This window comes from Mycena indigotica, assembly GCF_014461135.1.
Source record: "Mycena indigotica strain 171206Taipei chromosome Unknown Mind.scaff0016, whole genome shotgun sequence".
NCBI lineage: Eukaryota > Fungi > Basidiomycota > Agaricomycetes > Agaricales > Mycenaceae > Mycena > Mycena indigotica.
In genome coordinates, this window is record NW_023503015.1 from 24,456 (window position 1) to 136,326 (window position 111,871).

The 111,871-nt window shown below is 50.0% G+C and overlaps 12 protein-coding genes across 12 annotated transcripts; 4 read left to right on the forward strand and 8 right to left on the reverse strand.

The window, feature by feature from the left end:
- Nucleotides 1-10,836: 10,836 nt before the first annotated feature.
- Nucleotides 10,837-12,409, reverse strand: MIND_01342900 (uncharacterized protein; the record flags this gene model as incomplete). Its single annotated transcript, XM_037369871.1, has 2 exons — nucleotides 10,837-12,027; nucleotides 12,080-12,409. The coding sequence occupies 2 exons, from the start codon at nucleotides 12,407-12,409 to the stop codon at nucleotides 10,837-10,839; spliced, it is 1,521 nt and encodes a 506-aa protein (XP_037213427.1).
- Nucleotides 12,410-12,809: 400 nt separating this feature from the next.
- On the forward strand, nucleotides 12,810-14,373 carry MIND_01343000 (uncharacterized protein; the record flags this gene model as incomplete). Its single annotated transcript, XM_037369872.1, has 4 exons — nucleotides 12,810-13,052; nucleotides 13,144-13,902; nucleotides 13,959-14,244; nucleotides 14,294-14,373. 4 exons carry the CDS (start codon nucleotides 12,810-12,812, stop codon nucleotides 14,371-14,373), a joined length of 1,368 nt encoding a protein of 455 aa, XP_037213428.1.
- A 25,972-nt stretch (nucleotides 14,374-40,345) lies between these two features.
- Nucleotides 40,346-41,407, reverse strand: MIND_01343100 (uncharacterized protein; the record flags this gene model as incomplete). The annotated part of the gene is made up of 3 exons (XM_037369873.1): nucleotides 40,346-40,596; nucleotides 40,631-41,272; nucleotides 41,326-41,407. The coding sequence occupies 3 exons, from the start codon at nucleotides 41,405-41,407 to the stop codon at nucleotides 40,346-40,348; spliced, it is 975 nt and encodes a 324-aa protein (XP_037213429.1).
- A 15,818-nt stretch (nucleotides 41,408-57,225) lies between these two features.
- MIND_01343200 (BTB domain-containing protein) lies at nucleotides 57,226-58,244 on the reverse strand (the record flags this gene model as incomplete). The annotated part of the gene is made up of 2 exons (XM_037369874.1): nucleotides 57,226-57,946; nucleotides 57,994-58,244. 2 exons carry the CDS (start codon nucleotides 58,242-58,244, stop codon nucleotides 57,226-57,228), a joined length of 972 nt encoding a protein of 323 aa, XP_037213430.1.
- Nucleotides 58,245-60,721: 2,477 nt separating this feature from the next.
- MIND_01343300 (BTB domain-containing protein) lies at nucleotides 60,722-62,181 on the reverse strand (the record flags this gene model as incomplete). The annotated part of the gene is made up of 4 exons (XM_037369875.1): nucleotides 60,722-60,758; nucleotides 60,813-61,559; nucleotides 61,608-61,774; nucleotides 61,825-62,181. The coding sequence occupies 4 exons, from the start codon at nucleotides 62,179-62,181 to the stop codon at nucleotides 60,722-60,724; spliced, it is 1,308 nt and encodes a 435-aa protein (XP_037213431.1).
- A 285-nt stretch (nucleotides 62,182-62,466) lies between these two features.
- On the forward strand, nucleotides 62,467-63,865 carry MIND_01343400 (BTB domain-containing protein; the record flags this gene model as incomplete). Its single annotated transcript, XM_037369876.1, has 4 exons — nucleotides 62,467-62,735; nucleotides 62,784-63,442; nucleotides 63,521-63,754; nucleotides 63,810-63,865. 4 exons carry the CDS (start codon nucleotides 62,467-62,469, stop codon nucleotides 63,863-63,865), a joined length of 1,218 nt encoding a protein of 405 aa, XP_037213432.1.
- Nucleotides 63,866-67,104: 3,239 nt separating this feature from the next.
- On the reverse strand, nucleotides 67,105-68,593 carry MIND_01343500 (uncharacterized protein; the record flags this gene model as incomplete). Its single annotated transcript, XM_037369877.1, has 8 exons — nucleotides 67,105-67,355; nucleotides 67,413-67,807; nucleotides 67,854-67,988; nucleotides 68,043-68,107; nucleotides 68,162-68,227; nucleotides 68,277-68,374; nucleotides 68,428-68,513; nucleotides 68,568-68,593. 8 exons carry the CDS (start codon nucleotides 68,591-68,593, stop codon nucleotides 67,105-67,107), a joined length of 1,122 nt encoding a protein of 373 aa, XP_037213433.1.
- Nucleotides 68,594-79,354: 10,761 nt separating this feature from the next.
- On the reverse strand, nucleotides 79,355-80,923 carry MIND_01343600 (uncharacterized protein; the record flags this gene model as incomplete). Its single annotated transcript, XM_037369878.1, has 2 exons — nucleotides 79,355-80,527; nucleotides 80,576-80,923. 2 exons carry the CDS (start codon nucleotides 80,921-80,923, stop codon nucleotides 79,355-79,357), a joined length of 1,521 nt encoding a protein of 506 aa, XP_037213434.1.
- A 15,433-nt stretch (nucleotides 80,924-96,356) lies between these two features.
- Nucleotides 96,357-97,283, forward strand: MIND_01343700 (BTB domain-containing protein; the record flags this gene model as incomplete). Its single annotated transcript, XM_037369879.1, has 2 exons — nucleotides 96,357-96,502; nucleotides 96,551-97,283. 2 exons carry the CDS (start codon nucleotides 96,357-96,359, stop codon nucleotides 97,281-97,283), a joined length of 879 nt encoding a protein of 292 aa, XP_037213435.1.
- Nucleotides 97,284-99,577: 2,294 nt separating this feature from the next.
- Nucleotides 99,578-100,651, reverse strand: MIND_01343800 (F-box domain-containing protein; the record flags this gene model as incomplete). Its single annotated transcript, XM_037369880.1, has 1 exon — nucleotides 99,578-100,651. The coding sequence occupies one exon, from the start codon at nucleotides 100,649-100,651 to the stop codon at nucleotides 99,578-99,580; it is 1,074 nt and encodes a 357-aa protein (XP_037213436.1).
- Nucleotides 100,652-101,199: 548 nt separating this feature from the next.
- MIND_01343900 (uncharacterized protein) lies at nucleotides 101,200-101,971 on the reverse strand (the record flags this gene model as incomplete). Its single annotated transcript, XM_037369881.1, has 5 exons — nucleotides 101,200-101,277; nucleotides 101,333-101,433; nucleotides 101,482-101,665; nucleotides 101,710-101,874; nucleotides 101,927-101,971. 5 exons carry the CDS (start codon nucleotides 101,969-101,971, stop codon nucleotides 101,200-101,202), a joined length of 573 nt encoding a protein of 190 aa, XP_037213437.1.
- A 3,996-nt stretch (nucleotides 101,972-105,967) lies between these two features.
- On the forward strand, nucleotides 105,968-107,028 carry MIND_01344000 (BTB domain-containing protein; the record flags this gene model as incomplete). Its single annotated transcript, XM_037369882.1, has 2 exons — nucleotides 105,968-106,272; nucleotides 106,323-107,028. The coding sequence occupies exons 1-2, from the start codon at nucleotides 106,004-106,006 to the stop codon at nucleotides 107,026-107,028; spliced, it is 975 nt and encodes a 324-aa protein (XP_037213438.1). The 5' UTR covers nucleotides 105,968-106,003.
- Between the last annotated feature and the right edge of the window lie 4,843 nt (nucleotides 107,029-111,871).

Genomic DNA, 111,871 nt, shown 5'->3' on the forward strand with positions numbered 1-111,871 from the left:
ATATATTCCAGGCCGGAATATTGAATGAAAACATGTGGCAGATTAAGAATATTCCACGGATCTGCCCAACATTTTCCGGGCTGTCATATATATGACAGATGGTGAGAAAATTGAGAATATTCCACGGATATTCCTGTCATATTCCAGCCTAGAAGATGGAATGAATACACCCTGTAATATTCATAATATTCTCAACATATTCCAGGGCGGAATATGCTCCATTGCCCGCAGTGTCTTGTCTTCTGGGGATGTCGATGTCGACGAAGATGAAGATGAAGCAGAGTCCATAACGGAGTCTCCGTCCTCATCGCGTTCTCGTCGGAGTTGTTGGGCATAAGATGGCGCTCTAGCCATAAGGTCGTGGATAACAGCCCCGAAGTCGATGTTGTTGTCGACTCCGAAGTTAACGCTGCGCGGCTGGCGCATCGCTGACATGTCCGCCTCATCGACAAAGCGGTCGTCGATCCAGCCTTCTTCCTCAGACTCGTCTTCGTCTTCAGCAATACCAGATTCGCCAGCTTCGACATCGAGGAATTTATCAACAGGCCCCCGCGGTTTAGGAGACGGTGGTGGACTTAGCATCTCATCGTCAGAATCAGGCAGGAAAAGTGGCTCCATTGCAAATCAGCGTAAGGCAGTAGCTATGTGTGATACGGTCCACAACACGCTCCAGCAGCAGTCCAAATAGCCCAGTTTTGTGGACTGAAACGAAGTTAGTGCAAGAATGATGAAGATGACGTCGCGCACCTAGCGGCCGACGCGAAGGGGCGCGTCGGTATTGACGCGCTGCCGAGAAAGAAAAAGTTCCCACGCTGGGCCAGCGGGGTCAGTCGGAGCGCTCGGAGATAAGTCCAAATTGGGACGACCCGAATGGACCCGAATAGAACCCGGCTGGACCCCGTCCCGGCCTGGAACCCGCATGGGCCCGCATGGACCCGCATAGACCCGCGTCCAAATTTGGACTTATCTCCGAACGCTCCGACTGACCCCGCTGGCCGAGCGTGGGAACTTTTCCCTCCTCCTTCTTTCGCTTCCCCACCTTCGCCGCCGTCGTCCCCTCCCGCCCACCGCCTCCGCCCATATCGCAAGGCGCGACTGCATCCCGGAGCATGGGATGCGGTCGCGCCCGTGGCCACGCTGGAGCGACTTGGATGGAATGACGCGAGAGAAACGCGTCGCGCGTTGCGTGAAGGGAGGGAGCGCACGGTCAGTGCTTTGACTTATTCCTTTTCTTGTTCAAAGTCACTAACGCTAGCTACAGATCTACCTCTCGCACGGATGACCACCAGATCCTGGAGTCGATAGCGAAGCTTCTGGAATGTAGAAATCTTATTCGACACGCTTTGTATTGTGGAAGTTATGTGCATTGACTGCGCATTGTCGACACGCAAATTGAGTATAAGTTCGCTGCGCTGGCACTGTGGTGGCATTTTCCTCCTTCACCATGGCTCGTACCCGCCTCAGAGGCCCGCCGTCGCCAACGCCTCCGCCCCCACCACCTAAGAAAAAGGCCCCTCGCCCAGGCAAAAAGGTGTGTTGGGCCCAAGCATTGGCGATCACCTGCTGACAGATCTATAGCACGTTGTCGAGGATGTTGCCACCGCCTCGGACGTCGAGATAGCCCTTCCGCCCAAGAAAAAACGGGGGAAGAAGGTCCGTCGACTGCAGCTCCCGACCGCCAACACCACTGACGATCTTCATAGAATCGTGCAAAGCGCCCTCAGCGCCACTTAGCCGTCATTGACCCCGACGATTCTGACGATCCGCGCTTCGCAGACGGCAACCCCGCCGTAGAACCCGCGGCAGATCCCGCAGACCCCTCGATTGCCCAGACTGGCAACGTTGAGGATGCAGACGCGATAGACCCAGAGTTTGATCTCGAGCCGCTTGGAGAGACAATCCGCGATGAAGACGCGTTGATCCTCGAGGAAGAGCAGGATGCTGAGGACGTGCCGCCAGTTACGACCATCGAAGATGAAATGGACGCCATGAACGCAAAGTCTCCAACCCCTCGCCCAGGAGTGAGGTACTTTCGCGGCGATGACCGCACTCCCCCACCACCAGCCGTTGTCAGCAAACCCGCCGTTACCACCAAACGTTCAGAGTCTCTAACAATCCCCACTGACTGGGCGGTTCCACCTCCACCTCCGCCTCAGCTTTTCCGAGATGTGCTCTTACCGCATCGATCTACCAAGCCACCACCTCCCCCTCAGCTTATCCCAGAAGTGGTCATACCGCGTCGACCCACCAAGCCGTTTTGGTCAACGGATTCAGGCTTTCGGTTCGTTCCGACATCTCCTCGTTTGCGTCCAACTGCTGCCCCCACTGCTGGCCCGAGTTCTCCCCCTACTGCTGGCCCGAGTGGCACCCAAAATCGCGAAGAAGCTTCGGTGTCTCCAAAGCCACGTTCCCTCTTACATCGCGCCAGCACGACTTCTCCTCGGTCTGCCGAGTCCCCTATTCCCCTCGTACATCGCGCCGGCACGACTTCTCCTCAGTCTCCCGAGTCCCCTGTTGCTCGGCCTCGCTTGCATGACAATCATGACGACGGCGACGATTCGGACCGCGATCCCGACTTCATTACAGTGCGGGCGCAGGAGCATCTCAAGCTGGTGGAAGCAAATCGTCTGGCGAAAGCACTTGGGAAGCCTCGCATCGCGCAGACCGACGAAGAAATCGAGAAGGACGATCTACGCGAGTATTACCAAGACACCCGTGCGAGTCCTCCACCGCGCGACTCCCCTTCAAAAGCCAAGGGCAAGGCCAAGGCCAAGGGCAAGGCTAAGGCAAGGCCGTCCACGCGCCCTCGACGATATCATCGACTCTGGAGACGAGTCTCCCTCTGAAGAGGAAGGAGATGGCGAAACGTGGACCATTGTTCCAGGCCCTCTCTCTGCCGCTGCGACTAAGATCGCTCAGACGGCGGTGGCCCAGATGTACGCGGACTTGGAAGATATCGCGCGCGAAAACAACAAGAGCGTGGCGACTGTAGCAAGGGCGGGCGGCGTGGACAACCACTGGGCTCGTGGGATTAACCCCTGGGCTGCATTCCAGGCGTGGGCAAGGGTTAACATGCCTAAAGAGAAAGAAGGTTTGTCGCTATGGCTAGTATATCTTGCTCTGTCTCATTCTCCTTCTAGAATCAAATGCTCAATATCGCTCGCGTCACGCGCTGCCTACTATGCGATCTTCGACAAGATTCCCGAGGACCAACGAAACGACAAACAAGCCCCGCAGAGAGGCAATGAAAGAATATGTGGAGTTCTTTTTGGACTCGAATCTCAGCAGCGCCACCGAGATCAAGAAAACACCGGCGCCATGACTATGATGAAACACGACCTCAAACCTCTAATTAGCCAGGTAATGCTTCCGTCTCCGCCGTCCCGCCATTTATTGACGCTGGTACAGAGTCAACAACTCAGCTTGCGACGCGGCTGGGAGGTCCTCGGCCTATGCGTCGACCTGGCTTCAGTCAACAATCGCGGGCTGATGTTCGGCGGCAGTCCCCTCTACGATGAAATGAAGGAGCGACACCCGCAAGAATTGGAAAAACATACGGTCGCGCTGATGGATCTATTCGCGTTTGTCAATTTCCACTGCTCTGGATTTTATTGATTCCTTACCAGTGCCACTCGTCGCGAAGTCAACCTCGGTTAGCGGAGAAAAGACGCGCACTAACCCAGTGATCCTCCCAACCATGAAGCCCGGGCAGAAGGCTCGCGATTTTTCGTCGAAAGCTGTTTGTCGCGCTGGCTCTAAATTGCGCTCGTGCGTGTCTCGCTTAATCCCCACCTCTTCTCTAACGCTTTAATAGGTCTCGTTCTAATGGAACTTCTTGATATCACCAGCACCTGGGCCGCGGAACTCCTAAGTCAAATGGGATGGCAAAGTTGGGCTGAAATAGCGACCCTCCTCCATTTGCGATGGGTTTTCTGGCCTAAAGCGCTTAAACGGGCTGGGTGTTTCCCTGGTCCCAACTTCCGGTTGGAGAACATCAAGAATCAGGCCCCTGCCGAAGGAGAGGACACGACTGAAACAAAGGCGTTCGCGCAAATGGTTGACGCTATGCTGGCTGCCTACAATGTGGGTGGAGTTTTGGACGACGAGTTTGCAAATGTTCCTCGCATCGAGGCGTGGACGCAAGGTAAGCGCTTATTGTTGTCGATTTCAGGAAACTAATCTACTTATCAGATGAAATTGCCATGACCGACCCCAGCAACGTCCCCGTTGTCGTTGCCGACGATAACTCCGTCCTTTTGCAAGCAAGCGCCTCCAAGACCATGCTCGTAACTCTGCGTGCGAAAGTGAAGGAGCAGGAGAAAGCGGCTATTGTCAGCAAGAAGCGCGCTCGTCCAACCGATGTCAGCAACATGGACGAGGACAAGGATGACGATGAACCACCTCAGGCCAAGCGTCCCCGAACCGCTATTGTGGCCAAGTCCCCGGCGAAGCCCAGCCCCCCTGTTGTCGTCGCCGAAGCCCGGCCCTGCTGTTGTCGTCGCGAAGCCCAGCCCTGCTGTTGTTGTCAACGCCATCGAATCCTCCTCCATGCAGCCTGAATTGGCCCAAGTCGAAGCCACCCCTTGGCCGGGCCGCCGGAGCGTTCAGTGCCGCTTCTTCCGGGACATAGGCAGCAAGCACATTGTGTCTGGCGAGTTCAAGTCCTTTGGCTTCTTCGAGGTCCCCGGAGAGGAACTGACCGAGGCGGATCCTCACACTGAGGTTTGCTGGGGCATAGACGATTGGAGAACTTTCCCTGACTGTCGGGTTGCGTTGTCGTCTTTGCAGAAGGAGATTCGATTGGGTGTGCTTCGTGATATTCCGGGTTTTGAATAATGCTCATGTATTCTTTGCTGTATATTTGCTGCTGTGTATTCGCCCCCTGCTTTGTATTCGATATCAGTACCAACTTGAAATGATCACTTGCCTTTGATAATCTAGTCTTAGAGAACCCGAGTACTCGTGACCGCGACGCGACGCGATGCGAAAGGTCCCGTGACCGCTACGCAACGCGACATGGATGGAGTCATCGTTGCGTCTGATACTTAGTTTGTCTACATATAATAACACAGCATCAAGACTCATCGAACAAAGACTCTTGAAATGAATGAGGGAGAAGACACATTCAGAGTGGATAAGGTGAAGATATTCCTGAATCCCCATGACCGCGACGCGACAGGTCCCGTGACCGCGACGCGACGTGGGTGGCTCCTTGCATCTGCTCTTATTATAGTCTTTCTCTGCCAGATAAAACAACACAATATCTAACAGACACTCTTCAGATAAATGAAATGAGATGACAAGAAGATATGTTGGGAGTTAGTGAACATATTCTTGAGCTCCCATGACCGCGACGTGACAGGTCTCGTGACCGCGACGCGACGTGGAGGGAGCCACAATCCCAGCTGGGAGGGAGAGGGATTGTTCCACCAGCTTGAAGAAGGCTGAGTGGATAGAGCTCCCAGGTGTATCTGCCCAGAGTGGAGAATGCCATAGGGTAGAGAGGGAGTCAATGGATTGAACCATACCAATGGCAATATCCATAGCCTGGGTTTTCTTGATATGGTACTATCCATTGCCCTCTGGATGATTCCATTCCCTTTCTTTTAGCTGAATGGTTCTATCCATCATGCCACTGGAGATGATTCCATCAGCCCTGCTGGCTCCACCATGGAAACCCCCACCAGCCCTCCACCCCTGGTGGTGGAACTGTCCACCAGCCCTCCTGCCAGCACAATGGAACCCTCCACTGATCAACAATGATCATGTGAGGTGTTCAATTTCCTGTTATGGCAGGAGGGCAAATGATGATAGAGACCCGGTCAAGACTTTGGTTAAAGTATCTTGCTCTGTCTGGTTGTGGCTTATGGAAGCTTTAGGCATCATTTTGATATCTTTGGGTTCAATTCTTACTTGGTGCACTTTTTTTCCTTTTGCTACTGGTTTCTTTTCTGTTCATTCTAAACAACACAGTCTGATGGTCAGCAATCAATAATCTAAATAAATGAAAGCCACAAGACAGAGTTCATGAGCAAGACCATCCAATATTAATGCTATGAAAATATAAGTTATTAATCACATGTGTATAATGGTATAGGATTATGTAATGAGACTATTACTAGTCTTTTTATAAAGAATTTAATTTTCTTTAAAATAACCAATGTATTTAATGAGCTGATACTAGGACTATCATTAGGCTCTGTTGCTGGCTAGGGTAGTGAATAGAGTCAGGTCCACATGTAATGAGACTGCTTACTTATAAGTAAGGCTTCAGTTAAGTTTATTAATAGTAGCATTTAATTTTCTGAAGAAGCTATTCATTCAATCAGCTCATACCAGCTGATACTAGGGCTATCATCAGGCTCTCTTACTGGCAGTGCACAGGGTCAGGTTCATTGCCCTAGGTAGCTACTAGATCATACAAGGTCTATCACTTAGCTAGACTGGCTCATTACCACTATAGAAGCTATAAAACAGGCAAAACCAAAGGCCTGAAAGGGGCAGCTAGGGTGGTAACCTCCACAGTATTGTGACGTGACAGGTGGGGAACCCTCCACCCCCAGTGGCAAAATCCCAACCAGTGGAAGGGCTCCACTCTCTGGGGCCTCTTAGGTGGAGGGTTTGAGGGGGGTTGATAACCCTAAGAGGTTTGGGTTCAGGGTAGACTGAGGTGCTTCTTCTCAGTTTCCAGATGAGCCTCAAGGCGGGGATGGAATGTCTGACAATGAAGACAATGACGACGATCCAAGCGACAGCGAAGACAACGAGACTGGACATGATGGACAGTCCACTTCCCCAACACCACATCCTATCCGTCCTCTTCCATCCCGCAAAGTAAAATCTTGTGCTATTCTTTCGCCTTCACAATCCCCATCGCCTGCATCAATGCACTCGCAGTCGTCGGACGATCTCAATTCACTTCCTTCCCGACCACAAACACCACCGGCCCAAACAGGGAAGCGGTCTCATTCCGAGAGAACCACTGGGACTCCGAGCAAGAGTCCCCTGAAGAAGCGGCTACGAGAAAAGGGCCAGACAGCCACACAGGCGGCACTGGCAGCACTGGCAAAAGGCAAGGAGGTGGCAGAAAAGGGCTCAAAAGCAGCGAAGACCACGATTCCCATCCTATTCCAGATGAAGGGGTGGACCGATGTAAAAGTTTTGACCAGAGAGGAAAAGAGCATGGTTTCCGCTAAACAGGCAGAAAAACGGAAGGATATGGCCAAAGAACGTGCAAGAGCCGAACACTGGAAGAAGGCGGAAGCAGATGCCTGCAGGAAGGAAAACCAAAATGAGCGCAAGCGCAAGTCGAGAGTGCGTAAGCGTGAGGAGGAGGAACGGTTGAACCCTGACAAAAAGCGACAAAAGGTGAGCCTGAATAGCCAGAAGAAATGAAGCAGAACTGACCTAGTGCAGGTTGCAGCACATCTGGAAGATCGTGAAGGTCCTTCTCGAAATGATGTTGCAGAAGCATCACATCTCGGGCAAAAGATTATGAAGCGACTGAAGGAGAAGACCAGGAAACCTTCTGGTGCAAAGAAGAGGAAGGCAGAGCGGCGACCACGCAACATCTTCTGGCAGACACTGTTTGCTTGGTCTGTGATAATGGCTGCTCAGAGGAAAGTCGGATGGAGTGTTACACGAATTTGCAATTACCTCCAAGGCCAAAATTACGACTTTTTCCAATATTTGAAGCCGAGCACCGTGTTTGGATGGATCAAGGATGGCGTTTGGGGCAAACGATGGACCCAGGCTGTTCTTGACAGAGCGGCGGCAGCGGAGCCTGGTCACGAGAAAGGTGGATGGAGAGGTATCTTGGTATGCTATCCGTTGTTAAAACGGGCTTCATCTGATTAATTGCAGTCCCCATACCCGGAAATCGTCAATGAGATCAACGAGCAGCTCATCGCACTTCGCACCGCCGGAGCTCCCCTCAGTCTCGCCTCCGTCCAATGTATTATCATTGCGATCATTCGGCTTCGGAAACCCGAGCTGTTTGAGCAACGCTTCAAAGATGGATCATGCTTCCGGGCTTCGGACGAGTTCTGTCGGCAATATCTCCATCGGAATTTGGCATGGTCAAGCAGGAAAGGAACAAAGGCAGCACAGAAACTACCCGATAACTGGGAAGAGCAGTGCTATACCGCTTTCCTTTGACGGGCATTCACAATCAAAGAATACGAAATCCCTGCTGAGCTCATCATTAACTCCGACCAGACGGGCGTTATATTCTTACCGGGCTCACGAATGACATGGGCACCTCAAGGGTCCAAGCAGGTACCAGTGGTTGGGAATGAAGAGAAAAGCGCGCATTCATGGCTCTACTCTCGGTCACCGCAGCTGGTGTGACCCTCGGCATTCAATGTGTTTACGGTGGTACCACGGACTGTGTTACCCCAGCAAACAATGCACCTCATCGCGCTGACTGCGACAAGGCTGGGTTTCGATTCGTGCCATCTGGGAAGAAGGGAAATCACTGGTCAAGTCAGCAGTCAATGCGCGAGCACGTGGAAAACATACTGGTTCCATACATTGCGCAGAAGAGGGCTGAATTGAAGCTCGGCAATCGACAAAAGGCACTCTGGCTCATTGACGTGTGGTCTGTTCATCGGTCAGCAGAGTTTTTGGGTTATATGCGGACGTACCATCCAAATATTCTTATCGACTTTATACCTGGAGGCTGTACAGGCGTCGGACAACCACTGGATGTAGGGATTAATTGACCGTTCAAACATGCAGTAAAGGTGGCCTACCATGAGTGGCTTATCAACTCGCTACTGGAGAAGCGGGGAGCAGGGCAGGCAATGACTCTAGATAAATCGATCGGGACTCTCTGCGACGCAAGCGTAGCTTGGCTCTGGACAGGCTTTCAGGCAATTCAGTGTGAGGACATGATCAAGAAGGTGCATACTGTCAAACTCGTTCGCACATAATCTCATATCTCCTAGGCTTGGGCCATGTGTACGGGTCGCGGGCACAACCTCTCATATGAGTGCCTCACCTCGTTTGAGACACATGAGCTTCTCTGAAACTTGCGAACAACCAATCCTCAACTTTTGCACAACTTCCAAACTAAATCCACCCACGACTTCCGACCCAGTGATAATGACAAAGTGGAAGAGCACAAGGCAGTGTATGATGACCCAGAGCTGGGTGATAACGATTCGGAGATTCCAACGCGGGAGGTGGTGGGGCACGTTGTCAGTCGCAAGACCCAAGGGCTACAGCAAGTCAGGGCAAAGGCAGAGGGAGGTGGCCTTGCATCGCTGGGGGAAGCGGAAGATCCAGACAACGAGTCGATCGGTGCCATCGATGGAGAAGGAGATGGCAACAGTGAGCAGGAGATGGGTCGTGGCAAACGTGTACGCCACTCCACAGCCAGTCGATACAGGTTTTTCTGGCGGCACGCGAATGACCGCAACGAAGACCTACCAGAGGACCAGTAAGTAGAGTAGTTGATATGCCCGCTCATTGATATGCCCGCTCAGGCAATACACCACGTACCTGTCACCCCAGCACCATCGCTTTCTGTCCTTACAGTTACTGCCAGCATGGCGGTCGTGTCGAAGCTCAAAATGAACTGACATGACATCGTGTGAGTAGATCGGCAGAGCTAAGACCGGACCGCGGAAGCAGTGCACAATTCCGGCAAATTATGTGACCTTTTTGGAGAGCTTTGGGGTGCTCGAAAATTTGGCCGGTGACCTGTGACCCATTCGAAGTTGCTCGAATTTTGAGGGTCTTGTGACCCGTGACATTCGAACTGAATATAATGCTACAGTAATGTTTTACAATGAGTTTTTGGGCCAAGAAAAATTTTTATATATTCCCACTAACGTTTCCCACCTAAACATTTTTAAATCACGGCTGTGTGTGCTCATTCCAAATGATTGACACAGATCATCCTCGTGTCAAATAGATATCAAGAGGTATGCATACCTGAAACCCCCCGACATCAGGTCGGAAAAGTGAATTAGCGACCACTGGACACCCCCCTCCCTGTGTGACGTCACACCATGTGATTGCACGTGATGTCCCAAAAAGGCAATTCCTTGATGGGTGCCAGAAACTGGTGAAAATGCCCTGCAGTACTACTAATTTCCTCTATATATAGTGTCCCTTCTTGTGCCCTCTACCCACATTCACCCTGCAGATATCATTATAAAACCAATTTTGGCTGCAGGCATAGCTGGCATGTGTGACGTGGGTGTGACATGGCCATGTCATCACCACCTAAATAGGAAATTCCTATCAAAATGCTTATACATGCCTTAGACCATTAATAGCATTCCCAGCCACTCTGTACCCTACAAAAGAAAAGTGAATTAAGGCCACCAGACCACCCCCCTCCCCCCTGACGTCTCGGCTTGCGCCGGCGCGTACCCCTTGATAGATATTAATGATCATGGTGTCCACCGAGTATGAAAAGTGGTGGGATGGCAATACCCAGGCTATAAGAAAAATTGTTAATGGATTCACAATTTCTATATCCGTTTATTTAGAGGGCGACCACATCATGTGTATATGGAAGACTGTGTTCAAATCATGATTTCAAGCTGTATATGGTAGTATCCAGTGTGTAGATGAAAAAGAAATTAGGAACATGATGGGCACAATAAAGATATCACTAGTAGAGCCCACTAACCCGCTTGCTTTTGCGCTTGGGAAGAGTACTGCGAATGAGAATATCGAACCTCGACATTCTTCAGGGGATAGTAATATCGAACAGCAATCGGAGAACATCATCGCACTATTAATACTCACAGCGATACAATACCATACGTCTAGAGCATATGAGACATAAGAACATAGTGACAGTCCATCGCCGCCCGCTCGTCACGCCGCGCGCACCGCGCTCGCCGTCGTCGGCGTCCGCTCCCCCGGCTCGAGCAGGACGCGCGACCTGAGCAGGACCGTGCGCGTCCACGTGCCCGTCCCCGGGACCTTATCCAGGCGCACGAGGCCGAGCGCACACGTGCACAGCACCAGCGCCGCGTCCCCGTCTCCGTCTCCGTCCCCTCCCTCTCCCCCCGCCTCTTCCTCGCTCTCGGCAACCATCGTCGCGCCGTCGAACGGCCCGCCCGGCAGCGCCGCGAGCGTGCGCAGCTCGCACGCCGCGACCTCCGCGCCGACCGCGCGGTTCAGCCCGCGGGCCAGGCTTACCAGCCGCGCGATCCGCGCGCCGAACTCGGGCCGGTCGCCGACGAGCGCGTGCAGCGCCGCGGGCGAGCTGCGGAAGCCCGCCGCGAGGAGCACGTTCACGAGCGCGTCGACGAAGTACGCGCCGAGCGCGGGCGCGGGCTCCGCGGCGGGCCCCGGCCCTGGCCCCGGGCCGAGGACGAGCGCCTGCACGTGCGCGTGGGTGAGCGCGCGCCAGCGGCCGGCGGCGGCCTGGGAGAGCGCGGGCGTCGCGCGGATGCGCTGGTAGATGTCCGCGAGGAGCTGCTCGTCGTCGGGGTCCGCGAAGAACCACGCGGCGCTCATCCAGCGCGCGTACTCGGCGAGCCCGCCCTGCACCGCGTGCCGGACGCGGCGCGCGTCGGCGTGGTGCGACGCGGACCGGAGCGCGGCGACCATCTCGGCCCCGAGGATCTCCGTGGCGCGCTCGAGCACGTCGGCGAGCTCGGGCGTGGTGTAGTCGACGGGCGGGGCGTGCGCCTTGTCCTCGAACTCGAACGCGTCGGCGAAGAACGCGGCGGCCTCGGCGAGCTCGGTGTTGAGCGCCTGCACGAGCACGAGGACGGCGTGGTCGGTGAGCCTGTCGTCGGGCGGGAGGCGGGCACGTGCGGCGTCCAACAGCTGCAGGGCGTCGTTGTGGTCCTGAGAAATCTGCGCGTTGGTGGCCAGCAGATCCTGCAATTGTTCGTTAAGTGCGGCCTGCTCGGCCTTCAGACTCTCCATCGCCCGCTGTTGCTCCACCTCCCGCCGCTGTGCGGCATCCACTGCACTCTCTAGCCGCGCCTCCGCCGCCTCCAGCCGCTGGGCCGCATCTTCCTCCCGTGCGTCTCTTTCCTGGACAACGAGCGTCTGTCGTCCCGAGTTCAGCCCCACACCCTTGCCTGCGTAGCGGGCGACATACCAATCGCTCCCGCTCCCGCTCACCCTCCTCTGCCCTTTCCCGCCAGGCCTGACACTGGCTCTCGAGCGCGGCCACTCTGGCCTGCGCCGCTCTCAGCTCCTCCCTGTCCTCTTCGGCCGTCCCAGTCGCCTTCCCGTGTCCGTTCGCCCGCTCCTTCCCCTTCTTCTCTTTCGCCGCCTGGGAGGCAGAGCCCTTCGAGGACCGCCGGAAGAACCCCAGCGCCGCCGTCGTCATCGCCAGCAGCACCACCACAATGGTCGCCTTCGTCGTGCCCGTCCCAGTCGCAGGCGTTGCAGGCGTGAATGCGCTGGCAGCGGGGGCCAGGGACATGAGCGTGCGGATGAAGAATAAGCGCGGGGGGCGTGCCCGCCGCGAGCCTGAGCCCCAGCCCCAGCCCCACTATGACCCGCGCCGGAAACATGAGGCCGCAACGGTGGAAAGGCCGTGATTCGCCTGGCGCAGGCGAGGCGAGGCGAGTGCGCAGGGTGCAAGACGCATGTCGCACCGTCCCTGCGCACGCGCCGCGTGTCTCTGTCCATCGCCAGGGCCACGGCCGCGCAGGGTAGGACACGACAGGGACCGATGCGGTCCGGCTGCCTCGTGGCGCGGAGGAAAGATCAAAGTCACCACGTGCTATGATATGTCAACGGCCTCATTTGGTAATTACCGGCCCGGAAGCTGATCGAAGCCGCCAGCCATTCCCGCGGTCGATCCTTGCCTCTTTCCCAGCATGAGCGCGCTCCCCGACGAGCTCTGGCTGGCCATCCTCGAGCATCTGTCGCGCGACAGCACAGCCCTCGCCGCGCTGGCCCTGGCTAGCATGGACCTGGCGCGCCTGACACGCCATCGGCGACTGGCGGAGTTCGATCTCTACCTGTGCCCCAAGGCACATTCGCAGCTGCGGCCGCCGCGGCGCCACGAGGCGCGGAAGGGGCGGCTCGGGTTCGCCCTGCGCGCCGACGTAGCGCCGTGGGTGCGCCGCGTGCGCGTCAGCGGGGCGCCCTGTCCGCTGTTGCTGCTTTTCTTAGCCTCTGTGCACCACTTCCCCGCGCTGCAGACGATAGTCTTCTGCAACATCCACCTCGACGTGGATGCGCTCCGCCTGCTCTACTCCCGCCCCGGCGCACTGCACCCTCTCCGAGCTCTATTTCACCGAGGACTGCACGACTGCGTCGCTCGACGACGTCAGGGATGCGGGCGTCCCACGCTATGCGCTGACGAAACTCGGCGTGGCGGAGTCCTCCGCGCTGCACCCGCCCGCGTCCGAGGCGCTCTGGGCGCCGTTCCTCGCCGGGCAATCCACGCGGCTCGTGGAAGTCTATCTCGGCGTGCTGCCGCACGAATGGTCCGCCCATCTGGACGCCATGCCCGCCAACCCGCACCTCGCGACGCTGCACTGCGTCTGGTCGGCCAGCGCGATGCGCGCCAACCTCGCCCTGCTCCGCAAGTTCCCGAACCTCCGCGCGCTCTCCGTCAGGCTGTTCAACACCGGCGCGGCGTACCGGCACGCCGCCGACAGCAACAAGACCCCCGATCTCCCGCGCCTGGCGCACGTCGTGCTCGACCACCCGCCGTTCCTCGCGCTCTTCGCACATCTTGGCGCGCTCGCCGCCGTCACGCTGCCGCCGTGCAATCCCGCGCAGCTCCGCGATCTCGTGACCAATGATCCCGGCATACGGGCGCTCGCGCCGCGCCTGCGATATCTCCATCTGAAGATCCTCCCCGTGCCGAGCTGGCGGCACGCGCTCCTGCCGCTCGGCGCCTTCTCCGGCCTGCGGCATCTGTGCCTGGAGCTGCCCGTCCCCCTCGCGCCCGTCGATGCGGTGCGTCGCGCTTTTTCTGTTCCCCCATGCCCGTTCCTCACCGCTCCGCGCTCTAGCCCCTGCTCCGCACCGTGGCGCCCACGCTGCAGACGCTCGCGGTCAGACACAGGGCGCCGGGGCGCTCGGTGGATCGCGCTGCAGAGTCTTCCGCTGCCCGCGGTGCCGATACCAGCAGTGTGCCCGCGGAGACAGCGCAGCTGCGCGCGGCCATCGTCGCGCAGTGCCCTCTGCTCGCGGCGCTCTGGCTGGACGTCTCCGTCGGCCGCACCGCCGGCGCCGACGGCGGGACGTATGTCTGGGAGCGGGCGGGACCGAGCGGCACGGAGCGGCAGATTTACAAGGGTGCGCGCTGTTCTGTCTATGCCCACTGGCACGACACTGATGTGACTAGGTACCAGGGCTAAGCGCCGCGAGTTTACCGAGTGGTGGGAGAGCTACACGCCGAGCATTCGGAGGATCTGGAAGCCGTAATAAGTACAGTTCATTGATTTATAGGCTTCGGAATGCTCATTTCCATTCCAAATATTTAAAAATGGTAATATATGACTCTTAGGGCTCCAACCAGATTGTAAAATAAATGCAAACGGTCCAAAAATGTTTGAAAACTGTTGATAAACATTTATAAAGGGTTACATCTTACTAAGGCTGTCCATGTCAATGCTGGGGGAATGACCAGCCTTGAAGCACATGTTGGTAAGCAAAGCTTGCATCAACGCTTGAGTATCTATGCAAGGATGCCAAGATTCACATTATTAGTGACATATATGGCTAGCCTATTATAATATTATCATGCAAAATGCAGAATAATAATATAACAATATTGTAATATAGTCCTCTGCACCATAATATATCCATAATATCAATTATATAACATAAAAATATTAACGTGAAATATTGTAGTAATAATGATAATCATATGGTATAATAATAAATTACAATATAGCAATGGCCAGCATTAACACTGATACATACAGCTGGTTTTTCCACTTGCTTATCAACAGGGTTTATGCATCTTGCTTTTTAACAGTCTTTCTGCACTGGTATTGGCAGGCCTGAGATGGGACTGCCTAATTAGGATCAAATCACAGCAAATTTCAGAAAAAAAAAATTGAAAACCATTTAAACTGTTTGTTTTTTTATTGTTTTTTTTCCGTTTGCAAACATTTGCAAATGGAAATGGTTGGAGCCCTAATGACTCTCATTACATCTTCCAATATCCGGCTGTTCGTGTGAAGTGTTCCACCCTTGACAAAGCGACACTGTCCAATTGGAAACCAACATATCGTAGTCACAGTTATCATTTTCATCTAGTTTATATCAATACGTGGATGGTGCACATGTTTTCTCATATAGGAACTGTATACAAATGGTTTCAGGGTGGGTGACAAAAAAGAAATTGTCGCTGTATGCTATGATATTGGCTTAATTTTCTTCAATACATGCACAACCAGCCGGATGGTCATGGAAGCAAGAGCGATCAATCGATCAACAGATCACAGCACTCTACTCTTCCCTCTCAACACTGACATCATTTTTCTCTTTCCCTTATACACAGAACAGGCGGGTGAGGCTCAATGATGGAGGCGCTGGGCCGCGGGCAGGGTCGAGCTGGCATCTTGCTCAGGCTGCTGGCCTGCATTCAAAAAGGCAAGTGCGCCTAGGACTCAGGGCAATGCAGAGAACAAGGGTCTCCCCATCGAAGGTTTCTGTGTCACTGCCGGGGTCCCGAGCACTGTGAGGGGAAGAGAGTGCAAGTGCCAAGTTGATAACAAAGCCGGGGGAACAGTCCCAGGGCCAACTACTTAAGTACAGGGCTATCTACAAACCAGTCAGATGATCAGTCACAGCTGTCACATCACATGATCCCTTACACCAACCCCTCATCAGGATCAGTCACCTTGACAGACAGGTGGAGTGTAGGGTTTCGCAAACTTGTATTCCCGGTTGCCCAAGGGGGGTTCAAGTCTCGAATCATACATATACATAGGGTTGGAAAGTTTTTTTCTGACCCCTGGGGAACCCCCCTCCTGCCATATCAGGTAATATGTTCCCACGATTCGCATCATGTGACCACTGATGCGATCAAAAAGTGGGATAAAAAATTCAATCTTTGTGCAACTTTTTTTTGCAAAATTTTTTATATGTGTGTATGTGTATATGTGTGTATGTGTATATGTGTATGTATGTATGTACCTGGAACCTTCAAACACACATGGCAGGCCATATCAACTCTTCAACATGTTCACCTCTCATCAATTACCTGTCCATGGACCTATAACAGAGTGGGCTATCCAAGCTTATGGGCCTGAAAGTATATAGATATAAGTATGAGAGTTGTGAACTATAGAAATTGGAGTGTATACACTATATCTTCACTGTCTTTACACCCATGAAAGGCCTAAATCTTTCATATACAAAAAGCTTTTTTTTACCCCCCCCAGGGCCCCCTACCCCATGTGCCTGATAAGGATCTTGAACCCCTTGAGGTCGCCAGGAAAAAATGGAGGTTGTCGCCTATAACACACAGAGGCATGTGCGGATCGAAGGTACGAGACCAAAAACCAAATTCGTTTGTGATCTATGTCGAGCGCATCAGAGTATGCCACAATATACACACGGCAAATTGAAAAATTTCTTTCCCAGTAAAAACATGAATTAATTTTACACATTTTTATATACATTTCTCAGTGAAAGAAATACTGAATTTTAATTGCATGGAAACAGATATCAAAACAATGCCTTTTTGCTTGTGTTTCAGACAGACAGAAAGCTGACCTTTCCCTGATCATGAAAGACGATTTGAAAGATGGGCTTTTGATGCTTCTTTCTGTTTATACAAAAAGGTCACCTTTGTGTAAAAACAAAAAGATCACTTGAAATTGCCTCTTTTTGTGTTCCTTTTTAAGCCGCACAAAGAACTGATTTCAATGATGCAGAAAGACACTCAGAAAGATGTTCTTTCCCTTTCTCTTTTGTTGCCATACAAAGATGTTCTTTGTTCCTAAAAGAAAGAGAAAGAGAAAGAACATCTTTCCCTGCACCTTTCTAATGCAGCAAAAGATAGCCTTTTTGGAGATACAGAAAGTCTGAGAGAAATAAGATATTTATTTTATACCCTAGGTCTACCCCACAGCTCAGCTTGGGTTATCTTCTATGTAAAGTGCAAATTATGATACTAGTATACTAGTTGATGCTAGCAATCTCAGTCAGTCCCACTGACCAAAATCCAACCCATCGGCATCGCATCTTGCCCAATCGCCGGCCGGTTGACAAACTTCCACCGTCTTCATTGACGCGGCCGTCATACGCCACTGAACTCTCCACCCTCCTCTTGTACTTAGTTCCTATGGCTTGGATGGCAAGTAGGCATGCATGGAATCAAATAGGCCGCCATAACGACCACCTCATCCCTCCGTCTTTACCGGACAGGCCTTCGACGGGCGGCGGATCAAAGGATCAAGGGTGGATTACGCAACTTTGGGGCATTGTAGTGAATGACATAAGCAAGCCGAGGTACACAGAATGAATCAAGGCAAGAGGGGTGCCAAAGGATGTTCTAAACATTCTGAGGCAAGGTTAACGAGGATTATCCTGAGGCGGATCGGAATACCACCACCGCCGAACTCCCTGGGGGAACGAGAGAAGTTAAATGTTCCAGTCTCTTGGCCGTAGCGGCGCCCTCATAAATGCTCCATGTTTGTGATTGTCAGGAAGCGTTCTGCTCGTTCGGTTGCTTGGCGAGTATGGAACTTGGATGACTTCCGCCTTCAATATGTTGCGTAGTTGGTTGACGCAGAGCGCGGTCAGACAAAAACGCCAGACTTGAACATTTTTCAGGTTTCTCCCATTGCTCGAGAACGAAATGAATAGGGATGAGCACGGGTCCGGCTGACCCGCGCGGGTTGGCGGGTTTGACCCGTACGGGTACGGGTACGGGTCAGCTTACACTTGACCCGTGCCTATTCAGTCTCCGCCGCCCTGCTAGTCTGCACTTCATCAAGCGGTCCCTGGTTCAACTCTGCCTCCTTTCCTTTTTTCCCGACAAATTTGTGTCGCCCTTCACCTTCTAACCCGGCGGGTGACCCGGACCCGCGGGTCACAGGTCAGTGGCTGTGCAGGTCCGGGTCCGAGTCAGCCTCCGGTCACCCCAGGGGTTGACCCGTGCTCATCCCTAGAAATGAAGACCGGCGGAGTGAGTATCAAACACTCATTGGCAACCTTTATCCTGCCGAGACCCTCGTCTTCCTTGATGAATCTCACTGCGATCGTCAAACAACCCAGCGGCAATGGGCTTGGGCACCATCAGGAGACCGTGCTCGTTGTGGTGACTTCTTGGTCACCTGCCGCTGACGTGGTATTGTGCCTCCAAAAGATGGCCTACAGTACCTGTGATGACATCCACAGGTATTGACACTTATGCTAAGCTTTATAAGCAGGCAATTGCAAACATCATTTATGGCACAGATCAAGAGGTACTAGATAAGGGAATATTATCTGCATGAATCTAGCTTCAACAGTAAACAATAACTCTATAAAGGGAAGTCACTAAGCAAGTCAAATATTTGATGAGATCATTAGATCAAATGCTAATATACATCCCCAATAGAATCATATAAGAATAGATATCAATAACATGTCATATAATATTCTTGTCCTATTTTGTGTCCGTTTCTTCTGATACTCGTATAATATTAGAAATGCCAGAATATTCGGTTTTTGGGCCAGCTCAATATGTCCTCTGCCCTATCATACCTCTCAGGGTTGCTCGAGAGTTGAGAGAAGTAAGAAGTGAGTTTGCAAACACTAAATCATCTCAAATAAGCATGATGATCAGTTGCAGATGAGAAATGACCCACAATGTGCTTTGATAATCTGAACTGAAATCCAAATAACTAATGAATTTAAAGTGAACTTTCGTCAATTTTTTTATCCATTGAAATAGAATAAATAGAACTTTACAGTTTGTTGGTTGAATAATGTACTAAAATAGAAGTGAATGATAGTGCAAAGATCAATATATGAACTCACAAACACTAAGGTGAGGGAGCTGAATATGCTAGTGATAAAACCAGTTTCTGAAGAGGTAGTAAGCATGATCCTATCCCAAAACTCTAGAAATTTGTACCAAGTGTCCATTTTAGCAATTGATCCACCAATACAGCAGTCTTCACAAGACCAGTTCTACGTCTTAGAACCAGAATTGTAACCAAGGATCCAGTGATAGTCACATCATTGATGAGGTTGATAATTGTAAAGGGAAGGAGTAGTAGATCATACTGCTGAAAAAATGCTGAAATGCTGGGGCTCTTAAAACAGAATGGTAGATCGACTAGTCCCCCAATAATCAAAGCTGATGCCAGAAATTGAAGCAAAATAGATATCATCTTGAATATTTTCTTTGGTGCCATTACCCATATTCGAAAGGCAAAGAATCCCTGCACTGTGTGACACATATTAGATATCATATAGCTTTTGTGGGAGGAATTTAGGAATACAAACCTATTGCTGTGATAAAAGTTGCCAGAAACATGGAAAGGGCAAGAGGGGATGGTATGGCCTCCATAAGACTTGCAGGATCACCATATCTGGTAACTGTATATAGATATGTTGTTTGCGTAGTAAAAATGAGCTGAGCAAGCTGCAGCACCCTAAAAATTTCAGAATACCAAACCTGAACTGAGCAGATACTAGTATCCTACCATACAATTGCCATCTAGTTTCTCTTAGTTAAATGTGTACCAAGGAGGAAATGTGCAATACATACAAATGCTTTCAACTGCCAGGTGTCCTCAAAATATTGTCTATAGTAGACATATTCCTGCAGTGTAGCAATGCCAAATAGAACACTAGAGACTATAAGTCCAATAAGAAGGGCTCCTAAATCAGATTCAAGTCAAAAAACTCTTATGAATAGATTTCTCACCCATGGTTGGCCCAGCATCAAAAGGGGTTATCATACTACCAATATTCAAGGATCCAGGATCTAGCCTTTGCTAGGTGACAACTTTGTTTATAAAGGCCTTAAGGTATGCCATCTCTAAGATGTGCTTCCCCAAATCTGATATCGATACTGGTCAACTATCTTACACAACAGATTGAATGATGAGAAATGATTAAGACTCAGAGGAATGCAATCTAATTAGAGCGATATAATTATACTGTGGTGCTAGTATTACAGTAAGTTGCAAGAGATACTTATAGATACTTCCTATATGATCATGTCTACTAGTAAGTGCTACCTCATGCTTGATGTCAACTTGACACTGGACACTGTATGTACCTGTGCACTTAGGGTTGATTGAATGGTTCGTTACACTGCTGATCGTTCTGTCACGCCGGGTCACACTGACGTGGCCTTCGCCTGGTGGTCTTCCACCATCTCAGCCTTTTGTCGCAGCTTGTGGGGGTTGACCAACCACCTCACGAGGGATGCATCCCCCTGGAACCGATCTGACGAGCTGTCTTCCGGCGTGATATCGCTTGCACAGCTCCCACGAGCTCAGTGCAGGTGGGGGGTTGGATCATTGGATGGGGCAATCAAGATGGGATTGAACCAGAGAGGCTCTCCAATCTTGTTTGGACTCGGAATCCACGTCGTGCGTGTCCTTCCCCATCCCTACGTATCTCTCCTTGATGCATCTCCAAGGAAAGACCAGCAGATGCGCCGAGCTACCACAGGCGATTTCACAGGCTCACTTCAGCGGACGACCGTCTTTCAATCAAGCGAGTGCTTCGAGCAGTTACACTGCTCTCTATAGCTATCGACATCATCTTCTCGCAGCAGTCCTGCCGCAACATCCAAGACTCCTCCCAGTCATTCCTACCTCCTCGACGATTGCACTTGCACGGTCACCCCCCACCCCACTCTATCCGAGTCTCCAGCAGCCAATAGTAGTACTGGGGTGACCACCGCTTTTCAAAGCGGCGATAGATGCAGACGTCATGATGAAGTTTTAAACTCACGAGGAGTGTGTGTCGATCGCACTGTCGCACATGTTTTTGCACTGTGGCACCTTCAAGTTCACATTCGCAACCTGTCCCAAAGATCGGATGTCCTGGCGAGCATACTTAGATGTTACGCCGCCACATCCCCCCCAAGTTTAACGCAGTCGCCGCCTTCGTTGTTCGATTCTCACTCTCCCTCTGACGCTCGCCCGCGGGTCAGCCAGCTGGCCCAGGCTAATTTCCAATCTTTCAACACACCGGCAGCCGACGCCGACGTTGCACGTCGGACGCAGACCGGCATGACAGTGGTGACGCACACTGTGGTGGTCACCGTGATCAGGTCAGTAGCGCTAACTACCTCGCTCAACACGACGACAAACAACAACGTTGCCTAGGTCGACAACAACCGTGACATTAATCGTTCGCCCAACGTCGCACGCTAGCAGTGCTGGCGGAGCTATCGCATCCTCAGGCTTCAAGTCTGCCAATGCTAACAGTACGACCGACAGCTTCCAATCTTCGGCCTCTTCTCTGGTATCTGCTACCACGACCACCAGATCATCCCAGTCCAGCAGCCGTCCGTCCGGGAACTCCGGGCCGAGTCGGCCGACGGCCATAGGCAGCGCTAGCCACGTGAAGACGCTAGTTGCGGCCCTGGCCCCAGCCGTCATACTTCTCTGGTGTCTCCTATTTCTCCTGCTCTGGCAGCGCCGGCAGCGAAATCGCCGCACCCACCCTTTTCCCACTTCGGACTCGGCTGGCCGGCCGCGCGATACCGGAACGTGGCTCTCCCGGTGCGTGCGTGTACTCCGACCCTCTTACCCGGCGCCGGGAGAACAGCATTCACGCGTCCACACGGGTACGGGTACGGGTCAGCTTACACTTGACCCGTGCCTATTCAGTCTCCGCCGCCCTGCTAGTCTGCACTTCATCAAGCGGTCCCTGGTTCAACTCTGCCTCCTTTCCTTTTTTCCCGACAAATTTGTGTCGCCCTTCACCTTCTAACCCGGCGGGTGACCCGGACCCGCGGGTCACAGGTCAGTGGCTGTGCAGGTCCGGGTCCGAGTCAGCCTCCGGTCACCCGCGGGGTTGACCCGTGCTCATCCCTAGAAATGAAGACCGGCGGAGTGAGTATCAAACACTCATTGGCAACCTTTATCCTGCCGAGACCCTCGTCTTCCTTGATGAATCTCACTGCGATCGTCAAACAACCCAGCGGCAATGGGCTTGGGCACCATCAGGAGACCGTGCTCGTTGTGGTGACTTCTTGGTCACCTGCCGCTGACGTGGTATTGTGCCTCCAAAAGATGGCCTACAGTACCTGTGATGACATCCACAGGTATTGACACTTATGCTAAGCTTTATAAGCAGGCAATTGCAAACATCATTTATGGCACAGATCAAGAGGTACTAGATAAGGGAATATTATCTGCATGAATCTAGCTTCAACAGTAAACAATAACTCTATAAAGGGAAGTCACTAAGCAAGTCAAATATTTGATGAGATCATTAGATCAAATGCTAATATACATCCCCAATAGAATCATATAAGAATAGATATCAATAACATGTCATATAATATTCTTGTCCTATTTTGTGTCCGTTTCTTCTGATACTCGTATAATATTAGAAATGCCAGAATATTCGGTTTTTGGGCCAGCTCAATATGTCCTCTGCCCTATCATACCTCTCAGGGTTGCTCGAGAGTTGAGAGAAGTAAGAAGTGAGTTTGCAAACACTAAATCATCTCAAATAAGCATGATGATCAGTTGCAGATGAGAAATGACCCACAATGTGCTTTGATAATCTGAACTGAAATCCAAATAACTAATGAATTTAAAGTGAACTTTCGTCAATTTTTTTATCCATTGAAATAGAATAAATAGAACTTTACAGTTTGTTGGTTGAATAATGTACTAAAATAGAAGTGAATGATAGTGCAAAGATCAATATATGAACTCACAAACACTAAGGTGAGGGAGCTGAATATGCTAGTGATAAAACCAGTTTCTGAAGAGGTAGTAAGCATGATCCTATCCCAAAACTCTAGAAATTTGTACCAAGTGTCCATTTTAGCAATTGATCCACCAATACAGCAGTCTTCACAAGACCAGTTCTACGTCTTAGAACCAGAATTGTAACCAAGGATCCAGTGATAGTCACATCATTGATGAGGTTGATAATTGTAAAGGGAAGGAGTAGTAGATCATACTGCTGAAAAAATGCTGAAATGCTGGGGCTCTTAAAACAGAATGGTAGATCGACTAGTCCCCCAATAATCAAAGCTGATGCCAGAAATTGAAGCAAAATAGATATCATCTTGAATATTTTCTTTGGTGCCATTACCCATATTCGAAAGGCAAAGAATCCCTGCACTGTGTGACACATATTAGATATCATATAGCTTTTGTGGGAGGAATTTAGGAATACAAACCTATTGCTGTGATAAAAGTTGCCAGAAACATGGAAAGGGCAAGAGGGGATGGTATGGCCTCCATAAGACTTGCAGGATCACCATATCTGGTAACTGTATATAGATATGTTGTTTGCGTAGTAAAAATGAGCTGAGCAAGCTGCAGCACCCTAAAAATTTCAGAATACCAAACCTGAACTGAGCAGATACTAGTATCCTACCATACAATTGCCATCTAGTTTCTCTTAGTTAAATGTGTACCAAGGAGGAAATGTGCAATACATACAAATGCTTTCAACTGCCAGGTGTCCTCAAAATATTGTCTATAGTAGACATATTCCTGCAGTGTAGCAATGCCAAATAGAACACTAGAGACTATAAGTCCAATAAGAAGGGCTCCTAAATCAGATTCAAGTCAAAAAACTCTTATGAATAGATTTCTCACCCATGGTTGGCCCAGCATCAAAAGGGGTTATCATACTACCAATATTCAAGGATCCAGGATCTAGCCTTTGCTAGGTGACAACTTTGTTTATAAAGGCCTTAAGGTATGCCATCTCTAAGATGTGCTTCCCCAAATCTGATATCGATACTGGTCAACTATCTTACACAACAGATTGAATGATGAGAAATGATTAAGACTCAGAGGAATGCAATCTAATTAGAGCGATATAATTATACTGTGGTGCTAGTATTACAGTAAGTTGCAAGAGATACTTATAGATACTTCCTATATGATCATGTCTACTAGTAAGTGCTACCTCATGCTTGATGTCAACTTGACACTGGACACTGTATGTACCTGTGCACTTAGGGTTGATTGAATGGTTCGTTACACTGCTGATCGTTCTGTCACGCCGGGTCACACTGACGTGGCCTTCGCCTGGTGGTCTTCCACCATCTCAGCCTTTTGTCGCAGCTTGTGGGGGTTGACCAACCACCTCACGAGGGATGCATCCCCCTGGAACCGATCTGACGAGCTGTCTTCCGGCGTGATATCGCTTGCACAGCTCCCACGAGCTCAGTGCAGGTGGGGGGTTGGATCATTGGATGGGGCAATCAAGATGGGATTGAACCAGAGAGGCTCTCCAATCTTGTTTGGACTCGGAATCCACGTCGTGCGTGTCCTTCCCCATCCCTACGTATCTCTCCTTGATGCATCTCCAAGGAAAGACCAGCAGATGCGCCGAGCTACCACAGGCGATTTCACAGGCTCACTTCAGCGGACGACCGTCTTTCAATCAAGCGAGTGCTTCGAGCAGTTACACTGCTCTCTATAGCTATCGACATCATCTTCTCGCAGCAGTCCTGCCGCAACATCCAAGACTCCTCCCAGTCATTCCTACCTCCTCGACGATTGCACTTGCACGGTCACCCCCACCCCACTCTATCCGAGTCTCCAGCAGCCAATAGTAGTACTGGGGTGACCACCGCTTTTCAAAGCGGCGATAGATGCAGACGTCATGATGAAGTTTTAAACTCACGAGGAGTGTGTGTCGATCGCACTGTCGCACATGTTTTTGCACTGTGGCACCTTCAAGTTCACATTCGCAACCTGTCCCAAAGATCGGATGTCGCGGCGAGCATACTTAGATGTTACGCCGCCACATCCCCCCCAAGTTTAACGCAGTCGCCGCCTTCGTTGTTCGATTCTCACTCTCCCTCTGACGCTCGCCCGCGGGTCAGCCAGCTGGCCCAGGCTAATTTCCAATCTTTCAACACACCGGCAGCCGACGCCGACGTTGCACGTCGGACGCAGACCGGCATGACAGTGGTGACGCACACTGTGGTGGTCACCGTGATCAGGTCAGTAGCGCTAACTACCTCGCTCAACACGACGACAAACAACAACGTTGCCTAGGTCGACAACAACCGTGACATTAATCGTTCGCCCAACGTCGCACGCTAGCAGTGCTGGCGGAGCTATCGCATCCTCAGGCTTCAAGTCTGCCAATGCTAACAGTACGACCGACAGCTTCCAATCTTCGGCCTCTTCTCTGGTATCTGCTACCACGACCACCAGATCATCCCAGTCCAGCAGCCGTCCGTCCGGGAACTCCGGGCCGAGTCGGCCGACGGCCATAGGCAGCGCTAGCCACGTGAAGACGCTAGTTGCGGCCCTGGCCCCAGCCGTCATACTTCTCTGGTGTCTCCTATTTCTCCTGCTCTGGCAGCGCCGGCAGCGAAATCGCCGCACCCACCCTTTTCCCACTTCGGACTCGGCTGGCCGGCCGCGCGATACCGGAACGTGGCTCTCCCGGTGCGTGCGTGTACTCCGACCCTCTTACCCGCGCCGGGAGAACAGCATTCACGCGTCCACGAGCAGCGACTTCCATATCCCTCTCCAACAGGGTCCGGGGACACCGGAGCTGTCGGCCTCCCGCGCCCCGACATATGTCACGGACCCCCTTGAGCTCGAGCTAAACAGCGTCGCAGACGTGAGGCCCGAAAGCCTAACTACGGCGCACACACAGCCCCCGTCCTACCCCCCGCCGCCCATTGCCCCGTATCCCGTCGTCGATGGGCCCGGGCGGCCCCGGCCCGGGGCCGGTGACGGAGGTCGCAATCACTGCTTATACCAGTGAGATATATATATAAGTATACCTAATTGCAGCTGTGCTTGGTGTACATAGCTCGTCCTTAATCCAACCGCACCCAAAACTCGGACCTGTCTCCACGCGGAGCCTGAGCTCGCTGCTCCGTCAACGCTAGTGTCACATTGGTCACAATGACGTGGCACCTCTTTATCCGTCTTCCATCATCTGTCGCCTCACGAACGGCACATGTACGCAAAACCCGATCTGACGAGCTGGCGCCCGGTCTATCGCATGCAGTTCGTGGACAGCTTTGTGCCGGCGCGGGGTCTCTCACAAGCCTACTGGTGGAGCGGGAGACGAACGGGCAAGGGTCAATCAAGATGGGATTGAAGAAGAGAAGCTCTCTCCATTCCGGTTTTCAGCCCGCACCGTGCGTGTCCCTACCTACGTATCCCTCCTTGATGATCGATCATCTCCCGTACTAGTAGTCGGCTCTCGATGAGTAACGAAGCTTTTCGCGCGCACGCCCGCCGCTTCCACTGGCCAATCCATGGTCCCACTTGAGCGGAGGCACAAAGCCATGCACATCATATCATGACTTGGATGTCCGTCTGGAATCAATCATCTGGAAATAGCCGTTACTCGGAATCTGTTGCTGGTCGTTGAAAGTTCTCAGATCACCACCGAGCGACATGTCGAATGAACTTCTCACACAAACAAGAACGACTCACCGCCGCCACCTTCCGCACCCTTTCCCTTGACCCATCCCATGCGGGACGACCTGTCGTTCTCCGCCCCACCCACTCCTTTGCTTCACTCTTTTCTTCAGTGCGCATACTATGGTCGTTGCGATTGATCCAGACAGGTGCGTCCTATACAAGACGAGGGGTTCTTGTCTGACGAGCAGTCCACACAGGAATCATCATGGCCATTCACCTATTTTCCCCCCTGATCAAGGCTCGAGCAACGCAGTTATTGTGACTTCTAGCACATTCTCCGGGGTTTCGTCGCGGCTGCCCCCGGACATAAGCATTATATCTAGTGCGGTGACCACTGCCAAGAGTCAGCCGTCGACAACTCACGCTCCCGTCGCCGCGTCCCACTCGCCGTCATCTTCGCCCTCACAGTCGTCTTCGCCGTCCTCCTCGCCGTCATTGTCCCGCGGCATATCCACGACTATCCCACTCATTCCTATCTCCTCAACGATTACACTTTCAGCCTCAAATCTATCTGCTACGATTGCAACAGATGCGCCGGCGAATACCGGGGCACCTACAGCTTTTCGCGGGCTCTCGCGGCGCACGCGCCACGATGATTGCGGCCATCATTCCGAGCGCCCTGCTTGTCCTCGTCGTACTGTGGATTTTGCTCCGCAAATGCCGGCGGCCCCGCAAAGACGCGTCGCTTACCCCTCCCGGGCGCAGACGGTGGCTCATGGTTTCAGTGGCATTTGCCAACGGGACAACAATATTTGTCGGGTGGTCATGGGAGGCTTGCCACATACACGGGATGGAGCCCGACACTGCCTTCGGCACCCAGCCTCAAGGACGGCGAGTTAACATCCGCGAGCGCCAACGGGTCGGAGGTCTTTCTCCTTGGCGGTCCAAGCACCACCACATCGGAAAAGCATCTTTCCACGACTACGAGCACCAGCTTACCATTAAGCTTCAGCGAAAACAGCACGCCGCTTGCAAATGCACCGCCCACCAACACCGGTACTGACTGCGAAGAGGCCAGCATCAGGGCGGCGTCCCCCACTAGCTCGCGCGCGCCGACATACGTCACCGTCGAGCGCTCTCCGCAGGGCAACGACTCGGGATTCCAACTTGACGACGATGCTCCGCCTGTTCCACCCACCCCGCCGCCTCAATACCCCGCGCCGCCCGCTGCCCAGGATCCCGCGCGTGAAGCCTCCGCTGCCGAAGATAGACGTGAATCTGCCAGACCCGGATAGGCCGACGAGTCTTTGAGTCGGGTGTGCGGTTCCCAAATAAATCATTTGGGAAATGTAAAGGATTGGCTGTACTTATTACATACATACCCCAAATCTCACTTCGGTTTATTCGGTGACGGAAATATGCGGGTTGGCCAGCCAACTCCGCCAATCAGCGTTGATGACATGACGAGGATGATGATGGCATGGTGATATGATGTCTCCTACTTCTCTGACCGTTGCCACATCATCCCCACCAAATCCTTCAGCCTGACTCCCCCATTGTTTTGGACACACGTAATGCTACAATAACCCATAACCTTGGCTCGAACAGGAGTCCCAGACTGTTCCCGAGACATCTCGACACATCCCCTGAGGCTCCGAAACGCTTGCCTCTCCTCCATGACCGACACCAAACCCCCCGCCCAAGCTGACGCCCAGTCCACTGGCAAGCTCGCTGCTGGACAGCCTCAAAACGACGACCACGCCCCCGGCGTTCTCTATGGCTTCACCATCTTGTATCCAGTCGTGATATTCGCGACTAGTGCCCTCCACGCCTTGTACGCCTTCGGCGGCTACCTTGCGATCTTCTTGGCGGATATCCCTTTTTCGAGCCTCAACGGCGTTGCCTTTGACGCATTCGCGATCCTGATGTTGGTGGCTGCTGCACCACTGTTTGTGTCTTCGGTGCAGGTGCGGGTCGTCCAAGTACCGTTGATGATGGCGTTTGTCAGCATCCTCGCTTGTAGGTCCATCCCTAAATTTCTGGCTCGCCCGCTGCTCACCTGGGCACAGCACAGGCCGTCCGATTTGGCCTCTCGCGCCTTTCCACATGGCTCGGCCCCTCCAGTGGAAGCCTCGTTGCACTTCTCGGAGTGGTCAAAGCCGTGGGCGATTTTGCTTTCTTTATGCTCCTTGTTGACCAAAGCAACTCCTCCGGCCGTCGGTCGTATACGCAACGCGAAGTGGTACGCCGAGCATGCGTCCGATCCATACACTCATTAATATTGGACATCCATGCAGAACACCAGCCGGCTGGTCTCGGGGGCCTCGGCAATCGTCATCCTGTGCTCGCTTCCAAATGTAGTCACCTACATCGTCCAGGCCCCTTTCCAGCCTCTGTCTTACCTCGTTGTCGTCTGCAAGCTCTCGTTTCTCGCGGGTGTTGCCGGCCTTGCATGGCGCATCGGCTTGCTACCGACGGAACGCACTGAAATTCCACTTCCGGCTGCCACAACTGACCCGGAAGAAGACGCCCGCCAGATAGACGAATGGCGCACGAAAATGGACCACGAAACCAAACAGAGCCGTCAAGCGGAGGAAACGAAAGATGTTTACCGAGTTTTGCAGGGATGTCTCATGGCCCTGATCGTTGTTTTCTCCTGCGGTGTGGATCCTGTGCTGTCAGCCGCCGCCTGGCATGCTGACCATCACACAGGACACGTCTTCGCTGACGGGGAGCTTGTGGCCGAACACCCCTTCAACTCCTTGCGCGTGCTGTGCCTTGTCGTCCTGTGCGATGTTAGCGCATTCGCAGTCGCGAAAGGGTTCAGCAAACTTAGTCCTCGTTTCTGATTTTCCGAGTCTCCACTGCGCACATTACAACAGTACAACTTAGTATGTCCAAACTCGAGTTGAAAAACCACTATTTTGCACCTTGATTGAATGATCTCGTTCAAGGGGGGTTCAACTTTCGAATCATGGATATAGGATCATGGGAATATATTACCTGATCTGGTAATGGGGGAGAGGGGGGAGGGGATCCCAGAAGGTCCTTAAAAATCCTTTTGACAGTATATCCAATTTTCGAATAATGACACCCCCTTGGAAATTATATTGAAATTTTTGGGAAGGTTACAAAAAGTTTTGAAGGCCATTCATTTCTGGCCGCTGCTGATAATCTCTAATGCCTCAAGAGAGATTTTGCTCAAACAAAAGATTTTGATTTTGAGTTACCAGTCACAACTTAACAAAATGACATTTGATGCTTACAAAATCATTTATTTTAGTCCAAAGAGGACACCCATACCTATTTGTTGACTAATTCTCATACAAATTATATGAAAGAAATGATATGGGTCCTAAGAATACATATAATGTCAAAGAAAAATTAAAGTGACAATAGTATTGTCATATTCCAGGGCAACCCGGGGAGGATCTAAAGAGTGAATAATGGTAAGCAAATACAAGGTAAGCTGGACCTAGCAGGGGAGGATCCAACGAGAAATGATATGGGTCCTGTCAGCGTCGGGCTCGGGCCGTATCGGGGCGTCGGGGGGTCCGCCTTAGAGCGGGTCTGAGAAGCACGAGAGATGGGTGTCAGCCCGGAGAATAGACGATATTAGCCTAGCGACTACATCTTGTAAGTACAGTTTTTATACGCTACAGTATTTAGGGAGGGATCGGATGGGCATCAGGCCCCAGGGCGGATCGGATGGGCGCTGCGTAGGGACGCAGGGGTGAAGGGAAGGGGTTGGAATACTAGAATGGGGGGAGTGGCGAGGGATATGGAGTTAGTGTGGGCCCGATCGGCCCCGTGCAGCCCTGTGGCCCGACGGCCCGACCCGAACCGTAACATCACCCCCCCTCCGTTGCGGGCGGCGCCTCGACGCCTTATGGGTCCGCGTTCCCTGGTCTTCCTTCCGTATCTTCCATCGCCCGTTTACTTCATAGTGTGGTTCCCCGTCCCGCATCTCGGCCGGGGGAGGCGGGGCGGCCCGTTGGTGATCTGCTACTGGGGCGTTCCAAGGCCGTAACAGGGCGGTGTGGAACACAGGGCACACACGCCAAGTTGGGGGAAGTATCAGTTTGTAGGAAGTTTTGCCGACTTTACGCTTGACTTCGAACGGCCCGAATCTTTTGTCGTCCAGTTTTTTTGAGGGTCGGTCGCTGGTAAGGTTTGTACCTTGCAGGTATACTCTGTCTCCCTCGGTGTAGTTTGGGTCCGGGGTTCGCTTCCGATCATAGTACTTCTTCATAGTTTCCTGGGCCTCCCTCATAGATTCGGCCGCGTCGGCCCGAGCTTCCTTCATCCGGTCGGCGAACACCGTTGCGGCTTTGGTTGGGACCTCTTGCGGCACCTCGGACCCCTTTCTCGGATGAAATCCCAAGGTGAGGAAGAAGGGTGAGAACCCCGTTGAGGAGTTAACTTTATTGTTGAAAGCAAATTCCGCTAAGGAGAGCCAATCGGACCAGTCGCTCTGCTGGAAGTTGCAAAATGTTCGAAGGTACTGCTCGACCTCCATATTCGCGTGTTCCGTTTGCCCGTCCGTCTGCGGGTGGTAAGCCGATGAGGATCGGACCTTGATCCCCAACAATTTGCTCAAGTCGCTCATGAAATGTCCGATGAATTGTTGGCCCCGGTCGCTAGTCACTTCCTCTGGGAATCTATAATCCTTCCAGATGTGATCGCGATATAGCCAGGCGACTCCTTCCCTGGAGATGTTTCCCGTGCACGGGAGTACACGGATCCCTTTACCCAACCGGTCGACGATCACGAGAATTGCGTTGTACCCGGAGGACTCCGGTAATTGGACGATCAGATCAATTGATATGCGCTGCCACACTCGAGTCGGCACGCTATTCGGGACTAGGGTCCCTACGGGCTGTCTCGGGAATATCTTCGTTTGTTGGCACAACGGACAGGCCCGTACGTAGGCCTGGCAATCGGTTTGAATCAACGGCCACCAGTAGTTGCGGGTCGTGAGCTCTAGGGTTCGATGCCAGCCTGGGTGGCCCACGATAGGAATGTTGTGGTGTTGTCGCAGCACCCGATGCCTCAGTCCCATAGCTGGGGGCACATACATGAGTCCGTTTCGAGTCTTGAAGCCACCATGTTGTTCCCAGCTGTCCGGCACTCCTCCTTCCCAGAGTTTGAGGACCTTCTCTTCCGTGGCCGATTCGGCCTGTCGGATCGAATCCATCAGCCCGTCGCCCTCAGTATGCTCCAATGTAAGCATCGCGTGTTCCTTGAACAGCCCTGCCAGTAGTAGTATAATGTCCTGGTTATCCTCTTTCCCGTTGTCATACCTGTTTCTTCGGGATAATGCGTCGGCACGCCCGTTCATTTTCCCCGGTTTATGTAACAAAGAGAAGTGGTATTCGCTTAGTTCGAGCGACCATCGCGCTTGTCGCCGGTTCAGCTTCTTAGCCGTCATCAAGTACTCCAGATTCTTGTGATCGGTCCAGATTTCGAAAGGCTTTTCTCCCCCGTTTTGGAGGTAGTGCCGCCACTCAGTGAGGGCCCGCATGATCGCCAGCATCTCCTTATCGTGGATGTTGTAGTTGCGCTCCGTGTCATTCATGGCCCGAGAGAGAAACGCGATTGGCACCCACTTCCCGTCCTGCTCTTGCAAGAGAACGGCCCCAGTCCCCTTTGAATGCAGCGTCCCGACGCATAGTTCGAAAGGGCAAGGAGTCGAAGGTCGCTGAGGCGATGTGCCGTGGTTTACCCAGGTACCTCCGATAGAAGTCCGCAATCTTGTCTGGTGCAAAGACACGGTCGAACCAAACCCACGAGTCGTGTGAAGCATCGTAGCCTTTCCACCTGACGAAATAGTTAAGACGCTTATACCTTATCCTGTCACAAACAAAGCCGGATCAGATGATGGGCCAACTTAATGGATGATCAAATGATCTAACTTCGTAGTGGTTGATGATGAGATCAAGTTGTATTGATAGGTATGATACAACCGGATGACTATTTCCCAGAAGGTAGGAGGGGAAAAGAGAATAAAAGCGCTGGGGGCAGAAGGCCACCAGCGTCCTACTTATATTCTAATTCCAGGCTGACTAATACTGACTCACTCTGACTCATACCGACTCACCCTGACTCACTTCATGACTCACTCTGACTCCGGATTGATATGACTCAGTCTGAGTCATTGATGGATTGATGGGTGATATCATCTAACCAAATATGGTAAGGCTGTGCTAGCCTTCGTTTGGGGTTGGTTGGTGTGATGTGGTAGAGGTTGATGATATCATCAGAAATTGATGATAGGATCAAATGTGCCACTGTCATCAGTGATCAGCCTAGAAAGTGTAACATATCCTGGTATCCAAGATTTCCTCGACTTCCCATTCGGGGACTCCGTCCTCTAGCTCGGGGATTGAAAGGGTCATCCTGAGCGGGCTCGAGCTTAACAACGGGGAAGACGGGGTGGAGCTTGGAGTAACGCAGGGGGAGGTCGAGCTTGTAGGCACCTTTGCTAACCTCTGCGAGCACCTTGAACAGTCCGAGGTGCTTGTGGGAGAACTTCTCGGAGGGCCGAGTCGTTCTGATGTCAGAAGCGTCCAGCCAAACCTTATCACCAACTTGAATATTCGGAGCGTCCGAACGTTTCCGATCGTAGTACCGTTTATACTCATCTTTGGCTTTAACGAGCGCAGCCTTTGCCTCGGAGACGCCGTTTGCTATCCGATCGCGAAACTCGTTCACCGACTCCAACTCTGAGCGGGCGCCTGGCTCGAAACCCATTCGGGGGAGCCGACCAGTGTCAGTCATAAAGGGTACCTGTTGAGTGGAGGAGTGAACGTGGTTGTTATAGGCGAACTCAGCGGCAGGGATAAGCTCGTCCCAGTCGTCTTGTTGGTAGTTGGTGAAGATCCGGATGTACTGCTCGAGCTCTTGGTTAACGCGCTCGGTTTGTCCGTCGGTTTGCGGGTGGTAAGCCGTGGAGGTAGCCGGTTTGACGCCAATTAAGCGCCAGAGTTCGCGCGTGAAGTCAGCGATGAACTGCGAGCCACGGTCCGAAATGTACTTCTCGGGGGTTCCGTGGTGCCTCCAGACATTCCGATAGTACAAGCGGGCAGCTCCGACCGCGTCTATTGTCGTATGGCACTCAGTGAAGTGGGCGCGCTTTCCGAGGGCGTCGACCACTACCATAACCGCGTCATACCCATGGGCCTCGGGCAGCTCGACAATGAAGTCCACCGTGACAGTGTGCCAGCGTTCGGGGGGGACTTCGGTCGGGTGTAGCTCTCCGTGCAGGAGCCTTCGGAGGGCCTTCGTGCGGCAGCACAAGTTGCAGGTCGCGACGTAGCGTCCGATATGGCGGGACATCTGTGGCCACTAGTAGTTGCGCGAAACCAGCTCTAGGGTTTTGAACCGCCCGGCGTGTCCGGCGACTCGCGTATCGTGGCACAGCTCGATGATGCGCCTCCTTAGGTCCTTGTCTTTGGGGACTACGACCTTGCCGCGGAAGTACAAGAGATCGCCCAAGACGGCCCACTCGTCCGAACGTGATGAGCGGGGGCCCCGAACTTGACCTCGGACCTTCAAGAGTTGCTGGGCCGCAAGCGCGACGGGCTCCTCTAGGTCAGGCTCACCAGATAGCGCTTCCTTGATGTCGCGGACAAGTTCGGACCCAGGCCCAGAGACAGTGATGGCCTCAAGCGTGCGAACGTGGAAAAGCTCAGGGCGCAAGAGGGTGACGTCCGAGTTGTCTTCGGAGATGCCGTGGTCAGGCTGGCGGGAGAGAGCATCGGGGCGGCCCATCTGGCAACCTGGGACGTGGTGCAGCGTGAAGTCAAACATAGAAAGGTACAACTACCATCGGGCTTGCCGATGGTTAAGGTGCTGTGCCTTTCGGAAATACTCCAAATTCTTATGGTCAGTCCAGATCTCGACCGGATGCGCGGCGCCCTCGAGGAAATGCCAATACTCCTCGAGTGCGCGGATGATCGCAAGCATCTCCTTGTCGTGAATCTCGTAGTTGCGCTGGACATCATTTAAGCTTTTGGAATAGAACGCTACAGGGTGCCACTTCCCGTCCGGGGCGGATTGTTGTGAAAGAACCGCCCCCCGTCGCATAATCTGAGCTGTCTGCTTCAAGTTGGAAAGGCCGAGAGTCATCCGGGATCGCTAAGACGGGCTCTGAGACGACCGCGTCTTTGATAGCTTGATAGGCGGCAGCTTCGGCGTCTCCCCAGGCCCATTTCTGGTCTTTCTTGGTGAGCGCAAAGAGAGGCTGCGCGAGGGCCGAGAAATCCCGGATGAACCTGCGGTAGAAATTAGCAAACCCCAGAAACTGCTGGATGTCCTTCTTATTTTCGGGCGGAGGCCATGCGGAGACTCCGGTGACCTTAACGGGATCTATTTCGACGTGGTTGTGAGAGATGATAACCCCCAGGTACTAAGGTCATTAATCAACGGGAGGGGGTACCGGTTCTTAATCGTCGTTGCGTTGAGGGCGCGGTAGTCCTGGACAAACCGAAGTCCTCCGTCCTTTTTCTTAACGAAGAAGACGGGGGGAAGCCATCGGAGATTTCGAAGGGCGGATGCGGCTGGTGGCAAGTCCCTCTTCGATGAACTCGTCAAGTTCGCGCTGTTCGAGGGGGGAGATCGGATACACCTTGCAATTAGCGGGCTTCGCATCGGGAACGAGTTCGATAGCGTGGTCCCAAGCCCTCCGCTCTGGTAACGTGTCGAAGAACTCCTTGTCAAAGACATCTTGGAACTCCTTGGCCCAGTCCGGAATTTCCGAAGGCGGGGGGGCCGAGTTACGGGCGAAGGCCTCTGCAAGGCGTTGGGACACGGTGCTCCCAGCGCGAATCTCCTCGATTGGGCGAAAGGAGGTGTAGAAGATGCGGTCGCCGTCTTCAAGATGCTCGTCGTCGTCGTGATCTGGTGAGGGACTCGGAGGGTCCGAAGTAGCTCCAAGTTCGTCGTCAGCATCGTCTGGGCCAGCGATATCAATAGCACAAACGGTGGGGAAGGCACCCGCAAGCAAGCGCGATTTGAGGAGTCGGAGGCGCCGAACCTCAGTGCGCTCGGTCCGTTCCTCATCGCGGCAAGTGGAGCAGCTTCGGGGGCAGCGACTCATTTTCACCTCTTTCGTTTCCCAGTTGATCTCGGGGTTGTGTTTCTTGAGCCAGGAGTATCCGAGTATCAAATCCTGTTTCCCAAGGTGGGTTACAGCCAGCTGAACGCGTTCAGAGTGTCCGTTGTACCGTAGAACGAGGTCCGCGATTTGACGAATAGACCCAGCATCATTGGGGGTGCCGTCGACATTGTAGACCGGTATGGGTACTGAGAGATTTCGGACTGGCACGTTATTTCGGTTGACGTATTCTGTGTCGATAAAGTCCGAAGTGGCTCCGCAGTCGACCAGGCCTGACAGGGAGAGCTTGAGCGCGTTCGCAGTGGACTCAAGTTCGAGAGGAAGGTGGAGCGAGTTAACCCCAGGAGCGGCAGAGATGGTATAGCTGCCAGGTAGCTTTTTCTCCCAGGCAAGTTGGCGAATCCGAACGGGGGCTTCGGAGGGGGCAGAGGGTGCGTCTTTCGTTTCAGGCTCGTTGTAGGGCAAGGGAGTTGATTCATCATACAAACAAGTGAAACGATTTATGGACGCGAACGGGGGCACACCAGTCACTCGTCGCGGGGGACAAAATCCTCTGCCGGAGCCTCCGAATGCGCCTCCGCTAAGGCCGCGGTATCGGACAACCGCGCAAGCAGCTCTCCTAGCATCTCGTCGCCAAGTTGCTGGATTACCTCGTCAAGGATGTCCGCATGGCAAACATCGGCGGGGAGCGGACAATCCCGAGCCAAGTGGTTGGGGTCGCCACATCTGAAGCAGGCTCGACGAGGGGAACCCCGAGCCCTAGTATGATCCAACTCCATAGGACGGGAGCCGGAGGTACCGAGACGGGGGCGCGGGCCGCGGGTGGCGCTGGTGCAGCCACCGGGCGGATGGGGAACGCGAGGTCTTGCTCATTCTCCTCAACGAACCGAAGGCGAAACTCGGAGAGGAATAGGTTCCACCGAGGGAAGGGGAAAGGGGTTTTGCTTCCATGATGCTCTGCCCACTGCTGGGCAGGTCCCTCCGCCATAGAGGACATGGCGTAGTGGACGGCCTTTTCTTTGCTCAGCTCTCCGTTGACCACGAAGGCCTCCGGGGCAAGCCAGGCGTAAGTCCTGACCGTGTATATAGGAAGGCGCGGCCGCGTTTGCGATCTCTGTTAAACGCAAACGGGGGGTTTGGTCATAAGACCAGTTTTTGAGGCGACAGTAATGTCACCAAATAACGCATCCCCGTCGGGGGCATTCGGAGATGCCGAAGGCGGTTCGGGAGCTGCCGAAGGTGGTGCGGCAGCGGAAGCCTGGGAAGCAAGGTGGGTGAGGATGTTGGTGAGGTTGTCTAGTTTCGCCTCAAGTCCGTCCATGCGCACGTCAGCGTCCGGAGCAGCTCCGGTAGACATAGCGGTGATGAGGGTGGATGACGGGTGGGGAGACCGGAGATGAGACCGACACTACACAACTAAAACCCAACAACAAAACAACAAATAGTCGTTCTGTCTGAGCGATAACCGTATAACACCGTTCCAAACGTCCAACAACCACCAATAACCGTCTCCTAATAAGAGTGCAGAACCCTGGGAACAGAGCCTGTACACGGGTGTGCAAGGTTGTAGGGTAGATCGAATGAAATCTTGTTAAAGATTCGTTTTGTGGTTGTCCTTAAGCATACTATCGACGAAAACCCGCAATAGGAAAGCGCCAATATGATGCCCAGAACCGTTTATACTCGTTTGGATCAGGAACTAACTGCCTTAAACCCAAGGAGTCGTCTCAAGTCAGGAACTAACTGCCTTAAACTCTCGACCGCCAACCGAAACCAAGTGTACGCCAACCGAAACTCTTTTATACGGCAACCGGAACCCTCAACTCTTCGATCACAACGCCTTTTTACTTGAATGAAAGAGCTAGCAGGATGATATTGACAAGCTATATCCCCAGATGCACCTAGTAACGCGGGGCAATCCGTGAATCGCTCAAATACAGGACAGAGATATAAATACTAAAACAGAAAATGATAAGATTAGGTAAATCGCCACAACAGAATGATGGTCCATATGCATAATTTGTAAGGTATCGTTTCGCCATAAGGCCCAGAGTCGAAAATCCAGGTCTAGATGACCGGTAGCGCGTGTTTGGTGTCAATGACCTTTGTAAATCCTCCTTTATTGCGACTGTCTATGCGTTTTTGAACGGTCCACTAACCGTTGTTGTTATCGTCATGTTGCTCCACTTCCTAGCTTTCCATCGATACCCATAACTTGAGGCTAACCGCCAGACACCGTTAGGCAATTCTCTTAACGAGATAATCGCAATCTATTGTCGAGTTGTTTGGTTGGACGGTTGCGGGTTAAGGTCACCGCGATCTGCAGCCAAGCCCTCATTTCCACTGAGTCATGTTTCCCGTTTAACTGCACCTCCACATGTCCTTGTCCTTGCGTAAGTTCCGAAACCGCGTTCCAATACTGTCAGGGACTGATCCGTTCGAAGCCTGGTTGAACCTTCATCGGAGCGTTCTGAGTTCGAGTCCCAGCGCGTGCCAGACCGAATATGCCTTTTAGTTTACACTCCCTTTTGGTATATATAAAGGATTGGACGGATCCTCTACGTTGGTTGGGCTCTGCTGTTGTTTTTGGTTGTTGTAAGAGTCGTTCTGAACGGCCAGTTGCTATCAACAACGGTCAAGTCGAAACGCCTCCTCGCAGATATCTCCCTAACTGGCCATTCGGGACTCATGCCAGTTCCTAGACGTGCGCTGTACCCATGAAACGAACAAAAACAGTGGTTTTCTATGTGTGTTCCAAAATGCAGCTTATCAGCGGACGTAAAGACAACAAGAGCAGAGGAGGAGGGGTCAAGTGGCAGGGGCGGTGACGAGGGGGGTACGGACTTGTACTCCGAGCCTGAATCAGCGCCAAACCTGGCAATCTTGCCCGGTTAATCCCGTAGAGAGTTTCTTCTGCTGTAAGGGCAACCCTGGAGACTCCGACGAAAGCCTAGCAGGGGAGGATCCGAAGAGAAGAAACTCTAAGGGTCCGCCTGCTAGGGCGCCAACTATATACTGGTCGTCCGTAACTGCCGACGTAGAGCGCAGAAGGCCTGAGCGGCGTCGCAGGCTCTGTCCCAAGGTGATCGTTGGGAGGGTCTTGACAGATCAGTGATTGTGCGGGCGAAGGAGGCCGTGGACGATGGTCGGGGTGGGTCGGAGCGTCCGAGAGGGCGCCGGTCGGATGCGCCTCGGATGCGTTCGGAGGGTCCGAAGGAGGCCGAAGCGGGGGTTCCCCTGACACCCTGAAGCAGGCACTTACGGTACAGTACGGTGCCGTCCAGCCGTAATATGGCTACGGGGACGGCTTCCTGAGTCACACTATGTGACTCAGGCCAAAGTCTGCCTGCAAGTGACCGGGCTACGCCGGGTGGGGATGCCAAACACATCCCACAGTATTGGGCAGCTCATGTGGATGCAATGAGTGACTGGCTACCCTGGCAATGGTAGTGGGACTAGGGCCGGGCCCAAGCCCTGAAGCCCGGCCAAGCCAAGCCCTCGGAAGCCCGGCCCAGGCCCTGGGGTGGGGCTTGCCAGGGCCGGGGCCGGGGGCTCAGGCTTGGGGTCGCCGAAGCCCTCCTGTGTTAGGAGGTAGGGCCGGAGGGCTTCAGGCCCCAAGCCCTCGAAGCCCTGCCTTAGCCAAGCGCCGGGGCTTGGCTTCCTCCTAAGCCCGAGCCCTGGGAAGCCCGGCCCTAAAATAGGGCTTGGCAGGGCAGCCCTGCCCTAGACATCACTAGGCAATGGGTTGCCGGAGACTAACCGGGGGCCGATACCTTGCAGATCAGCCCTTTTCGGATCAATTTCATGGTTAGCCGAGCTTACACCATATGTCACCGTATACGGGACGGTCATTACGGTGTCACGGCCATCCCATCACCGTCCCGTATGCCCTACGGTACAGCTATGGCGCCTGTTAGCGTTTGGTGGCTTGGCGTGCGACGAGGCATGTGGCTGATGCTGATGAGACAGATTGTGGCCAGTATGGCCGGCGGTTGTCAGGCTAGAAGATAGGGCAGTAACGGGTAACGGTCTTTACGGTTTGCCTCTGTACTACTAGGAGGTGCAAACTACGACTATCTATGGGTCGGCTCTCACGTAAGCCATCAATCAGTCTCTCACATTTTGCTTCAGCAAGCGTTTGAGCTTATATGCGTCCCATATCGCGTTTCGGGGCCTCTGCCTGGTCACGGCCCGGTCCGAATGTGTTCCAGAGTGATTTTGGGGGTCAAAAGCACCCTTAAGCACCACTTCCAGCTCTTTTCCCCCTACCTACGCGTCCCGCCCTCGACAGCGCCGGCCTACAGCCCTATTTGATTTAGCATAAAACAAGGCCTCATTTTGGTATGATTGTGGCATAACAGACCTCTGACTTACTTACTATCAGGCCTGAAATCTTGAGTCTTGACACCGTCTGGCAGCAAATTTGAGCCAAAAAAAAGGTGCAAATTTTCCTCTCAAAAAGTGATTGTCCATTTTTGTACTTAGTAATTATACATATAATGCAGTATATTTACAAACTGCTGCAGTGCTTTGTATTATGATATAAATGGCTTCCAGAATAAGGGCATTTGCACAGACTCTTATTACCATGTATATTTGTGGGTCTCGTTGACCTGAGATTTTTGACAGAAACTTGAAGAGCTATATGTACAGTGAAACTTTCACTATCTGCTCGAGCTGCCTAGATTCATATCAGCCATAACTACCTCTAATACATGTCTGCAAATTCGTGCAACAAAGTCAATGACTCCCTTGAACTTTGTCAAGTTGGTTACAAATGGGGGATGTACACGCTCCAGTTTACATCTCTGAATGCAGCAGGGGGAAGCGCGCGGAGGGTCGTGAACGCGAGGAGCAGAAGCAGGACGCGGGCGACGCAGTACACGCCAAAGCATGCACTCAGGACCGCGGCCTCGCCGCGCCCCGGGTCGCCCGCGGGGACAAGCAGCGGCGGGTAGTCGCGGTCGTCGCTGTCGAGCACCCAGTCGAGGATGCGCGGGTGGAGGAACACGAGCAGCGGCGCTATGGCAATGACCAGTGCGGACACGCGCCAGACGAGCGTCTCCGGCGCCGCTGGGGAAGGGCACGAACCAGCCCGCGGTGTGGATCACGCCGAACAGCGACCCGCACGTGATCTCAAGCCCGACGGCCCCGCGGACGAGCTCGCGCGGCATGTCTTCGTCCCACGCGCACCACAGCGACGGCACGGAATGCGCGGACAGCGGCATGAACGACTGCTTGTCGTAGCTGCTAGATAAAAGATAAAAGAAGGAACATTCTGTTGAAGCTGGAGCGGGAGGCCCGTGGGGCGAGGCTGCCCGATGGGGGGCTCGTCGAGGGCCGCGCGGAGCCGGATTGGTTCCTGGACGTCTAGCGGCTTGCTCCACCAGAGAAGCCATGTCAGCGCATTGATACTTGCAAACGCGAGGGTGGCGACCTCGAGCTGGGACAGCGGAAGGCCCTGTGCGCGGGCGCACAATGCACTGCGTGATAAACCAGATGCCCTGGACGAGCGCAATGCCCTTCGAGAAGAGGTCCCCTTTGCTCTTGTCTTCTATGGTGTAGCTCGACACCCCGCGTATCTCCGCGAGAGCCGCAGGGTCGGAGAGCTGCTCGCAGGTGACGACTGGATGCTCGTTCGCGTCGGTGAAGCCGCCCATCCCGACGAAGAAGCCGTGCATGAGGGAAATATTGTACTCTGTTACATGGACCAGCATCAGTGAGCGAAGGCCGGCAAGCAAGTGCGCGTACTCGCCCTGAAGAAGCGCGCCACTAGCAGCTGCCGCGCCGCAAAGCCAAAAATGAGCTCCGGCGCGAGGAGGGCGACGAGCATAAGCTTGAGGCGCCGGATCAACGGGCCCTTGGTGTCAAAAAGGTGCCACTTGGCGCGGACGAGCAGTGCAGACCCCTCCGGTGGCGGCGGCGGTCTGGGGGCGGGACACTGTAGTATTTTATTCAATTCGGCACCCAAATTGGGTGTGACATCGGCGCCGAAATGAAATTTTCGGCGTCCGGCGGCTCCGAGTGTGACTGCCGAAAAATTTCGGCATATTACGGCGCGGCCCGCAGGGCCGCGCCACCCAAAAATGGTAAATCAGCCAAGGGAATTCGGCATCTGGGCTGTGGGGTGTGACCGCCGAAAAAATTTCGGCATTTTGAGGCCGGTGTGACGCGTGACCGCCGAACTGAATAAAATGCTACAGCATTCGGGTGCACGGAGACCCAGATGCACGCGAAGATGGTCGCGAGGCAGCCCCAGACGATGTCGAAAAGGCGCTGACAGTCGTTGATGTTGTCGCACACGTCGGGACTGGCGGTCGAGCGGGAGGCCAGCGGGAGGGAGAGGAGGAAGAGCATGTCGGCGTGTCGTGCGACGGACGCGGGAACGACCGTGTCAAGCGTGGATGCGGCGAGCGCTTATCGCAGGGCATGTGAGCAAGATCTGAATAAAGAAGTGAGAACAGATAGTATCACTCCATCTTTTTCGCGTAGAGGCCTACCGGTGGTGGTTCTCTGGAGAGAAGAAGATGACGTGGAATAAGTGTGTCAGAGTGACCAGATGTGACATTTCAATCAAATCAATTCGTCAACAAACCTTATTTCATTATTGCCGGCCGGCCCGGGCAGACAGCAGGCTAGACTCGTCTACGTAATTCTCCTGTCTTGTGAGTCTTGTTGGGATCCCTCACCCCATTCCCTTCAAGCCTTGTCTCCACTCGTAAAGCAGCTGCACAGATACTAGTATTGGGCCGGTCTTGCTCCAAGTTGTTTGCGTTCGTCAGAATTTCTACTGGGGGCAAGACTGGGGGGGGCATCACGCCTGTGAAAAATTACATCTATCACTGTTCACACGTCAAAGCCTTCTTTCCTTTTCCTCTCATCGCAACTCGCACAAGCGGTCGATCTCCCGCCGGAACTCATGGCAGCCATATTCACATACCCAACGCCCGCCCCTGCCAGAGTGTGCGTCCAATTGTGCACCACTGCTGTTGACGCACATCTGCAGCGCGTGACGGGCGGTCGCACACTCCACGGCGCTCCTCTGGTGCCGCCTGCAAATTCGCTGTCGGAGTCTAGACACGGGGCCGGAGCCGCTGTTGCATGCGTGGCTCGCACGGGCCGGAAGCCAGCCGCTCACACTCGTCCTGCGCGGCTTCCCGCCGCTGATGGTGGCCGATCTCGTGCGGCACTTCCCGAATGTGGTCAGTCTGGACTTTGACGGCATGCATGGACTGCCCTTCCCGAGCCTGACATCGCTTCCTGCAGCGTCAACGCCGAGCCGACGCTGCACTGGCTGCACACCCCGCACCTACACAGCCTCGACTCGACAACAGACGTGAGGGACATTCGCGAACTTCGTCGTTCCGCTCGGCGTGTGGGCCGACGCTTACGCACCTGACGCTACACATGGGCCGACACACGCCGGACGCCGACCTCTCGGCGCTTTTTCTGCGCCGTCCCGATGCTGACACATCTCGCCGTGCACGAGAACCGGTCGCGCCACATCAGGGGCCGCGGGCAGCCGGCCCTCCGCACGCTCGTCAGCAGGACCCCTGATAATAGGTGGGGGACCCATATATGGCGTTGGCCGTTTTTCTCCGGGACGCTCCGCGGCCGGTTCTTCTCCAGATACCACATGTGGCTTGGCTTTGGACCCAATTTTTCTCCGGACGCTTAATATGGCATATCCGGGCCGAAATCCATTCATATCCGGATCCCCAATTTGGCTCCGCCTGCGGCGGGCAGTCTTCTCCGGACCGCGTAACATGGGCAGGCCGGCCAGATGAGGTGCTTTTTCTCCGGATGATATAAGGGTTCCCCACCTATTATCAGGGGTCCTTCGTCAGCCCGGGCGTCCTCCCCGCGGCTCGCACGCCTCGCCATCAACACATGGCTTGCCGACCTCCGCTACTCCGTGCTTCTCGCGGTCCTCCAGCAGCGCCGCGGTCCTCACGGCCCGCTCGCCGCCGTCACGATGGAACTGTTCCAGGAGATCGACAGTCCCGACTTCTCGGATGCACGGCCCTTCTTGCCGAACGACGCCGGGATCGCGGAGCTGGAGCCATATGCGGCGGAGGGGCTCAGCATGTCGATATCGACGTATACTTATGGATCCGGCAGTGATGGGTGGCGGCCGAGAAGAGACTTTGGGATGGTGGCTGATCATGAACAGTGCTGCTTAGCATATTGAACGGTTGAACTTGAAGAAGAAGAGATGAATGCAAACTATTGATGAGAAAATGATAACACAGGAGGCGGGTGTGGGCATATGGAGGCACCATGATGGTGGGAGTATGGGAGACATACTGTAAAACAAGATTAGAGACAACTTAGGTAAAATACAGCTCAAAATATGATACAACTCTATATCAACTACAACTACACGTTTGTCAGATACAACTTCACCAATAACATATACAACTTGTCTGAGTACAACTTTCCAACATGAGACAACTTTTTTGAGAGCATGTACAACTTTGGGGGATACAACTTTTTGGAAGCATGTACAACTGCCAGAATCACAACTTTTCCAGAAACAACTTTTCATGTGGCCAAAGACAACTACAACTTCTAATAAGACATCTTTGGCCCTAATTCAGGTACAACTTTTTCCTGGGTGGGGCAACTTGAGTCTGGCTGTGACAAGTCCAACTTGGGCAAAGACAACCTGTCATTACATACAACTTTCACCTATAGTGCCCGCTTATCCCCTCTAGTTAGAGGGGCAAGGGGGGGGGGGGGTTCTCCCTCTAACTAGAGGGGTTTAACGCAATTGCCTATGCTTTCTTAAACTTCCTTGTGAGTGTTAGTGGACATCCTGCTCAGCGGAGGCCCAAGTCCTCAGAGGTTAGTGGACTCATCATGAGTGTTGGTGACACCACACTCGCGACTATCTTCCTCAGCCATCAAACCTCTTTCCAGCTGTGATCCCGACACTACCCGACCCCCGCCCACTGTCCCGATCTGATGGCGCATCAACAAGTCAAAGTTGTGCGCTTCATTTAGATAAGCCTAGATGTATCAATAAAAATTGAATATCTAAAATATTAAGGAAGATATAAGACTTTTGATCTAATGATCTGCGATCATAAAATCAAAATTGTAAAGAAGGTAATTCTAGCCAGTAATGTAAAGAAATCAAGTTGAAATTCATTCTCTCTAATAAAATATAGGCTTATGATGTATGTAATATGTTCACTGAGTTAGTGGACAACATATGTATATAGATAGGTATATAGGAAGTTTCTGGACATATATCCATACTATAGGTTATTATGACTATTCATATACCATATTGAAGCCCTTTCATAATGATTTCATTGAGCAGTTATCTACTAACTTTTCTAGACACAGGCTACAAGTTGGTAGACAGATGTCATATATAGTAGTAGGTAGGGTAGGTTCATATATGCTACTAAATGATCCGGATATTAGATACTAAATTTAACGAGGTATAATGAGATTATAGATTCTATAATGCCTTTCCCTCTCTAAAATACCATAGAAATAGCTACTGCCACTACTATGAGTATGCTTTCTTGAGTCTATAACTAACTCTATCACGCAGGCACTATATGTAGTAGCAGTTCATGAGATGTAGCATATCATAATATCTTCACTGAAGGTGTCCACTAACTTCCTAGATACAGAAGTTAGTGGACACCCCATCTATATTAATCAGTAGGTATAGGTTATGTACTCTACTAGATATCTTGGATATCATGTACAAGATGATATATGATGATGTACTATCCCCACTGTATCATAGTGGCCTAACTTGGCTAGTGTGTCCACTAACTTCCAGGGTACAGAAGTTAGTGGACACTCAACTCAGTATATTAATCAGTATGTACAGAGATACCCCTAGCAGATACCTTGAATATCATGTACATGATGATATATGATGGTGTACTATCCCCACTGTATTATAGTAGCCCAACTTGGCTACTGTGTCCACTAACTTCCAGGGTACAGAAGTTAGTGGACACTCAGTATATTAATTGGTCTATACTGGGGTATGTACCTGGCCAGATACTTGGTGTATAGGATAGTATATGGTTGTGTACTACGCTACTGTATCATAGTATCCCAACTGGAGGTGTCTACTAACTTCCTAGGTATGGTGTCCACTAACTTCTATACCTAGGAAGTTAGTGGACACCTCAGTATATTAATTGGTGTGTGGAGGGTGTGTACTTTACCACATACCTTGGTATACAATTGGTGTACAGGATGGTATATGGCTGTATACTACCCCACTGTATTATAGTATCCCAACTGGAGGTGTCCACTAACTTTAGTACCTAGTGTCCACTAACTTCCATACCCTAGAAGTTAGTGGACACCCAGTCTATATTAATTAGTATGTATAGGGTGTGTACTCTACCAAATATCTGGAATATGATGTACGGGATGATATATGGCGGTATACTCTCCCCACTGTATCATATGGCCCAACTCAGCTAGTGTGTCCACTAACTTCTATACCCCGGAAGTTAGTGGACACCGGCTGTATGCTTCAGGCTATATACATCTATTAAATCCTGTGAGTTTCTCCTGAGGATAAATATAGTATTGCTCACAATAACTTTTGAAAGTCAGTAGAACCAATTAGCAGTGCATAAATAATTCTGTAAAGCTCAAGATGTACTCTCAGGTTGGAAGTCCTAAGTGTATCATATACATCTAAGTCAATTGTGATTTTGTTGAGAAACCGGGCGCATGATTTTATTTGGAATTAGATTTGACCCAGTATTGCTCCTGTTATTGACCCATTGATGTGCAACGACATTTTTGTTAGTGGACGCCAAACTATTATTGGTGCATAAATAATGGTCTTAGAGCTCATCTAAACTCTCAAAACAGATGTACTAGGTATACTACACACATCTATTTTGATTCTGACTTTGTCAAGAAAATAGATACATGATTTTACCTTGGTTCAGAACTTGAATTGCAAAGGCATATTACGTTCACACTAATTTTCACGTATCTCTCGGAATCGCTTACAAATTGATACACATCATCGGGCATGTATTCGAATCAATATGCTGCAAACCCCATATGATTTGACCTAGTATTGCTTCTGTTATTAACCAATTGATGTGCAACGACATTTTTGTTAGTGGACGCCAAACTATTATTGGTGCATAAATAATGGTCTTAGAGCTCATCTAAACTCTCAAAACAGATGTACTAGGTATACTACACACATCTATTTTGATTCTGACTTTGTCAAGAAAATAGATACATGATTTTACCTTGGTTCAGAACTTGAATTGCAAAGGCATATTGCATTCACACTAATTTTCACATATCTCTCGGAATCGCTTACAAATTGATACACATCATCGGGCATGTATTCGAATCAATATGCTGCAAACCCCATACGATTTGACCTAGTATTGCTTCTGTTATTAACCAATTGATGTGCAACGACATTTTTGTTAGTGGACGCCAAACTATTATTGGTGCATAAATAATGGTCTTAGAGCTCATCTAAACTCTCAAAACAGATGTACTAGGTATACTACATACATCTATTTCGATTCTGACTTTGTCAAGAAAATAGATACATGATTTTACCTTGGTTCAGAACTTGAATTGTAAAGGCATATTGCATTCACACTAATTTTCACATATCTCTCGGAATCGCTTACAAATTGATACACATCATCGGGCATGTATTCGAATCAATATGCTGCAAACCCCATATGATTTGACCCAGTATTGCTTTTGTTATTAACCAATTGATGTGCAACGACATTTTTGTTAGTGGACGCCAACCTATTGGCACATGAATAATGTCTCAGAGTCCATCTGAACTTCCAGAATAAGTATCTGGGGTATAGTACACATACACCTATGGATATACCACCAGGCCTATGTATTTTAAGGTATTATTGCTTCTGTTATTACACAATTAATATGCAATAACTTTTAGAGAGTTGGTAGACATTATCCAGGCTTAGAGGGTTTAACCGATTCTCTAGCCATATTGAAATAGGCAAGCACAATAACATAGTATGGTATATATTCCCTGGAAGAAACTCACAGGATTCCATAGATGCTCATAGCCCTGTAGGTCAGAGTCAACTCATAGAATTTCAGGGTAGGTTCTGTCTGGGTCAGGGTCAGAATACATCAATGTCTAAACCTAGCCAAACCTGAACCCTTATATGGTCAACTGACTGGGTGTAATGTCTATTAACTCTGAGGAGAGATCCACTAACTTTGGTACCCAGAAGGTTAGTGGACATATTTCCAGTTGGGCCACCATGATACAGTGGCATAGTGTACCACTATATACTATCCCATACATGGTATCCAAGGTATTTGGTAGGGTACACCCCCTCCTATACACACTGATTGATAGACTGGTGTCCACTAACTTCCGTACCCTGGAAGTTAGTGGACACAAGATACTGAAGTTAGTGGACATACTACTCAAGTTTTATGATACAGTAGGGTAGTGTACTATGATATACTATCCCGTAAATGATATTCAAGATATCTTGTAGGGTATACACCCTGTACATACTAATTAATATACTAGGTGTCCACTAACTTCTGGGGTATGTAAGTTAGTGGACACACTACTCAAGTTAGACCACCATGATACAGTGGGGTAGTGTACTACTATATACTATCCTGTACATAATATCCAAGATATTTAGTAGGGTATACATCCTGTACATACCAATTAATATACTAGGTGTCCACTAACTTCCGGGGTATGGAAGTTAGTGGACACACTACTCAAGTTAGGTCATAGTAAGGTAGGACACCATCATAGGCTATCCTGTACATGATATCTAAGATATCTGGTAGGGTACATACCCTCTGTACACACTAATTAATATAGGCTGGTGTCCACTAACTTTTGTACCCTGGAAGTTAGTGGACACTAGATACCAAGTTAGTGGACACACTAGTCAAGTTAGACCACCATGATACGGTGGGGTAGTGTACCACTATATACTATTCGTACATGATATCCAAGATATCTAGTAGGGTACACACCCTCATACACACTGATTGGTATAGACCGAATACAGAAGTTAGTGGACAGGGGCTTAGTAGACACCTCTGGTTGGGATAACATAATATACCACATATTGTGCACTACTACCACGTATTGTGCATATATGATAGAGTAAGTAGTTATGGACTCAGGAAAGTATACTTGTAGTTGTGGTGGTAGCTAGTTCTATAATGCCCTTTTATCCCCTCTCATTAGAGTGGAAGGGCATTATAGGATCTGTAACATCATTACCTCTTTAAATTTGGCATCTGGATCATGTGGTAGGGTATATAGACCTACCTACTACTATGGTATCTGTACATACTGACAAATATAGGTAAGATGTCCTCTCGCTCTGCGCCTAGGACAGTTAGTAGATAACTGCTCAATGAAATCATTATGAAAGGGCTTCAATATGGTATATGAATAGTCATAATAACCTATAGTATGGATATATGTCCAGAAACTTCCTATATACCTATCTATATACATATGTTGTCCACTAACTTCAGTGAACATATTACATACATCATAAGCCTATATTTTATTAGAGAGAATGAATTTCAACTTGATTTCTTTACATTACTGGCTAGAATTACCTTCTTTACAATTTTGATTTTATGATCGCAGATCATTAGATCAAAAGTCTTATATCTTCCTTAATATTTTAGATATTCAATTTTTATTGATACATCTAGGCTTATCTAAATGAAGCGCACAACTTTGATCTTTTGATGCGCCATCAGATCGGGACAGTGGGCGGGGGTCGGGTAGTGTCGGGATCACAGCTGGAAAGAGGTTTGATGGCTGAGGAAGATAGTCGCGAGTGTGGTGTCACCAACACTCATGATGAGTCCACTAACCTCTGAGGACTTGGGCCTCCGCTGAGCAGGATGTCCACTAACACTCACAAGGAAGTTTAAGAAAGCATAGGCAATCGCGTTAAACCCCTCTAGTTAGAGGGAGAACCCCCCCCCCCCCTTGCCCCTCTAACTAGAGGGGATAAGCGGGCACTATAGGTGACAACTTTCCAAAATGCAACTTTTCCTGAGTACAACTGTTTCCCGATTGGGTTGACAGGCCGGACCGAGCTCCACTCTGAGCTCTGTTCCGCTCTAAAGGGCAAGCAACCAAGAGGAGGCCTTGGGGGCCTTTGGAACGTGTCGAGTACGCATCTGGCAAGTTGGGACGACGCCAGAGGGCGTCCGGAGCCTGAAGTGCCGGCATAGCCACGTCGAAACGCGTCCAGAACACTGCCAACGTTGGTGGGCTGGGCGGCCCAAGCTCGTAAGCGGAATTGTGTAAGCAGGAGGGTGAGATGGGTTAGCCAGCCATGACCACTGGAGGGTAGCAACAGGAGGGTCACTCAGAGACATGCCCGGACGTCTCCAGAGAGGTGGAGGTGTGAGGGCGTGCAGCCTGGGGCGCTCAGGCACGAGTGTCAACACCCGCGGATGTTTGCACAGGTACCTGCAGGAAAACATCCGCAGGTTTGACATCCGCGGATACAGGTATCCGTTTCCCACGGATACCAAGACTACAGGTATGACTCTTGAAGATTGTCAGGGGAACCTCCCTTTCGGCCCGGAGACACGCCCGATTCCAGTCCGACTCCGGTTCCGACTCCGGTCCGGCCCTCCATCTCGCCCGCACAATCACCGATCCGTCAACGCCCTCCCGACGGTCGCCCTGGGACCTCGCCTGCGACGCCGCCCAAGCCTTCTGTGCCCGACAGCGGCAGCTACGGACAAGCAGTATATAGTCAGCTACCTAGCAGGCGGACCCTCAGAGTTTCTTCTCTTTGGATCCTCCCCTGCTAGGTCAGCTTCATTTGTATTCGCTTACCAATGTTCATGCTTTGGATCCTCCCCTGCTAGGACCTTGATCTCAGGCCTCCGGGGTTGCCCTTACAAAGATCTCAATTTTCATTATCTTCCATATATTCCAGTCACTACAGTCTTCTTATGCCCTGTGGTGTCCATATCAGTATATTACTGGATACTATATCCTATATAAGCTCTTAATATTGTCAATATACCTCAGTATCCTAATATTTTATTCAAAATACCCGTGGATAACCCGTACAGGTACCCGTATCCGTGAGTACAGGTACCCGTTTCCCACGGATGCTACAAATGCAGGTATTGGTTTTGAAGCCTAAATTACCTGCAGGTAGAGTACAGGTATTTATCCGTGACACTCGTGAGAAGCCTTACCGCATACTTATGCTGTATCATATAAGGTTACAGGCGTAACATATATTTACTAAAAAGGAATTTTTGCAGTTCAACAGTCAGAGGATGTCACACATCGTCACAAAATCCAAGTTGTGTATCTTGACTATATAAACCACTTTCATTAAGTAACATATAGTGGCAGCTTAATAAATGTGTTAGCACTGACCCATCACTAACTCATATATAACTGATGGACCTCTATCTTCATAGCTGCTTGAGCTAAAAGCATAAATTAAGAACTAGCAGGAAGAGCCTCAAAAGGACCATTGATTGATCAGGTATTTTGATTACTATCATATGATAGGATTACCATATTGACTATTCAGTTATTGAAAAGAGCATATTTAATACTTTAAAAATGTAAGGTGGCCAACTTGTGAGTTTGGTGACTCCAACATGAGGCTTAGGTATGTATCCTCATAAGTACCACTGAATGTGGCACCAAAAATCCAATACATTCACTCATCAGTGGCCTTTCATCTCCATAACCTCTAAAAGATAAGCCCATATCTCCAGCTAGCCTTAGTGGATAAAGCTGGGAGAGGGTTCATTTGAAATGTATATCATTCTACTATCCTTGAGCCCCATCGGCCATGTTTTTTGTCATCATCACCTTCATTTATTCACTGCCCGGAATACCTAAATACTTAGTGGAGCAGTGTTTTGCTGATATCCTGGGACTACATGCATGGAATCTTATGATCCGAGTGGATCTGGAGCTATAGGATGGTCTACCACATCTCTACCTATTTGTGACCACACAGGAACTGTGAGGGTCAGTCAATTCCTTAAGACCTTAGGTGCCATATATTCTAGGATGGAGATCAGCTAACAGGGTCAGGGCACTATTTTCTGGGAGGCGCAGGATACCCCTACCTGTAAATGTACTCAAATCAATGAGATTCACAAAGGCCATACTATGGTGAACTCATCATTTTTGGGATAGATAACACTGATAATGGTGCTGTGAGAGATCTATAATAGCTATAAGGTTGATTCAAGTGCTGGACAGGTTCATTTAGGGGTCCATACAATCCTACATTCATGTCTTAGATCATACTTGAAATTAATTTCTGACCAGTTGTAATAGCAAAGACACTCTCTTTTGCTCTATAGGTACCTACCCTCTCTTCAGCTACCTTCCGTAACACTTGCCAGAACCATAATAGATTATAGTATGTGGTCCTACTAGACATCCAAATATCCCCATACATGCATCTCAATGTCCAGTACTCAGTGTATAGACCCCATGATTCATGTAAACTAGTTCTGCACTCAACTCATCTTGGAATGTTCACCCCCAATGCATCCTCTGAGAGTATATAGAGATCAATCGGAGTATGTGGGTAGATTTATACACCTCATTTGCCAACTTTCACATATTTGACCTATAGTCAACTAGCAGATTACAGCTGTATTGCCAATATGATGTGCAGTACTATTCATCATTAGTGTCAGGGGAACCCCTGCTTCGGCCTCCTTTGCCCGCGCAATCACCGATCCGTCAAGACCCTCGCAACAATCACCTTGGGACAGAGCCTGCGACGCCACTCAGACCTTCTATGCTCTACGTCGGCAGTTATGGACAACCACTATAGTTGGCGCGCTAGCAGGCGGACCCTTGGAGTTTCTTCTCTTTGGATCCTCCCCTGCCCCTCCATGTATTTCCTGTAGCTTTTATTCACGCTTTGGATCCTCCCCTGCTAGGCTTTCGTCACAGTCTCCAGGGTTGCCCTTACAATTAGAATGGGGAATAACAAGATTTTTCATGCATATAATGTGGTGTGAAAAGTGTAATTTTATAGGGGGACCCCTTCTCATGCTTGCTACCCTTATACCATTGGGGATTCCTCACTTCCAAGTGAGTTATTGAGAGATTGGTGTGTTGGGATATATGTCATATATAGAGGTAGATATGAGATCAAAAATTATAGGGAGCTCCCATATCTATGATGGCCATTATTGATGTTATCATCTAGGTACCCTTGGTAGTGCTTCAATTACCTATATAAGTCATCTACTCAGTGAGATATCACTGGGTTAGATGTAGATCAGCTATGAATTGGCCAGTGCTAGCACAATTATTTAGCTGTAAGTATAGGTCACTTAATGAAAAATGTTTGTATAGTTGAAATATCCAACTTTAATTTTGTGACAATCTGTGAAATTCTCTGACAATGGTACAGCTAGACGGTAAAATTTCCTTTTTTGAGAAATGTATCACACTAGGTCACATATATCATAGTGTGAGCCAAATGCTATGTCCTGGAGGTCTGATATTATTGCTATTCATACCAGAATACACTTGTATGATAGCTTCTTTGTAATGTGACATACCAGTGTCACATCTTATTGTCTCAGTAAGCCTGACAGTTCATAGTTCGTACCAGGCTACACAGGTGTTATTATTACTAATATGAGATCACCATGAATAGTATCATGCCAGTCACAAATGTCACAAAATGTCACACTGACCTTGTGCAATAACACAGGAAATGACTTAGAGCCTTGGGTCTCAGAGATATTGCAGTTTTATAGTCCCACTTTATTGCAGCATAGGGCTTTTTATATCATCTCTCTTCTAATTAGAATGATCACCCGTGGGCCATTCTAATTAGAAGAGATAATTGGGATTTACAGGTGATTTTGCTCAGAAAAATATTTATTTAAATTGTTCAAATCTTTTCGCTAATTCTTCACAAGGAAGATTGTGGAAGTGGCCAAGTATATGTAAATCTCAGAAGTATCAGGTCACAAATGTGACAATACTCAACAAATATAGAAGTTCTTCGATGTGATATAGTTACTGCATGTCAGCTTTATATGACACTAAGAAGCTATGGAAACACCTTGTTATACTTATTGTTTAATATCTTAAAAAAACCTACAAAATGAAATTCAAGGACCACTAGTTACTATCAGGACTCTAAACCCTTTGGATTTGTAAATATTTCCAACCCTTTTCAGTTTTTAGTAATGAATACTTATTTAAATGCCTATTTTATTTGTAAACTTGGGCAAACAAGGATTAAATGCCGATAAATAGTTTAAATGGTTTTCACTTTAAATACAGTCAGATCAATATCAATAATGCTATTCAAGTATTTTAGAACCTCAGAAAGGCTTGGACACATTTTATAACTAATACTTCATCACTATGAAGCTCATATTACATCTCCTTAGTACTGAATAGCATTTTATCTTTCTCAATTTGGCAATATCATCAATGGGAAGTTTACTTTTGCTATCTATTTTCTACTGAAAAAGGACTATTGCAGCTTAAATGAATATTTTTCTCATTGGTAGATACATATAAATTGACACAATATATGGCAAAATTTGAGGACAGACTGCACCATTTTGTCTGATGTGAAGAAGATTTATAAATAGTTTTGAACATTTATCACTTGTTTTTCTTTTTATTTTATTTAAGAAATTTGACAAACAAAAAAGAAAATAGTAGAAGCCCTTGTTTATATCTTTCAATTCAAAAGCACAACATATAGGACTATAAGCAATGGAATTTTTTTTACATGGATGATATACTTAAAAAGACGCATAAAATAACGATGAGGATTAAGGGGGATGGCAAAAACTGGCTGTGGGTACTAAAATTAGCACCTGGTATTGTATCAAAGGGACTGGGTGATGGTCCAAATGAGAAGGATGGTCCACTTATAGTATTGGTTGGGGTGCCACCTACTGGCAATGCTGATTGAGACAAAATGGGAGCCCCTGAGCCCACATTGTTTCCAGATATATATATACGACTAGTGTCAACAGTGTCTGCTGTACCCAGGCTATTCCATGGGGCCATTCCATAGATGCCAAGTGAAGCTGCAGGTGAGAAGGATGCATCTGGCATCCTGCTAAGGCCAAGTTCATCAGTTACTGGCACTGCTAGCCAAGTTGTATCAGTGTGGATAGTATCTGTAGAGCCGTCTGAGTAGTTGATCTGAATAACTGCAATGAAACCTGCAGGTGAAGGGGTGCTTATAGTGTTGACCAAGGGGAAATTTGTTACAAAGAACTCAAACGTATTGGTGGTTGCAGTCAGTGGTGTAGTCACATATGAGGCAAATTGCCAGGATGCAAGGATATTTCCTGCACTATCTGGAACTGAGTCTGTTGCAGGGGATGATACATACTATAGTATTTTACTCAGTTCGAATGTCACACGTCACACTGCCGATTTTATACAAATTTTTTTCACATGTCACGCAGATTTAAGCAAAAAGACGTCCCAAAAGGGTAATTTTTGACATTTCCGGGCGCCTCCGGCGCCAACAGTTGCCTAATTAGGCAATAATTCGAATTGAAATTTTCGTATTGAATGTCACGCTAAAAATGGCATTCGAATTGAGTTAAATAGTACAGTAGTGGCCATTGGCATAGAGCAAGAAGAAGTTGTCTGCAGAGGCAACAATAAATGCAGAGGAGGCAGTTTTCCCAGGGGGTGAGGTAACAGTCTTGCGAAACCCAACGCTCCCAACTGCTGCACTAGCATTGGCATTGAGTGTAGACCATATCCAGTTGCTTCCTTTGAGATCAGCTGAGCTCAGGTCAGGCTCTGTTATCTGAATCCCAGTGCCCCACGGCCCTCCACCAAACTTTGCCACAACTTGGGCATTGATGAACTGAGTAGTATTGCTTGGAAGGGGCCAGTCCAGTGGTATATTCCCAGAAACCTTCCAGTTTGTGTCACTAGCAAATGTAGTGTTGGAGCCATCATTATAGAATACACGAACAAAAGCCAGAAAGCCTGCTGGTGTATGGCCTGGTGGTGAATCATTGTAGTTGACAGCAAGTGCTGAGATTGTATTGCTGGTGGAATTGAGGCTTGTGGTGAGGTACTGTCCATCTGCCCAATTTGGCGATGCTGAGGCTCCAATAGGATGGCCATTAACCCATATGGTAAAGTTGTTGTCAGCTGCCACTATGATGGAAGCACTGAAGGCAGTTTTCCGTGCAGGAGAGGAGAATGTGTATATGAATCCCACGGTTCCTGGGGTGGCTGATGTAGCAAGGTTGGACTGAGGGAGCCAAATCCAAGATGCAACTTGAAGATCACTACTGACATTAACAGTTAGCCGATTTGATAGCGATAGGAGATTGGCAGCCACTAGAGTAAGAAATCAGAGACGAAGGGGAAGTGAGCATTTAAGCACACCTGTAGAGAAACTTGAATGGGTGGAGAGGATGATGAGAACCACTAGTAATTGTTGTAGCCATGACAGTGTGCCCCAGTGAGCCATTTTCAAGGTGAGTGAGGGAGTGCAAGACACAGAGAGAATGATATATAGCACGTAAAACTACTAGAACCGCCCTTTTAAGTTCTTATGGAAGAAGATCAGCATTCTCCATGTCACCGGTTCAACGATTTGCATTGATGTGATTCTCTTCCAAAGATACTCTTCTAAATTCTCACAATCAATCCAATAACCGCAGAAGTATTGAAGTCAGCTGGCCCAAAACAACAGTGAGCTGAGCATTGAAAGAGTGTGTTCAGCTTGGAATTATCATTGGTAGATGCCATTATAATTTAGCTGCCACTCCATCAGGGAAAAACAAAATCAAGATAGCAAAGAGGGGTGGAATATAGCACATATAGCACCATATAGTAATCCACACATCTATATTGCAGAGTATAGCACACATAGCTAATAGAGTGTCTATATAGCATTGTATAGCAAATGTAAGTTCAATATAGCATATATAGCATTGCAGCTAGCTATGTAGAACAATAATAGCATAATATAGCTATACATATATCTATGTAGTAGTATATTGTTTAGTGAAGCTTGGCAGTAGGTAATGATTGGTCTAATATTCAATTGCCCTATTACTTGGACTACTATATAGTACATATAGCTCAACATTGCAGCTCCATTTTTTCCTGATGTCTAAGTCTGCGGAAGTTCCAGCTGGAAGCCTCGCACACTTATCTTCACATGAAGTTTAATTATACTGACCACTAGGAACCACCTACGGTGGACCAAATGTGGTTGACCTTCTCCCTCAGCTTCGCAGGTCAACTTCTATGATACCGCAATACGATGACTTGCCATTAAATCTTCGGAGTGAATCTGAGTAATCCACCTGGAGTAAGTGCAGCAATTGTGAGTGACAGCAAGTCCGCATATTTTGCGATATGATATATCGAAGGAATCGGAAGGATCATGATGCAGCAGTTGCCAGTTGGAATCAAGAGGATAGCACATCCGAGTCTTGCTTGCAATTCATCAGCTCAGCAGCACAAGATGTGATAAGCAACAAGGAGAGAGAGGAAGTGGAACACAGGCAAATGTTCGCAATGCGGGTAACGACCGCAACAGCATCTTTCTCCAGGTCGCAATTAGCATGGTATGTGGATTAGTGGGAGGCTATATGCTAATCCCATTGCACATCTGGAGCGAAGGCATCCTGCCGGATCTTCTCCAGCTCCTCCCAGCCCGGCAGGTCGAAGATCTGGGGTAGCCGCGCCCAGAAGTCCGTGCGGGCGGCTGCATACAGCGTCTCCATCTCGGTCAAACAGGCCACACAGACAGATTTGCGCAGCGAGGTCCAGTAGGCGGGCTCCACGATTTCCAGCGGCAGCCGCATCGCCGCCTCGGTGTTGTAGTGCCTGCGGCTTTCGGCGAACTGGCGGAGGCGCACGCGCACACCGTCGCATAGGCCATTATCGCGCGTGCACGACGCGATCGGTATGGGGTCCCATAGAAACTGTAGCATGCGGGTCATCTCGGCGGTCTCCAACCGGCGGCAGCCGACGATCCAGCGCTTCTTGTCCGCCATCGAGAGCGGCGAGTCCAGGATGCACGACTCGTCGCTGAGGCGGCACATCTGGTAGAAGACGAACGGGAGGATCCAATCCATGGAGACCTGGCGCGCAGCAAGGACGACGTCGACACTGAAGTCCTCGTTCCTGTCGTTGATGAACGCGCACTTCTCGCTCTGGCTTAGACTGGCCGCGGCGAGGGTGCTCGGAAAGAGCAGCGACATCTGGCTGAGGATCCGTTTACGTAGAGAGGAGACCTCGTACTTGTGGGACATCTTCAGGACAGAGAGTAGGGTGTCAACAGGATTGTTTTGGACCTCAGGCGCTAGGTAACTGCGGGAGGTCAGGGAAATATGGCAAAGCAAAGAACGAGTACGCACTCGTAGTACAGCAGTGCCTTTAGAAAATGGGTCATATCTTCAGCTGAGTCCGGAAGGCAAACGAGCGGGCATCCGTCATACATGTCCGCATCGGGCGGCGTCGGGAGCGCCAGCATGTCCCGGAATATCGGTGAATGGGTCGCCATGAAGTCGCGAGAGATACGAAACAAAGTGTGCTCAGCCTGTAAAACCAGCCCACAGTCGCTGAACCAAAGACCCGCCGCGCGGATGGGTGGCCGGTTGACATCCATCGCGCAAGGAGGTGATGGTCGGCAATGAAGGGGGGTTTGGGACAAAAGTCAAAATTAAGTTATGTTTCATCATTGCTTTGCTAAATATGGCCAGTTTCATGCCGCATCAGACAATCAATTGATTCGCCTGATATTCCTTCCAATTCTACCACTCACCTAGTGCTGTCGATACGGCTTCTCAGATTGAAGCAAAAAACAGTCGAAGGAGCTTTTTTGTATTATAATATCGATTTTTTTTTCTATCAAGATTGCCTTTTTCTATTCATTGGGTCCTTTTAATCCTCTTCCCTCCAAACTTCTAAATATTAATCCGCGGGGTGACTCATTGAGTCCTACAAACGAAATTATGGCGCCGTTCAATTCGTACTAAACTATATACCGTGATATTGTGATTAAATTTTTTCCGCCTCACCGAGTCGGCCTCAAACCACCCGTGCCTTATGCTCGCCCACACTGCGGTCGTCCGCCAGATACTCGACCCCGCCGCTCCCCAGCTTCGAGTCGCTCCCGCGGATGTCGCGGTCCTGGTCGACCTGCACGATGTGGTGGACGTCTGCAAACCGACACCATCAGCGAAATGAAGACGGAAACGACCGCGGCAAGGGCACGCACGAATACCGCCCAGCGTATCGAGCCGCGTCGCACGCTCGCGCGGCCCCGACACGCCGCCGCCGGCCCGCGAGCCGGAGAAGCGCTCGTCGGACTTGTCGGTCGAGTTCCCCGCCTCGCCCATGCGGCGCGTGGTGAGGTTGAACAGCAGCGTGCAGCCGTAGACGCGGCCGACGACGAAGCCGGGCGCAAGCGCGATGGCAGTGTTCGGCCAGATGGCGAAGGTGATCAGTACGAGGGTAGAGACGATGGCCGTGGCGGAGCCGGTCTGAACTGTGCTGACGATCAGCCGGTGGATGATGCTGCGGGTGCTCTGGAAGGTGGCGCTGTAGCTGCGCAGCTGCACTACCAGCGCCGCGGCGATGCCGATGTCGGTGGCCACAGAGCCGATGAACCAGACCCTGATAAGGTGAGATATGCTGTTATTATAACATTGCTGGCCACGCACATTGTGATTGGGACAATCTCCTGTCTCTGGCTCACTTCCCTGTGAATAACCGACGCTATTCCCGTCCCGAAGGCGCCGCCCATGGCGGTCGTCGCGCCCAGTGCTAGGATAACGCACACGACATAGTTCTTCGACCTAAAGAGTTTAAGTTGTCAGTGCCGAAGGAATGGGGCAAGTTGTGTGCGCACAGAATGCTATACCGCCAAAGGAGATACAGCTGAACGACGAATCCGCTGATCCCGGACGTGAAGCACTTCATTCACCCTGATGAGCGGAGACGTTACTCCAGATAGCTTCTGGACTTACGTCAATTGCCCCAGCAACGGGATTCAGGGCGAGGTACGACAGGTCCCCCCAGTGGGTTACCAGCATCTGCCGCCGTGAGCAACTGAAACCCAGGAAAGAATGCGATAGATGCTCACTAGGTAAGCGTATGCACAGTTCCCCACCGTCCCCGCGGTGTCCACAAAAAGCTGGAATGCGACGAGGCAGCGCACGAATGCTGTATTTGCGCCGGGAGACCGCACTGCGTAGGATGGTTAGGCGCACCAGTCCAACGAGAGAAGATGCCGCGGACGATTCTTTTTGGAGTAGTACTGGTACGCCAGGATGAGCTCCAGCGTGAAGACCATGGCGTTGAACCATGTACCCAGCAACACCGGCCTGAAAGAGGAGTCAATCGTTGGCACCAGCAGCGAGTGGGGGCTACGCACGCGAATATGTTCTGCAGCGAAGCGGCTACCGTGCTCGCCATGGGGGGACCAGAGTGCCCGCTTGCGCAAGGAACAGAATCTATATAAGAGCCCCTCAGGCACCTTCGATTGGGGGTTAGAACTAATGCAGTCGTCCATTGAGTCGTTGCATAATTATAAATGGGGTCCGCCCGCGATGCGCCGCTGGTGGCGACGCAGCCGGCCATAGGCTACGGGGGTTCTTCCATCTGACTACTTAGCGAAAAATCGGCGAGGAAAGAAGGACTAGTGATCCACGACTGAATGGCGTCGATCACTGATGTTCCAGCGCTTCCACTCCTTTCCGTCGCGCGGACACGGCCAGCCCGAAGAACCCGGGTGGTCGACGTCCTATGTAGCTGAGGATGCATTGGTTGGATAGTTCATAGCTCCCGCACACTGCCACTCGTGCAGAGGCTGCGCTGCATCTCGTCGGAGGGCTGACTCGGCCCAGCGGAAAGGCGGAATGGCGATCTCGACATTAGCGGCTCTCGTTGGCGGAAAGGAGGACGGTCTAGCCGATGGATGATGGCGGTCGAGAGGCAATTGGCGATTGGCCACGTGCTTCGGCTGTCTCGGAGAGTTACCCAAGAGTTACCTGTCTCGTACATAACTCGGCCTGCGTTCTCGTTCTCTTGCGACTGCATTTTATAACAACGGAAGGTGCATGCGCTATACTGTAAGTGTATTCAGCTAAGTCGACACGTATGATAGCGGACACTGGCACTACACAAATTTGCGGTTTAAACGTCTTCCTCCAGCGAAAAATGATCCACCAACCGCCTGGTCCATTCCCTTCCGACCTCCCTCAAGACCCCCGCGGTGCGGTTCTTCGTGTCCACACATGCCTGCAACGGCATCTCCTGGAGGGTGCGCAGCATCTGGTCATAGTCCGGCTGGTCCGGCGCGGCGAGCAGCGCCACACGAACGGCGGTCCGCCAGGCGTTGTGGCATACGGCAGAGGTGGGACATTGATTCGAACAGAGCTGGATGTGGAAGAGGAGGTGGTCGGTGATGCGGGCCCACGAAAGCGACAGCGAGCGGTGGGCCTGCAGGAGACGCAGGTGCTGAGTATCGCCGAGCGATGTCGATGAGATATGGATAGGGGTGTAGAGGTCGGAGACACGGGGCTCGGGAAGGGGACGGGCCTGGTTGAGCGACAGCAGTTGCGCGTAATGCATAACGCCGACCATCGTTTTGACATCGCCCGTGCAGCCGTTAAGGGTTAACATTCGGGCCACCACACCAGCCACATCCGCCCCAGCGCCAAGCTTGTGACGGGCCCAGGCAGAGAACACGGATTCGGTGAGGATGGGGGCCGCGCAAGTTTGGCTGAAACGCAAAAGCTCGAGAAACGCCTCGTCGGAGCAGCCACGCAGGGCGTCAGGCTGGGAGAGCTTCCCGGTGACTACCAGCTTGACCCACTCCTCGAACGACTCAATCCTGTACTTGTTGGCGAAGCGTCCGGCGACGGCGAGCTGCGGGAGGTCTGCAACGGTGATATTCTCGTCGCGCAGTTGCAATGGGCTGTAGGCTTTCGTGAGTAAGCCGAAAGGACTTCAGGTTTTGACGCACTTGGAGTAAAGGAATCGCAAATACGCCCGCAGGTCGTCCGGCGTATCCCCCTCAAGGATTATTGGCCGCTCGTCACTGTCCCCCTCCGAGTCCTCGAGCGCCAGCGCCAACAGCGCGCCAAACAGCGCGTGCTCATCGCTCTCCGGCGCCAGCAGGTGTTTGTGGATCTGCGACAAAATGAATGAATGACAGCGGCGAGAAAACGTGAGAGACACACCTTGAAAAGCGTGTCGCCAACTCTGACTATACAGTTCCCATCCATCTTGTAGAAATGCCCATCGCGAAAACCGGGGGTCGATGCTGAGACCGTGGCAAGGCCGACAATGGGGGCGGCAGACGATGACGCCGGTTGAGAGAGTGGGAGTAGGGTGGGAAACGGTGCTGAGAGTGGGCGTGGCTGAGTTAGGGGGCGTGGCTGGGGCCTCAGTGTTGCACTGGATGAAGGTGTCGGTGTTGGAGGCGTGGAGGGACCAGCTACGGAACCCACACGTTGGCGGCGGTTGGGGCGCGTGCTTGCAGAGGCAGACGGGCTCGCGTCATCGCGCTCTGAGACCCGGCGCGTGCGGGTCGACATGGCCGTCGGAAAGAGGGAGCGAAAATTTACGATCAAGCGATCGGGTGATGGGCACGCAAAGTGGGCCATACCGGGTAGGATTGGGATGAAACACAATCTTGATTTTGGCACCAAAGTACTCTTCTCTTTTGACCGTCACCTCATAACTTGCACCAACAGTCAAACACTCAACACTAGACTCTATGATAGTCTATTGAAAGCGGATCCATACAGCTATCCTTACCGCCGATGGGTTTTGACGCACGTGTGAACACTTGCCCTCTGTCCTTCTGACCATCATCTGCTATGAACGTGGATCGCACCGTCAAGGCACCACCACCCGCGCGTGCGGACGGGCTTTGGTTCAGCGACTGCGGGCTTGTGTTGCGTGCAGAGAACACTGTTTTCCGTGTCTCTCGGGACTTCATGGCCACACATTCGCGGATATTCAGGGATATGCTGGCGCTGGGCCCTGCCCCCACCGACGCAGAGACCTTTGACGGCTGTCCGCTTGTGGGCCTCCCCGACTCGGCCGAGGACACCACCAAGGTCCTCAAAGGCCTCCTCTACCACGAGTGCGTGCTCCACCTCGCCCTCGACTTGCGTGCTTACACTGTCCCTAGTTTCCTCAGCTTCAATGCGACGGACAACACGATAGCGGTGCTGCTCTCTATTCTGCGGATGGCCCACAAATACGAGGTGTCTTCTCTCCTGAAACGGAGCCTCCATCATGTGTCGCTCCTCTTCCCGACCACACTCGCTGCGCTGGACACATCCGGCCAGCGGCACCAGAAGGCGGCCGGCCCGGGACCCGGCGTCGACTGGCCGACCGTAATCCTCACTGCGCGGCGGGTGTCAATGGAGTGGATGCTTCCCGTTGCCTTCTACTGGATGTGCTCGCCCACCTACGAAGGGGCGATCCTCCGCTCGCCGCTGAGTGTGGAAGACAAGCAACGCTGGGTCGTCGGTCTGCGACAGCTCGACACACAAGAGCGGTGGGAAGTGCTAGCATTCCTCTCGGCAGCCCCCAACCCGGGGTGCCCGTCCAAAGAGCAGTGCGCACAGAGCCGAGCCAGCGTCCGTCTGGCCGTGGACCAGTTCATGCGCTCCAGGCCCGCGGAGCCCTTGGGCCTGCCACTCCATCTCTGGGGGCCGGTATCGTGGAATTCGCTGGAAGCCCAAGTGTGTCCGCTGTGTGTTGCGGACATGCGGGCCGCCCATCGGGCCGCGCGGGAAAGCCTCTGGGCGAGGCTGCCCCAGATTTTCGATCTGCCCAGCTGGGGTGAGCTGGAGACCTTGAAGCGCGATGCACTAAACTCTGATCTTTAATCTACTTCAACTTGTGCGATACTCTGTTCAGTCACTGCACCAACTTCAGTGCCTATATCATATTTCGGAAATTACCCGAAATTAGGCCCGATCGGGGAACGATTGCCGATGGAAACGCGTGCTGTCACATCAAACGTCTTTTCCTTCTCACAGCCATCCACAATGGGAGCACATCAGAACAGTTTGATGGGTTCCCGCTCTTTCGCCGGAGTATCCGACCCGATTCGTGATATGACCGGCATTCCTCATCCATTACTTGCTACGAGTGTGTTACCCCGTTTCTCTTACGCGTCTCTTTGGTATGCTTACAAGTAGGCTAGGAGCTTTTTGCTGCTGGCAGTCGTTCGTCTTGGGTGTCGTCAAGGGTGTCGTGTAAGTATAAACGTTGTAGCGCAACATCCGGCCAGCCCCGCTGTCATCCACCACCTCCTATTCTCTTCCACTTCGTCATCATTCCCGCCAGCTCCTGCCCGGGCTGTAATCATGCAAGATTATAATCAGAGGAACCCTATCCAGAGGTACGTATGCCGTCTTCCAAGCTCGCACGCCCACTCGAAATGACATTAGGTTAGTAGCTCCACAAGTATCAGACGAGGTACCGCACCGCAACTCGAACGTTCCCTTTGGCTTGAATCGACGAACCTGCACCCTGTCCGGGGAGACTAAGACATGCTTCCGCCCTCAGGCTCTCGGCCAACTCGACCTGAGCCCCTCTCCGTCACCCGTCAGAAGCGCTTGCAATCGAAGACTTTCCTTAATGCAGCGACGCGCGGATCGGCGCGACTATTTCCTCGCCAAGTTGGCGAGAGGAGCCTGTTGGCACGGATGTCGCCATTCAATACCTGATCTGCGCTGCGCGACACCCAGCGGCGCTCATAACGCCCCCCCTCCCATGCCAACGACTCAATGCCGGGAGTGCATTTGACCAATCGAATGTACCTGACTCAGAAAGGCTTCGAATCTTGGATATATAGAACGGGGCCGGGGGCCGCGCGGATGCAGACGCTCCATCCGATTTCCTCGCCCGCGCTACCATGGCGAGCTCAGTCGCCGCCGCGCTGCAGACGGTCTTTGCGTGCGTGGTGTCCTCGCACGATTCGATGAGGAACTGACTGTCTTGTAGGCCGATTTTCATTGGTACATGTCTAAACTTCATGGTCTACACGCTCGAGCTCCTCCTCGCCTACCAGTACTATACCAACAAGAACTGTGCGCCGTGCTCACGCTTCCTGCATCTGAGAGACCAGCTTACTCGCGCTCACAGTACGATCGCCCGGCGCAAACACGACGTTCGTGCGCTGGCTTGTGGCGTTCCAGCTGCTTGTCGACACCGCGGGGACCATGGGCGACTGCGCCGGCGCATATCTGGTACCGTGACCCCATGTTTTCCTCGCTGATTCCGTCGCTCAACGAGTGTAACAGATGCTGGTTACCCATTGGGGCGACTTATCATACCTTGCGCGGAATCCTCCGGCCGGTGCAATCGACGTGCGTCCTCCAGCGCGTCAACAATTGCCACTACTAATGCCCCTGTTCGTAGTGCCTGACGTCCGGGATTAGCGGATTCATCGTCCAGCTGTATCTCATCTGGCGCTACAGTATTCTGTGCGTTCATCGTTACCCGCTTCCGCCGCTGACGACTTAAGCCATCCCCTGTAGGTCGAAGAATTATGTCCTTTGCCTCATCTTCGCCCTCGCGGCGACGACCGCCCTGGCCGGCGCCTTCGGGACAGGAATACTGTCAATAATTGTCAGGGAGGTCAGCGAGCGACAGAAAATCGTCCCAATAATAATGTGCGTAGCCAGCCTCGACGCCGGTGGCTTATCGGAGTCTCACGTTCACAGGGTCTGGTTCATAGCCTCTGTGGTCACCGACATCGCCGTGGCCGTAGCCCTCGTGATACAGCTGCGCAGCTTCCGGACGAGCTTCAAGAGCACGCGGAGCGTCATCCACCGCCTCATCGTCAGCACAATCCAGACCGGCTCGGCCACGGCTGTCGTCTCCGCGCTCGTGCTGATCACGTTCGCGGTCTGGCCGCACACGACAATCTCAGTCGTCCCCGCGTTCATCATCGGCCGCCTCTACGGCTGCACGCTGCTGTTCAACCTGACCACGCGCCGCATGGGCGATGCCGGCAACTCGACCGACTCCGACGACCACTTCTCGGGCTCGCGGGCCGGCGCAGGGACTTCGGGCCCGCGTGCCACGCGGCTCGACACGTATGGCGGCATCCGTGCGTCACGCTTTTTCTTGGTTTACTTTCTCCGCTCATCGAGTTGCTGCAGACGTCCACCACATTGTGCAAGTGGATAGGGACCACGACATCCGTGGAAGCGATAAGAAGCTGGGAGACAGCGTGTCTGTGAATTCAGGGAACCATTAAATATAGGATGCATCTCCACGAAAAACGAGATAGAATACAACCGAGATACCACTGAGCGATGACTCGAACTCTGATTATTTGAAAGCAGGAATGAAGGCCAGCGAAAATCATGTGTGTTTGTCTTCAATTATAACATTCAAGTTCAAGCATACATGTACAGTTACAAGGGTTCAACATTCATTATGCTCCTTTGATGGCCTCTCTGTCGTGAGTCATTCAATGTCGCCTCCCGACCTCCCCTCACCCGTGTCGCTATGTGCCGTCTCCGAATCGCACCCCCGCGCATAGCCCCCGGGTCCTTTCTCGGGATCGTGCACGTCTGCGTATGAAATGGGGACTGGCATCCGCGGGCTGATGATGGCCTGATGGAAATAGCACCGCCACCCAAATCTTGTCCGAAGCAACGCCCAACTGTAATATGAAGACATTTGACCTCTCGAATGAGTATCCTAGTTAGAAGTATATACAGTACATGTGTAGATACAGTAATTATACAAAAAAGTCAGCAATACAAGAAATTATCGTAGTCATTAGTATGAATTATAGCTCAGCATCCTCCATCTCGACATCTTCCTCATCCTCCAACTCCATGGCCTGACCAGAAGTACCCGTTTGAGCGCCGCTGACATGGCTGCCATAAATCAAGCCACGCTCGTCCATCATTGTTGCATATTTTGTCAAGAATTCCTTCAAAACAGCCATTTTCTTCTCCACTGAGAGCTTTGATGTGGCCGGGAGGTCAACCCCACGATAACGAAGGGCGGCTAGTTGTGCCTTGATAAGATCCCCAGTCCATTTCCTCTTTCCTGGTGGAGGCGCGTCCAAATCAACCCGTCGAATCAATCGCAGCGCGTCCATCTTTGCTCGGATCTCTTCAGCCTTTCGCGCCCGCGCTGCCTCCTTCTCTCTGTTGATCTCAATGAGCTTCTGACGAAGGGCACGCTGAGCAAACTTCCTCTGCTTTTCCAGCCCACTCTCATCGATCCGGCGTGCTTCTCGCATGATGAATTTGTGGTCCTCTGGTGTGAACAGCGCATTCATGAAATGAATGGTCTCATTTGTCGAAAACATGACTTGGGCGTTGAATTGGTGAAGCGACATGGTCGGCTTACCTCGCATCATGACCCGGAATCGACCCAGTAACCCTTCGTTAACGTCGTTTGTCGTTGCCATCCATGCCAAGAGGCGCTCAGCAGCAGTGAGCTCATCTACTGTTCCTCCCGGTGCGAACTCAGCTGAGAAACGTGTCCATGTTGCCAGCGCGCCGCGAAAGAAGGCCAAGGTTATTGCACGAAGGTGAGGGAGCCCGACTGCCAGTTTGAATACCGCGTCCATAGCATCCTGATCGTGCCATTCCCCAGAAACTTGCGAAGCGATTATTGCTGGTGTCCGCAAAGCGATATCCAAACTCAGAAACATGAGTGTCTGCCTGCCCAAGTTTCTCGTCTTTATTCTCCAAGACTTTTCCTGCAAGTCCCATGGCTTAATAATGAAATGTGAGTGCCCAACAACAAGTTAGAAACAAAAGCGCAGCCTCACAGACACTCGCCAAGGGGTCGTGCCGACTCGGAGTCTGTGTGCTCCCTGCGGCTACGCGCCACTGGGAGGCCTCCCCCGACACGTTTGTCACCGTCCTGTTGGTCGCCTCGCCCATGCGGCGGCGCGCGGTCAAGTTGAAGAGCAGCGTGCACGTGTACACCCGGCCGACGATGAAGCCGGGGGCGAGCGCGATGGCCGTGTTCGGCCGGACGGCGAACGTGACGAGAACGACGATGGACACGGTGGCCGTGGCGGAGCCGGTCTGGACCGCGTTCACGATCAGCCGGTGCACCATGCTGCGTGTGCTCTGGAATCCGCTGTCGTAACTGCGCAACTGGAAGACAAGCGCGGCGGCGATGCAGACGTCGGTGGCCACCGAGGCAGCGAACCACACCCTGTCAGACGGTCAAAGGGTGGCGGTTGATTGTTTGCAGTACGTACGTGGTGATCGGGACGATCTTTTGGCGCTGGCTCACCTCCCTGTGGAGCAGAGAGGCGATCCCCGTGCCGATCCCACCACCGAGGGAAGTCATCGCTCCGAGCACAAGAATGCCACAAACTACGTAGTTTTTGGACCTAAGAGATCCACTGCGTCAGCGCAAGCGAGATGCGATAAAGGAGCCGACGCACAAAATACTGAATCGCCAAATAAGGTATAGCTGAACGACGAATCCGCTGAAGCTAGACGTTATGCACTGCTCTTGGTAAATGGAAAGTCCTGCGACAAACTTGGGAGGGAAGAGACTTACGTCAACTGCACCGGGCAAGGGGTTTAGAGCGAGGAAGGACAGGTCGCCCCAGCGCTTCACCAGCATCTACACAGCTTCAGGGAGGTCACTGAGAGAGACAGCGCTCGGAACCTACGAGATATGCATACGCCGCATTCCCCATGGACCCTGCCGTGTCGGCCACCAGCAACAACCCGACCATACAACGCATTAACAGCGTGTGTTGGCCGTCTGCTGCGCAGGGCGGGCAGAGTCAGCGAAGAACCGAAAGGCGGAGGACGACGCACACTTCTTCTGGGCATAGAACAGGTATACGAGGAGCAGCTCCAGCGTGTATATCATCGAATTAAACCATGTGCCGAGGAGCACCGGCCTAGCGAGACCGGGGTTTAGTCGAATCAGGACCGGAGGGAGGGTAAGGACGCACGCAAAGATATTCTCGAGCACAGTCATGACCGAAGGTACGAGTAGTGGAGTAATGCATGGCGTCGGATGCCGCCGGACTTATAGCCCTTCGAGACAGGGCATATCCACTTGGTCTGAGACAGCCGTCGCGGAACTCGGAGGAGAGTAGCTTGCCTTGACTCAGAAAGTCGGTGGATGAGCGGAAACATATCACTGGTACTCACCTCGCTATACGTTTGGCTCTGCTCTGGGCAGGGCTGGCCCGGTTGAAACTTGACGCAAGATTGGCTCCGAGCCTCCGACTCTTGGTCGATCATGATGAAGAGACTCCCGTCGAACTCAGGCACAGAGCTAAAACGGACTGGCGGTCGACCAAGTGGGAACAAGACGAAGAGTCGAAGACAGGTTGACGTGTCAGTCATGATCAAGGTGCACCACGTCGTGTCAGGTCACATCACGTCACACCATATGTCACATCACACCACGTCACATCACCTCGCAATTTTGCAAATTTGTGAATCAACACATTTTTCAAGCAATCAGTGGCCCACCAGCAACCTTGGGAATGTGTGCTGAAATATCAAGAAAAATTATTCCCAGTGCTTCCAAAAATCGGGTGTGATGGTGACATACTGAATTGATTGAAATAAACATGAATTAATTTACACATGTTTATATACATTTCTTGGTGAAAGAAATACTATATTTCAATTGCATGGAAACAGAAATCAAAACAATAACTTTTTGCTTGTGTTTCTTAAGCTCTGGCCCTAGGGCCAGGCAGGACCTGTGGGCTTAAGCCCAGGCTTGAAAATCACTATTTCAGACACAAAGAAAGCTGACCTTCCCCTGGTCATAAAAAGACTATTTAAAAGATGGGCTTTCAATGCTTCTTTCTATTTATACCAAAAGGTCACCTTGGTGCAAAAACAAACAAAAGATTGCTTGAAATTGCCCCTTTCCATATTCCTTTTTGGGCAGTGATTTTAATGACACAGAAAGGTACTTAGCAAGATGTTCTTTCTCTTTCTCTCATCAAATTACCTAAATTACCAACTTTACTTTCCAAATTACCTCAGATTCCACCTGATTCTCCCTCAGCTACCATGAGTCTCTTCAAAATATCCACAATTTCTTTGGGAATTTTGGGGCCAAAGGCACCAGATCGGACAAAAATTTACCATATAGCAACTAATTTGGGGCCAATTTCTGCCAGATATGTGTGACTGACAAAGAAAATTCATTGGCTTAAGCCTTGTGTGATGTGTAACTAACAAACTGATTATTAAAATAGTACAGTATAAGACCATATATCTCAAAAATCAACAACAGCACCAAAGTTTACCTATTATATTCAAAATAAGTGACAAATTACTATGATATATGACAATTTTTTTACCTAACAAATTAGGGTAATGATGATGTGGCACTATATTTTAAAGAATATTTGGGCTTGAGTATGGTACAATTATTGTCAGATACAATTTTTACAACTGTTATTGCATATTGTCAGGAGAACCTCCCTTTCAGCCCCCTAGTTCTGATTCTGATTCTGATTCTGATTCTGATTCTGATTCTCCATCTTGCCCACACAATCACCGAACACCCTCCTGACGGTCGCCCTGGGACCTTGCCTGGGACGCCGTCCAGGCCTTCTGTGCCCGACAGTGGCAGCTACGGACAAGCAGTATATAGTTGGCTACCTAGCAGCCGGACCCTTAGAGTTTCTTCTCTTTGGATCCTCCCCTGCCAGGTCAGCTTCATTTGTATTTGCTTACCAATGTTCATGCTTTGGATCCTCCCCTGCTAGGACCTTGATCTCTGCGCCACGAACAACGTGACCGTGACAGCACATGCCCGCCCAGCCCATGCCCGCTGTCACTGCAACCTCACACGCACGTGGCCTTGCACCACCGCGAGCGCCCACACACCGTCGCTGGCGGGCGCTCAGCACACTGCAATGTTACCCGCACGTGCCGCCTTCACCACCGCTGCGCCGACCTACGCCCAGCACAAGCCCGCCCGCGCCGCCCACGCCCACTGTGGCTTCGTTACCGCCCAAGGCAAACTGTCTCGTTCGCGCCGCTGCCGAGTGACTCGATGTTCCGCTGTTCAGTGTCCCGCGCACGTGAATCTGTCACCGTCACCCCCGCTTTATCACTCGACAAAGCTGCATCACATGACTTACTGAACACCGAATATCGAGTCACGCGCGTCTCCCTGCCTTGTGGCCACATTGCGGCGGGAGACCCGCCCCTTCATCACTGTGGCCACATTGCCTTGCACTGGGTGAATTTGACATACTACATCGAAATGCCACTATATGGTGCTACACTATCTGTGTTCTCTCATTGCTGTGGTGGGGTATAATGGTAACCTGGGTTGTTGCCACTCAGCCTCGACCCGCTTGGGGTTCGATTCCCTGTCACAGCATCTCCATAGAGTGCCATTTTTGGCTCCTTTTTTTTTTTTTTGACATCATGTGTCATGGATTCCCTTCCTCTTGAACTCATTGACGCAATTGTCAACCTTGTTGATGCCACTGTCTGCCATTACCTACTATGTTGACAAGCATGGAAATTGACTATGCCTGAAATGTCTCAAATCTATAGATTTTCTTGATTTTCAATACACAACACACAATGACACTCACAACCACTATTATCTAAATAGTTGCACAAAAGGCCAAGTTTGTAGTGTTTTGCAGCGCTTTCTGATCATGTGAGATGCTGTCAAAACATCGGAACTAGTGTGGGAAGGTTACCATAGTACTGGTTTGACACTGGGGCTATGCTTGAGAATGCTTCTCAAGGCTATGTGTACTAGACTAAAATAGGATTTTGCTTCTCAGGACCTTGCTTCTGAAGGCACAGCCTCTCTGACTTCAAATGACTCAATATGACTTAAAGCAGTGCTAATAGCGCTTCTCGGTCACATCATTAGTTTAATTATCCTATCATTAGTTATTTTTCTGAGAAGTATATAAGGAGCTTAAATGTAGTAGCTAATTAACGAATTACACCTCATCTCTTACTTTATTTGGCAAGGAAGCAAGGCAGCTAGACAGCTAGTATCACAACTAGGCAGCTAGGAAGCAAGTCACAGGTTTATTATAGGTACAGGTGCAGGTTTATTGCAGGTTGCAAGGAAGCAAGGAAGCTATTTGAATTGCACTACTAAAACAGGTTTTATAACTTGTTTTGAGTTTGTGTTTTGTGTTAAGTGCAAATATATTCTCTTGTTAATTCAGAACATTTGAGAGGTTGAGCCATATTACTCCTTCTTTTGTGTTCTCGATCACAAACCATCTGATCTGTTGAAAGCACTAAATAAGTTAAATTCTAGTGTAATCCCTGAACATCTCTGAATAAGCTAGCTTGTCGCGGCCAGCCGTCGGGAGTAGTACATATAGGTAGGTAGGAGTGTGAATACATAAATTTTTGAAGAGACTGGGGAAGACAAAAATTTATGCATGAGCGCATAAGCGCATGATGATATATAGGTAGTAATGTGCCAGGCTTGGCCGCAAGGCCACAAATGAGACGCTCCGCCCTGAGAGTGCAACATAGGCAACTCCGGGAAAAGGGAGACGCTCACCCGAGGGGCTCCCAACCACAAGAGGGCAACTTGGGCAGCTCTGGGTGGGAGACAAAACTCGGGGCAGCCTGCGGCCAGCACGACGCCACGACTGGGTGGGAACCGACGCCAGAAGCGAGCAGCCAGACCCCCAAAGGAGCAGCGCTCCAAAGCGAAGAGCACGGCCGGCAAACGCAAAGCAGCGGCGGACACCCTACCCAGAGCGCTAGGACAGAGAGGAGGGGTGGGAAGAATGGATAGAAAGAGCAGGAAGGAAGGAAGATAACAAAGGAGAGAAGGGGGAAGGGAGAAAGAAGTGAAATAGGAAGAGCAGGAGGGAAGGAGAGTAACAGGAACATACCCTGTCCCTCAGGGAAGACCCAGGGACAGCCAAAGATCGTTCTCCACCTAAGGGAAAGCCCTAACCAATGCTTAAGGTCAGAGCACGTCCTAGAGATGAATTTTAGCCACAAAAGCTGGTATGTTTAATGGGAGGACATAAGGAAAGGGAATGGAAGGCAGAAGGAAAGAGGTAGAGTGAGGAGGGAACACGCAAAAAAGTCTTGAAGCCACACAAGATGGTGGTGTCGAGCAAGTGCTAAATGATGATGTCAGTCGCTAAAAATGATGTCAGTCTCGGCTTTGGCTGAGCGCTCCCACGCTAGCTTATCTCACGCTAGCGGCGGCTCGTGCCTCGCCCCGCTAGCTGGCAATTTGGTTAGTTGTTTCCTGCAACTCGAACCCCCGAACACACACACAAAAGTTAGGATTTGATTTGATTAGAGTTTGATTGATCATTGATCTGCTCTACTGCTCATTTTCTAAGTGTATTAATGTCCTACAAGATCTCATCGTCGGCCTCTCCTTTGCTGGGATGGCCTTTGCCAGCTTGATCTCAACCACCATTTCCGACAAGCTCTGGTTAGCGTCTGACTACTAATCATGCCCCACATTTAATGCCAACATGATTGAAGAACTTGCTACTGTCCTTGCCATTCCTACCTGCCCCGCCAGATCCAGGCTTTAAGGCTTGGCAGCAGCAGGACTTGTGTCATCCCATCGTGTTGATCTAGGTTGCGTGACATGCTCACTCATGGCCACCACCACTAGCAAACAGAAACGGAAAGCCTAAAGCCCGATTCATCTCCAAATTTGTTGGCGCATTATAGTCCCCCAGAACCTCAAACTCAAACTCCTCCCACTCCTCGTCATCTAATTCCTTGAATGATGCTGGGACATGACCATTGGTCCAATGACGGCGATGAGGAAGAGCGACACCATGCTGGTAGTAGTGCGCACGAAGTCGAGCAGGGAGTGTGTTATAGAACTCAGGCTTGAAGTAGTCGATCGAAACGTTGCGCGGAAGCCGTTCATGCCTAAGCAGGCCTTTGTAGTTGGGGTCAGCCATTTCTGGAAGCTTTCAGGTATGGAGGCTATAGCCGTTGTTGGTTGCTGACATAAGCTTCATTTGGTCCTGGTTGTGGTAGCGGAAAAAGTCGGTAGCGTTGTCGCTGCATTCTTCACGTGGATTTATGATGTATTTGCCATCAATGAGCTCGTCGTCGCTATGCGCACAGGGCTCAAGAGCCATAGTGGCTACTGTCTCGCCCCACCCATCATCATGTATTGCTTGGGTGCGGCATTGTGCATTCTGAGAAGCAAGGATGAGAAAGGCCAACTAAGGGAAATGAATGTGCTCACATCTTTGCGTCGATTCTTGCATTCCAGATATCTCGATCACGCTCCAGCCCTCCCTTCTCCTTTGTCCCCGCATTGCACTTAATAACATGCCAGAAGTAATGGCGGTATAACCGCCCAAGAAACTCCGAATCCGAAAGAGAGGTTAAGTCAACACCGCCGCGCCAGAATGCAGCACGAACAGCAACCTGCTGGAATATTTCGATTGCAAGATCTTGATGGAAAGTGTTGTATATGCTGTTAGCATCGTCATCGTAGTCGGGAGCAAAACACTTGAGGCCTGAGTTGTAATACATGCCAAGGATGATTTGGAGCCGGGCACAAGGAACCTTCAGGATCGCCTGGCTAATGCCCATCTTTCGATTTTCACCAGTCCTACATGCCTTGAGAAGATCGCGTGAGTTGTCGTCAGTGCGCTCGTTGGTCCCGCTGATCTTCTTCAGTTGATCCTCCCAGTCGTCAGGGGAAGTGAAGCGGACGTCGGAAATCGGCACCCTCTGCAGCAGAAGGTCCATCGGGGACATCCATGGTGGATTTCATACCCAGGAGGATATGCAGAACTGTATTTAAACCTCGCTATGCATAGTTAGATACAATAGAATGCCGTAGGAAACATACCTGGATTGACCGCTGTGAGGGATTCAACTCCTCATCTGCAATGCGCTCAAGCTGGGAACGCCTTTTCCGTCGTTTCCTCGCTGCCCTCTCCTCCTCCTCCTCGATTTCATTTGCTGTCTTCTGCCGTTTGCTTGCTCGTGGCGTTGACCCAGACCTATCCCTTTCCCTTCCAGCACCCAGCTCTTGCTCATCTGTCCTGTGCTCACTGCCCGCCCCACCTTCCCCACCCTCCATGTCTTCATGTGTGCGCTTGTGAGAAGAGCCCGAGCCTGAGCCTGAGCCTGAGCCTGAGCCCGAAGCTGAGGTTTCTGGCCCTTGGTCTTCCTCCATCGCAGTATGCGCTGAGCTTTCGGCAGTCTTGGCAGTGCTCGAAGAAGAATGTTTGTCGGCACTTGAGTGAGGACGTCTTTTTGCTGGCTTTGAAGCAGCCTGAGATGTTCGTGCCATTGTGGCCAAAGCAAGTTGGTAGGATGGCGAAGGGACTGAAAGAGATAGTCTGAAAGAAAGACAGACTATCTCTTTCAGTCCCTTCGTGTCATCGTGTTCAGAGGACAAAGAGCTCGAGGCTCAATTCCATGCACGTGGTAAATGCACGGGCCAGCAACTCACCATGAAAGACTTGTTCCGGGTGTTGCAGGCCATGAGCGTTAGGGTGCCCGTAGCCTCCCGGAATTCCGGGAGGCTATGAAATGCCGGCGGTGTAAACCGGTTTTTAGGTTGTATAAACCAACTGAGCCGATATGACCGGAGAGATCAAAATTGCCTTTTCAGGAAACTTTTTGCAGCAAATTTTGGTGTTTTAACTTCATGACTTTGAGATTCATAGACATTAGGGGTTGAAACAGCAAGGTTATATCAACTATCACTTGTAAGTTTGCATAACAGGAATTAGTTATATATAATATGTATAATTTACTTATCAGCAGATTTTAGAACCCCTGTCATGAATCCTTTAGAACACTTAAAAATCATGATAACCTTGATAATAATTAATCTGTATGGTTAGTATAGTATAGTCACACACCCAAGCTCCCAATAGTTACGAGGATTAATCATGATCAATATGGCAATATTAGCTGAAAGTGGGTTGAGATCCTACTTGATAAGAAATAATATATTATAATAGACCTATAAGATATGATCAAACCTACTAGCAGTATATACAAGCAATATTGGTGTAAAGTAAGTCTGGTTTGCTAGCTTCTTGCCTTTTTGGGTGCTTACTAATATGAAACCATAAAACAGGGGGTTTCCAGCCAGGGTGTTTATAAACATATAAAACAGGGGTGTTTATAAACCGGTTTACAAACACCCCTATATAAACCAAGCCCTACAATAGATAAACATGAATGTTGGTTAGTACTGCTCTAAGAGGGCATTAGTAGTGATAGGCAGCCAGCAGTATATCAACCCTCCTTAGCATATTATCTTACATCTAATCTCAAAGCCACCAGCTGATAACAGAATTCTTTGTTGATCATATTGGCAACCCAAAATCATTATATCCTTTTCTGTAAGGGAGTTTTTATTGGAAGGTAAGATGTTACATAAGATTTTGATGCCATCATAGGGCCTAACTAGGGCCTAAATAAATTCCTGGTTCAATTTAGGGCCTAACCTTAGGGCCCTAATAGGCCTTAAATCCTTAGGCCCTAAAACCCTAAGGCCAACACTGATTACAACACAAACACAATTTTTGCATTAATCCTGATTCCTCCAAAGTCCAGGCATTTTCCTCCTTCCGAATCTGGACTCTTGCTCCAAATCCATGGTTCAAGGTGTTATCTGTCCTTCTCTGGACAACAATTTCAGGTTTTACGATTCGTTCTATAGCAAATGTAGTTCTGGTCATTCAGGCCCCCACTATTCTGGTATATATTGAGCAGCACCCAACACTGCTCCTAGCCACTGCTATCATCAATCTATTTGATAATCTCATAATTACCATTTCACTGGTGGTAATTCTTGTCCTGAACCATAGCACTGGTATTCAATACTAGCTTGTTGGTGGATCACTTGATCAAATGGACACTGGGTATGTTATTCTCAGGGCAACATACTTAACTTATGCATCAATAGAAACTGGGTTGACAACTAGTATCTTTACTTGTCTGCTCCTCAACTTTGTAAGTCAATATTATAATTTCAGTATGTCACCACACAGAAAATTGTGTGTATCTATACTGTCAAGCACGGGACACGTAGGTGGGGGAAAAGAGCAGGAAGCACCGCTTGGGGGTGCTTTTGACCCCCAAACCTACTGTGGAACATGTTCGGACCGGGCTGCGACTGGCCGGAGGCCCCGAAACATGATATGGGACACATATGAGCTCAAACTCTTGCTGACACAAAACGCGAAGGCTTGAGACGTCTCAGGCTGCATTAGGGGGTAGATTGAAGCAGAATGAGACAAAACAAACGGTTGAAACCGTCTCAGAATGAGAGCACGTGACCGGAAGCCGTGGCCAGTGATTGGGTAAGGCTGTGACGGCCTTAGCAATATATTCGCGCTGTATTGTAGCTTTAGCCCCAGAATAGAACGCACCTCTGAGGGCGGTTTTAGGTCTCACCACTACTGACCACGACGACGACGACGACCTTGATTTGAACCAAGCTAAGCTTACGTCATCCATCACACGACCACCCTACACCCCGAGAACACTGAACAACATTGATTTGCTTTGATTTTACAGGAGATTGGATTTATAGCTTGATGTGAAGACATGAAGATGGGGAAACTATGCTTGGTCTTAATGAAACAGACTCCATTGAGTAGTCAGTGCAAACACCTCTTCATGTGTTTGGCCATGTTTCTACAGTGCCTGCATGGTTAATTGTACGCAGTGCTCCTCTTAAGTTCAGGGAGGCCAGGAGTGTGTTGGCAAAAACTATGTAGCCCCTTGTCTGAGATATGGTATTGATATCATACCATGTGATTGAATAATCTGGACAACAACCCAGACAACTGCCAGACCCTTGATCAAAATTTGCCCTTTTTAGGGGAGGCACACACCTACAATTTTCTGGTTGGGTGACATACTGCAATTTATACCATAAGGTGCAAATTTTGGTTGAAGCAATATTGACTTACAAAGCTGAGGAGCAAACAAGTGAAGATACTAGTTGTCAACCCAGTTTCTATTGATGCATAAATTAAGTATGTTTCCCTGAGAATAACATACCCAGTGTCCATTTGATCAGGTGATCCACCAACAAGCTAGTGTTGATAACACCAGTGCTACGGTTCAGGACAAGAATTACCACCAGTGAAATAGTAATCATGAGATCATCAAATAGATTGATGATAGCAGTGGCTAGGAGCAGTGTTGGGTGCTGCTCAATATATACCAGAATGGTGGGAGCTTGAATGACCAGAACTACATTTGCTATAGAGCAAATTATAAAGCCTGAAATTGTTGTCCAGAGAAGGACAGATAACATCTTAAAGAGTGGGTTTGGAGCAAGAGTCCAGATTCAGAAGGAGGAAAATGCCTGGACTTTGGAGGAATCAGGATTACTGCAAAAATTGTGTTGTAACAGGAATGCATAACAAACCTAATCCAGTGATGAATGATCCCAAGAAGCCGGATACTGCAAAGAAAGGAGATATCTTATGGATCAAGCTTTCAGGCTGTCCATAATCTATGACTGTGAACAAGTAGACCACTTGAATGACAGCAATTAATTTGATGAGCTCTAGAAACCTATTACACTCAATGTTGCTTGAGCACAGGCTTTGAGCAGCTCCTACCATATCAGAGCAACCTAATAATCAATATCAACAGATATTAAGATTTTGAATAATCATGACATACAAATACTTTCAGAGTCACTTTATCTGCAGGAAATTGTTTGTAGTACATATATTCCTGCCCAGTGAGGAGCCCAAATAGAAGGCTGGACCCCACAAGTCCAAGTAGCAAGGCTCCTGTAATTTGCCTTGTCAATATGTTAACTACATACAGAGAGTGTGTGAATTATGCATACCAAGCGTTGGCCTCGCATCAAGGGTCATGGGTTGAAGTGGCAGTGCCCCAGTTGCGGTCATTGAAGGGGAGAAGTGCAGGCCAGGGATCCTTCTGTTGTACATTATATATATACCCCATAATATTCATAATGTACCCACATATAATACCGTGAGGTAAAGCATCTTAATCCTGGTCAGGCCTCAGGGCTGATGAGATGCGCAAGCGAGCAGATTTATGGGATATGATCTGGTCCCAAGTGCCCAGGATGCTGTTGTAGAAACAGATCCAGCTGGGAGGTATCATCCCGTCTCCACAGCCCGGGAGTTGATGGCCCAGAAGAAGTTGGTGTCTGCATCTTCATCGTGATATTAGGCGCCGTTGCCGGACTCGTGTTGATTTCGGCACGAAAGTGCATCAATACACGTGTGCCGGACATCCCACGTTCCTTGGATCAAATCGGAGTGTCATTGTAGCCTGCCAGTGACATCAATCATTTGTGCACACGCAAATTGCTTAAAGTGTCGATCCAAAACCCACACCAGAAAGATACTTATCAATCCTCCTCATCCGGCGGCGCCGGCGCGGTCGACGGTCCATCTGACCTTCGGCCCGACACCTATTGCCACCCGCTAACATATCTTGGGGCCGCCGGCGGGTGAAAAAGGCTTCGTGGACGGTGGGAGTGCGAGGCCACCCGGGCCCTTCTGGATGCCATTTACCCCCCATATGCAGAAATTCCAAAAACAGCAAGTACGACGTTGGCCGCGGAAACCACACTGGGGCGCGATAACAGCGCGGCTTACTGCAGGAACTCCCCTCCCTGGGTCATTCTACAGACACTGATTTCCAGTCACAGTCTACATACATTACTTGCTGATCCTAATACTATCCTACGAGCCCCAAAACCCAAGTAGACCAAATTTAAATACATAGACAACCAATCCATCCGCTACGCCTCCTTCTCCTCCTTCCCCTCCACGGGCGCGAGGTGCGCCACGCCGAGGCGGAAGAGCCGGCACCCGCCCGTGTTCGCGTGCGTCCACCCGGCGGCGTTCGGCGCGCGCGGGATCGCGAGGTGCGGGTAGAGGCGCGTCCCTGCGACCAGCGGGGGCGGCGGCTGTGCGAAGCGGAGGGCGTGGCGCGGGGGCCGCAGGGCCACACGGCGCCGCGGCGCGGGCCGCAGCTGGTGAAGCGGAATGACAGCTGGAGCCACGGCGGCGGGTCCAATAGCCTCGGCCGGCGGCGCCGAGAGAACGAGCGGCGGCGGAGGCCGAGCGGTAGTCAACCGGCTCGCCGCGGCGCGGACGGCCTCCGGGACGGACAGCCGGCGGCGCTGCTGCGGGGCCGGGGCCGGTGGCGGGCCGTACGGCGTGGTCACGGGCTGGTTCTGCGCGGGCGGCGCGGCCTGGTGGAGAAGGTGCGGCGACGCGAGGCCGGGGAGCGTCGGGACGGTGTACCGGCGGGGCGGCTCGTACGCGTCCGCTGCGTTGATGTGCGGTGGGGGCGGGAAGCGCGGGCTGCGCGGCCCGCATCCGAACCGGGGACTCATCTGTGGCTGATACTGCGCCGGGGCCTGGGGCTGGGTGTCGAGGGGGCACGGGACGGCGCCGAGGGTGCGCACGGCCTGGCAGTTGAAGTACCCGCACTGCACGCACCGCTGGAGCACCGCCTCGTACGCGCCCGGCTCCGGGTCCATGTAGCTGTCGTCGAAGTTGACGGGCGCTCCGGGGGCGAACGGGGGCGCGCCGGGGAAGGGCGGGAAGGGCGGGGACGCCGGGAGCGACAGGGCCCCTGAGAGTGGCAATGGCATGTCGCGCAGGAAGTTGCGCGGGATGTTGTGCGGGAAGGGCAGCTGCGCCTGGGGTGCCGGGGCGTGGGTCTGGAAATGGGTGTAGTCTGTGTTGTTTTGGTTTTGGTGCAATTGGTTCGCTGCGGGGTTATGCCACCCGCCGCCGCCGATGCCGTTCCTAAATCGCGGGGCTGGCTGCACGGGGTTGGGATCAGCATGCGGAGCGACGTGGACCGTCAGCCACGGACGATTCAGGTTGCTGGGCTGCCCAGTGGAACCGCGCGGGCGATCCCACGGGCCGCCCCAGTCTCGTTCCCCGCTTGAGCGCTGGTTCTGGATATCATTGTCAGCCAGGCCCGGTGTGTAGAACGCGCCACTCACCGTGACCGGCGCTGGGTCCACCCGGCGCACCAGCTCTTTCGCCTGCGGCTCCTTCTCCGTCCCCTCAGGCTTCAAGTTGTCTCTCTTATCCGCATTCCCATTGCTTGTGTCCCTCTCCTCCCCACTCCCCGCTCCCCCTTCCACGTCCCGCGCGTGCACCGCCCGCCGCAGCGGGTGCACGATCCCGGGCGGGGCCTCGGGCGTCCGCCTCTCGCCTGTATGTGTGCCACCCACCGGGCGCACCCGGAGGCGCGCGCGGCCGTGCCCGAACTCCGCGATGACCTCTCTGCGCGCCCTGTGTGCCTGGCGCGGTGGGGAGGGCGTGTTCTCCTTGTCTATGTCGGGCATCCGTCGTCGTTCTTCTTTGTCTTTTCCTCAATTTTTTCTGTGCGTGTTTCTGGGAGTGTGAGATGCGGGTGGGGAAAAGAAGCCCCCGCACCGCCGCACGCGCATCTTATACGCCTCCCATGCCCCCCCTCCCACAATCCAAGCGTCCTTTCCCTTTCCTTCCCTTTCTCGGCGTCGACGCTTTGTCAAAGCGCTTTGTGAGCCTTGACGCGGCGCTTTGACGCGGGCGGACGTGTGGCACGCACATATAAGCTCCCCCCCTCGCGCGCGCGCGTGCGTATGCGCGCGTGGCAGATGTACAGGGCGGGGCGAGAAGAGCCATGGACCGTGGGTGGTGGACGGCGGGACGAAGGACGGATGATCGTTGATCGGCGCCACGCGGTGATTGGCGGAAATATCGTCACGAAATGACGCCGTCCGAGCTCGCACGACCCTCTCGTTCAACTCCCACCGCTCCAACTTTTTTTGATTTTTTTTTTGTGTTTACCCAAATCGTAAAAACAAAAACGGACAAGAAAACGGAAAGAGTGTTTATAAACGTTTATCGAGGGTGATATCTGTTGATTATATGAGCCCAAAGTCTAATTAGTCAGATATTACACATACATTGTAGATACACATACATTGTAGATACTTGTAGAATATTCTAGTTACTTCCATTGCATCAGCAAAAAACGGAGCGAGCGTCAAGGGCTTACCGGACCTTGAAAATGCCAAAATCGGCAAAATTGACCACAATATGTCACCAGGCTGTTGGCGGCTCAAAGGGTCTTAAAAACGACCATTGAATTGTCAGCGGCAGTAAATGGCAAGCTGATGGCCAGTGTGGCGAGGACAGGCCGGCCCGTTTAGGCGTTGCAATCGCTCACACGGCGTTCTCAACCACCATTGAATTGTGAGGCTCAAACAGGCTTGTTGGACATTTTGATAAAATGAATAGATGCACTTCGATCATGTGTACTGTCCAAAAGGGTACGACTGGAACCCGAGCGGGACACCAAACCCTCCATCCTGATCCATAACATCGCCGCCACGGACACCCAACCCTCCGTCATAATGGACGACGTCGCCACCACCATTCCCACCATCAGTTGAAAGGATGCTCTCGGGCCCACGTTCCATCAACTCGATGGCAGCCCGCTTGGCATTGCGCGCAGCAAGGAGAGTAAAATCGGAGGGGCCACTCGTAGTCTTCCATCCGCCGCCACCGCCGTGTTGTGGCCCGTCTTGTTTGCTGGGGTTGGCCTGTGCCACTCTGCACCCGCACTCCTGCCTGCCCTGCCCCCGAAAGCATACCGGTCAGCGCTGGATAGAGAAAACCAAACAGATGACGTACCACTGCTTCAACTGCTGCCGGCGCCGCAATACTTCACCAATGCACAAATGTTGCAGCTGGGACCGGCCATCGAGGCAGTTAGCCTTGATTACAGACTTGCAACTGAGAGAATCCAAGTTGGGACCACATCACTCTTGAGGTGCGAGACATCAAGTTTGAAGTCTTGCTAGGCTTGAGGCATTGATGTGCGAGAGCTTGAGAAGGTGGAGGTGAGGATGGGCAGGAAAGGGCGGGGGGTGCAGGACATGGAAGTGGAGGATGATGGGGGAAAAGGAAGAAAGATGTCGAGCACTGCACTGCATTTGGCGAGTCATGTGTGAAAGCTGATATCAATCATGCATGTCATTTGCCATTTGAAGTCCGGACTGATCTTCAGCGCTTCCACTGCTAGTGCCCTGCACTAAGTATATACTGTCAGTTCAGAACATATATGAAATGGAAGTATGTGGGCCCAGAGATGGCTGTATAAAAAATTTTGATTTTTTTTTGCTTACCCAAATGGGTTGGATATCAGTTTGTCCACCTACTAATTCCACTTATCCTTTCATAGTAGAATGAACGGCCTGCTGGGCTGCACATTCTAATATGAAGGGATGACCCCAAATGCCCTATGCTGCAATAAATACCCCAATAATTCTGCAACATCTCTAAGTTCTCAAGTCCCTCAGCGCTAAGTCCCTTCTACGCTGCTAATGCTGCAATAATCCCTGCTATCTAAGTTAGTTTCCTAAATTAGCAAGTATGACATAAATAGGGATAATTAGTCATATATAAGCCAAAAACTTTAAAGTATACTGTGTAAGGAGGTCAGATCGTTGGATGGTACCTTAGAGGCAATGTCACATAGTATGACAAGTGTGACAAACTCCAAAAAAGGAAACTTTGTCAGTTGATAAGTTTGTGACATTTATTTGTTTTTTACTCTCTATATTATAGCATACATATTGGTGATCAGAGGCTGGTTTCAGCTATATATATACTATTATATAACAGTATACAATGTTACAAGTGTGACATATCTCCTAAAAAAGGATTTTTTGCAGTTGAACAGCAGAATCATCAAAGAATGTCACATATTGTCACAAAATCAAAGTTGTGTATTTTGACTATATAAAAAACTGTCATTAAATAACCTATTGTGGCAGCTTAATAAATGTGCTAGCACTGACACATCACTAGATCAAATATAACTGATGGGCCTCTATCTCTATAACCGCTTGAGCTAAATGCATGAATGAAGTACTAGGAGGAGGGGTCTCAAAAGTACTATGGATTGATAAGGTATTTTGATTGTTGTCATCTGATATGATTACCATATTAACTATTGAGTCATTAAAAGAAGAATATCTAGTACTTAAAAAATATAAGGTAGCTAAGTTGTGAGTTTGGCTGCTTCAATGTGAGCCTCTGGTGTGTATTCACTCAAATCCCAGTAAATATAGCACTGAAAGTGCAATGCATTGACCCATCAGTGGCCTTTAATCTTTATCAGCTTTGAAAGATGAGCATATATCTCCAGCTATGTTTGGTGGATAAAGCTGGGAAAGAGTTTATTTGAAAGGTATATCTTCCTACTATCCTTGAGCCTCACCAGTGACATTTTATGTTGCTATTACCTTGATCTATTCACTGTTAAGCATGCCTGAATACCAAATTGAGCAGTATTTCGCTGATATCCTGGGAATAAATGGATGGAATCTTATGATCTAAGTTCATATAATGCCATGTAATAGTCTTCCACACTTCTACCCATTTCTAAGTCCACAGCAAGTTTGAGGGTCATTCAATTCCCAGGGACCTTAGGTGCTATATAACACAGGATAGAGATATGCCGAAAGGGTGGGGGCACCATTTCCTAAGAGGTGCATGATACCCCTACCAGTATATATACTCAAACTAGTGAGATTCACAAAGGTTATTATATAGCGAACTCATCATTTTTGGGATAGATAACACTGATAATGGTACTGTGAGAGATCCAGAATAGCTATGAGGTTAATTCAAGTGCTGGACAGGTTTATTTGAAGGTCTATATAATCCTACATTCAATTCTTGGATCATACTTGAAATTAATTTCTGACCAGTTGTAATAGTGAAGACACTCTCTTTTGCTCTATGGGTACCTACCCTCTCTTCAGTTACCTTCTGTAACATATGCCAGAACCACAACTGATCACAGTACAGGGTCCTAGTAGACGTCAAAATACCCTCATACATGCATCTCAATGTCCAGTACTCAGTCTATAGACCCTACTATTCATGTAAACCAGTTCTGCACTCAACCTGTCTTGGAATGTTTACCTCAATTCATCTTCTAAGAATATATCAAGACCAGTCAGAGTATGTGGGTATCTATATATACCTTATTAACTGAACTTGATATATTTTGATCCATCATCAACTAGCAGATCATGGCTGGTTTGCCAGTGTGATGTATAGTACTATTCGTCAGTATAATAGGGAATAATAAGATTTTCAATGCATATAATGTAGTGTGAGAAATTTAATCTCATTGGGGGACCCCTCTGTATGCTTCCTACCCTTATTCCATTGGGGACCTCTCACTTCTCAGTGAGTTATTGGGAGATTGGTATAATAGGATATATGTCATATATACCAGTAGAAATAATACTTAAAATTATAGGGACTACTAGATCTGAGATAGACATCGATTAGATCAGAATGCAACTTGGATCCCACTTATCCGTGGATTCCTCAGCAAGATATCAAGGGATCATTGTGCCTAGTTAAATTTAAAATATGAAACCTAGAAAAAAACCGGTATAATATTATGACCTCAACCCATGGAACTATAATCACATCAAGACATCTCAAGCTTTGATAACTGGCTACCTGGTAGGACAATAATCATCTGAATTCATGCAGACTTGGTGGAGATATTGCAGCATCAATGCATGTGATGAATCATTATGAGATGATATAGGTATATTGATAAGATTTCATTATCAAGAATATTAATCTTATCATTCAGGTACCATTGATAGTGCTTCAATGACTTATGTAAGTTGTATTACTAGATCAGGTATAGATCAGCTAATGATTGGCTAGTGCAAGCACAATTATTCAGCTGGGACAATAAGTCATTTAATGAAAGTTGTTTATATAGTCAAAATACACAACTTTGATTTTGTGATGATCTGTGACATTCACTGATAATTATACTGTCAAACAGTAAAAAATTCCTTTTTGGAAGTTTGTCACACTATGTGACAAATGTAGCAGCATGAGCGAGGAACTGTCTTCAACCTAAGTTTGGATAGGGTTATATAATAGCTTCTTTATGGCATCACATACCAGTGTCACATCTGGTTGTTTGCATCCTACAGTGCACAGCTTATTCAAAGTTTCATTTTTAAGAATTTTGTCACACATATCATACTTATACTATGTGACATTGTGACCCGGACAATAGGATCTAACCTTCTCATACAGTATACTTTCAAGTTATTGCTTAAGTAGAGAAAGTGTGACTATTATATTATCACTATTCATATCATATTTGCTAATTTAGGAAACTAACTTAGATAGCAGTGGATTATTGCAGCATTAGTAGCATAGAAAGGACTTAGCGCTGAGGGACTTGAGAACTTAGAGATGTTGCAGAATTATTGGGGTATTTATTGCAGCATAGGGCATTTGGGGTCATCCCTTCATATTAGAATGTGCAGCCCAGCAGGCCGTTCATTCTAATATGAAAGGATAAGTGGAATTGGTAGGTGAGTTTGTCTTGTCTAGCCTCAGGCTAATCCTCAAAATCTGTCCCAAAACTGTTAATGCAACTATACTATTGACAACAGAGTTGTTTGATACTTCCCAAGTTCCTAAAAGGCTGCCCATCTTCTTGCAAACTCTCAACAGGTGTTTAATTAAATTATAATAACTAAGCAGTTGTGGTACATGACAAAAACCAGGTGAGGGCTATTCTAAGGCTGTCAGGGGAACCCCCGCTTCGGCCTCCTTCGGACCCTCCGAACGCATCCGAGGCGCATCCGACCGGCGCCCCCTCGGACGCTCCGACCCACCCCGACCATCGTCCACGGCCTCCTTCGCCCGCACAATCACCGATCCGTCAAGACCCTCCCAACGATCACCTTGGGACAGAGCTTGCGACGCCGCTCAGGCCTTCTGCGCTCTACGTCGGCAGTTACGGACGACCAGTATATAGTTGGCGCCCTAGCAGGCGGATCCTTAGAGTTTCTTCTCTTTGGATCCTCCCCTGCTAGGTCGGTCCCTCCGTGTATTTCCGTAGCTTCTATTCACGCTTTGGATCCTCCCCTGCTAGGCTTTCGTCGGAGTCTCCAGGGTTGCCCTTACAAAGGCCTGTTGAGAGCCTTGCCAGCCCTGGCAAATGATATAATGATTGTGGCTGTCACAGGCTCTTAACAGGAATCCCACTTTTTCCTGATGTGTAGTATATAAGGGGGTTCAAAGGACCAGAACCCCCAGTGTTTATCCAAACCAGCCTAACAGCTAGATTACACCAGGACAACAACCAGTCAATTCTTAACAACATCTTCGACGTCTCCACACCCTAACACTCTCCCTCCACTGCCTTCATCACATCCCACATCTAGTAATCCTCAGTGTTTGACTCCCCTAGCCACCCCTTTCCAGGAGTCTCTCTGGAGTTATTATCAGGGATCAATAATGCCATCAGAGACCTCTCCTGATATGGATGCACCACTTTCCTCTAAGACCTCAAGCCTATAGCCTCTCTAGGCTGTTGCTCATTAAGGTCTCCCTACGATCTTTACCCATTGGACCTCTTAGGTATCCCTAACCTATATCAGTGTTTGGGCTTATATTTCGATGGCTGAGCCTCGCCATAGCTCCACTCTCCACTCTGCCACTATGGCCCCTGTCATCGAGTCTTCTCTTAGGTAAGGCCTACTGCTGTTAATGCTTATGCCTACTGCAGTGCCTTAGGCTGCATGCCCTTACACCTATTAGCATCGGGCTCGGGCCGTATTAGGCTGTCGAGTCGTCCGACTTCAAAAAGGTCTGAGGAACATGAGAAGATGGGTTTTAGCCCAGAGAATAGACGATATTAGCCTAGTGACTACATCCTGTAAAGTACAGTTTTATACGCTACGCTAGGTCCCAGGACAGATCGGATGGGTGCTGCATAGAGCCTACACGGGTGAAGGGAAGGGATTAGAAGAATGGGGAACTTGGGAGTGTAGCGGGGTGTCGGGCCCAAATAGGCCCACATGTCCCTATAGTCGGGCAGCCCAGCCCGAACCGTGACATCACCACCCCCCCCATTGAAGGCAGTGTCTTAACACCTTATGGGTCTTGCGAATTTTCCACCGTCTATTTACTAATTCTTCATGGGGTGTGAAAGGGTTAAGGGTGTAGAAGTCTTCCAGCACTTCTTCTGCTCCCTTAAGTTTTTCTCTCAATTCCCACATCCATTCCTCTTGGGGGTAGCCCTTCCATTAGACCAAGTACTTCAGATGGTATTATCCTTGTTTGTGTACGAGAGATATCCTCCACTTTATAATAGGGTTCTCCATCCCGCATTTCGGCAGGGGGCGGTGGTGCGGCCACCCGTGACAACACCTTCCTCTCTATAGGCTCCTAGATCACTTTCATGATACTGTCCTATTTAGGTCAAGTGTCCACGTTACGCGTTACATTGACTAAAAAAGTCCTTGTCAAAAATCGCAATAAATCAAAAGAAAAATATTTGGTCCCAAATTTCGAAAAAGTGCCGGACACTTGATCAAAATGGGACAGTATACTGTACGTTGCATCCATCTAGATCTGTTTCTCATTCTAACAACAAATTAAATTATTCTCAAGTCCCTCTTAAGTATTTAGATGTGCATCCAAAACTTCCTATTTTATTTGAAGGTTTAATGTTTATGCATCAATTTCCGTTAGGTTTCTATTAAAGCACTCAATAAAGATCAAAAAGTATTAGTTCTTTGCTGCATCCCTCTAAATGTTGGCAGCATAACTACCCAGTTAATCAACTATAATACCACTGTTAATGCCAAGGTGCTTCAATGGATATTTAGCCTGAACACTGTTATAGGAGCACTACGCCTTTTTAGCAAATTTTTGGTGGATGAAATCATTTAGCGTTTTTGTTGAGAAGGTGGCCATTTGCTATAGGTTTGTGACTCCTCATTCATTCCCCTATCCCCCTTATCTTGCTCCCAGTTGAAAGTGAAAGTGTTGGAGGGATTATCTGAGCAACCTATTCAACTCAGCCCTGTGGGGCTTCTTTTCAATGCAGAAGATCGAGCAGTTGTTCTTAACCAGCTTTACCGACCTCTCATCCCATCCTTCTACACTTCAGAGGCCCCTGGTCCATACCTAGCTAGCTTTTGGTTCCAGTATATAAATTTCTGCTGAGCGAGAACTAAAGAGTGTCTCTTAATACTGACTAGAGGATTCTGCCTATAGACCTGCTATCTATTTCTACAGATAAATCTTCAACCTCTTCATATTTAAGCATTTTACAGCCTCCCTCCCTATTATTAGTATTTTACATAGCATTGATATTATTAGAGGAGGGCTAATAACAGCTTTGAAGTGTAAGACTACTTAATAAAAGCAATAAATCTTAATATAAACCTTGTGTACTATCCCCATCCTCTCTTCAACCCTGTAATATTTATGGCCTTTTTCTAGGTGTGCCTCCCTCTTATTCTTTTAGTGCAAATCAAGCGGGAGTTTTCTGGTAGAAATTGAGAAGGCTACACCCTAAAGGTGTTTATACTTTATAGTCTAGCCTTCACCTGTTTATCCCAAAACCCACTGTACATTATCAGTGGCAACCCAGTGGGTTGGCACTGATAACAGACAGTCTTTTCATTTTTGCCTAAGTGGTGAATAATTGGTAAAGATGGGGGCGAATATCTCCAAAGCCTAAGGCTATTTTTTTGCTAAGTCCAACATATAGGGATGAATAAAGGTGAATAATTTTACATAGGCCATCAAGACCAAGTTCGCCAGTCATACTCCGTGACAAGTGTGACATATTGTCCCAAAAAGGAAGTTTTACCAATAAACATGTAAGTAGGTTTTGTTGCCTATGTCCTGTTCTACAATATCATATACCATCCAACTATACTTGAGCATCATCAACTATTTTTTTTTTGCTACTATTAGGTTTATATATTTACTGCCAAGTATGCCTGAATACCAAGTTGAGTAGTATTTTGCCGATATACTGGGACTGCATGCATAGAATTTTATGATCTAACTTGATATGATACCATAGGATGGTCCAGCACACCTCCACCCATTCACAACCACAGAGCAAGTGTTAGGGTCAGTCAATTCCTGGAGACCTTGGGTGCCATATAAGCTAGGATGCAGATAGGCTGTGAGGGTAGGGGTACCATTTCAAAGGAGGTGCATGAGACCACTACTAGTAGATATACTCAGATTTATGATATTCACAGAGACCAGCCTATAGTGAACTCATCATTTTTGGGATAGATAACACTGATAATGGTACTGTGAGAGATCCAGAATAGCTATGAGGTTAATTCAAGTGCTGGACAGGTTTATTTGAAGGTCTATAGTATCCTATGTTCAAGTCTTGTATCATACTTAAAATTAATTTCTGACCAGTTGTAATAGCGAAGACACTTTTTTTCTGCTCTATGGGTACCTACCCTCTCTTCAGCTACCTTCTGTAACACATGCCAGAACCGCAACTAATTATAGTACAGGGTCCTAGTAGATATCCAAATACCACCATACATGCATCTCAATGTCCAGTACTGAGTCTATAGACCTCACTATTCATGTAAACTAGTTTCACACCTAACCTGTAGTTGAATGTCTGCCTCATGTCTCTATCCAAGTGCAGACCCTTATCAATCGGAGTATGTAGGTATGTCTATATACCTCATTGACCGAACTTGATATATTTTGATCTATAATCAACCAGCAGATTATGGCTGTATTATCAATATATTGTGTCATAGCAGTAATAGGTATAATGGAGAATAACAAGAGATTCCACCAACAAAATATTATGGAAGGCATCAAATCTCTCAGGGGAACTCCTCTGTATGCTTACTACCTTTATCCCATTGGGGATACCTGACCTCTGAGTGAGTTATTAGGAGATTGCAATACTGGCATATATGACATATATACAGGCATATAGGATATTTAAAAATATATATGTCTTGACAAGCTATTATAGAGATTCCAACAGACTATAACACAACTTATATCCTAATTATCCATGCATTACTCACCTAGATATCAAGTCATCATTGTTTTTGATTCAACTTAAGGCCAGAAAACCCATGGAAAAGTGGGATAACAGTGTAGTCTAAAGATATTAAACTATATTGATATCAGCCTATATCAGGAGAATATTAACCACCTACCTACTAGTGAAACAATCATCTAAATCCATGATGAACTGGTGGAGATATGGCTAGATTAAAATGTTTGATAGATGATTATGAGTCAGTATAGGTGTCCTGATGATCCTATATTGTGAAGGATATTGATCATCTCATTTAGGTATCATTGGTAGTACTGCTATTGGGTCTCTATCCTATTTACTCATTGAGATATCATATTATAAGTCAGAGATCACTACTCAAGATTGAGGGATACTTCACAGGCAAAACTAGATGGTTGCGAACATGGAAGATTTACACAGGTCATTGACACCAATACACGCGATACCAGTCATCTGGACCTGGATTTTCTACTCTGGGCCGTATAGCGAAACAATACCTATATAATTATGCACATAGACTACTTTTCTTACTCATGATTTTCCCTGATTCTATCAATTTCTGTTTAGTGTTTATATCTCTGTTTTGTATTTGGCAGGTTCACGGATTGCCCCGCTTTACTAGGTGCATCTGGGGATCTAGCTCGTCAATCTATCTTGCTAGCTCTTTCGAAATAGTATCATCGCGTCAGAAGGATTATTGGTTGAGGGTTTCGGTTGCTGAATACAAGAGTTCCAGTTGCTGTTTATTGGGTTTCGGTTGCTGGTCGAGAGTTTAAGGCAGTTAGTTCCTAACTCAAGACAACTCAGAGGGTTTAAGGCAGTTAGTCCTGATCCAACAAGTATAAACTCTCCGGGCATCGTATTGGCGCTTCTCTATTGCGGAGTTTTCGTCGATAGTACACTTTAGGGCACACAAAATCAACGTTTTTTGCAAGAAACTCGTATCTACCCTACAACCTTACACATCTGTGCCAAGGCTCTGTTCACAGGGGCCTGTACTCGCACAAGGAGTTGACGATTTTTGGGTTTTTGTGACTTTTCCTACTCGACATTATACATCTTTCTCTCTATGAAAAGTGGAGTTTTGGTTGTTTTTGTTGGTTTGGTTAGTTAGAGAGCTCATTTGCTGTCCGCACTCCGCACTCATCAGCGTGCCGGGTCTTTCTTGTTATTAGCCTTGCCAATTAACATCAGGGGTTCTTTTTCCAGTCCTAGTCAAGTTAGAGGCAACAAGAACAGAGATGCTGAACTTGTCAGTCTTTTTCCCAGACAACGTGCGGTCTGGTGCGGCAGATGGGTAGAAACTTGTCTCGTCATGATTCCAGCATAAGGTACATGAATATTGACCATCCGCTGGCGCTCTTGCTCAACAGCGGCTAGATCCACACGCTAATGCCGCTTCTCTATGCCGCCAATACTCCTGGAGACCATTTACTTTCTTAAAGGAGTCTAACTATCTAGTGCCCTTGAGTCATCACTTGTCTGGGATATCAAACAATGCCTCAAAATGCTTGCACATCTCAATAAGCATGGTACTAGTGACTGTCTAACGTTAGCACTCTTGGTCCTTGGCTCATAGGCTTAGTGCAGCATCCACGCGTGGCTCAGTGACAACACCCTTGCATTTCTGTACTGCTGCTGCTGGATTTGCGGCCACTGCTGCTCTTATCGAGGCCTTCTCTTTCAGCTTCTTTGACAATGCACCCTGCATGAACAAGAGCTTCCCGCCGAGACTGTTGATGCGGGTTTTGAAGAATTAGACAACCTTATCTTGCGACATCTTGGGGTTCTCATCCATAAACGCAAAGACCTACAGCAAATCGGCATCGGACAATCCTAGGATAGCTGGACAAACCTGAAGCCAGTCACTGTTGGTCAACTGCTGTGTTTTTCCTGTGAATTGTGCTGATGTTTTTACAGTCCTCAGCTTTGGTCCGGGCTTGGTCCATGCAACCCTGGCCGGCTTTGGAGGTGGATTTGGACAAGAGGCACGTCGTTTGGGGGATTGTGATCCAGTTGATGTAAGGCAGGCTGAATATATATATACTATGGTTGTATTCAATCAACAATGCACAGATCCAAGCACAAGCTGACCAGTGGCATCCTATCCCACAGCCCCCACACAATGGAATAATTAGCCAGATATGTCATTCCTTTTGGGAGGCTATACCAGGTTAGGCCCGCACTACTGTTTAGGAAATACCGCACTTGCTGTTAAATACTGCACTTGTCCTGATTAGGAAATGATTCATCATTTTTCTTGTGCATCAATCAAGCAGTATGACTGCATGGTTGTCAGACTGCGGGTCAGGTCAGGCCGTGCAAGGACCTCTCCTAAGAACGTGCACCCGGAACAGAACAGACGGGTAGTCAGGCCCGCAAGTACGGCGGGCAGGGTAGATCGAAACCGAAAGGGCCCGTGAACTCGGTCCCTTGTCGTCGTCGGTGGTCGAACTTCAACTTAGTATCCTGATTTTTTATATGAAATACCCGTGGATAACCCGTGCAGGTACCCGTATCCGTGAGTACAGGTACCCGTTTCCCACGGATGCTGCAAATGCAGGTATTGGTTTTGAAGCCCAAATTACCCGCAGGTAGAGTACAGGTATTTATCCGTGACACTCGTGAGAAGCCTTAGGTCGAAGGTTCGAATCAGGTCGTGTCAGGCCCGATGAGTCAATAATGCCTCCTTGCACAGAGTAAGGTAGTTCTTTAGACGATCTAAGCGATAGAGTACATGGTACACTATTGCGCCTTATATACGCGGGCCCGCAAAGGGGGGTGATCGGACACCCTGGCCTCTCCTGCTCCTCCTCACCCCCGTTCCTGGCCACAGAGGGGACGATCATACATCCCTTGCGAGTCAGGCGCTACTCCTAACCTCCTAGCACTCCTCTCCAGTCCCCTGGTGTTGAGTTGGCTCGGCGACGGCTCGACACGTTGTTCTCGGTCACGTGCTTCCCACGTGTGCGTTCCTCCTACTAGGGCACATGTTCCCCGTCGTCATGTGCTGCATGCTACGGGCCCGCGATGGCCCGACACCAGCGCCCGGAGCGGACGGGCCGGGTCTTATCCATGACAATGGTGGCGGTGCCGGCAGCGGCGGGTGGGGTTTACCACCCCGAACCCCGCCTAGGGCTTTGCCCTGGACCCACCCTGCCGGGGGCTGTCGCTCGCCGCATGGCCTGCTGCGCGGTGCAACAGGGTGCACCTGCTCCCTTTTCTTCCCTCTTTAAACCCCATTGGCACCTTCTACACTTGTGATTGCGGCACTAGCCTTGACGGCCAGGGTTTTCTACCCTGGATGCGCAGAGTCTTCTAAATAATCCCATTTGATTCTTTGATTGATTTCCGTCACACAATGCTGACACAAGTGCAGGATTCTCTAACAATTTCCTAATGGAGGCACAAGTGCAGTATTTCACAAGTGCCTAATCTTGTTGGTCTCAACTGGGTGGTCCGGCCCTGGTAGGTGGCCTGTTTCGAAACTAGCTGTAAGTAATTCCCGAGGAATTACTTACAGCACGCTAGTGTTTGAAGCTTCCAGATACTTACATACCTACACATTCATATACATATACATAATTTTAAATAAATAAAAAATCACAAAGATTGAATTTTTATGCCACTTTTTTGATGGCATGAGTAGTCACATGATGCTAATCGTCGAAACATATTACTCTATATGGCAGGAGGGGGGTCCGGAGGGTCAGAAAAAAACTTTCAGACCCTACATCCATAACCCCTTTTGTCATTTTTCTTTTCCAGAAATCATTTCTTCTTACTACTTGGTAAACAGAAACTTTATTTTGATACTCCTTGCAGTAACTCACTACTCTTTGAACTGACTTTCATCCACACTCTGGGAGTCACGAGTGTCAGATGTAACGCGCACGTGGCCGCCTGTCACGTCACACCTTTTCCTGCTCTTTCCCGCTGTCGCGAGCGGCGGGGCAGGACCGCTCTCGCGCAAGTTGGTCTCTGCTCCTTAAATTGACCGACCGTATGCTTACAACTGCTCCCAGGGCTGCACTCTCTGGCACAGTTACGGCCCTGCGGCATCTCTTGCTATTTGGCGCCTTTGCCGTCCAGCTATACCCGGCTTTGCAGGCGGACTCGGACCCTCTATTGGACACATGTGCCCCTGCTGTCTGCCTGCCAGTGCTCCCGCAAGCACAGCAGGGCCCGCCGACTAGGCGTAGGGCGGAAAAAGGGACCAGTTACCGGGGAGAGCGGAAATGAAATGGGTGGTACGATGCCTGTCGATCTTTTTCTTCTTGCCTCACACTGTCCTCGACAAGCGCACTGAGGCCGACATGCGACTACTTACTTCCTCGACGACGACGGGTGCTCGTGGGTGGTCGCCCATGCGCCGCCCTGCACAAGACTCACGCATGCACAGGAGGGGAGAACTTAAAGGGCACACCGTGACTTGCGAGTGGTATGCGTCCTCGCCATTCCTTTCTGATTCATTACGCTTTTCAGGTTTGGGGCGTCAGTTCAGTCTCAGCGAGAGCTCGCAGTCTGAGAGCGGGCAGTCTGAAGGGGGGAGGCCCGCGAATGAGGACCTCGTGTAGAGTGGTACGATGCCCGTCGAACGTTCTCTTCTTCTCTCATACTGTCCTCAGTAAAACTGTGCTGCCAGTGTCCTGGAACTGTGCCGCCAGATTCCACATTATGTGCTTGTGGGTCGTCTCCAGTGCGCCGCCCTGCACCAGAAGCACGAACTTGCGAGTGTGGTATGCGTCTTTGCCAGCTCGCCGCTCCCAGCTCATCATCACTCTCTTTAGTCACTTTCTGCACTCCAGGCCTGAGAGGCGTCAGCTTCGTCTCATGAGAACATGTAGTCCGAGGGTGGGCAGCCTGAGGGGGAGAAAAAGAAAGGTGCCAGACCGCGCAAGGTCCGCTGTCCCCGGCGCTTGCCTTCTCGAATTTCTCGAAGCCCACCTCGCGCCAGGGAGGGACCCCGCCCAGGCACGCAGCCCGGGGGTGAAAATGCCCCGAGTTGTGCTCTCGCTGCGTCGCATGTCTGGTCCTCGAGCCCACCCGCGGGCCGCATGCTGCCTCGCCTGCTCGGTGGGCCCCCGGGCCTGGAAGCTATGATGTCACTGTTTACGTTCAGCCCGCGGACACGACTAGTAGTAGTGGAGTCGAGACGGCTTCTGTCTCCGCACTGGCCTCGCGGTGAGTCGCCGTCGAGCTAAAGCGATATAGGCTTATCGATATCTCTGTTGCAATTGCCCTCTTCAGATGCGCAAATTCAAGTTCGCGTCAAATCGGCAGCAAGTATCGCAATAGGAAGATACCTGGTCGAAGGCGATAATGGTGGCCGTGTGGACCTTGAATTTGCTGTATTGCCCTCGGGCCTGAAGATCGCGCCATTCCTCGAGGTTCTGCTTCTCCCGCTGCCATGCCATAGTGCAGCTTCTCTCCCCGCACTCGCCTCGCTCCGATGAAGTCGCCGTCGGGCTTCGTTTGCCAAAGCGGCACTTTGGTTGCCCTCTTTTGAGGCAGGAATCCGCATCAAATCGCTGATGGTCGCAACAGGACTGGCAGAGGCCTGGTCGGAGGCACAGCGGCGGTAACCGGGGACTCGGAAGCGAATAAGCTGCTTCTCCGGAGCCCGCTTGACAGGCTGCAAATCATGACTCACTGCGGGGCGTTGCTTTTAAGGTCGCCGTGCTGCCCTCATTCGTTCATTCCCCCCCACTTTCACCCTCAGGCTCTCCCCACAATGACTGCGAACGCCTACGGTATCCTCATCCTCCAACGCGCTGACGGCCTCTGGTTCAGCGACTGCGGCCTTGTGTTTGCGCGCCGAGCACACGGTTTTCCGCGTGTCGCGCGACTTTATGGCGGCCCACTCGCCGATCTTCCGCGACATGCTGGCCCTCCCCGCCCCCGCTGATGCGGAGACCTTCGATGGCTGTCCTCTCGTCTTGCTCCCCGACACGGCGGAAGACATGACCAACTTCCTCAAGGCGCTGGTGTACTACGAGTGCGTCCTTGTTCTGATACCTATTTCCATAACCTGACTCGCTGTTAGTTTTCTCGCCCCCGATGTCAATAGCAACGGTCTTCCCACCCTGCTTTCCGTCCTCCGCATGTCCCACAAGTACGACGTCGCGCCGCTGCGCAAGCGCATCCTCACGCAGCTCTCGATCCTCTTCCCGACCACTCTCGCGGGACTTAAGGCCCCAGAGCTGAGCGCCCGCGCCACCGACTCTGAGGCACCCGCGGAAGCGGACGGTGACTGCATCATCGCACTCATCACGACCGCCCGCCAGGTGTCCGCAGACTGGCTGCTCCCGTTCGCCTTCTACGAGCTGTGCCGCCGCACCGACGAGCAGCGCGTCGTGTGGTCCCCCGCGCTAGCAGTCGCGGACAAGCAGCGCTGGGTCACGGGACTCCGCGCGCTCGAGACGCGCGAGGTCACGCGCCTGCTCCGCTTCCTCTGGCAGGACCCGCCCGGCTCCGGACCGCTTGCGTATTACACGTGCATCGGGCATGACGCGTGCGTCTGGGCCCGGGCACAGCTCCGCCGCGGCCTGTTTGACGGTACGTCCGCCCCGCAGCTGCCGCTCGAGCTCCTCGCGGACGCGGATGTGGACGATGGGATGCTTTGCGGCACGTGCTATGCCGAGTTCCGCGGACAGCGCAAGGCGGCGCGGGCGAAGCTGTGGGCGCGCCTGCCCGACATCTTCGCGCTGCCTGGATGGGAGGAGCTGGAGAAGGCCAAGGCAGATGCGTTCGGCGAGGACACCGAGGCTGACCCGTGACTGCAGTGGCAAGCACTGCGGGCTATTTACTGTATAGCACAAAAGCTGGGGTGTGGTGTCGATTTTCTTATCAACAGATTCTGTATATCATGATTTCTCTTATTTTTTCCTCCAACAGTCCCAGTGTGAACTTATTTATGTCAAAGACTCAAAGTCCTTACTAGTGTCATCTGAATTATTTTGTATCGAACAGTCAATGAGCCAATAATCGAGTTTAACTTTTGCAATGAAAGCTACGTGGAAGCGGGCCCGGGGCCGAGTGCAGGTGCAGTATCAGCAGCTGCAGATGAGTCCCTGGTTCAGCTACTAGGCTTCAACTATTTTATTTCTGTTTGTCAAATTTTCAAATAGAATAAAAACATAAACAGTCAGAAATGTTTGAAACGATTTATAAATGGTTCTAGTGCTGGCCGTCATTACATGATGATTTATTATTCATTATTATATCATTCTATATTATACTATAGGATGTTCATATAAAGTTAAGCAGTTTGTGCTTGAATTGTTCTGCATCTTAATATTTACGACCAATGTGTATCACTTGAGATTCATAATGCTGGCCTGTTATAAGATTTATACTAAATGGGTAATGATAATATCATAATATTCATAATATATTATAATATATGATCCTACTTCAATAAACTTTAACATTTCAACCTTAGTTTTCAGTATATAGTTCAGTAATATAATGTAATGGTGTAGAATAGGCACTTACTGTACTATTTTGTTGGTCACACGTCACACCCCAGCTGATCTGTGCGACAAAAATAATGATTCAAATTTCACAGTACATCAATACTATAAGGACAACAATAGAAGTTGTACTAGTTATTAAACAAGCTAGTTTTGTAAGAAGTGCATAAGTTTGGGGCTGCCATCTAATTTGTTGGAATAATATAATTATATTTTAATATGGGATAATGTACAATTGTTCTGGCTAATACCAGGGATAATATAGTGCTAATACTAATAATAGTATTAAGTTATAATATAATAATGGGCAGTCCTACTTAAGAAACATGCTAATCTAAGCTGTAACAACCTTTTTGAATCCCATATAGTCATGAGGTGCAAGGCTGTGAGTACTAGCTTGCAGTGCACCACATGGTAGGCTTTTCTGGCCTTAGCAACAACTCGTCAGTCATTGGTTACAGACACCATATACACCAGGTTTGGATCCTTGGTGAGAATTCCAGTTTAGATGTCTCTGCAATTGCTCTGCAACTTGAAGCACAGTGACCAGCTCTGTATCAACTCTGAACTTTACCATGATTTTTACTCTCAAATATTGATTCAGAAAGTACTAGTTTTTGTACAACAATCTTTTTTACAGCAAACAAATAGTTTCCACAAAAGGAAAACTTGATACAAACTGGTTTCCACATTCACCGCAGGAGTTTGGAAATAAAATGGTGCCCATTTCAATTGATTATACACCTAAAATCGATGGGCCAAAAAAGAATTTTTTTTTTTTTCTATCCCTATTTGCGTCTAAAGATATTCACTTATATGATCCAGGGCCTTATTTCAAGTTATTTGTCATATAAGTGCATATCTTTGGGCACAAATAGAGGTATAAAACTTTGGCACATTGATTTTAGGCATTACTCTTATATTAAGCAGATGTCGTGTGAATGTATGCACATGTTTGGCATTAGCTTTGACAATTGATTTGCTCCACACTTCCATTTTTGGGGTTACTGCTGTTAAAGTCCTAAATTGGTGAGAAAAGCTGTAAAATGTGACCAATCCCAATTGGGATGCAAAGCTGAAAGTGATGTCTTGCACCCAGTACTGTAAACAAGTTGTATCTAAGGTTATTTACAAGTAGATATTCTCAAATCACCCACAAATTGAGAAATAAGTACACACAGTTTAGTGACTTGGGTTGCACTTAACATATAATAGCAGCAGATATTTAAGAACGCCATTGGGTATCTGTGTGCCATTCTGTAGTTAGTGGCAATGTTCTTAATTTAGAAATTTAATAATTTAATGTTATTCAAGCAACATTCAAGTTCAAAGCTGGGGCGTAGCCCCAGCCCTGTCTAGTATAATCTATCGAAACAAGCGCCGTTTATTCCCAAACTCCTGCAGTGATTTGTTTCATGTAAAAAGGATTTTTGTTCAAGAAATACTACTGTTTGAATCAACAAGTTTAGGGAGTAAAAATCAGACTAAATGATATACTATATCCGGCCGCAGAGGCTCAATTCAAAATTGGCGCCGCATATACAGCAAGTAAATACTCCGAGGGACCAATATGACTCGGGGACTTTGGCACATCCAGACTATCTCCAAGTCACTTGAAAGTTCAGCTCCCAGCTTCCAAAAAGGAGGGGCGATTCATCAAACGGCGCATCATTGAATCGGAACTCGAGATCGGTAATGGCAGGCAACGCGGTGTGTATCTCGTTCCGCCACAGCCCGTCACCTCGATCATCGCTGAGATCTGCCGGTGGCTGCTCCCACACGAGAAGCGTAAGACGGCCAAGCGTCATAGAGCACCCCCACTTGTCAAGGAGTCGGGCAAAGTGGTGGGCCGTCTCCTGCACTGAATGGCTGCGGCGGTAGCTTGCTATGAAGGACTTGTCTATTGCCAGGCTGCGAAGGGCGGGTACCCGAAGGCTGTCGAGCAGCCTGCGGTTGAGCTGCACCGTCGCTGGATCCGTGGCCGGGAGTGCTAGCGTCTCTAGATGTGGCAAATACAGTTGCAAGGGCTGTCCGGAAGGGGCAAGCACGCGGCGTGAGAGTCTGTCTTCGTGCAGCTGGAGCCAGCAGCTCACGAGACCAGTGGCCAGAGAAAGGGCTTCCATTGCGTGGCCCCATTGGATGCCGAATACTCTGAGTATGGTCAAGCTTTTCCAGCTGTCGGGGCTGAGGACGTATGCAGGGAAGACCTTGCCAAAGCGCACATCCAATGTTCGGAGCTTAGGGGCGGGGAGCCAGCGCAACGGCTGGACAGCGCTTCCCCCGACTAGCCTGGGGACGGAGATCTCGAGTTGGACAAGCAGGGGGAGCGCGGGCATTGTCATGTCGGCCGGAAGCGCCGCAGGGACCATAAGGTAAGCATATTCCCATCGCGAGCAATGAGAAAGGAGCAATGTGAATGCTTCTAAGAGCACTGGTGCGAGAGGCGTGGGGTCTGTCGAGCAGTGGAGAAAGATGGAGAGCGGGAGCGCGCCAGATCGGCTGAGCCACGCCCGCGCTGCCGCCACCTGGTTTTCGGCGGCTGTGAAGTTGCCCTCTTGGAAGTGCCATAGGTGGAGCTGCAGAGCCCGCCACAGGTAGGGCGTGTCGTACGCCGCCTGCCGCCAGTTTCTACAAACTTGCGCGAGGTTCGTTGGGGCATCGCAGCCAAACATCGGTGGGCATCTGGGGTATGGGGGGAGGCAGTGCCGGAAAATTTCGCCCAGTATGTCGGTGGGCACGTCAATATGCATATCTTGGTCCTAAGGGTCGTGATTCGAGATGACGGTAGGAAAAAAACACGAGAATGATGTGATGTCACTGATCGTCGGCATTCCTGTCAATTGGCATCACTTCTTCCTCTATTCTTTCATATCAGCAGCAGGCGACATACACTCTTTGAAGGGAACCAGAAGGAAGAAAAGGCCCAGGCTCACGACGGCGAAAATCTTGGCAAGATGGCCATCGGCGGCAACATTGTGAGGAAATTGTGGGGTGCAAACCACGGTCCACGGTGGTAAAAGACCTAAAGAACGAAGTGGACAGATTCAATGCGCTCAATGAGTACTTTGGGATCATGGGATCGCGCACGTATCTCTATCCATCTATCCGACGAGCGCTAACTATAGAATCGAAAAGAAACGAGCAGAATTTGATTCAACAGTGGGTTGATTACAGGCGCGTCGTGTATATTGTCTGGAATGCCACGTTCGAAAGATCCCCTTTACGCGAATGCGGCATGCGCAGCGTTGAAGATTATGTTGAGCTCCTTGGAGTCGGCGTTGAGTTTATCGGCAATGTTCTGTCGTCAGACCGATGAGCGGCGAAGAAAGCGCAAATGGAGTAAAGCGACTAACCGGGCACACCTTGGCCGCCGCGTCATTGAGCCCGATCGTGTTCTTCTGAAACGACGAGATGCTGTCGGCTGTGGTCGACTTGATAACCTGGCCGCCAATTTCTAGGCCAGCTAACTAAACCCGAAGTTTGGAAAAGAACGACGACGCACTGATGATGTCCGCTGCTTTGGCCTGGATATCCTTGAGCGACGTCTCCGTCTTGGCCTTCGCGCCGGAGAGGCCCGTGGCGCTGTTGTAAAGGCTGGTGCAGTCGGCAGGGCTGAAGGTCCCCGTGAACGAGTTGGTGGTCGTCTTGAGCTGGTTCTGCACGATGGACGAGTCGGTGCCGATTTTCTCAGGAGACATAAGAAAAAGGACTCGGATAAAAGCAAGCGTACCACAAGGTCACCGAAGGACGATGTGGAGGTGATCGATTCGAGCAGGGCAACGAGATTGGCGACCTTGGTGTTGAGGTCGGCGAGGTTGGTCTTGGCGTCGCTCGCGGCGAGCGGGCTTGCCACCGCAACGGCGGAAACAGCGAAGGCAGCGAGAATGCGCAAAAACTGCATGGTAAACGTGAGTGGTAGGAAGAAAACGAGGGTTTCTGGGACGTACCCTTCGCCTCCCCCTCTCTTTATACGCCTCGTAGCCGCTCGCCATCTTCGCATCCGATCGAACGATCCTCGGTCTTCGCAGCTGGGGCGACACATGTGCAGGGCAGGACCATCTTCTCAGAACCACTGCGCGGCCCAAACCCAGCAGCCGTCTCGCCTGAACCAGCCTATTCGCGAGAAATCACTGCGGGGTAAGAACCGCCGGCCCAAACGTGGCGTCCTTCGCGCGCAAAAGGGGAAGTCGGGATCCCGGGAGCGGTGGGTCGATATATCAGCTGGGAGCGTCCACGCACGATGGTGGAGCGCATTACTTCGAGGGTCCGAATTGTCGTCCTGTGAAGCCGCTCGGCGCGCTGTGGTTGGTTCTTTCAGAGCGCTGGCACGGTATTTGGGCGCTGTCGCAGAAGGAGAAAGAGGGCAGGTGGCTGTGACCGATGACTCACCGTTGATCATTGATTCGGAATGCCTTGGCTACATACTTGCAGTGACTCCACTGGTCTCTACATGGCATGGACATGAAATTTAAAAGAAGTACATCCCTGCAAATAAAGAACATTAAGGCAAAGTTAAGGAATATAAATATAATACTCAGCTTGTTTTAGCACCCCTTCAAGGGTCCAAATCCCTCCAACTGTGGCATGTATGGATGCTGGGTTGGGGTCATACATTTAACACTTGTAACTCGAGTCTTGGTGAGCACTTGAGTCTTAGACCTAAGTAGCCACTTTGAGTGATGTAAGCTATAGTAAGCATGCCCATATACCGATATGTCCTGGTTTGCAGCTCCAACCGCAGCATAGGGAGTTGTTCATATAGAATGAGGACAGGTAACTAATAAGGCCTTAAACACTGCGGGCCATGAGGAACTGAATAAAATGGAATAGTAGTTTGTTTCATGTTTGTAATTATATATTGCTTTGGAGGCTCACTGAGGTGCACATTGTCAGTAGGGTTTTTTTGGGTTCTGAATATAATTCTGAGAGCTTGAATAGATCTAAGGCTGATCTCCACTGAGTCCACTTAATATTGCATAATAGATGATGTTGGGTTTGATTGTCTACAACTCAGCAGCAACTGTAAGTACTAGTTAGGAAGAGAATGAATTTAGGGTTCATAACCAAGGGGCTGTCAAGATTTGGAAAATGGATATAGGGTCGGAAAATAAAATTCCAGTGTGCCAGGAACCCCCTCCCCCTCTTACCATATCAGGTAATAATTTCCCATGATTAGATAAGATTGCTGAGGCATGTGACCAATTCATGGGATAAAAACCACCGATAAAAGTAATATTTTTGTGTTAACTTCACTATATATGTTGTAAAGAGGTATTAAGTATATGATTTTCTGAGCTTATATGGGTCCATAGGGTCTATATAAGGTCATATATGTGATAATCACCAGTCATGTATCACTAGTAGTGTAATGAGAATGAGGCTTATTAAACCTTGCTTATAAGTAGGTATATGAGATGGAATATATATATGGGATATAGTAGCAGATACACTATAGCTGTTTTTAAGGTGTCCCTAGCCATATTTAGTTAAGATATGAGAAGCAGTAAATGTTTTTTTCTAGGGCTTGGGACCCCTCCCCCCATTATCTGTGATAGGCATCTTGACAGCCCCTTGGTTTATACACTGCAACATTTATAGTATTGGTCTCAAGAAATATTAGAGCTATGATAATAATAGCTAGTGCTAGCCTATTATGAGATTATTATGCTAAAGGCATGATAAATAATAGTATCACAATATCATAATATGGTTCTCTGCAGCATAATATATCTATAATATAATAGAATATTGAAATAATAATGTGAAATATTATATTCTAAAAATATGTGATCCTGCTCCAACAAGCTTTCAGCCTTTTCAACCTTAGTTTTCAGTATAGATTATGTTTAGAGAGGGCTTTTTAGTCACATGTCTGCAGTGAATTGATAAAATGTTGAGACTGGATGTTGGTTCAGGCCAAGTGTTGTCTCACTCTAGTTGTTGATAGTCTAATATGTAAGTCTTCTTCAACTGACACTATTATTGCTAACAAATAATACTAATAAGTCACAATTAACCTTAGCATGTCACAAACAACACCAAATCAAAGAATGCCAGTTGGCCAGTGAAGGCAAGCAAGAAGCACCATGAAAAGATATAGCAAAGATAATGGAATTCGGAGACTGGGGTATAAGACAAAATCTACTCTACTTATATACATAATACACTACACTATGTGTTTAGCATGCCTAATATAAGAGGCAATGTCATTATACTTTAGCCATGCCTTTACATGCTGTTTGCCTCATGTCCAACTCCACGCTGTCAATCAACATCAGAATCAACATCTGATGATCCAATCACCATCTTGTCATTCATCTTATCTCCTCCTGGTCTCATCTTATCAACCAGGGCCAGAATAAAAGGTTTAAAAAGCAAAGAAATAGGTTTCTTAAACCCAGGGTTTGACATAACAATAATAGAAGTAGTACTAGTTGGTATAAAGCTGGTTTTGTACAAAGTGCAAGGGGGGTCCCAACTTTTGAAAATTGGATATACTGTCAAAAAGTTTTCTTTTTGGCCATCTGGTCTCCATATTGGGTAATATATTCCCCTGATCACACATTATGTTCCACTCACTACACTCTTCTAATGCTCTGTAGTGTCTATATCAGTACAATACTTAATACTAGATGCTACACTCACTGCTGTTATTGTGACATATACCTGAATCAGGTAACTTGCACAGGTACCTGTATCTGTGAGTATAGTATTGGTTTTAATACCTAAATTACCTGCAGGTAGAATACAGGTATTTATCTGTGGCACCTGTGAGAAGCCTTAGCTAAAATACTACAAATATACTACAACGCCAACCTCAGACCTGCCAGAATCCCCAAACGTTTGTATACTCAGCAAAAGTTTTTTCTTTTACCATCCCTGGGACCCCCTTGACAAAGTGCATAAGTTTGGGACTAACATACACACCGGGGTTTCCGCCAAAAAAATGGTCCCCTAAGTAGGATTTATATATAATGGTCCAAAACAATGGCCTTTTTTGCTGCTTTGCAATAAAAGCTGCAAAAATTGTATCTGATTTACAAGAAATCAAGTTCTATATCATGGTATCAGATTACCCCATTCCGGACCATGTTTTGTAAACAATAAGTGCACATTATTCAAGCCCAAATATTTGACAAAGAAATAGTGTCACATTATTATTACCTGAATTGTCATATATAAGGATGATTTGTCATATATAATGGCAATTTGTCACTTATTTCTGATATATTAGGTACACTTTGGTGCTGACCCAGATTTTTGATATATATACTGTACTATTTCATTCAATTCTGCGGGCCTGTGACCTGTGACACATGTGGCAGAAATGTGCAATTCAGCCAAGGGGTGAATTTGGTGTGACCTCCTGCCTTATATGGAAGTTCTGCGCGCCGTAGGCGCGGAAACTTTTAAAAATTACCATTTTGGGACGGTTTAGGGCCAAAGAAACTTGCTGTGACCTGTGACAGGCAGAAAATTTTCGGCCAAAAAAGTCAATGTGACCGTGACAGGACTAATTGATTGAAATAGTACAGTAGTCTCATATCTTGTGACATATTTTGTGCATTTATTGGTTGCAAATCATTGCCACAAAATTGTCAGTTAATATTGCCTCTGAGTTCAGTCCAATCTGATGACTTAATATTGCCCCAATTCTTTTTACAAATCAAGTCTACTTTTCTGGAGTTTTATTTGTTATTGTTCCAAGTTGTGAAAATATACATTTTTTTTGTCCACTATTGATCATAAATAAATCCTACTTCAGGGCCTATTTTTTAGCAGAAACCCCGGTGTGATATCAGTTGCTACAATAATATATTATAATATATTATGCTGGAGCTATAATAATATTGTAATATAATCTAATATGGCACAATAATAAATTGTAATATAATAATGGCCAGCACTCATAATAGCATCAAATGTCAAGTAAGATACTCAACATCAATTTCTGGCATCAAGCATTGATCGCCGTGTCACATCAAACCTCTCTTGCCTTCTCACTGTCATCTACACAGACCGCAATGGACAGGGTAGACCCCGCCTCCGAGTCTTCTGTGCCAATACGGGCAGATGGACTGTGGTTCACCGACTGCGGGCTTGTGCTGCGCGCAGAGAACACTGTTTTCCGCGTCTCGCGGGACTTCATGGTGGCACATTCGCCCATTTTCCGCGACATGCTCGCCCTGCCTACACCCGCCGACGCGGAGACATTCGAGGGCTGCCCGCTCGTCGGCGTGCCCGACTCAGCCTACGATATGACGAACTTCTTGAAGGCGCTGATCCACTACAAGTGCGTGCACCTGGCGCACTTGGCTTGCTCGTTACACTCACTTACGCCAGCGCTAGCTTTCTGTCCCCCCATGTGAAGGACAACGCGCTCCCGGTACTCCTCTCCGCGCTCGGGATGTGCCACAAATACGACGTGGCGCCGCTCTGCCAGCGGCTGAGCGGCCAGCTCGCGGTGCTCTTTCCAACAACCCTCGCGGAGTTCGAGGACTTGGTCGAGAGACGGACACGTGGCGAACACAATGGGCTAAATCTGCCAGAGCACCTGATCGACATCCTGCTGCTCGCCCGGCGCCTCTCGCTGGAGTGGCTGCTGCCCTTTGTCTTCTACGAGCTGTGCCGCTGCGGCGACGAGCGCGAGGTGCTGTGCTCGGACCTGAGTGTAGAGGACAAACACCGCTGGGTGGTCAGCTACCGCCGGCTCGCAGCTCAGGAGACGGCGAAGATGCTCAATTTCCTGTGGGCCGATGCGCCCGGCTGCATCGACCCCCGGGACTGCCTCACTCAGCGCATGGAGATCCGCCGCCAACTCGAGGCCCAACGCGCCTTTTCGCCCGAGGAGGAGTCCGTCCTCCCACTTGAGGTGTGGCCTGCAGACCTTGGGAAGTGGACCTTCGATGCGTGTGCCCCGTGCATACGGCGCATGAGGAGGGCGTATCGGACTGCGAAACACGACTTTTGGGCGCAGCTGCCAAGGATTTTTGATTTGCCACCGTGGTCTGAGCTAGAGAAGATGAAAAAGGCTGCTTTTGTTCCATAGGCCGTGCTCGATACAATAAGATTGACTCAGATAAGTACAATACATCAACTAGTTCGTCTTGCTGTGCGTGACGTCAGCGAACACCGTCCAGTCCCTCTCCGACTCGGCGTCGCAATACACATACCCGACATCCAGCAAGGCATCGCTACAAAAGACGCGCTCCTGCGTGCGCATCCACGCCGGCATCGCGCCGAACTTGCGCCTGGCCTCCTGTGCGTCGCGGTCCACGCGGCCCGGGAGCGTGCTGAAGCTCATGGCCGCCGCGAATGCACCGATGTCCCCCGCGAAGACGCCGAGCCAGATGCGCACCCCCGCCATCGGCGAGGCGTGATCCGCGTCAACGTCCCGGAGGATGCTGTTGAAGCAGTTGGCCTGCCATCGGTCAATAGTCAATCGGCAAGAAGTGGACCCAGCGCGACTTACACCACGAGAGCGCGCACACGGACGCAAACATGAGCCACTGCACACTCTGCACTACTTAACTCTCGTGCGTCCCCCTTCCGAGTGAACCTTTTGTTTGGAAGCCGCCTCCTCAGCGCTCAGCCGCGTGCCATGCCGCCTGTCGCTTGCGATGCTCCTCCGGGTCCTCCACCGGGTCGGGTCGGGCGGCGCGGGTTGGGCCGCCGGCCCGTGGCTTGTTCCAGCTGAGCTTGGCGATCATGGCGAATACGCCGAGTTTAACCCCGAGCGCCGTGAGCGCCACGGCCGGGCCGACGCCGCGGTCCTCCGTCGACGATGCGTGCGGTATTAGCAGCGTCGCGGCGCCGGTCGAGAGCCCGCAGAAGGCGGCGATGGCAGCCGAGGCAGACACAACGCGGCTGATGTTCTGCCGCGGAGTGAGCGAAAGTAGCTAGCGATGGTCATGCTGATGTCACGCACCACCGCCGCCTGGCTCCGGGCGGCCTGATTCTCCATGAGGGAGTGGGTCAGCCAGCCCGTGCTGCTGACGTAGACGGCGAAGGAGAAGACGACGCAGAGGCACACAAGCAGCGGCGCGCCCTTGGTCCCCGTGAGCTGCTCCTCCAGCGCGGCAAGCACGGCAAAGCATGTGTGCGCTAATCAGTTCATACTGGTCAGCGGTGGGTGCGGGAGCAAGATCACGATGGCACGCACCGACGACAATCCACGCCGCGAGCAGCCCCGCGTGGCGCTGCTGTGCGGTTACTTCAAGGGCGCCAGCACGAGCGGCAGCACGGCCACCAGGACCGCGAGCACGAGGAGCTCAGGCAGCACCATGCCGCTGGCAGCACTCGCACGCTGCCCCCGTTCGGTCGGCCGTCTTCACCCCGGCGTCGATTTCGCTGAGCTTGATGATGACGGCACACACTGCGTCAGTGTTGTAGATAAGGGTCTTAATAAGGGTCAGTCTCCAAGATAAGGGCTTATTATGGAATTTGCCCTTATTAAGGGTCCTGATAATAAGGGTCTTATTAAGAGAATTTCCTTTTTGGGACACCAAGGTTTGAAGCTCATTTAAAGGTTGTAATCATTGCCTGAGCCCTCCATTGCACCATCATCAAGTTCCTTACCACTGTATTCTACCAGCAACAGCTCCATTAGCCAACCCTCCTCTGTAAATGTGGCCCAGCACCCATGCTGACAGGTGAATGTGCAGCCGTGACCTGTTACTTGATGCAATCAATAAGCATATTAAGGGCCTTATCTTGGACTAGCCACAAGATAAGGGTATATCATTACCTTGAAAATAAGGGTTATTTTCAATAACCCTTATCATCTTATCTACAACACTGCACTGCGTCGCCCATCACGAGGGTCAGCCCCCATTTGCATACGTGCCGTGCATACGGCAGGCTGGCGCCGCGGGGGAGCGGAGGGAGACGCACTTCTGGGGAGATGGTCTTCGAGGTGGTCATCATGAAAGGAGACTGAGACTAAGTAGTGATCTCACTGCTGATTCAAACGGTGTCACAAATGTTTCATATGATGAATGATTGATGATCACTGGTGCTCCGCTTAAGAATTGATCTTGGATTGGGGGTTTAAGGGCCCCTTTCCAACTTTCGGATCTACAACAGGCCAGAGAATTTGAACCACAGCAAGGGACTAAAGAAACAGCATAAATATAGCTATTGTACACCAATATTATTTCTGAGTTAAATACTAGTGGGAAATTTATTTAGAATACCATTGTTAGTATAGTATAAATTAGTGTCTTAGTTATGATACTCAAATCTGTTATGTTGTACCATAGTATTTTAATCAGTTTGTATATCACGCATCACACTGGCTAAAAAATTCAAAAGAAAATTACATGTCACACTATTTTACTTGTAATCCTGTGCCAGAAAGGTAATTTTTAAGTCTTTGACATTTCCAGGTGTCTCTGGCACCAGAAACTTCCTAATGAGGAAATAAATCATATTTATATCTTTGTATCAAATGTCACACCACTTTTGGCATTGAAATTGAATAAAACACTATAACTATAGTATTGTGATCAACTCACCTTGTAGTAAGTTTTTGGTCGGTAAGGCCTAAGGTCTTAGCTCTGGCCAAGGTCTGAGATTAAGGCCTTCAGTGCATTACTGAGTGAATGAGCTGGCTTGAGAGCTGCATCAAGCCATCCTCATCACTCATATGAATTAAGTTTTTTTTGTATACAGCATTTTTACCATTTGAATTAAGTAAAATAGTACCATAGGGCTGGACCATGATCAGACCACAGTCAAGTCGTAATCTAACTATGGTTAGTAATTGGCACTTTGGGGTAAATTTCTGAAGTCAGAATTTGATCACGATTCATAAAGCAGAAAACATATGAAGTCTAGGGAGCAACACCATTGATACCACTGATCTCGCTGATATTTGAAAGGGATTTATTGTAAAACTTTTCAAACTGGCAGGATGTACAATCTTGGGATATATGTAAGATATTTTCAGAGATCCCGAGATATTCTGAGCTATTTAAAGAAGTATATTTTGAAGAGAGTGTTGGAAGTAGGCATGCCATGATGCAGTGTTACTAGCTTTGCCAGGATATCCTGAGAGCTAGTGAGAATACCTTGAGAAAGTTCTCAATGTTTTAGGCAAAGCTTTCAAGATATTCTCGCTAGCTTTGCCAGGATATCCTGAGAGCTGGCGGGAATACCCCGAGAAAGTTCTCCTTCCTTCCGCCTCCTCTGTGCCCAGCGGGAATACCCCGAGAAAGTTCTCCTTCCTTCCGCTCCTCTGTGCCCAGCAGCAAATTGTCTTCGGCTGCTGTTGCCGCCAACTTGTTACCCACGCAGCCATGTCTAACTGTCAAGGACGCGAAAAAGAAGTCAAAGCCGGCCAAGAAACGCTCATACCCAGATACCACCAACATCCCACCTTAGAGATATGAAATCGCCATGCTTCTTCCGACGATAAGCAAGACCATCTTCAAGAGAGCTCTCAGCTCCTCAACGACGAACAGGACGATGATGCGCGGGGGACAATTTGATTACAAGGAAGCACTGAAGCCGTGCGTTCTGCGACGCGCTTGATCATGTCGTGAAGGTGTTGCCATTGAAAGTAGTGCGCACTGAGTCTCCTCTTTGTTCTATGCTACACACTCAACTGCCTAGATACAAGATGGCGCCAATATAGTGAAACATGCGGACACCCGCCTATATATGTCATACGCAGATTGCTTTCACACTGCCCTCTCGAGGCTGTTCATTGAGCAATTGTGTCGTACAGCGCGCTCGTGTCTCTGGGCTTGTCGCTGTATGACCATCGCCATGCTCACCATCATTGTTCAGGCCATCGAGGCCTTGCAGGTTTTGGGGCCGACAGATACGCGCAGTAGCCAGCCTGGGGAGGCAGCACCAGATAGAGAGTCCAAAGTGGCGGTCGTTTGGGACTGAGGAATGCGGACAAGTAGGAGATTCCTCGCGATCATCCTTGCAGATAGGTGGGATAGGTGGGTGTACTGATTGAAAACAGAGGAGGCAGACGTTGCGTATGTGGGGGGAAGTTGTGTGGGGGTTTGAGAGCGGGTGAGACTCACTGACAATATGCAGCTGGCTTGGTAGGGGACAGGAATGCAAGCAGGATGAAAAGCAGCCTAAACGTCTAGTAGTGGGCCAAAGTTGTGGCCAACCTACTCGGCCCCAGCCCCAGGCCGTGGTTAACTCCTTGAGATGGGAGTTGACTTATTTCAAGGTGAGATTTCCATTCATATTTTGAGATTTATTTATTTTACAAACGGACTGCCATACATAGGCAGGACCTGGCTATTCTGCCATGGCTTGACAATATTCTGGGAAAAACCCAAGATATATTTTGGTCCCTCACTCTCATCACACGACTCACATTTGCTCAGATATTCCGAGATATAAGTAGGAAGAGATATGGTTTAGTTTGCACTGTTCTGGGTCACCTAGAAATTAATTGCATGCATATAAGAGATTTGTGGTGCATGCATACAAGAGTCAAAAAAGCATTTACTGGACTGTGACATATCAAGTCTGAAACGTGTCATGCCAAGTAGCATGACTGTGACTAAACGCCGTTGATGTGGAGAGCTTGGTCATTCTGATAAAGCAATCTCAGACCTGAAAGCTGGCAGCTTAAACCTTAAAGCTTACCAATCTTGTACTGATTAAGCATACTTCTTAAATACAAGCACCACAAATCTCAATATAGCTCTGAGCGTCTCTGATTGTGACTGTGACCATGACAGCCGGAGAGTGGAGACATCTCCACATGTATGATTGTGACGTGATGGCCAAAAATGGAAATGGAGAGTCACAGAGCAAAGAAGAAAGGAGTCTGGTCTTACCCAAGGACCAGGGAGTGTCAGAGAGGACCAATGAGTATGACCGCAAGCCATGATTATTACAGGGTAGTGACAGGGGGG